The 129,189-nt window shown below is 45.2% G+C and overlaps 1 protein-coding gene and 1 pseudogene across 1 annotated transcript; one reads left to right on the forward strand and one right to left on the reverse strand.

The window, feature by feature from the left end:
* Positions 1-1,223: 1,223 nt before the first annotated feature.
* Positions 1,224-55,455, forward strand: LOC120840507 (the record flags this gene model as incomplete). Its single annotated transcript, XM_042293354.1, has 7 exons — positions 1,224-1,269; positions 2,609-2,671; positions 38,255-38,287; positions 48,499-48,555; positions 50,400-50,466; positions 54,166-54,220; positions 55,402-55,455. Coding segments are annotated over exons 1-7 (375 nt in total), but the record flags the coding sequence as incomplete, so codon positions are not given.
* A 26,707-nt stretch (positions 55,456-82,162) lies between these two features.
* Positions 82,163-82,768, reverse strand: LOC115311513 (annotated as a pseudogene).
* Between the last annotated feature and the right edge of the window lie 46,421 nt (positions 82,769-129,189).

The raw sequence follows: 129,189 nt of genomic DNA on the forward strand, positions 1-129,189 counted from the left end.
CGAGGTCAACTAAGAGTCGCATGGGAATCTTCATGATAAGAATCGCAGCCTTTTGCTGGCGCTCGCGAAGAGGTTACTGAACCTATACTTCACCTAACAACTGGACCAGTTGCAACTGATGTAACGAACATGGCTCTTTCTTTTGATGTAAAAACAAACATAAAGAAAAGCGCCAGAAAACGTGCATACCCAGCTGGTAAGCAACACACGGGAAATCAATTAAAAAAGCTTGAAAGAGAAAAAAAATTTGCCTACGCCACTTGCCTTCTGTCATTTTTTTGTGACATTTCTTTTTTTGTAAAAAGTATATTACTAGGAATGCAACGAGGTAAAGTGGTTGTCAGTAAAATCTGATATTGCTGAGCCAATTATCAATGTTGCGGTGAAGCCCGCATACCGGAGCCGGAGGTTGGTATTACGCGATAAAAATGACTTATTCAACTGGTTGTCCTAAAACTACAACAAAAAAAGGTCAAGCAATATTTATACCCTGTTATTAAGCAGAATCTGGGCAATAAATTAAAAAAGTATGAACGAAATAAAAAATGGCTTTTTTGAGAAAATTGACTTCAAAATTTGCATATTTTTCATTTTTGTCTATATTTGTGGCAGAATAAAAACAACACGGTAAACACAATAACCAGAAAATACATGTCAATCGATAGCTTACATTGATAGCTACGCACAGATATCTGTCTCACGTCATTGCGCCCTACCGTTCGTTTTATATAGCTGTCCGAAGTTGCGTCACACTTGCTCTAGGTTGCATGTTTGAGATTTTTTAGAAAATTAATTTAAAATAACAGAAGACAGAAATTTACCTCTAAAAATAGCCAAGTCTGCGTAAATATTGCGTAATAAATATAATAATTCTGCAAGAATTCGATATTTTGTAAATGGCGGCTAAAGTCGAGATAAAATCAAATTGGGAATTTGATTTTATCTCTTTTTTTCCTAATTTCTTTCATCACAAGGATTCGGGTATCATATATATTTTTTACGATTAAATCTAAAGACCCCCCCCCCCCCCCGACAAGTTTGGTCGAATTCAAATGAAATCACCCTACTGATGTTATTTGCCAGACGAGGAAGTCTACACGAGATTGCTAAACGTTCTGCGTTCACATTATTAACCGTATAAATGACGCATGTGTGTCCCTATAAAGCCTGAGCGCAAGGTAGCTGGCTTTCTGTCTAGAACCGCTGACTTCAAGGACTGCACGATGAACACCGCAATTATTCTTCTTTTTACATCATTTTTGGCAACGGGTGAGTCTCAACTTTACGTACCGGCGGGGTCTAAAAAATCACTGCACTCGTTTAAACAAATAAAATATCACAGGTGCATTGCGTTTCACAGTATTTACGTCTTACAGGAGGTTCAAGTACATAGCCTCTATATAGTAGGTTTGGATTACCCTGATATGACAATTTTAGCGAGAGTATAGTACCGTGAAAAGAATTAGAGGCGAGTGTAACGTGCCTTGAGGAAACTACGAACTGTACTTTATAAAGTGCAATGATGCGGGTAATATTTCCGACGTCTATCCACCTTACGTAATAAACCTCATAATAGTTTATCTCGTGTTTTCGGGTATTGAATTTGTTTATGGAAGTGACGCTGACACTTACGAAAGTTACTTCTAGTCACTAAAGCAGGATTTTGGTGTCATATTGTAAATCCAAGCACGAATTTTCAGGCAATACTCCTTACAGCTTTTGTGTCAAGGTTTGTGTGAAGACAGCTTAAAAAATAGCTCGGTTCAAGATTCTAACGCCTAATATCCTCGATTATTGTACAAAATATGTTACCCTTCAATGAGCTCAATTACCTTTTTTTTTTTCCTCTCAATTGAGATGTTCGTTTACCTAAAGTGTCTAGTCTTTGCAGTGCTTATGCTGGCTTCATAGGCGCGATTAAAGTAAAATATATATATAAATATAATTTCACGCGTGCAATTGACATGTGGGTTTTACTGCATTGCTGTTGTTAATTGTTTTATTGCGCTCGGGAGTTTTTCACCGTGCGCAGAATTAGGAAGCCTTCTGCGCCCGTTTGCTCGAAGCGCTAACCGCGGCTAAAGTTAGCCGCAGTACCTTGGAGAGGGATTTTGAAATCACGTGACTGGCTCGGTAGGGATGCGGGGAAACATGGCGGTGCCCCGGTGTGTGAGCGCCACTCGCTTTTGAACTAATATGTCGTTGTAGCTGCAATATCGGGCGCGTTAGTCACCAACGAATGGTGCAGGAGGTTTTCGCTTTGCCTTACATCACTTAAGTCGTAATGCATGAGCAATGACCTCGCCGCATTTTTTTAGATAGTCTTTCGATCCTGGCCATTCCTAAGCCTAAATTAACGTGATAATTTTTGGCATGGCAACGTCTTTGGAAAGCGGATTGTCTTGACTCAATCGGCCTTGTATTGATAGCACACAAAAGCAGACGGCGTCCAAATAGACCTTTTTTTTAAATTACCCAATCCAGGGCCTGTTCGAGCTAACAGGCCCTGGATACTTTTAAGCCTTCAGTAGCGCTAACTCCACATTTAACGGGGCGGCCAGCAATTTCCATTTAAAATGTTTAATAACCTTTCTTTCCACCATTTCAGTACCGGTGGCTCTTCAGTTACCTTCGTCAAAAAATAAACTGAAAGATTCAGAGCATTTCACAGGCAAGTGTCATTAGATGTATTGAAGCAAATAATATATGATATATTTCAGAATATCGCTTATTGAACTGCGTGCCTTGACATACTTTATTCTATTTTATTATTTTCTATTCTATTCTATTCTATTCTAGGTTTCGTTTCGAGGTTCACTGAACCCAAGAGACACAACCGCTCGAGATTCTTTTTCTTTTTTTTTTTATCAAATATGGTTTGTAATTATTTGTATTCTCAATAATTAAGAAAACTAGAAAGAAAATAACAAATTGTTTCGCGCGTGAAGCCCTCCTCACGAGAAGTTTTGTTATTGCGAAGCGCTGAATTCGCAAAATAAATGAAAACAAAAAAATCTTTAGTGTGTTAGCCAATGCACAACGTTTGGTAAGTGGCCCACGTTGGCTTATTTTGTGGTGTCGTTTATAATAAATTTTATCATCAGTTTTCTGCAGTTTTGAAACACTTAGATTGATATCTCTTGGGAATTTACACTTCTTGGGATATTTTGTTTATTCGTAGTCATAGATTACATTCTTGCCACATTTAGAGGTTACAATTAATATCTACTTCAGAATCAGTCAATTTTATTGTACACATACACAAAACAAAAGCGTCATTGCTTATAGCTGCTGAGTTTATCAAAAATATGCTCGCGTAATAAATTCACGAATAGAGGGAAACACGTGGTAAGTATTCAATATAGACACGAATACTTTTTAATTTGTTTATAATTAGTTTTTATACTTTTTTTATAATTAAGCCACAAGACCCCCGTCGGCGAAACGGAAAGTGTAATATTTATAATAGAAAATACTAAAAAATAAAAAAAAGCGACAAGAGTAAATTATGCACAAAAGACACCAATTGTAGATACAAGCCAAAGAAATCCAAACGTGTGAAATTACACTGGAAGCCATTACAATAGCTTACTTTTTCACACCAAGTATTACTATAAGATCCACTACTATTGTATGTAGTAAATCCAAACAGCCCCAAGGAACAAGGAGATTACCTTCATAGAAATGTCGCTTATGACTATAAGAAGTTATCTTTTTAAGAGTCCCAATAAACCGTTTTCAGAATTCAGTGCCATCTGGTTCTTCAAATAGCAGTTCAACTTTTGCGGTACTAGTGATAATGCACCTGTACCATCTTATCTGACACCATGACTTTCGCCAGTCAACGGCAGACTAGAATGCGTTTCTTCCCGCACAGTGCTTTCTTGATCTCTTTCAGCTTCGATGGTCGTGAAGATTTAATCAGTCAGAAGGAAGTGTCAAACCGCATAGACACCTTAATGATTTTTATGCACCCAGGTGCTTTAGAGCTGGTTGTATGCCACCAACAGAGTGTCTGAGCCCGGGTAAGAAATGAACGTTCAAGCACTCTATTTTATTATAACTCTGACAGCAGCCGATGCCACGACTTGATGGAAACAATCGAGCAGCGCCAAATGCAGATATGCATACGTTGCTGAGGGAAAATTAAACGAAGGCACTTAAAGTGATTGTCCGGTCGAAACCGGAAGTACTTAAGTTTTTGGGCTCGTTACGTCGAGAGAGCCTTTATGTAGACAAACAACATTTTTATTTTGATATATGATCTCCCCGTTAATAATTAAACCTTTCAGGAACGTATATACGAAACTGCACCCCGAATTTCGCCAGTGTCAATGGCTGACATCCGTAGCTGCTGCGTGACGTCACAAAACGCAAAGGTTTTTTTTTTTTTTTATTTACAGAAAAAAACCTGCTTCGCCGTGAGGCATTATTGCAGGGGGTGGGTTTCATACAAACACTTTTGTTTTAGAACATAAGTAATACACAAAAAAACAAACAAAAAGCAAAACACTTTCTGTGGATCAATAATGAAATTAAATAAAAACATACTGTCTATAAAAAACACTACACAATTGAAAATTCAAAAAACCAAATTTGCCGCAAGCACATCTTTCGGCAACCTATTCCACTCTTCAATGGTTTTCGGAAAGAAGGAAAAAGCAAAGGTGTCGGTGCGGCAAGAGTACGGTCTAATCTTCTTGGGGTGATCTGCTCTTTCTGACAGATAAAACGGTTCATGTAAAAACACATCTCTGTTAATTAATAGTCTATTGTTGTAGATATCATCTAAAAATTTCATCCTAAACAGTTTTCTACGCTCACTGAGTTTCTCCCAATGTAGGGCATGTTTCATGTTAGTGACACTCGCTCCAAGTTCGTAATAGTTTAGTACAAATCTAGCACATTGATTTTGTATCTTTTCAAGTTTGTCTATTAAATACCTTTGGTGTGGGTCCCAGACAACTGAGGCGTATTCCATACACGGACGGATATATGTAAAGTATAAAGTTTCTCTAACTTTCCTCGGGGCTTGCCGAAAATTTCTCCGTACAAAATTAAGCATTCGTATTGCCCTTAGGGCTATCATTTCAACATGTCCCGTCCACGTTAAATCATTAGATAACATAACACCTAAGTATTTTACATTCGAGCTAGGTTTAATTATTTCATTATTTATCATGTACACGGAAGTAGTGGGATTTTTTTTCTTAGTAAATTTAACATGCACGCACTTTTTAACATTTAGGTTCATTCTCCAATTTTTACACCATACAGAAATTTTATCTAGATCACTCTGTAAAGTATTAATATCGTTAGAATCATTAATTAATCTATAAATAACACAATCGTCCGCAAATAATCGAATATACGATTGCATGCCAGAAATAATGTCGTTTATATAGATCAGGAAGAGCAGAGGACCCAGTACCGAGCCCTGGGGGACACCAGACTCGACTTTTACATACTCAGATTTTTCCCCACCGAGCACGACACATTGCCCCCGTCCACTTAGGTAATCTTTAATCCAAGCCAGTACCTTGCTATGCAGTGACAGTAAGCTAAGTTTATAAAATAACAAATCATGATCTACAAGGTCAAATGCCTTTCGAAAATCCAAAAACAAACAATCCACTTCGTCTCTAGCGTCAATGGCTCCAGCAAGAAAATGAAAGACATCAACAAGTACTGGTTACAGGATGCTCCAGTACGAAATCCGTGTTGATCTTGAATAAGAAACTTTTCGACGTTTAGATGAGCAATGAGATTACTATAAATGACGTGTTCCATTAGCTTGCAGCAAATGCACGTCAAAGAAATAGGTCTATAGTTTTCCACACAGTTTTTTGCTCCTGACTTGTGTATAGGCACCACATTTGCCATTTTCCAATCAGATGGAAGCTTTTGTTCCAGTAGAGATTTATTAAAAAGAACACACAAGTAATTTGCCAACTCTTCCGAACAGTTTTTCAATATAACCGGAGAGATGTTATCCGGTCCGATTGCTTTCTGGACATCAAGTTCTCGCAACAGCGAGGCTATACCATTATATGTTATTTCAATGGGTGACATGACATGTTTAATTTTTTGTTGCACGTTTGGGTGACAGCACTTTGCAGCAGGTTTAGAAAAAACAGATTCGAAATATTTATTTAGATGCGTTGCCTTTCTTTTTTCATTCTCGATAAGTTCATCGCCTACTAAAAGAGGAGGAACAGACGTATCGTCCTTGTTATTTGCTTTTACAAACTTCCAAAATTCCTTAGGGTTCATTTTAAGTTTATTTTCTAACTGCTCGTAATACGAGTCTTTGGATCTTTTTATTGTAGCTTTAAAAAGACTATTTATGTTTTCTAATTTCACCCTATTGGATTCACTCCCCCTACTCTTATATCGAAGGTATGCTCTTCTTTTTCGTTTGATAATCTGTTTCACCTCTTTTGTCACCCAGGGCTTATTCTTAGTTTTTGAGGATTTTACTCCGGAGGGGATGTATTTTTCAACTAAGTCATGGATTTTACATTTGAACATGTTCCAGAGTGCATCAATACTAACGTTATCGGATTGTTCTAAAAAATACGAAAAAAAACTAACAAGTTCGCTTCTTATGGTATCATATCGTCCTTTATCGTAATAAAATATTTTTCTAGCTTGACATTTATATTTATTTATTTTTGAATGGACCAAATCAGCTGTCACAATCTTATGATCAGAAATGCCCGGTAGCACACAAACATTGTCTATGGCCCCCGGTAGGTTGCACAACAACAAATTCAATACATTTAACAGTCTCGTTCCCTCCATGACGTATTGTGTTAAGTCAAACATTTCCACAATGGCACTCAATTTAGTATGAAGCGTGCTTCCTAAGTAGGTCGCCTTGCCGTCCTCCCAAATTAAATCGGGAATGTTAAAATCTCCGCCCAGAAGGATATACTCTTTTGAGGATGGAAGGATCAAATCAGCTAGTTCATCTAAGCCGTTACTGTTCTCGTGTGGAGGACGATAGTATACACCAACCGATAAATGTTTACCGTCTAAACACATCTGGGACCATGCTGTTTCTATAGTTACATCTGGTATTGGCAAAGGTGTAGTCGGAACACCTTTTTCCACAAGGACAAACACGCCTCCGCCGTGCGAATTTCTATCCTTTCTGTAAACAGCATAATTATCTGGAAATACTTCGTTTGATCCTATAGTGTCATCCAACCAGGATTCCGTCCCCAAAACAATCGTAGGTCTGACCGTTTCGATTAAACCCATGAATTCGTCCACCTTATTTTTTATACTGCGGCAGTTAATAATCATAACTGTGCCCACCTCCATGTTTCTCGTGGTCACAACAGGCTTGTTTGCCCCTTGTATGTCACGACGATTGGAATTGCCTAGGTATGATGAACGGTTTGCGCCGTTATACTTTACGTTTAAGCTTCATTGGATGGGTGCCTGGTTTGATGCCTGGTTTGATGCCGATGGAATATCGATAAGTTCTCTAGACTGGATATCGTCGACCTCACGCACAATGTCAGATCCATGATCAAACATAAAGCACCTATCGTTGATATGCAGTCGGTCCACTCGCAACCTGAACCGGCTGTTTTGCGTTTTCGCAAATTCTACTAGTTTCCTTCTTGCCAGCTGAACTGGCCTAGAAAAGTCATCACTAACAGCGAAGCCACTATCTTTAAGCCTGTATCCGGAAGATAGGACCGCTTCTTTGTGTTTAAAAAAACAAAACTTAACTACAATGGGCCTTTTTTTTAGCTCTGTTGAACGCTCCAATGCGATGTGCCCTATCAATATTGTCCGGATTTATCTTTATGCCCATCTTTTTGTCGCAAAGATCGATAATGCGAGATTCCGATTCAGCCCACGTTTCCTTGTCTTTATCTTCCAGTCCGAAAAATACCAGATTCGATCTACGTGAACGATTTTCTGCATCATTGCAGCGCGACTTTAGAACAGCGAGTTCAACTTGCGCAGTTTCCAATTTTGAATCGTTATTTTGTGCAACCTGTATATCCGGCTGAGAGGTCCTAAGCTCTCTCTCAAGCGTGCATAGCTGTTCCGTTAACTCAGATACTTTTTTGTCCGCACCAGAACGCCCTTCTGAAATTTCCCTAATTTTCTGGGCTAGCTCATCTTGTAAATCCGACTGGGAGGCGTTCAGTTTTCTTTCAAGCGTGCATACTCGTTCTGTCAACTCTGATACCTTTTTGTCTGTATCAGTACGCGTTTCTAAAAGGTACTTCGTCTTTTGGGCCAACTCATTGTACTCAGTCTGCAACTGTTCAACAACAGACTGTAGGGTTGTTATCGTTGCATTCAGTTCCGCGTTTGTCGGACCAGGATTTTCTTCCACATCGCCACAAAGCTTCAACAAATCCAAAAAACGCTTCAAAACTGCTTTTGGGGACGGCAGCACTACCAGACACAAGTTTTTACTCTTTACAGAAGGGTATTCAATGTTAGTACTAACCTGAATAACAAAGAAGAACGGAATGTAAGATGACCGCATCGTGGTAGTGCAGCCGTCCCCACTAGCCGAGTGCAGTGGTGTTTCCTCCTTTATATGGTGAAGCCCAGTTGATGCCGATGCTCTTGGTCCGTTGGTGCCACGTAGCGTGTAGTCTGGTAGGTTTAGCCATGCCGTGTTCTTTCCGCCGAAGTCTGCGTCAGCTCGCGCTTGTCCATGGTGATTGTGAACCCTCGCGTTTTCCTCGGCCGCTGAGATGACGAGTGGCAGGCTCGAGGAATCCGGCACGTCATCGAGCGATAGCAGGAGCTGAATGTCGGATGGTTGGGATAACAAGCGTTGGTCGATGAATGTCTTGTATTTTGTTTCGAATTATGTAGTCTTCTAGGCCAGTGGTTCTCACATGGGGGTCCGCGAAGGCATTGTAGGGGTCCGCGAATCCCTGCCTCATCAGTCAAGCCCGGCAATAAAAGTTGTCTTTTTTTTCAGGTCGAAAAGAAATGTTTCAGTTTTCGGGCCAGTTTTTTCGTGTGAGCGTCAATAAGAGAGGTCTACTTCACACGAGCCCTTAGTTATATCCATTTATTAAATAATTATTATATTTAACCTATACCTTTTCTCTCCTCTCACCACGAAAGGGGTCCTCCATCATCTCCACCGATCCACAAGGGGTCCGGAAACATCGATGGTTGAGAACCACTGTCCTAGGCGGTACCCTACTGAAATAGGGTTCTTTTATTGCAGTTCCCAAGCGTATGCAAAAAAAAGTCACGCCTTTTAGCAAGATATTACTCGAAAAGAGCCATAAACTTCGAGCAAACGTATGCCATTATGCGCAAACACAATTGCGACGGCCACCGATCGAATTAGGAGCGCTTGCAAAGCGAAGGATGCAGATTTCGCCTCTGAAGCGGCAACTAGGTACACGAAGCGGTATCTGGGTACACATATCGGCAGATCCACAGGATCGGTGATGAGGCTGCGGGTCTTTCCCTCAGAGGCGATGACCGCGGGTCGAAGGCAACCGGCGAATCGTTCAAATGCATGTCGTCACTTGACTTGGACGAGCTTAGTGAATCGTAGCCACGCTCTATTTGCACATGCGGGTCAAACAGAATTTGGCTGCACGCGTGCTAACTGCAACTTCTGGTATCGTTTCCAGGTGGTATAAGTGTTGGTTTCAGTTTCGCTGCATAAACAAATTATTGATCCGATTTGGGCGAGGAGTGGATGGACGCAGTTTAATATCGTTGGCACAGCATCACACATAAGCTTACGATCCTTCTGTCCGTTCAGAGCTCAGCTCGTAGCTCTCTTCTGTGAGATGATTGCTGCATAAGCGGGATCTCGATCTTGACGGGAACCCAGTCCCTACGCACGGCGACGATCCATTTTGCTCGTCACTGCACATCTCGCGGAAAAGTGTGGAACGCCATGTCTTGGCTCGCATGTGCTGCCCGTCCGGCACCCAACCGCGCAACAACAAACAAAAACAAAAAATCTCCACGTGGTGAATGATGTTGATTGGGGCGAAGCTCTGGTGGTGCTGATGATACTGATTTTATTGTTCATAGGTAGTGTTGATGGTGATGATTTTTTTTTATTGCTCATAGGTAGTGCTGAGTTCCGGGTTGCGTTTCGACTTCATTATTACTACTTTATGGTCAGTGAAATGCAGAGCCAGTGGTTCTTCTAGCGGATCAGCTTGGATCCGCTAGAAGCCGTGGGAACGCACCTCCACCGCTTACGTCAACGGTCCATGTCAGAAAGAGAATGTGCGGTATGGAACGTGGTTATATACGCAGTTGAGCATTTGACCGCGGCGCCCTCTCGTCTATAAACGTTGAGCCAACGCATGTAAAGTTTAAAGTGATTATATACGCATTTGACCGCAGCGCCCTCTCCTGTAGAGACGTTGAACGGCTACATGCAACGTTGAAGTGTAGCGTAGTGGTTAAGACGTCTGCCTCGTAAGCAAGCGGTCCTGAGTTCAAACAGCCGTGCGGCCGTACGTTTTATTTTTTTTTAGGTGGGCCGATTCCGCAGGCAGTGCAATCGATGTGAGCACGGACGCCGGACGGACAAGGCTAGACCCTAAAGGCCCGTTCACACTTGCGACTTGGGACAGTCGCTGGACAGACAGCGACCGTCGCAAGTGTGAACTGGCCTTAAGGAGCTTCGCCCCTAAAATCTCACCCAACCACGAAAGAAGTCGAGCACAACAACATAAACGAAACACCCTGAGGCGTTCACTCGCAGGTAAACTGCGTAAACGACGAGACCGAAATTCTTGCTTTGTGTTTTGTGACGTCAGAGCTCCCATGTTGCCACCGAAAACAGCGTTTACGCTAGAGTGCGATTGGAGCAGTATAAATTCAATTACTCATGCAGAGGGGCATATGAAATTCGGATATTGCACGTACGATGCGTCTCGAGGCAATAACAATGATATTCAATTGTCTTCTCGAATACAAAATTTGACCGGACAATCCCCTTAAGACTGCTTACGCGTAGGAATGCGAAAGCATTCCTACACGGCAGCGCATTCCCACAGGCTGCGCGGCACGTTTTTCTTTTTCACACGGCGCTCCGACGGTGATAACACACTCCCCCACTGCGCAAGCGCGGCACCCCCGTCGGCTCCACGGCTTCCGGGACGACGCATCTGCGCTACTGTGCTTTTCTTTGTGTTTTATTTCTGAGGCGCGTCCACTTTGACCTTGAGCGCCCCGCCGGCTTCTGTGACGAAGTATCTGCGTTGCTGTGCTTTTTCGGCAATGGGACTTTAGGTTCCGTTTCGCTCAACCAATGGGAACCTAGGTGCCGTTTTTCGCTGCTACAGACGGAATTTAGGAGCCGTTTTTCGCTGCTACAGACAACGCCGGCTTGGCTCTATGGGACAGTTAATGCTTTCCCATCAAAATATTTACCAGATAGGGGGTTCGGTGGCTAAGTGTCTTAACGCACCACTGCTCGGAGCGCGTGGAGCGAGAGCTCGCGTTGCAAAACCCAGGGATCCCGGTTTCAATCCCCACCCCTGCCCGTTTCGATCTGGATGAGCAGCGTACCTACGTGCGGTCGCGTATCCCTGCCGCGTGGTACGTGTTAAGAAAAACGCAGGCTAGCGATTGTAGTGCATTGCAGTGCACAAGCAAAATTTCTTATCTACAGGCGAGAGACAAGTCCGCCCATCGGGGTGGACTAACTTCTGGCTGTCTAAATATACGCGCAATTACTTTATGTAACTAAATACCGTTACTCGCTTAAGAAGTAACTAAGTGCGTTACTCGTTACTGAGATTGAAAAAAAAGCATGAATTTAGCTTAAAATTTACAAGGTGCTCTTGTTACTCATGGTCTTACGTTTTTCATAAGCGAGCCACTTTCCAATATTTTGCGCAATTATTTATGCCCAAAATTTGAGCGGATCAAGGGGTATCCTTTTTATTTTCTCGTTCGTGCTTTTTAGCCGTAAAAGTCAGAGGCGCGAGCTGGAGGGAAAAAACAAATAGGATAACTCGCGTTATGCACGATCATCTACAGAAGTGACTAGGTAACCTTACTCGTTACTCCATTAAAAATGAACAAAAATGCGCTACTCGTTTCCTCTCTAGAAAAGTAACTTAGTCGTTACTTCGTTACCTGGAAAAGTATTTAGATAGCGTTGCGTACAAGACTGGCCAAACGAGCTTCGTCACTGCTCTCATCGTCTTTGTGCCATCATCGACTCAACCAATCACGCACTCTATTGGCGCCATGATCATTTTTTCTTTGGTGTGTGATTTGTTTAGCCGGTGTGGCAGATCCACGAAGCAAACGAACGCCGTTACGGTTTGGCGCTGGATAATTGGGTCCCTGTGAGCGTCGGCTGTCGTCTGACTCGAATAAAACTGAATAGATGATTGAATTCCTGCATCGCACTCGTGTCAGCTTAAGCCCAGACGCAGCCGACGCTAGGAGGTAACGGGAACAATCAAGCAGCCCAAGTAACAGTACATCTTTCGGGGTTTATGATCGATTCAGCGGCGATACAACTATGGTGCCTGGAACGCGTCTCCGACTGGTGTGCTTACCGGGTCCAAAAAAGTGGTCCCTCGATTTCCGCCTGATGACGTCATAGACGTGTCATGCTGTCGCCGGTCGCGAACCTGGCGGCGTCCCAATAGCTGTGGTGTATGTGGCAGACGCCTGTTCTGCTGCAGGTTGCTCTCCAATGAAGCCAGGTCCACGGAAGTCCACGAAAGCTAAAGCAGCCGGAAGTTGGGACGCCTGGGACGCCGTGACGACAGCGACACTCGCGTTCGCCTGTGCTTTTCGTCAGCATTTCTACGGCCAACCGCCAGGATCGCGAAAGGCAACAGCATGACACTCCGGCTTCTGTGACGTCATTTGTTGCCACTTTGGGACCACTTTTTTTGGTGTATGGGCGGGATAGGACGCTAAACACACCAGTCGGAGACGCGCTCCAGGCACCACAATACAACGTGTACATACACGTGACAAACACCATGGCGGTGCGCTTTTCACGCTCTCTGATTGGTCCCATGAGCTCGTGGCGTCGGCTGCGCCTGAACCGAGGTGAAACGATGTCTAGCGTCTCGAAAAAACGGGCCTCGCGTCACGGCGCTTGGGAGTATCCTTAACATCTTTCTTCATGGACAACCGAAGGCTGCCATTAGTACAGCATATACGCCATTCTTGGGATGATGTTAGTGATCACATTGGCCAGACTGGATTTCGAAAAGGTTCAATCGAACGCGAAGAGAAAGAGGCGGATACTGCGCGAGTCTCTTTGTCTGCAATGCCCCCGCGGCTGTTCTCAAACTTCATCTTGATCTTGGAGTCAAGATGACGAGAAGTAGACACGAAGCCATGACAGGATGGTGATATGAGTAAAATAATTTCAATACAAATTTTAAATCTCGAAGCTGCATCTGGTGCCACTTGTTTAACCTCGTTTCACTGAGCCAATAGACCCTTTCCGGAATTCAGTGCCATCTGGTGACTCTAATGGCAGTTTATTTTTCACCGTACTAATAGAGGTCATAAACTTGTGGTCTGCAGTATTTTGTAGGGTACCGTCACTTTCGCAAGTCAACGGTAAACGAGAACATGCGCTTCACTGTACAGTTATTTTTTTATCTCTTTAGTGTCGTTGGCGAAAAAGATGCAACCAATCAGAACGAAGCGCCAACCAACATAGACGCCTTGTAGTTCTATACGTCAAGGAACTTTGAAGTGGAGTTTGTGCTATTGACAGATTGACTGTAGCCCAAGTTAGAAATGAACGCTTACGCAGCTCTTGCGTCCGATTCCCGCTTCACGTCGCGCTAACGTCTGGAATGTATAGGTCTCGAATCCTCTGCTTAGGAGCATCTTCAACTTGTTTCTTCATCAGTGAACATAAGGCCGCCATTAGTATAGCACATATGTCATTTTTAATGATGATGATAGTGATCAAAGTGGCCAGACTGAATTCCAGAAAGGGTCTATACCACGTAGTCGTAGAAGACAAGGCCCCAAGTGGCAAACAGCCTGAAGCTTGACGAAAGCATGGGCCGCGTCACAATTGCGTCGCATTCGCTTGCGGCCTAGTTGTGTGCGCGACTGCAGAGCGCTAGCAGATAGCGAGTCATGCGACACCCTCAAGATGGTCTTAGCAGTCTATTAATGTGAACTCGTTCTGAGTATGTCCACTGAAGCAGGCGATGGAGCAGGCGATGTCGCAGACGATGTAGATGCTCATCCGGGCCACCTAGGGGGCGCTCAAGGGGATCTACTAGTGATGACATTTAGAGGAGGGAACGCACGGGCCCTCTGCTCTAAGTGGTATTGACTGAACCCTCGCGTAATCATGCCACACGGGGCGCGAGGTTTCACGTGACGTACTTCCGGCTCGAAATCTCAGCGGACGCCATGGTAATGAACTTCCACCCCACACTCTTAGAAAAATGGGTATGGATAGTCCTCCCTAAGGGAGGAACGGTCTTGTAACCTATGTTCCTTTAGAAAGCGAAAAACTGTCGTCCCTGAAGCAGGGAAGCAAAGTTCCTCTATCGCCTGCATCTCATTATGGCGGCCCGAATCGAGCAAGTCGAGCCCAATAAGGCTTAACGAGGACGCTACGTCTCTTGTACGGGACGAGAGGAGCAGCAAATAAAAGCGTAACACGAGCTTTCCGCGAACTGTGTTTATTTCCAAAGACAGATTCCTTCCGCAGGTAAAGAAACTTGCGTTTCAGAAGCAGTTACTCAGTCTTCTCGTCGTCAGCACTGCGATGCTAAACGGAGACAACCGACACCCAGTTACTTCGCGCACTTTGCGTCTTACCTTTGCTATTTCTCTAGTCACAATTCCTTCGTCAAGGTCAAGCTGACCACAGTAAAGACAAATGATAAAGAGTTGCGCTGTTGTCGTATTTAGCTCGGTCTCGGTGCACATCACGGAGGAATGACAAACCAATCTGCGAAATCAAAGCCGTTCTTATAAGAACATACTCGAAGCCGCTGTTTATCGCGTAGCGTGAAAGGAGGTTAAATCGCTTGCCACGAGATGGCTGGGTCAAGCAGAGTAATTTCGAGTAGCTAGGCTAGGTGGCGCTAGATACCGCCCAATTCATGTTCTACGAAAATATTTTCATTTTCTCACACCACTACTGCGCTCCGGGAACCTTGATTATATACACATGTAGACACACTACGCATACTACAATCATCAGTTGAACATACATTGAGCGCATACCCACACATGGCATATACAAACATCAATACAACAGCACACTAACCCGAACACTACTCTCGAGCTCTGCGCTTCCGTCTTTTATACTGGTCGTTTTGAACGCACAGCATTTCTCGGTGACTGCCTAAGCAAGAACAAATATTCCCAGCATGCTTATTTTTTTTTTTCAGCAATGTCATACCTTTGAGAGTATCTTGAATGGCTCAGGGGATGAATCACTTAGTAAAAAGTAAACGCTCGATCATGCCGTAATTATTTGAAAGCCAATAAATCAAGCCGCTCCAATACGGTTCGAAGCCATGAGTTTGCTTCCCCGCACGGCACGTCGTAGCCAGTATTAATATAGTGATGCTTGTTTTTCTATTTGTCCTGTTCGCGCACGGCTGCAATTGTCGTCTTGAATTAATCTCTGTAGAGCGGATATTCCCTCAGCTGGAAGTGATGCTTCACGGGCAGAGAAATCGCTTTTCGATCAACTTGAATACAGTCAACGTTACTAGAACCACTCAGTTGGGAAACTGCCATGGAGACTGCTCTGAAAAGTGGCACCGATCCGTACTCAAGAACCGAGTTAATGGCGATCCCAACGCCGCCATTTCTCCCGCGGAGGCCACTCGAGGAACTGCACGTAACTTTTATCTTGGCTTAAATCGACCATTTTGGCGCCGAAACAGATACGGTGGAAGGGGTTTCAGGGATGCCACCCCGTATTCCAAGCGGACGCGCCGCAAATGACTACCGAAGTTAAGATGCACCTAGGTCGGGACGCGCTACCCGACGTCACCGCTGAGACATGGATGTATAAAAACAACATTAATTGTGCTGCAAAACGTTGCTAACTAAAGATTTAAAAAAAAACAAAAAACATCACGCGCCCTTCATTTTGTACTAAACTCCAATAAATGTTACTACAAAAAGAGTTTTTCTGTTGTCTTTTACGAAAAAAAAATGCTTTCTAAAAGCTCAAACTGACCACAGTAAGGACACATGATAAAGAGTGGCGCTGTTGTCGTATTTAGCTCGGTCTCGGTGGACGCCCCGGCACAGGTTTCAACGGCGAGTTTCCCAACTAAGGGTTTTAGTAACGTTGAATGCAGTCAAAGCCGCGACTTGCGGCAGGTGTTAAGTGTACGGAGCTACACCGTGGCGAGCTCGAAAACTTTCAGCGCTCATCCCAGCGCGCCACTTGGAGGGCAGTTTCTCCAGGAACCTTAGTATGGTTTAAACAACAAAATAAAAGATAGCTTTTTTTCGATTTTACCTACCATCTTTTTTCAATGCTAAAATTTCAATCTGTAAATATACGTACTTTCCGTTCTATTTTCGTACTGTTCAGTCCTTCCTTAGAGCGCAATCGCTCTCGGGGAGGAGACAACCGACAGTCGCATTGGCCACCGTACGATACGAGCTTACGGTTCAGACCAGCGTTCCAACATTACTATCCGCACGTCGATCGATTGCACCTAATCCCTCAAGTGGTCTTCAACTTTTTAATGTAAAGCAGAATGCCGACCTGCGACACCCAGCCCCCTCCGATCACGGCCCGACCAGCGGCATCAATGCCCGACAGTTTACGTCATCTCATTTTGTTGTTACACCACTGATACACGGACACACGGTCACATCGGCGATAATTCCAGTCTTCTGTTCACAGCCCACAACACCGTCATCACGATGTTGCTACTATGTTGCTGACACGGAGAAATACAGAACCACGTTGATCGCCGCTTGGCACTCGGCATCGGGAAACAACCAAACTCAGCACAGAAGGCACCCATGCACCTGGCAGCAAAACCTGCATGTCTTAGACGCAGTTTCTGCGATTTCCATAACGTCGAAAACGTCGACACAGTTCCTCGTGGTTCTGCATGGGAACCGCAATCGAAAGATGGCCATCTTAGCCAGTATACGTAGCGCTGCTGGCACTGCTCCGAAACTTCGCTGTTTCTAGCGGCTTCGTTCGCTCATTTGATAAAATTAGCGGTAAAAACCTCAATGCAACCGAAATGTTCTGCAATTTTGGACTGGGAGACGAAATTACAGGCGGCCTTCGTTGCCGCTGAAGCTCATTCAACTCAACAACATTTATTAAACAACGTGCGCGACGTGCTCGAAAAATGAAACCGAAAGAAGATGAGTCGGGAGGGCGAAAGCTTTCTCCGGCCTGCCTGGAGAAGGAGAGTGTTACGACGTGGCAGAGCCCGTCGCGAGTAAGACAGGCGTCCGGTGGTGGCTGAACGACTCCGAGGTTTATCGGTGCTCTGAACACAAAAACGAGGATCGAACGCCACGTCCCAAAGCGAAAATCCACACGATCAAAAGAAAAAGAAAATATACACACGTGCTTTGGCACGTGATGAACATGATTACAAAATACACAAGGAAAACTTTCGTAGAAAACAATAACATGGGGCTGCGTTTTCTACAATTCTCTCTTCACGTGAATACGTGAATGAATACGTCGTAACAGTGGCGACGAGTTTCGAGCACATGAACCAAGAGGCGGGTGATGAACAGACAACGGCAGGGACGGTATCCTGTGACGCAGGGTTTCCAAGGATAACCGGCAACGCGCCAAGCATGGCCCACCATCTGCCGCAATTTGACGATGAACAAGATAAGTGGAACGCTTACCTCGTGAAGATAGAGTCATATTTTGAAGGCAACGATGTGGTGGATGATGCTAAGAAAAGGGCTCTGCTGGTGTCAGCGCTGGGAACAAGTACGATACAAGTGCTTTGCGGAAGGGTGGCGCCCAGGAAGCCAAATTCGCTAACGTATGACGAAGCGGTCCGTGCTCTGAGCGATTACTACGAGCAGAAAACCAAATGAGATTTCGGAGAGTTTCAAGTTCTTCCATCGATGCCAAGAGGAAGGAGAATCAGTGCACGCATTCATCGTGGAAATAAGAAGAATTGCTAAGAACTGCAACTTCGGGACGACATTAGACAGGATGTTACGAGACCGAATCGTTTGCGGCGTCAAATCAAAGAATCTGCAGAAACAGTTGCTGGCCAAACGAGAGCTGAGCTTGCAGGACGCCGAAGCACTAGCCGTGGCAGCAGAAACTGCAGAAGCCGACGCCCAAAAAATGTCGCGGGAAAGTGGGCCATCCGAAGTACACACACTGAAGGGTCAGCAGAGGATGCCTCCCACTGCCAGGACATCGCTGCATTCACCAGTAGGCTGCGAACGTTGCGGTAATGCCAATCACAGCAGTAGCAACTGTAAATGGCAGAAAGCAAAATGTTTCCAGTGTGGCAAGCAAGGGCATTTGGCTCGCAAGTGTCGTAACCCTAAGAGTGCCAAGAGACAAAACAACCAACTACAAGCAGTAGAGTCCCTGGACGAAGATGACGACAGCCTGACCACACAGATTTGGAATCTGATAACCCTAAAAGAAAGGAAACTTGTGCCACCAGTGCGACGCACGTTCACGTGGGGTGGAATTGATCTGGTCATGGAAATTGACACGGGGTCACCTGCCTGCGTCATAACGAGATAAATGTACGAAAGGCATCGGAAAACTTGGCCAAGACTTCAAAAGCCTCAAGTGAAGTTGGGTTGCTACATGGGATCAATTCCAGTTATCGGAGAGTTAACCATGAAAGTTGTATACCAGTCGACTACCGTACAGGGTATATTAACCGTCGTGGATTGCCGAGGTCCATGTTTGTGCGGACGAGACTTGATTCAGAAATTGTATCAACGTGACGTACCTGTTTTGAGCCTGACAGCAATCCTGAAATCTCCCTGTGATCAGCAGCAAGGTCTCCACAGTCTACTGGACAAGTACGAAGACCTCTTCTCTCCAGAGCTTGGAGTCATTCAGGGACCACCTGCGCATCTGTACCTCAAGGATGGAGCAACTCCTAAGTTTTGCAAGGCAAGATCTATTCCGTTTGCCTTACGAAAGAAAATATACACACGTGCTTTGGCACGTGATGAACATGATTACAAAATACACAAGGAAAACTTTCGTAGAAAACAATAACATGGGGCTGCGTTTTCTACAGAGAGAAACGTCTCGTTGCTTCCTTCTTCTCGTGTCCACTTGGGGGCGCGTCAGTAGAAGGGAGGAAAATGCGCCGTTGCTACCTTTTTGCTCCATTTTTTTCTTGGAGTGCATGCCTTTCTTTGCGCGGGGACAGTGTTTTCCAGCTCACTCGAGTTTTATTGCGTCGTGATCGACTGCACCAGCCAGAGCAGTCGGGAACATGAAAGATCATCATCGGGTACTCGATTTTTATGCATCCTGCCCTGTATTTGGACTTACGAAGGGCCGGCGGTGGACTCCATTGGCAGCCAAAATGGCCCCAGTAGATGCTACCGGATAGACTGGGATATAAAAGAAGTGGAGTAACTTGCGTTCGATTGGCCCAAATACACTGAGTTCCGTCGTCGACGAAGCTACTTGTCATGATTGTGCGTTTCACCAACACGAGAAATGGCGCCAGTAAAAATTCACCTACGTGCAAACTAACGGGGAAACTGGCGGACGCTGCTCATCAACATGGCGGAATGCGGCTTACCGTACGTGAAATTGCCTTTCATTAAACCGCCCTATAAACATGTGCCAGCAAACCGTCGTAACAAATCGGTTTTGGTTGGCTGAGGACGCTGCGTTGTGCATAAAGTAAATAAGGATGACAGTTTTGTTTTGTAGCGTAAGCTACACGGGTCGAGGTTGAGCAATTTCGCGGGGCTCCTGGAGAGCCGTGCTGCGCATGCGCGAGGAGCAGTGACGTCACTGAAAAAAGTATCGTCCAGAACGTGATCCGAACCGCCGACCCCCAGCTCCTGAAGCCGACGCTGTACCCACAGCGCCACGAGGCACTCCCGGAATGGGCAATCCATTGAACATCTGTATCGGTTGCTGTTGCTCCGTCACCGTAGTGCAGTTTCTAAAGTGAGGAGCCCCGTCACCATAGTCAGTTCCTACATATATAGCGGGGCGTTTGCCAGAGTGGTACAGCCATGGAGAAGGAGAGCGAAATTGCTGCTCAGCGGCGCAGAAGAGCGGAGAAGCTTATCTCATCAGATCCCGAAGTAGTCACATATTACGTATACCGTGTGTGTGTCATTGAAGCAGCAGCAAGCATGATAATCAAGCTAATCCTAGACAACCAGAAAAGCTAAAAATAACCAGCTCAACCTAAGCTTACGCTACGTATATCCTGGCATAACCGAGCTAAGCCAATGCAATTTTTTAATTTGTGGTTTAGATGGTCTCATACATGCACATTTTCGAAAATTGCTTTTGTATAGACCACTTCGGGTGACGGTTGCCATGTTCAATATGTCGTAGTTGGGTTGGACTAAAATAACTGAAGTAAATTGCTTTTGTATAAACCGCTTTTGGGTGACGGTTGCCACGTTCAATATGTCGTAGTTGGGTTGGACAAAAATAACTGAAGTAAATAGTTTAAGCATAAATACAACAAATAGGTATAGTCAAAAATGATACTGGCACGAACCGCTTGAATGTTAGCTCCTTCCAATCGGCAAATAAAGTGAGCAGTGCTATTCTTTCGCAACTTAGGTACGTCAAAATACAACATGGCGGCCGCCACGAAAAAAAAAAAAAGGTCTGTATCGGGAGCTTTGGGATTCTATGACTAGACGTGAAATGTATTAGGTAGGTATTTTGTGCGTTACACTTTTAATGCGTTAGCGTTAGTGCCTCGGTACATGTGCTAACCTTGGACTAGTTTGAAGCACACGTGCATACATTTTGCAACGTCGCCACGGGATCGCGCCACAGCCACACTGGCTGAAGAACTGGTTAGGAAACACCTGGACAAGCGCCGACAGATGGCGGCGGGGTGCATCTTTCTTGGCAATAGGACGCAATGCAAAGGGGGCCGCGCTGGATTGGCTAGTGAGCGACGCTGTGATGTAACGCCAAGCGACTGAAGATGGCCAGCAACGCCCCCATTCGCCAATCTTGACGCGGCGCAGTGGGGGACGACAAGTGCATCACTGGTGCTCGTGTATTCGCGACTCCAGCAAAACGGACGCCGCCAAGCGGGAAAACCGGGAACCAGCCGATCCAGGTCGCTCCGCGCCCCGCCGCGTCTCTGGTGGCTTTCGCGGACGCGTGTTGTCGGCGCGGCGGCGAGCAATGTAATTTGATGAAGGTCCGAAAATTTCTTAAGTTTGCCTGAGTGTTCATTAGTGTGGTGAAGCCTCAGTAGATTGTTTCTTTCCATCACGTTTTTGAAAGCCCGTTTATTCCACAACACACGATCGCGTGTTTTCAATTTTTTGGATGGGAAGGAATCACGGAAAAACGTTTTGATTTTTCGTCTGTCTCTAATCACAATCAAAGTAACGACTGCTTGGTAACTGATAAGCGGTTTCTTTATAGGGATGTAGAACAGTAGACTGAGGTCGACAGACGAAGTGTTTTACTGGAGGGGACACCAATGTTGCAGACAAGTGAATGGGAAGGTTCGATAGCTGCTTTCCTTGAGTTTGGTTGTGCTGGATTAGCTTCAGGTTAATTTGAGCCACTAACGCCGGCCGGTACGTTGGCTATTCATCTTGGCGGCTTTTCGCCGAAAAAGACCACATTGAAGGAGTTGGGCTAATTTCACAATTACTTGATTCAGAGAACCTGCTCGCTGCACATGATTAATGAGGGAAATTATCTGCTTTCAAAAGGTGGGGGACGCGTCTCGCAAAGATAGAAGCTGTCACGTCATTAGGATCTATCGCGCCTCCAATACTTATAACCCCTGTCGAATCCAGCAGCAATATACGTCTACATTGCACAAATTGACCGGCCACAAAAAAAAAAAAAAAAAAAAAAAAATTCATCTGTTTAGGATTTTAAGCCAAGTTCAATGCAGAGAGGTCTGAGTGAATCTCCGATGAAGACTCTCCTCAGCTTGTCCGCATTCGTCCATTTCTACTGGCTAGAACCATTTGGCTAAGTTTAAGTAGCATCTCTCTGTCTGTCAAATATACTTTTATTCAGCAGTTCACCCTAATAGTTAGTCAACTATGTTCATATTTCAACCCGAAGAACATACTAATATCGCTTTAGTGGGACCATAGTACGTAATATAATACATAACCGCATATTCATCAAAATGACTTTTCGATTGCTACTAAAACCTGAATTGAAATACGAGTATCAGCTGCTTAGTGAAGTGCCAGCGAGTTGACATGCTCCTTGGCTCAAGAAGCGCTTGCTTAATTTTCGTAATTTTCCTGCAGCCTGTGTTCTTGACCGAGCACACGAGTGCAGCTGTTTCTTGAAACACAGACAGGCACAAAAGCTCAATTTCGCGGACAGGTAAGTCGCATGATCGAGGCATGCGAGTTAGCTAAACATTACTCTTGGTGGAACAATTTTGTAGCCCTCGCCGCTTTCCTTAGATGATGAAAACTAATTAGAGTCTATTACCGTTTCTCCGGAGCCCATAGTTTCGGTTTTGATCGAAGTCTCCGCAGCGAAAGTTTGACATGAAAAGAACAAAAAACACCGGCAAAACAAAACTATGCTCGGCAAGTTTATGCGCACCGGCTAAACTTAACTGTCTCAGTTCAAATACCCATAAAAGTGGGCATTCAACAAAAGAATAATAGTTAAATTGAATGCGCCACCCATTCAGGCGGCCCGGCCGAGCCGACACGACCTGGACTCAGCCGCCATGTTTGTTTGGTGGTGGCGCCCCCTATAGGTCGCTGGAGTCGCGAATACCCCCCCCCCCCCCCCCCCCACTCTCCCCGTTCACGCCGCTTCGCAGGGGCAGTCTGCGGATGGCGCATTGCAACATATTGAGCCACCTTGGGCCACCCGTGCGCTCCGTCTCGCTTTGCCCCGCTGACGGCCCAAGTTCGCCTTAGCCCGCTGTTCCCCACCGCACCTCGGTTGCTAGGTTTTACGTCGCGCCGGTGATCTCTGAAGTAACCGAGAAAAGGTCGACTAGAAAGATCGGAGTGGCTGCTAACGTGGACCGTTTTCATCAGCTAGCCCTAGCCCTTTTCGCCCCGGCTGTCGTCTCGTGGACTCGTGCGAGCACCCGTGCGCTAGGCGGTCTTGCAGCGACGTAGCATTCGTTGGTGCACTCGCGCCGGTTACGATGATGTAGCACTCTCTATAACCAGCCAATCGTGTGCCGCCGCCGTCCTTCATGGACACGCTAAATGACTTGGTTTGCTTGCACCAGGGAGACGAAGGGTTTCGGGAATGTTCACTACTCGGAAAAGTGCTGATTTTTGAAGAAATGCTCGCGCATTTCTGCGAGAATCAGCGTGGCGGTAACAGCGATTCTTTAGAGCGGAAGTAAACCGAGTAGTATTTACTAGAGTGCCTTCATGCGCGCTTTGCTTAGGGTGGTGGCTTCTCGCCATTTTGTCACACACGTTTATTTTTATATTTTTGTTGAGAAGCGCGTGAAAGAGCGTGTCCCGGCACGCGCGTGTGGCGCTGACTGTGCTATAGCGACATTTTGTTTTCGTCGATTTCTTTGTATTTTGCCCGTGAGCGCGTGCTGTCGGCATCTGGTACCACAAAGGGCGGCAGCACCCTAAACAGAAGGACATTGAGGCACCCTAGTATTTACACGAGGAGCAGTGCACGTCAGATGTTACGAATATTTGTTTTTGTGTACAGGACATTTTTTTCTAGATCAATGTGCGATGGTTATGGACACTCCACTGAAAAAAGTAGTAAGAGCTGCAGTTCTTTACGTTGAGCCATTGTAAGCTAATGAGTTTTGACACTGATCAATATTGAACTGTAAGTTTAAAATTTTAGTTCTTACCATATCGAAATGTTTTAGTTGACTGTAAATACATGCGTATCATGTCCAACTGTTGGAAAAAACACTCTTCTTTCAGAGATCCGCTGGATGGGAGGCCGTTTGGGTAAGTGGAGCAAGAAACGTGCCATATATACGTGCAAGCTTAGTTCCTATATGTTACGTAACAGATAAATAAAATACACCCGGTATCAGTGGTTGTACACGTGGGACTACTCTGTCGATTGTTTTAATGCAACGTCTGTCTGATAAAAGTTTAGAGCAAGCGTAAAAGAAATTCGAGATGCCTAACTAACGTGTTTTCTTTGAGAACTTGAATTTATAGGCCGGTTCAGACATCTGCAACTAGCGCGTTATCTACGACTGCTTCCGTTGTGAGTTGAGAGACTGGAATGACCGCTCTGCGCCGTTCGCACACTCTTGCAACCCCTGCAACAAGCGCAGCAACACTGGCAAACATGGCGGTCGTCAGCAAGGCGGTCGCTTCCCTGCCGCCGTGAGCTGATTTTGCGGTGCCTCTAAAAAAACAAGGGGACGCACTGCCACTCACTGGTTTAACAGAAAGTGAAGAGACAGTTTTGACTGGGCCTCAAGCTTTATTAATTTTTATATGTACAGGATAGAGCTCGCAGGGCTGAACGGATGAAAAAAGAGAAGAAACATATTCCATACGCCGTCTTGGACAATGACGACTTTAACACACGACTTTACCAATAGTACAAATCTTGCCATGCGCTTTTCCACGAGTACAGATGACGCTGCAATTTTAGCAGCGATATAGCCACGTAGAGATATGATTTTGCGATCACATAGGCGTTGCGAGCGTTCAGAAATGGTGCCAGTAATCGCTTCCCTCGGATGATAAAAACGTGTGAAAATGCGCATCCTTTTGTCACATCTTCAAAAACAGTACGCACCGGTAATACATTGAACTTGAGCACACGCATGGAGTACGCAGAATGACATATCCGGGCGATGTTCGAGGACACAAATTGCTTAGAAAGGACCACTGGATTAGAGGTAAACACACACGACGGCCCGAGCGTTTCTGCTGTCTTCAGGGTACCGCCACGACATCGCCGCACGAGTAGATGGTTCTTCTTTTCTAGGACGCGCTGGTTTACCATCGCGACACACTAAAAGAATTCACAGTTAAGGCTAGCGGTGTACGCGAAACGATGAGCTTCCACCACGCCGACCACGTCGACGTTCACCGCCGACGCCATGTTTTTCAGCAGACAGCTGGGGCCACGACCGACATGCAACGAGCATAATACGACCGTTGTGGTGTCAGTGACCCGTTACAAATATAAAACCCACAAAAAAAATAAAAAAAAACAAACAAACAGAGCCGAGGTTATTTTCAACGCAGACAATACGCTGAAGAAAAAACACCTTCAAAACCTGGATTCCTCGGAGGAAGGCCCCCGAAATCTGGTTCTGTACTCAGGTACCGCGCGTGAGTCCTCCGGGGTCAGCGCCATTACATTTTATCCACTTACAGAATATCGAACAGAGCCACAAGACGGCAGAGCTATTGGCCATCCGTTTTGCATTAAACTATAATATCCATGATCATGGTAAACGAGTCCACGTCTTCACCGACTCTAAAAAGGTGGTATGGGAATGTATGCGCTTGACCAGTTCCAATCTCATTGTTCACAAAATCGAGGAACTGGCAAAGTAGGGCCCATGGAAAGTAAGTCAAACCGGGATGGATCCCCGGCCATGTATTGATATCTCGGAGAATAATAATAATAATAATAATAATAATAGTAGTCTTTTATTCCTTTGAAAAACACTTACAATAACTGGCCCACAAAAGCAAAGAAGATTGCTTGACCGTGGGACCAGGCAGACCAAAATCTTTACATATAAAAGGAATAGAACACAGTATTGCAAGTAGCACTATAAATAAAGAAATTAAACAGAATTGTAAAACACAGCAATATTTGCGCCATGTAAATGAAACTACTCTCCATATGAAAATAAAACAAATCGCCGAACACTGAAACACTAACAAATTCTAAACACTGTACGACTCATGTGAAACGTACTAAAATAGACAACAATTGAACATAAACATCGCATAACACAGAAATGACTCAGGAAAAAACACACTAAACAACAGGGAAATCAGAAATGACTCAGGAATAGCTCAGGAAAAAACACAGAAATGACTCAGGAAAAAACACACTAAGCAACAGGGAAATCAGATTTTACACTCTAGACACCACTTTTTAAGAGCTTTCTTAGCCGTTCGCATGGATGATATATTAATCAAATTATCGGGTAATTTATTAAAAAGGGAAGGAATATAATGCCTTTTTATTCTCTTTCCGTAGTTTGTAAATATTCTGGGTATTACGTACCTTTCAGTGCACCTCAAATTTCTCTTTGTGACCTCAATTTTCGAGATTTTATCGTAGTAATGCCGTGTTAATATTACATATTCATACAGTTTAGAAAAAGACATTATATTTAGTTCATTCATTTTCATATCTATTACTAGGTCATTATATCTGGTTCCATACGCAACGTTACTCACAATTTGTTTAAGTAGTCTATCTATTCCTAGTTTTTTATTTGCTGCACATTGGTCCGAAAACAGTAATACCATATCGCAAGATCGACTCTCCTAAGGCCATAAAACAGTTTTACGAACTTTTACACCACAAACGCTCTTTAACCGGTAAAGATACGCTGATACTACGCGAAGCCTTTTTTTAATAAATTCTATGTGATGGTTCCATAAAATATATTCGTCAAAATATACGCCTAAGTACTTTACAAACTGTTCGTACGGAAGTGCTACACTTTTACAAGGGTTGCCTTGCCCTGAATTTAAATAAATGCCTGCGTAAGCTTCACCTGTTTATGGGGATTACGGAAACACATAAGTTTCGTTTTGTTGTTATTTACTGAAATAATATTGTCAGAAAACTACTGCAATAACATGTCCACGTCCTTTTGAAATATCGGAATTGCTTTTTCGTATATGTCATATGGTAATAGTAGAACCGTATCGTCCGCATATAAAAAGATTTTAGACGGTAGCGGTACAAGACTTAACTCGTTTATGTAAATATTAAATAAATAAATGAGAAGGCTCACGCGGCCGCGAGGGATTTGCTGTACGCAATCACACCCTCACGAGTTCCCGGCCACCCTCCGACACCAACTGGCAATTCCATCCCACCGGACCCAAAAGAGCTCGGACAAGCGAGCCAGGAGGGCCTAAAATGCTCGCCAGGCTGCACCGCTGCCCCGCGGCGGCTCTCCCCTCCGCTCTGGGTACTCCAGATGGGAACTAGTCTGCCATCGCAGGTTGCAAACGCAATCAGCCATCACTCCCATTTAAGTAGCTAAATTCCAAAAAAAAAACAAAAAAAAAAAACATTTCCTTTTAGAAAAACGGGCCCAAGTACACTGTGCACACAATGTCGAGTGCCGGCCACATCCACTTGATCTGAGTGCTGAAATTTTGTTTCAATGCGGAGGGCAAGTTCGTCTCCTTCTTGCGCAGGAGGTAGCGGTGACGTCAGAACGCCGAGCCCTGATTGGCTGATTGCGACCCCCTATCTGAGCGTCATCTGCTCCTTTGCAACGTCGTCTGCTCGCAACGTCCTCTGCGTCTGTCTTACCTTTCCTGCGACTTTCGGAAGTGCAGAGGCCAGATTCACGAAACGATCTTACGCCAAAAATATGCGCAAGACAAAACTTAAGAACAAATTCGTATTCACGAAATGAAACTATCGTAAGTTTTGCGCAGGTTACGACGAAATCCTACGACAGCTCCGAAGCTGTCTTACGCACTTCTTACGATCAAATCAGCATGGCCGACAGCGTCGCTCAGTTACTTGGTCGCGACGACCAATGGACATTTATTTTTGTACGTGCTCTTCTCACGCGTCCCGACTATAAGCAGCAAGACAAAAAGTAAAAAGTACTCGAAATAAACCACGACGAACAAGAACGCTGGTCCACAAACACCCGGCAAATGCTCCAACGACCACGATTCCACTGACGCCGACCAAGCGAGTTCGGCAGATAGGCCTAGCAGGCACTCCGACTCGGCGCAGCGGTGCAGCTACAGTCCTTGGCCAAGACCGTCTGCCCACGACCGGCTGGCGTGCTGAATGGAATATGCCCGCGCGACCCTTGTGAACCCTTGTTATCACTTCCCGTATTATACTTTGATCGCTGACCTCAATTTTAGATTAAGAAGCCAATCTCTTCCCTTTGTCATCTCCTTGTTTTCCGAGGCAGCGGTGACTCTCGCCGGTGAAAAAGCGGTGAATCTCCGACAGACGCAGGAAAGGTAAAGCAGCCATCGCTTTGACTAGTAGACGTAAAGCAGGCGACGTTAATTGCGCCAACTCGCCAACGCCGTTGAAGAGTGAGGAGTCTCGCCGCACACGAAAGGAGGGAAAAGGTATTTGGGAGGGAACTTCAGGACACTAACACGCTCACCCCCTCTCGGTTCTTAGCAAACAAACCTCGGCGCCTCGGGACACCTCGCCAGTGAGTCCTTTGACTGCCCTCCTTGATGCGCGTCTGCTAGTTGTTAGACAAAAACAACGTACCGCTCGAGTTCTTTCGTCTGCCCTCTCTGAAAGGCGAAGTCGAGCTCGCTCGTAAAGGCCTGCACTTCCGAAAGTCGCAGGAAAGGTAAGACAGACGCAGACGATATTGCGAGCAGTCGACGTTGCAAAGGAGCAGACGACGCTCAGATAAGGGGTCGCGATCAGCTAATCAGGGCTCGGCGTTCTGACGTCACCGCTACTTCCTTTCTCATGCGCAGAAGACGAAAATGAGCCCACTTGCGAGGCGTATATCTTCAGCTGCGGTCTCGTTTGCGCGTTCTCGCACAAACAAAACCCAAGATGAAGCCACGCGCTCGCGCCAGTAGTTTTGACAGCGTTTTATGTTAAGTAAGAAACGGAGTATAAAATTACCAAATCATCAAAGATAATCCTGGAAATATAGGTTACGCACCGCACATGCTCGCCTTTCCCGTATAAAATGTACGGAGTAAATGACGAAAATAAGCTTGTTGACAAGCGCGCGTGCGTGATGCCATATGTTTTAGACTTTTGCTCTAAAACAGATACTGCTGCAGACGCCAGCAGGTGCGGCGCGTGGCATTCCCAGCATTCCCCTTGATGTATGGGTAATTTCGCAAAATGCCTATTGACCGATCTCACCAAGAGTTCGGTGCATGTGCGACGCCACCATAACTTTACCAGAAGCAGGTGGCAGCGCACGCGACTACTGCCCTGCTCGCGCAGATCCGCTGCGAGGTTATCATACATGCAGAAAAGTTAATATTCCCTCGATAAATCACGTCATCGGCGGCATGGTTAAAATGCCTTGTGAGATCGATATATTCACCTGGAAGGTTCCTAATAACAGTTGGTTCTGTAAAATGAGATCGTCCTCCAATGCATGACGGCCATCATAAACATATGGGTGCAGATCTGTCTTCTTACTATCCACGTGGTCCTCTGCGCCCACAAAAGAGGCAACACAAGTCACCTTTGTTTTCGAGAAGAGTTACTCAGAGAAATCATCACCCGGGGCATGTTAGAAACTGATAAAACTTTTATTTCTACAGTTTGACGCAATCATGCAGAGCAAATTATTCGTATTTCATAGGGCATAGGTTCTCACATTTAGTGCATTCTACCTAATACTGTCGTTTTGTCTACTCTAGTCACCTTTTTTCACGATTGCAAGTATATCCCGGAAGACCGCTGCAGGGAAATGTTCGTCGCTGAACATTGTGTAAGTGTTTTTAGCATTGTAATATTTATTTCAGATTAAATATTGTGATGTCTGTAGAAACCTCCTTGTTCATTTTTATTTTCAGCAACTGAAGTGTCTGCACTCAAAGTTTACACCCCCGTATTACCGCCAGGAGCTGCTAAAGTTGTCAGGTATGAATGCTTTGGACAGATTTTGTGATACCGTTTTAGGGTATATCACAAAATCAATTTTTGTTGCTGCAATTTTAGAGCGCAGCTCTTAGGGGCCCGTTTCCGGCTTGAGCGGCGTCGGCGTCGCCGTCGCCGTCGCCGTCAGCGTAACCGCGCGGTGCATTATGGGTAAATTTCCCCGCTAAATCTAGCGGAAAAATTTCCCCGCTAGATTTAGCGGAAAAATTTCTCCGCTAAATCTAGCGTAAAAAATTTCCCCGCTAGATTTAGCGGAAAAAATTTCTCGCTAAATCTAGCGGAAAAGTTTAGCGGGAAAAATTCCCCGCTAAATCTAGCGGAAAAATTTCCCCGCTAAATCTAGCGGAAAATATTCCCCGCTAAATCTAGCGAAAAAATTTCCCCGCTAAATTCAGCGGAAAAATTTCCCCGCTAAATCTAGCGGAAAAATTTCCCCGCTAGATTTAGCGGAAAAATTTCCCCCCTAAATCTAGCGGAAAAATTTTCCCCGCTAGATTTAGCGGAAAAAATTCCCCGCTAAATCTAGCGGAAAAATTCCCCCGCTAAATCTAGCGGAAAAATTTCTCCGTTAAATTTAGCGGAAAAATTTCTCCGCTAAATCTAGCGGGAAAAATGCCCCGCTAAATCTAGCGGAAAAATTAACCCGCTAAATCCAGCGGAAAAATTTCCCCGCTAAGCCCGGGGGAAAAATTTTCCCATTAAACCTAGTGGAAAAATTTCCCCGCTAAATCTAGCGGAAAAATAGCGGGAAAAATGCCCCGCTAAATCTAGCGGAAAAATTTCCCCGCTAGATTTAGCGGAAAAATTTCTCCGCTAGATTTAGCGGAAAAAATTTCTCGCTAAATCTAGCGGAAAAATTTAGCGGAAAAATTTCCCCGCTAAATGTAGCGGAAAAATTTTCCCGCTACATTTAGCGGAAAAAATTCCCCGCTAAGCCCAGGGGAAAAATTTTCCCGTTAAACCTAGTGGAAAAATTTCCCCGCTAAATCTAGCGGAAAAAATTCCCCGCTAAATCTAGCGAAAACTTTTTTCTGGGGGGTCACGTGACCCCCCAAGGTCACATGACCCCCTCCCCCCCCCCCCCCCCCGCCCCGAGAACAGGTAACCCTCAGTACCCTTCCCTCCTCCTCCTCAAGAGCTGCGCTCCAATTCGGTGTTACAGAGAGTTGTAAACGGCTTTAATTTTTTTAATGATGTTCAGGCGGCAGGGGGTGGACGATGACTCGAGATGTTATATATATGGAGTATATATATGTAGAAGGCAACCGGAAACAGACGAAATCGGAAAGTTGAATTACATGTAAAAATACATGGTTCGTTTAGGAGGGTGGTCCTTCTTCGTCAGTATATATGTTTCCTTATACGAAAAGCCCGCTTTTGCAAAAGCTGCTATTACAAAAACAAAAAAAAGAAAAATAGGAGACAAAGACATTTAGCGTAAGTTATTCAGAACTCAGGAGTATACTTTTCGATAGACATGTGAACCAAGTTGACTGCACCTTATTCAGAAATCCAAAAAAAAATTCTTACCTTTCTTGAAAATTAAATTTAGTTTTATTTATAGAAATTAATTGCAATCCTTGTTTTTCTTGGTGCAGGGAGCTTTTTTTTTCACGGTTAGCCGTAAGGTCATTTGCTTATGTAGCCTTTATTTAAATCCTGCCTAAAATTAGAAGAGTCTTCACTGCACTACATATATCGTGCTTGATAAAAAGCAGTACCATAAAATGAAACGGCAAATCGCAATAATAACTACACATTAAAGTAACCTAAAAAGTAATGGTTACCTTGGAAGCTAATCTGGAACGCAAAGAAGTTACCAAAGGAAAGGACAATACACTTGTTCACATGTGTAGTCGTCTTAGGAAACATGTGTGCTCACCTACGAAATGTTTCGGCTATGCATAGGGTGGTACAAAACAATCGGAGACGGCGTAAAATAAGCTGAAAGGAACAAAGACTGCGCTTAGAAAACTGACATTTTCCCTAACGCCAACATGCGTGCCACACGCCAACAGCGCCACTTGACTACGTCATCAAGTTTGGCAATGGAGAGACTGAAAGAGTAAGACTGCTCTTATCCTTAACATTTGTGGTCGGTTTGCCTCACTAGCTGCATACCCGACCCGGAGGAATAACACGGAGCCAACGGTTTCAACAACAAGAAACTACATTTAATGGGACATGGACGACACGATTAACATGGTTACCAGCGGCGCCTGAGTCCAGGCAGCGACTCCCCTGTGCGCCGCCTCTGATGCGCCTTATCAAGGCGGCGCACGCGATGTGCGCGTGACTGGCGTGACGTCACCGCCACGCGGAAAAAGTTTGCCACCTTTGCCTCGCAGTCGGGCAACTGGGCTGTGGAGCCGTTAGGGTGCCCACACATTAGACCTCGACAGTGAAGGTCCCTAGTCATTGGCGTTGCCTGCGAGAATACCGGGGTCACGCTAGTGCCAGTAAGGAATTTTAAGATGAGAAACATTCAGCCCAGTATTGTTGCACGGCTCCGTTAAAGGGATACTACAACGAAATTTCGGTGCTCATTTTTTTGGTCTATAAGTGTTCAAAAGAGCAGTATCACATGGAACATACCAGTATCTTGTTAAAAAAGTCTCGAAAAGGAATTTTAAAACGATTTAAACAATTAGCAAAGAGCAACTGGTGGATGTCGCTAACGCCTCGTTTGTAATGCTCGTCTAGGAACCTTGACAGCTAGTGACGGAGGTTGTCTCGTCTTCGGCCACGACGAGAGAAGGGGGGAAGGAGGAACTACCCTCTTCCCGAGAATCCCTTTTGTGTGTCGCAGAAGTCGCTATTGTCCCCCTAGAAGATTATAGAAGATTAACCCGTCACTCAAAATTCGTACAAACGCAGCCGCTTCGGTGGCTGGAACGACTAGGCCATCCTCTCTACGTCAGCCTCGCCGTAGCTTTGCTCGTCTTGAGACGACCTATGTCACGATTGCGTTGGATGTCACGTGCTCTAAGCTGGGCCTTCTCCGAGCGCTTGCCAGAGTGGGCCGTTTACTAAAAATACAGCCACCAGGATCAAAATACAAACGTGCGATTGTCATTTACGGATATTGTGGATCATATTCAACCTATTTTTTAACACGACGGGAATATTTCAGATTTCGTTGAAGTATCCCTTTAAGGCCTGTTCACACATGCAGCGGAGCGCTACAAGCATAGCGCTGACCTCGCGCTAAGCGCGTGCTGACGGAAGCATTCACCAGCTTTGTATCGCACCGTCAAAACTGTTGCTCATGGCGGACAATAACTAGCTGAAGGCACGTGAGGAGCGCTACATCAGCGCTTCGCCGCATGTGAGAACCGGCCTTTAATCAAACTTTTGAGAATCTTTTCAACGGTGTGCTTTCTGTAGCGTTACGACTGGAGTGACTTATTTGGTCCCTAGAGCACACGTATAAATAAGCAATTTCTGGGTGGTAATTATTTTGTCCTGATTATAATATCTATCATTCGTTCGAGATTATTATGCGTATTTCATTAAATTTTGCACACAATATTGTGATCTTCTGAATATAGTTTTCGCCTCTTGTCAGGCTTATCGACCCATTCGTCCTGAGTTCGTTCACGCGATTGTTTACATAAATAGGCTATGGTTTATGACGAGCTAAGTTCACAGAAGTATCATTGCAAACTAACAATCTTTAAAGGGGTACGGAAACAAAATTCCAGCGCTCATTTTCAAGCTTAAATGTGCTGCATGTTGCATCATAACTTCAAAAACACCAGTCTTTCGGTGAAAGGAAGGAGAAAACTGAATTTAAGGCTAATTAAACGATCTTCCGATGTGCATCTGGTGGATACCTGTGTTAGTTGCGAGATAATCTAACAACGTTGGGAATCTTGCTACGTGGGTTGTGACGCAGCAGGAACCGTTCCGAAGCCGCACTAAACATCGGAGCAGCGCCGCTCTTTGGAAGTACGCTCAATTGTTTAAAGCGGTCATGTAACCATTTGTCAACTTTTTCCTTCTTAGCTTTCTTCATCAACTCACAAATCACGCATTGTACCAAACAGTCCAAGAAGACGCACGCCCTGGCTCTGCCCGCGCCTCCCATTGACCAAACTCTCTGAATGCACGGCTATGCCCACGGGTACTTAGAACGGCCCGGTTATAACGCGTTGACGCCACCACAACGCCACCAATGGCTAAACTGATAACCACGCCAGCCTTGCTACGTCACGAATGCGGGGAATTTTTTGTTTTTTGTTTGCGCCGCATAACCCATGACGCATCGCGCTCTCCGTTCGCTTCTCTTCGAGCGCTTGCTCGAGTGCACCGTTTGGAACTAAAAATAGAGCCAGTCGTTCGAAACACAAACGGGCGATTATCATTTACGGTTATTATCCGTCATGCTTGACTCATTTCCTAACGAAATTCGTATATTCCAATTTTCGTTTCGGTCCCCATTCAAGGTGGTGTCCTAGTTAATTTTCCCTCTATTATATGCAATTGCCTTTTTCGATGCATCAAGAATAAGTATGTGAGCGTAAATGTTTCAGGACATTTAACCTTAAACGCATCGTATAAAACGAGAATGGCTGGTAATCTTCCGTTATTTAACCTTAATGATGCTTGTATTTTTGTTCTCTTTTGCAGGGGAGGAACCACAAGCTACGAACTCTAGCTCGGGTATGTTCCACCGGAGGAATTGTAGCTCGGCAAAATGGGCTGCTGATCTCCAATACTCAGCGTTCACTACTCTTGAGGATTGACTTTTGGGTTGCCATCTACCATATTCAGCTCCTGAGCGTTCAATGAACATGTTGTTTTGTTTGTACACTTCCCCCTCTTTATACACTGTAGTTGAATGTGATTTGTACATAACTGTGATTTTTACGGGATGTCCACTTTAGCGGGTGTTTTATTAGAAAATATTAGACAGACAAAGAACGTTTAGCGTAAGCCATTCAGAACACAGGGGTTTAGTAGGCGACATACAGGACAGCCAAGTAATTTGTACTTTATTTAGGCTTTCAGCATTCTGTCAGACATTTTTAAAATTTGTTTATTACTTTTCTATAGGAGTTAGCTTGATTTCTGTTTATAAAATTCAATCACTATTAAATGTTTTTTCTGGTGCAAATAAATTTCTCTATACGTGGTTAGACGTAAATTTATTGCTTGTGCCTAAATTAAGATGTCTTCACTGCATTACTGGGGTAATGCCTCTTATAATTGGAAGCGTGCGACAAGACACTGGCGGCACGTTCTGTCTCCTTGCAAAAGCACTTTGCACTGATCACTGACGGACTGTCGTAGTTATTATATGTAGCAGCCAGCATTAGTTTCTTTCAATCTCAGCTTGCATGAGCACATTGTTATACAAAACGTTCGGGGCCGCAGTCGGCTTTAACTGTTTTTACGCAAGACCTGAAAATTGAGAACATTGACTCCAACCGTGCGCTGCAAAAACCGCCGTGGTCAACACATCCAGTACGTCTACCGAGTCTGCCAGCGAGCGAAGAACAATCTGATAATACGAGGACCAGAAATATGAAAGATGTTTACAATCCCCTGTACCGCCGAATTAGAGCGCAGCTCTTGAGGAGGAGAAAGGGAAGTTACGAAGAGGAGGGTGTGCCCTTCATCCTTATTCGTACCCTCTCCTCCTGCTCTCCCGCTCCCTTCCCATTCAGCGAGAAAGTTTCGCTAAATTTTCCGTTAAATTGGCAGAAAAATTCATCGCTGAACGTAGCGGGGAATTTTTTCGCTAGAATTAGTGGGGAATTCTTTCCGCTAAATTTAGCGGGAAATATTTTTGTTAAATTTAGTGGGAAAGGTTTTCCGCTAAATTTAATGGTGAAATTTACCCACCGTGCAACGCGTGGTGACGTCACGAGTGACATAACTCGTGACCCTCGTGACGTCACACGCGACGTCACGTGTGACGTCATATGGGAAATGTCCCAGAATGCAACTTGCGGTTACGCCGACGCCGACGGCGACACCGCTCAAGCCGGAAACGGGCGCCTAAGAGCTGTGCTCTAAGGCACTTAGCATGTAGTTTTTATAAATCACTGTCACTTGTGAATGTGGTTCCCTAGTGACTTTCGAACAGTCGAACTCACAACCGCTTCGTCAAAACATTCCTGCTATGTAAAAAACAAAGCAAAAAAAAAAAAAAAAAACACAAAAAAACATGGCGGTGTGTTGCCTTCGTTGCCGCTTACAACTGCGGGGGACCCGATTGATCTCGAGCTCCAAGCAACTCCTCGGGTCAAATGACGCGAAAACACGCACAAAGAACGCTGGACGTGGGTAGATTTTCGATTGTCAAGGTACCAAATCTTTACCTCAGGGCGAGATCAAGAAACACGACCGAAGTAAGGCACGGGCGCGACCAAGACGCTGCGGGTTCCCCCTTTAGTTGTCGCACGCTCCCAATAGGAGCATCATATAAGACTACAAATTGCGAGAAACGTATAGATAACAAGGTAACCTAATGAAGAAAATGATTACTTTGGAAGAAAATCTGGACGTCAAAATGGTTATCAACACAAAGCACAGTACGCGTGTTAAAATAGGTAATATCGTTTAAGATACATCTCGAAGAACCTACGAAAGGTCTACCTGGCGTACACAAAGGGGTATGGGGTATTAATATAAGCTGGAAAAAAATGTAGCCTGCTCATACCAAATTGACATTATTATCTGCAGCAGATTTCAGTCGTGAATTTTGTGTTTCCTAAACCTTGTGACGTCGATTCGTTCCTACGAAAGATGAGAACGCAATCTGTGAATATTTAAAACTCCAGGTACTTTTACGGCATGCTTTCCTCGGGAGGGGGCGCTATGTGTTAGGACTTGAAGATGCAATCACCATGTCGCTTGGTCCAGTAGAGGATAATATTTGTATAATCTAACTTCCGTCTTAAACTACACACTACATAATTATCACTTCGAGTTGGGTTCAAGATTGTTATATGCATTTTATTCATTTTTACAGAAAATTGCGATTTTCTGAATGTAGCTTTTCCCTCTAGTCAGGCTTATTGGCCCTTTCGTCCTTAGTTCCTTCGAATTCACGCAATTGTTTACATCAAGAGACTATGGTTTATGACCAGCTTTGTATGGCAGGACCACGGTGAAAGAAACATTTAGGTGATGACTCTCTGTCCGACGTGGCGACCATATTATGTTCGGCGCACCGAGCGCTTCAGTCGCACGGGGATAGATTGCGCCGAAGTATGGGGTCCCTCCAAAACCCTCCGCTCCGGCTGTTTCTCCCAGCGGTGGTCCCACATTCCCGCGTTCACCGTTTTTTGTTGTACCTCACCGCCGCCACGCAGCCACCAAGTCGCCAAAGTCCGTAAACCTGCGTTCTCTTCCTTCTTCTTCTTCTTCTTCCTCGGGTCAAGGCGCACTTTCGTGCACGATGGTGGCACCTGTGATCGACACAGCACCAAAGCAAAGCACGAGGCCAGCCACTGGCCGCGCACCACCACCACACCACCACACCGCGAAAAAGGCGAGCACGCTACACCGCCGACACCGTGGCCGCCGAAAAGGAACCTCATACATCAGCGCCCTCCGCGGCGGCGCGGAACTAACTACTCCTGGTTCGAGGCTAGCTCCGAACACGATCTGGTCGCTCGCTCCCCGCGGGAAGAGCGGCCAGAGTCATCACCAGGGTGTAAGATAGACAGGTGGAGAAACGAGAGCTAAATGAGCGACCGGATTGTGTCCCCCTCGGTTTCCTCTTTTTCTGTGGCGCCATCTATGTGGAGCACCGCGAACTCTCACACCGGGTGGGCGACCTTTGGCGACCGGCTAAACCGACGGAGATGGTTTCTCGTAAATTTTCAATGGAGGACTGTCGTGCTCTCGTTTTATTTTCCGCACTCTCGCATAGAGTTCCATGCAAATCTGATTCCGATATTTTTCCTGTCGCCGCAGCGCCATCTGTCGCAAATCGGGGGTACCCGCAAGCAGACGAGCACACAATCCGGTCACGGCGCGGCGGTACACTTCTATGGGCCGTTTCCCCATCTGTCTATCTTACACCCTGGTCATCACCTAAACGTGTTTCTTCCAGCGTGGGCAGGACTAAGGTCACAAAAGTATAATTGCAAGAGAATAACCTTTAAGGCCGTGTTTTAGTTTATTTTCCCTCTATTATATGCAATTGCCTTTTTCGATACATCAAGAATAATTATGTGAACGTAAATGTTTCAGAACATTTAACCTTAAACGGATCGTATAAAACGAGAATGAGTGGTAATCTTTCGTTATTGACTCTTAATAACAGATGTATTTCGTTCTCTTCTGCAGGAGAGCAGCCACAAGCTACGAACTCTAGCTCGGGTATGTGCAACTGTGGACGTCCCAGTGATAAATTGTTTCTCGGCCAAATTGACTGTTAATTGCTAATTCTCAGCCTTCACTACTCTTGAGGATTGACTTTTTATTTGCCATCTACCATATTTAACTTATGAGCGTTTATGAACAGGTTGTGTTGTTCGCACTTCCCCCTTTTTGTTTACTATGGTTGAGATACTAGCCTGTAAGTTAACGCTGACAAAAGGCAAGCGCCATTGTACAAACTCCGTGTCTTCCTTTTTGGCTTTATTTGTGACTGCGCTATGGTTCCCTAGAGGTAGCGTAAGGCAAAGGGCGCTTGCGCCTGACAAGGCCTAGGGTGCCTACATGTCTGTCTGTCTCAGGGTGAAGACATCCATTGTTGCCCTGAGTGTGCCAGCGCGTGACGCTCTCGCGCACTCGGTGCATGACTTGGGCGGTAAAATGGCGCCTATGCATTAGCCAAAGCTACGCGCTCGAGCTGAGTGACACCAGATTGCCCGCACTTCAAAATGCATAAAAAAAGATTGGGCGGAAAAATGGCTGCGATGTCACCACTCAAGCAAAAGCGCGCGTGTGTATGAAGGCACTCTAACAAGGCCGAGACCCCATCTGACAAAAATTAAAAAAGAAACAATACAGATACTGTCAGAAGAAATATTCAATATAAACAAATTCAAAGTCAGGGTTAGAGTAATATGCATCGATAGCAAAACAAAAGCACTATAAACAAGATAAAAATAAATCATCGATGCACAACGTGGACTTCCTCAAATCCAACTTATCTTTTCTTCGTCTCAACATGAAGTTAGTAAGGATTTTTCTCGTGAAACGGAAAAATTCAGCATTTTTCTCGTGAAACGGAAAAATTCAGCATTACTTCCATGTTTCTTTTGATCAGGAATCCCAGACGCTATAATAGAGCCTGCTGAACTTAGGAAAAATGAATATATAGAGAGAAAAAGGGACAGACATACCGCTGGACTAGAAGATGTATTAAACTGTGGTTTAATACTTCCTCTTTTTACACCTTGACTGTTCTTTTTCTTTAAGCCCACATAAAAAACACTCAATTTATATGGTAAAAGCCCTCTGGGGGATCGGTGGCCGAGTGGGCTAAAGCGCACACCCAGCTCGAAGCGGGTGGAGCGAAAGCTCGCGCTGCAGAACCCAAGGATCCTGGGTTTGAGCCCCACCCCTGCCCGTTTCGATCTGGATGAGCATCGTACCGGCGTGCGGTCGTGTATCACTACTGCGTGGTGCACGTTAAAGACCCCAGGCTAGCTGTTGTACTGCACTGGCTAAATTGCTCATCTACAGCGTGTGACTCGTTGCAACTTTAATGGCTGACCAACTGCACGCTGTATAGACGCTTTACACACGCGCCAAATTACAGCCGCCATTGCTGACCTTCTCTTGTTTTACCAAGATGCCGAGCAACTGAGACAGTAGTTGACAATCCTCTACAAAGGCCGACGCTTTAGAAAAGGACACAGTTGAATCTGATGTGGCAATAACCTGGCCTGCTATGGTAATGATGAAGTGAAATAAACGAAATAAGAGGAAACAAAAACTGAAGGTCAGTTATGGCGGCGTCCATGCACAGCTGCTGCAAAGCGTCTATAAATATCCCCACAACCCCAATTATTATTAAAAGCTCGCTCAACTTAAATTTGAATCACCCGCACTTCACCGGGCATAAAACACCGCAATTATTGGTTTTCTTTGGTATTGAGCTTGATCGAGGGCTCGCTTACGCACGTGGCTTCGTTTTCCTCGATGGCCAAGGTCTCGAGCATCTCTCGTACATATTGGCTCTTGTGTGTGGCGAGGATGGTGACACTGCTGAACTCTCCACTGCATTCACAGTTGCGGCAATGGGCAGGTTGCGGCAATGGGCTGGTAATGGGCTGGCAATGGGCTGGGCTGGCAATGGAGCTGCGGTTGTGCCTTGTAGAAATGCTGCGTGTTCTCTTGTCCTGTCATTAATACATCTGCCAATTTGACCAATGTAACGCCTGCCACAGGATAAAGGAATGTGATATACAACCCCCTTTTCAGATAGTGCATATCGTGTCATGTGAGAGATGTTCCAGGTTTTCGTCTGGTTGGTGTCCTGGTTTGCCTTACGGCACATGGAATATGCCTTGTTGTTGAATGCCTTGTTTTGTGCAGAGCAGTCAACCTTGATGCCTTGCCTCGCAGCTGTCTTTTTAATTTGTGTGTTATTTCATGGGTGTAGGGAACTATTGCGATCCTTTGTTTAGCTTCGATATTCTGCATTCCCCTGTGCCTGATGTTTTGCATTCCAGTTTTGTGTAGATGTTTTTACACACGCTGACCAAGAGATTATTCGAATGTCTAGAGTCTCGTAAACGGGAAATTTTTTGTTTAAAGCTGCATTCAGTATTATGGTGACACGATTTGTTTAGGGCCGATAGAAGAGCGGTGTTTGCCACGCGTCGTTTTATGGTTTTGGAATGTCCTGACGCAAACGAAATAAATTTTTTACTTGACCTGGGTTCATACGTGGATCAAAGCTGCCTATCTTTGAATTCCAGTTTGAGATTAAGGAATTTGATAACCATGCACACAATGGACCTTTTCCGAGAAGCGTTCTGCGCACGCGCGAGCGCCCGATGCCAAGCGGCGGAAGTCGGAACGAAAAATCGAGGAAATTCGGAAGGAGGCTGTATAACAGCGAGTAGAACACGTAACTGCAGCATATATATAATTGTGTTACACGAAAAAAGAACGTTGACGGAAAGGAAAACACGACGTTTGGGTGGAAGCCACGGATGCCCCTCTTTAAAGTCGCGTTGGGCAGGCGCCGCTGCCGCCGCTGCTCAGAGAGCGAAGAAACTGGTAGCGTAGCCCTCATTATCGATTGGTAGCGCAGGTAGGTCAATTCCTCGATTTTTAGTTCGTACAGCCACCGCCTGATGCCGTCGATATGTGGAAAAGGTCCATTAGTCCGTACGTGAAAAGTAATTCTGGGCAGCTTTCTTGGAAGCACTACAAAACTGTCTGTCTGGATTCATTGGTTTTATCCCTCACCTCATTTGAATGAAGTATCAGGAAATCATCAACATACCTGAAGATGGCCATGATTCTGCTAACACTTCAGGGCGCACAAAAACAACACTATAAAATTACATACAGACAAAGAAATAACTCTCACGCAGCGCTGACTGTCAACTCTGGGATATATTAAACATCATCTTAGTTATCTTTTACTCTTACGCACTAAGAAGAAGAAGAAAATAAAAAAAAAACAAGGAATACCGACTACAATAAAAGTCACTACGGAGGTTTTCCTAAATAATCTCTTTTTTTGGGATAAGGTAATCGACGGGGTACTAACACAATCCATCTAGCAGGTCTATGCTAGGGGCTACGATGATTTCTTTTGTCAGTTTGTTATTGCTTAGTCCCAGTACCGTGCAATTGTTTAGAAGGGGGAAGCATCCACAATCTCTGCAATGAATGCTCAGGCGACCCAAGTCCACCGGAAATGCAACGGAAATGCAGCAGGGCTGTCTATCAAGGGTTTCCTAGACCTAATATTTAGCTACCTTCTTGCATTGTCACCTGGAATGGCTTGGAATTGTTTTGTATAGCTCCTGTCCTCAGTGACCTCTTTCTGGCCTTGCACAACAGTATCTTACAGCAATACCTTGACAAATCCAAAAATAGTGCGTTTGTTTAGGTACGTTGATGACTACTTGGTTTTCATTGACAGTAGCGAAAGCACCTTCCCCACCTTTGTGGCCGATGTTCTTTTTACCTTTCAAAAATGCCTTTATCCGTTAAAACTCACGAACTTCCGGTCGAGTATTCAATACGTTTCTTGGACCAGCGAGTGTTTTTTAAACGCAATCACATCTGCTGGTCGTGCGAACCGAGGGCTAAAAAGCCATTCAAAACTTGTTAAAAGAGTCATCGCTAAACTTCGCCTAAAAACCTCTCTAAAAATCTCCTGCGTGAAAACGACCTATGCGAGCTTCAAGAAGCAAATATCTCGATTGGTTTCAGCAGGATACCCTATGTTGTTATTAATTTCAGTCTCTGAATGCTTACTTAGGAAGGTCAAGCAAGAAGACGCCACTAACTGCAGAACAAGAGAACGCATCACAAGGCCTGTATAGTACTTGATATTCACAGCCTGTCCCTCAATCTTAAGAAAGTAGTGAATAGAGTCAACATCGGCGTGGTCTTCTCTGCTCTGCAGAAAGTTTCCAGCTTAGGCCAGCGGGTGGATGGGCCATCTATTCTACCAGTGTGCTGCAACAAAAAACACAAGACCAAGTTCGTTTCCTGTGCAGAAGGAGTGATTTATTCCTTTCCTCTTACTTGCGGGAAGCGTTACGTTGGCAGGCGGGTCGCTGTCTTAATGACTGACTTCAAGGACATAACAACGACGCCATTAATGCTAACTCAGGTATCCTGGACATTCATTCCAGAAGTTGTGAATGCTCCCCCTTTTTAACAATTGTACGATACTGGAACGAAGCAAGAACAAAGTGACTGGAGCAATTATTGAAGACGCTAGCACAGACATGCTTCATGGATTATATGTTAGTTAATATCCGTCGATTACCTTGTCCCAAAAAGGGTTAGATTATTTAGGAAAACCTCCGCAGTGACGTTTACTGTAGTCGGAATTCCTTGTTTATTTTTTTATTTTTCTTCTTCTTACCGCGTAAAAGTAAAAAAAATAACGAAGATGATGTTTAATATATCGCAGAGTTGACAGTGAGAGTTTTTTTGTGTTATGTAATGTGAGAGTGAGAGTTATTTCTTTGTGTTTATGTAATTTTTATAGTATTCTGTTTTTGTGCGCTGTAATTGTTAGCATGATTCACCAACTCGCCCAAGCTAAAGTATTAGCCGTGATCCTCGTGTCTTTTAAGTTATTCTGGATGGTCCTTTCTCGTTGTGCCAGGAATAAATCACACAGTTGAGGAGCTATGTGATACTTAATGCACACTCCACTTTTTTTTTTTTTTGTAGAAAGTGTTCACCTTGGTGTGCAACTACTGTCGATGTTAGGTGTCCACTGAGCAGTTGAAGGAAGGTATCTGCGTTCATACCCGCCGCCTTTTGGAACGGTATGCTACCTTGCTCTACTATGATATCTGGAAGAATTGACATGAGGCTTGCATGGGGTATAGAATAATACATGGCCTGAATGCATACTGAAAAACCGGAGGCGACACTTGATCCATTTTCTTGAAGATACAAAATCAGTTGTTCAGAATTTTGAATCATGTACGGATCACTGCGATGTATTAGACAGTGGCTTCGCCTAAAAGGTTGACAAATGCACTTGCTAGGTTCCTCTTTCCGATACAATGGCCCAAAACGGTACATCCACTTTGTGTGGCTTTGCCGAGAAAAATACTTCCTTAAATTTTTGTGTATAGGCTGTTTAGGTTTTCTTGCAGCCGCTTCACGATCGCTTTCTTTGTAATCTTGCCTTGTTTTTTTTAGTACCGGGATAAAGTTTTTGGCCAGAGCTTGAGAGGCTTTTGCTCCATAAGTTCCTAAAGTAAGCACTACAAAGCCACCTTCTTTATCTGAAACACATAGTTTCAGATCTTTGCCTCGTAGCTCGTCGATTGTGGAGCTCAAGCTTATACTCGGGGGTTCTGGGTTCCGATGGCTTGTGAGGCAATCATTTCCTTCACTAATTATTTGCGAAGCTTTCTCCTCCCAAGTTTTGGATGCAGTGTTCCAAACTAGGGCTAGCTCATCAATTAGCTTGTGTCTGGGCGGTATGGCATACTTCGGACCTTGCTCGAGTACCTTTTTGGCTTTTTTCGGAGATGCCAACGTCACCAATGACTTTGAGAGGCCATTTTTGGGGTTGTCTGGGTGTCGTCTTGCAAGATGTTACTTTAGAATCGGGATATACCCGTTTATCCATATGGTTTCCGTTGAGTGTCTTGTCACTGTAAGTAGATTCATGAACACATCGTGGTTACCACGCTTTACCCGCGGGACATTTGTGAGCAACCGCTGTTGGCGCAATATTTCGGATTTAATTATCGTGTAAACCCGCATGGCCTGTCCTTAGGACGGCATTATTAAGCCGAAGGAACGCTGGACGCTGTCCAGGAGAATCCTCTTTTTGATGCTGCGCGTCAGCAACCTGGCTCGGCAAGGGGCATGTGGGATCATAAGACAGAGTTTGCGGTTCGAAGGAATTAGGGCATATACAAGACGGGCTCACCATAACTTCAAAGAAACTGAGTAACGGGCATTAGTTGAGCTTGTTGGTGCATAATGCTCTAATAGGGCCAGCTGAACTTAGGAAACAAATATAGAGAGAAAAAGTGACAGACATACCGCTGGACTACCAGCTGTGGTTTAATACTTCTCCCTCTTCTTGAACCTTGACTTTGTGCGTTTGTTTAAAGCCGCGTAAAACACGCAATTTATATCGTAAAACTTGACTTAACTAAATTTTAATCACCCCCTTTTCACCGGGACATAAAATGCCGCAAAAATTGTTCAGTTCAGCTGGCCCTATTATAGGCACCAAAATGCTCAGGTAAAGTTCGTTACTTGATTCCAGATGTACTGAATTTTTTTCTTGACTTTGCAGAGGCACTTGAGTAGATGTCACAATATTTTCTTTATTAACTAAGTAAAGTGAAAATTTATCCTGATATGTTCAAATCGATATAGTATTTTTAACAGATTGTTCGAAATTTTTATATTGTAATGCCATTTACTCTACCCTCACATCTGTTTCTTCCGGCCTACCTCAAGGTTCGTTTTAGGTGCTTTGATTTTTCTTATTTATGTTAACCCTCTTCCCAATGTTTTTCCCCCTGAATCAAATTATTTGCTGACGACGGTGCCAAATACTAAATAATACCTACTGGCTCTGACTCCAAGCAATCACAGCATGATTTGGATTCTATTTCTAAATGAGAGCTCTGGCTAATGAAACAAAGCATTAACAAGTCTAAACTAATGCGAGCCGCCCGTAAGGTTGGTTTTACTTCTATGTATAACCTTAATAACACAACATTAGAGCTCGTAATCTGTAAAGAGTAATAATAGTATAATAATAATTTGTTCACTTTTATCAACATTGATGGATGAGGTCAAGGGAAAATGCTGTAAAAATACAGCTTGATGAGGCCCTCGACAGTCTCATAGGCTTAACAGCAGAAGAATAGGAGCAGTAGACATAAATACAGAAGTTCAGTATACCTACCAAGCAAACAAGAACAAATTAATTGTAAAACAATAACTGAAAAAAAAAAATCCCGTCAACGTTTACAAAAAAGTCTAAGTTATTTCGATGATGTTTCAACTAAATCCAAGCCACTATCACCCTATTGATTTAGCAATTGAAGCAGTGTCTATTTTATCAACTGAGAGTCGCAAGTTCGTCTCCGCGCGACCATCTACCAATATTCCGCGTGACGTGTGGCGCAAACTAGTGCCTTCTTAGAAAGAGGTGCCAGATGTGTACGGAAACACCTATTTCTATTGTTTTTCATCATAAAAGCAATGCTATTTATAATTGTATTAACTATGTATATAAACAATTCGGAAAGCCTTAAACAGACCACCTGAATGAGAGCCAAATGGGATGCCGCCGATAGACCTGAATTTTTTACTAAAAATACATTTTTTCAGATTATATGACTAGGAGTGATCCAAAGTTCCGATCTTTCATTGAATTTACATATTAATTACGTGTCTAATAACGCTAACCGTATGCTTCGTTATCTTACACGTAATTTGTATCTGGCCCTTTCAACGTTAAAACTATTAATTATGAAACATGAGTGCGGTCAAAGCTTGAATATGCAGCCTCCATCTAGCATCCTGGTACGGCCTAGCTTACTGACTTATTTGAGCTATTTCAAAGAAAATCCGGGTGTTTTATTTCTGTTAATTATAATCGTATCGCCAGCATATCATAAATGAAACTGTTTATTTGTACCCAGCCCCGCTCATCGCCGTAAAATTTAAAGCATTTCTCTTTTTCGCCAACTTATCTGTCAGAACACTGTAGTCAGAAATCAGTTGAAAATTTCACCTCATTTGTTTACGCACCTCTGGATGTATGGAAACACATCCGCAGAAAGTAGGCGTCCCATTGTCCATTATAACAAATATTTTGTATAATTTATCCCTAGAGTTTCGAATGAAATGATTCACCTACAGGCATCGCTTACATCTGTTGATTGCGTTCCTTTTTATTCAAGTGTTCCAAACCATGTCCAGTTTAACTATTAGGCATTTTGCACTGTTATATTCTTTGTTCGTTCACCACTCCCCTCTGTAATGTCTTTGGCCTTAAGGGTAAAATAAATAAATAAATATATAAAATAAATAGTATTTTTAAGCTTAGAATACGTGGCGCCACTTTTCCGTGGGTACGAGCCTAAATTTAAGAAAGGGAACGACTCAAAACGTGCAGAAGGTTTGTAGCTTAATGGCGGACATCCCCTGAGCGGATTGTTTCACGCGCCAATGCTTGCGTTCTAGCGTGGCGAGGACGAAAGCGTCCTTTTGGCATCTTGTATAGCAAACGCTGCCCATAAACCACGGGACCAAGATTGAGCAGTTGGAACCGCTTTCAAATCTGGCCACTTCATAAACAATCTACTTGAGATTTTGTGTTACCGAACTTCGAATTTAGAGGTGTTTGACGTCTTACCTTGCCTTGCCCTACCCTGAAATTTCACGAGGTAAAACTGACGATTACAACATATCTGCGATGAAAATGTCGGCTTAGTATGCATGCTGCGGCTCATTTTTCACCTTATTTTTTTATTTGGAATCAGTGTTCCTATGCTGCAATGTAGTTACGAGCTAAGAGTCCGCGGTAACAAATCTGCTACATGGAACAATAAAGTATGTCAGAACAGACACGATACTATCAATGTTATGAAAAATTATCTGAAAATCAGAATTCGATCTATTCCCGGTACTGACAAGGGGTCAGTAACATTTTTATCAGAATAATGCCTTTCATTTGTTATCACTAATCAGGTATAAACTGAGCTTCATTCAAGAAACTAAATCATTAGCATGGTGGTTGTTACCACCTGCGTGCCTTTATGACTTTGATGTGCTACTAGATAGGAGAAAGTTAAGAAGAAATGCGCAAGCTTGATCAGGCTAACAAAGACCACGGATCCCAGATTGTGCCCCGTACAAATCGAATACTTTTTTGTCATACTTTTATCATTTTATATTAGTTTATAATTTTTTATTTTTTATCTTTATATATAACCTTAACATCGTAAAACGCACGTTCGTGACGATTTTCGCACAGAAAACGACTCACAACACATATTTTTTGTTCAAAATCCGCGAAGTGTCATTGTGAGGAGATGGCATGTCTTAGCGACATCGAGATTAATGCAGTGCGGTTAGAATCTGCATTCCGAGTGCAATAAACGGCGATAACAGTTTATGTTTGATGTAACTGGTAGGCTCCACCACGCGCAACGTTTGCTTTAAGAGTTTCTTCAATTTTTTTTTTATACTGAGAGCATGATAAATTTATGAATAGATGAACCACACCCTTACAATTATTACCAGTGAATTTCAATTGAGGTTCTAATGTGTTTTACAAGAATACACAAAAAATCCATTGGATCTCATTGGCAATTTTGTAAGGGCATTTTGTCTGATACTTTGCTTTGAATTACTGTTTTTAAAGTGGAAGAAACGTTACACAATTCCGTTCTTGCAGTAATGAACCTGAAGCAATGAACGAGAAGAACAGCAAAGCAGGGTCCAAGTTATCTCACAAATCAAATGGTTACTTAGATATTTTGAAGTCTCGCGTTTTTTTGTGGTGACAACTACAAAAGTGGTACGCTCATCCTTGATTTATTTTAAAATCATGCGTCGCTTTTTGCACTAAATTGTACTATGGGAAACAATATGAGCATGAACGCGCCTCCGTGACGAAATGAGGAGGCAAATTCACGCTCATGTTGCTTCCCACAGTATCCTACTAAAAGCCGCCACCAGTGCAATTCAACCACTTTAACGACGATTAAAACACTCCTTATCAGTTACAACTGTATTTAAACTAGTGCCTCTGCGTGTCTCGAAACAGGCTACGATCGAGCGGAAGTGCTTCCAACATTAAGTTTCTACACACCTACATGTGCAGTGCTTGCCTGCTTTGATATTTTTTTTCTTCTTAACAATGCGTTACCTTTTCTCAGGTTTGCAACAAGTTGGAGCTGTATATATAGATCAGAAATCTGAAAACGCCCGATTAGGTAAGTGGAACAGGGAACTTGTTATAATTACTTGTGCGTGTCACTTTTGTGCATGCCACGTTAAGGACTATCCAAACAAGACACTAAAGTTGACGCGGCGCGACACAAAATGGGTATATATCGCGAAAGTTGCTATTCTCGCGTCCACTTTAAGTGTGGCCATCAATTACGCAAACAGCCCGGATTTTCTCTTCGCCTCATCTCTGCCGTCTCTTCCCCTTTCTTGTTTTTTTTTTTTTTTTAGAGAATTAATACAAATGACGACGGCGGAGTCGCTGAAGACAGCCAGCACGGCGTGTGATGGCTGTCCGATCCCACGTGATGATCACGCTCTAGGCCTCGGTCCTAGGATGCAAGCGTATAGTAACTTTCTTCTTGGCAAAAAAAGGGAAAGGAAACAGGCGAAAGCGGCCTGGGAGTGGTACATATATGCCAGCGCTGTGTCGCTTTATGGCAGCTGCCATGTTTGGGCGGCCCTTTACATAAGAATAGCGAATCAAATAAATTAGCCCTTTGACACGTGATACTACGGTGATCATTACTTTTAGCCGTTTAGAGAGAGCGTAAAAACAACTCAAAAAGCCTCACTATACTTCGTTTCAGCTTCCGTCCGAGCGCAGCCGAACCTACGTGTGGCCGGAGCCAATCACACGCCGGCAAAAGGTCACGCGATCTCGCCTGCACTTTTGTATCACTCCGCTGCGCCGGTGGTCGTCCGCGCCGCCCGCGCTCGCCGAGGATTTCGTCTGCTACGGGTCTCTCAACAGTATCGTCTGCTATAGGTTTAAAAAGTGACCTTTCACGTTCTGAAATTTAGTCACAGGGGATGTCAGTACGTAGGCTGGCCCCTGGCGTCTGTGTCCGAGCTTTCCACCTGTTCGGCATTTCGGCATAGTTTCGAGATGTAAGTACACGTTGCAAGGTGCCCGATGACCCGGCCGTTGCTGCTTCCTTGTATTGTCTGGATATACCAGGGCTCGAGGCGCAGTCCTTTCCACTAGCTTCTCGCTGTTCAATGTGATCGGCAGGTAAAGGGGTGCCGTGATTTCGCCGCGTATCAGTGAATTGTAGTGGCCCGGACGCTTTTCTTGTTTACAACGCATTCGCGGTACGACGTGGCCGGAGTCCCCTGTTGAAAAATTTGAAAGTAGACATTCATCACGACCTCTCGCGCCTGACGCCTAAACGCGCCTTTGCGAAAGGACGTTTTGAAGCGACTCGACGAGGAAAGCAACGAACCACATGATTTGGCCGTCACGGGAACGAAATCGCACAGAAGAACCGAGCGCTGCAGCCGTGTTGCCAGCGGATGTACGTGTTTTCACCGAACCACATGCATTTACATATATTAATAAAAACATAAAATTCAGATATTTAATTTTTTTAGTTACAAATCATTCTCAGCAGTACACATCTGGAATATTTGTGCAATGTTTACACACAAAACAGCTCTTTTAAAATAATTACTTTTGCGGAGTACTTTGTGGTGCGTAGGAATGCTCTTCTCGAAGTTGCGAACCGTCCCTCAGCCTTTGGCTGCGCTCGGACGGAAGCTGAAACGAAGTATAGCGTGTACCCTTTTGGATTATGTATTTAGACGTGAGTCGAGCTTCAGAGAACCAGTTTGGATCACCGTTCTCCGGGTACCGCACGTTATTCTCACATGCCAAAAACAGCGTAAGCCTCGGACCTTGCGTCCCGGTACGGCTATTAAACACAATTCGTCGAAGTGTGCCATTAAGGCTTGGGCTCAAGCTTACACCTCCTTGCCGAAATACTCTAACTGTCGTCCCCACTCTACCTATTATTTTTAACGGTGCAAATTCATTTCTTTTTTTCTCAAGTTGTTCAAATAGATAACCCTCCTCTCGTCGGGAAGTACCATAGGGAATGGTCGTCAATAGATCATTGGTGAGTATTTTCTTATCTACAGCACCTTAAGACGACACTGAACTCCCCCGTTGCAATTTTGAAGGCGCTCGGAATGAACGGTAAAATAAACCTCGCACCGCCATTCCCCCCCCCCCCCTCTAAAAAAAAACAAAAAAAAAAAAAACACGTTTTAGCGGGATTTTGAGGTTGCGAGACGCGTTTTGAATATCGCGACGCGTTTTGATTTCATGCTTCTATTTTGGGACGACGATAGAGGCACGTTTCAGAATCGTTCCTCGCTTAAAATTAGTCTGACGACGGAAATATTGCGCTAATTTTGTTTTTGCTGATTACGCCCCCAGTCAAAAAACTGAACAAAATGTTTTTTTTTCAAGTTTACTTTATTAAGTTTAGAGTGTTTGCAATTTTCACCCCTTTAAGTCCCGGTGCAGCGTACGCTGCGGTCTGAGGGAGTAACGTCAAGAGTGTATCGTCGCAGCGCTCGTCGACTTTGTGCGTTTTCTGTGACCGGCTAAAGCAATCGGGCAAGAAAAACAAGAATCCTTCACAGCGCGTAATTGGTTTATTGGGTGATACAGAACGCACAAAGTCGATGGACGCCATGACGACGCACTTTTCACGTCACTCGAATGTGTCCGTCGGATTGCAGCGTCGGCTGCGGGCGGACTGGGCGTGAAACAGACGTTTTTACGACCCGATGACGCGATTAGGTCTAAAGGAGCTCCGAGTCCTTATCTGTGACTAACAATTGCTTGGTGCCACCATGTTTCCTGGTATCACGCGCGAGTAAAGAGCTCAAATATCTGCCGCGATGAAAGGAATAGGGAGTAGGGGAGGAAGTGGCCGAGTGGGCCAACGCGTCTCAGCACGGAGCGTGGAGCGGAAGCTTGCGCTGGAAACCTCCTGGGCTCAATCCCCGCCATCCCCGCCCGTTTCGACCTGGATGAGTTTCGTACCGGCACGCGCTCGTGTGATCATTACTGCATGATGCACGTTAAAAACCCCAGTTGAGCGGTTGTACTGAACTGGCTAAATTTCTCATCTACACCTAAGGACCGATTACCCGTTGAGACGTATCTCCATCAAGGCTGTATCAACATAAAGAGCAAGACAACTTTTTTTTTTTTTAAGTAATAGAGTGTTCTTGTAGATTGTTTTCGCCGTCCCGCAACGGCTCTGGGCAACCCGCTACGATACCCGGAACTCTAGAGGCCAAGGCCGTCGGCGCGCAGGCGCAGTAGCGGCATGTTCGTCGAGGAGGGCTTAGCGGAGGGGGGAACGCCGTCTACGAAAACTCCCTAATGTCCGCATTCATAACATAGGGAAATAAGACAATCTAGTGTGGCTTCGGTTTTGGAAGCCTTAAAAAGTGACGTCGGTTATTCAGAAAGGCCCGTTCACGCACTCGCAACTTCTTAAAACCGTGTGCCTTGAAACCTCTTAAAACCTCTTACGGCGAGAGAACACACTAGCGCCACATATTGGATAGCCGTTAAACAATTGGCGGACCGTACATTTTCTATTTTTATGGCGGATCGTTCTTTCTTTTTTAGCTCGAAAGTAGTTGGTCAATGTTATGAACGACCATTCCTTATAGGTGGTACGTACATTTGACCTCGCAACTACCGCAAAACCTTCGCTCTGGTCAAATGCAGTTCTAGGGTCACCGCATAGATGGCGGCAGCTTGACGGTGTGTTTAGTGTGTTTTCTGGTCGTAAGAGGCTTTATGGCACTCGGTCCTAAGGAGTCGCGGGCGTGTGGACGGGCCTTAATTTGAAAGTAAGAAAAGAACTATTATAATAAAGAATTAAATTAACTTTCACCTAATATGAAACGCAGCTCCCGCTCTCTGGGCGACTGGTGGACGCTGATAAGATGCGCTTTGTTCGGAAATCGATGGCGGTACCTCTACAGGACTAGTGGAGCGCTCTACCAACATAAACGTCCGATCTCGCCCTTAAGGGGGTTACGACCAAGGCTGGCGGCAGCCGTTGACATCCGTTTGCTCTAATGAAGGCTGGGCCCTGATTCGCTGAGTTGGTAAAACGCTCCGCTGGTCTTAAAGAACCTCCGAAACCGATTCCCGCGCACCAGGCAATTTTTTTTTTCAGAGGCTACCATCTGCTTAGAGGGCACAAATTACGACTCGTATTTGTTAGAAGTCTCGCGTAAGTCATCTCCCCTTTTGGAATCCTCCCCTAAATTATTACATTTAGTTATGGTGATAAAAGAGGGTTGTAGAAATGTAAAAGCAGGGAACAGGAAGGGGTGGCCTAGAAGCTCTAAATAAGCTATGTTTAGAGTATCGGCACTTTGTTCCCTGATATTGTTGTATGCGCCACCATATTGGTGCTTAGTAGAGAGCAGCCGAAACTGCTGATTGTCAAAATTCAAAAGTGCGACATCCTCAGTATTACATTCGGTGTTAGAAGCTCATGTAATATTGCTTTTTTCTGTCGCGAAAAGTTTAAAATTTGTGAAGGACGGAAAAGCGTTTCCTGTGATTTTAGATAAAACTTTAGATAACTAGCAATTATGACTTTAAGCCGCAAGATGGGTAAGTGGCGTTAGTCTGAAGTGCAGCGTATTCAGTTGCACTAGGGTGGGCATACACTATAAAAAGCCGTGCGAAAAGGCACACTAAAAGGCAACAATTAAAAAAAAAAATCCGGCCTCTTTTCCTATTAAAGGAAAAGAGGCCGGCTGCAAAGAGATTTTGCGATCGTTCAAAGAAGTGATGGCACGGAAGTGGCAGAGAACACATTAAGATCTGTTCATGTTACGCAGTGCAAGCAACCAATTTATAAACCTTACCTGCAAGCATGATAAAGGGACATTCAGCTCGCCTTTGCTGGGGGCTCAAGTCTTCCAAATTTACGAGGGAACCTGCTGAAAACATACCACTTTTCCCAAGAGAGAACACGCCTTCGCAGACGGGCGATCCTGATCCCGATGGCCATTAGTTCTACGAGCTCTGTCACGACCGCATGCTGTTCTAAAAAAAAAGCAGGACACACACAGCGCTTGTGTGTCCTGCATGTTCCTTTTCTCTGTCCTTGTCTTTGTGTGCGCTGTTCTGTTCATCATGTCATCATACCAACTCGCCCAACTTACTACACTTCTGCAATTCATCCAACTCTCGAGCACACAACGCTGAAAACACGGTCACTATTGAGTAGAGGCGAAACGTGTTTGGCTTTTGCGTAGGCGCCACTAGCGCCACTAAATGGGCTACGTTTAGAGTATTCGCACTCCGTTCCGCCATCTGCTAGTGGGAGCCGCCATCTTGGTGCTTAGTGCAGAGCAGACGGAAATGTCGATCTTCACAATTCGAAAATGCGACTTCCTCAGCTTTAGATGCGGTGTTAAGACGCTCAGGTGATATCGTTTTGCTCTGTCGCGAACTGTTTCAACATTTCTGGAGGACGGTAAAGCGTTTCCTGTGATTTCAAATAGATCCCCAGAGAACTGGCCACCATGACGTTAAGCACCAAGACGGCTGAAGCGTCGTTACTATCAAGCGTAGTCTATTTAGTGACTCTTGTGACACTAGAACCGTGTTCCAAAACTTACTCAATCTTACTCCGGGGTAAGAGTTTTGTACCTTGGCGTTCCAATTACAACCTACCCGCATCCAGCGTTTGTCAATCTGTGTTGTCACGTGACACGACCCGCCGGAGTAACTCGGGTTCATTTGGGTAAGGTTTGGAACACAGGCTAGGCAACAACCAGAAAAATAACCATTTTGTCGGAGGATCTAAGAATAATTTGGCAACTATTTTGACGGAAAACATGAAAACAAAACAGATATTTTGACTTCAAACGTCTTTTGAATCTATTTTTTCGCCTGAGAAACACGACGTCACGGACGTGAAAGTGATATTTGAAGTCGTTTTGACAGCAGACGCCGAGAGAGCCACTGCCATTCCAATGCATTCTTCTATATTGGGTGGACGTAACAAATTAAAAGAATCACTCTTAACCCTTTGTGTGCCCAGGACTTTTTTTTTCCTCATGCCGAACGTAAATTTTGACCTCAGTGGCACTGCAGCATGCTTTGCGAAGACAATTTATTTGTGAAGGACACAATATAAGGTTTTATAGACAAAAAGTTAATTAACGTCTGCATGCTCTTAACCTAGGACAACTTTCTTGTATTCCCTATGCCGAGGGCAAGTTCGTTCGCCTCTTGTGCGGGGGTTGTGGTGACGTCAGAAGAACCACGCCGAGCTTTGATTGGCTCTTATAGTGGGCAGACCTCAAAGCAAGCTGCCTCGAGGCCTACCCGCTATCCTTCAATTGAAACCAATCAGAACTCGGCATTGTGATGCCACCACAAACCCCTGCAAAAAAAGCAGACGAACTTCTGCTCCGCATTGAAAAATCTCGGTGATGGAATTATGATGGCGAAATTTGTATACAAGCATATCGTATATCAAAACAAGTCATTACGACATCGGAGAGGTAATTATGGCGGACTCATATTGTGCCATCAAAATTTTTTTAACGGTTTCATGAATTAACGGTGGATTTATGATGACCTCGTGATTGATTGATGAGGACTTCGTGATGGCCTCATGATTGCCATATTGGAATATGGAACACTGGATGTCGGCGAGTCTCTTATCAGCGTTGTGGTTTCAAACAAAACGTGGTGTCAGTACAGATATACTCTTGTCCGAGGTCCTCGAGGAGCAACAATATCAGCGTTTAGCTGTACTCAAAAGAAGAGAAGAGAAAAAGAAGAAGAAAAGTTTTTGACTGAACGAAGAGCCCCTTCGCTGTCCGCCGCCTGATTGCCTGGCCTCAGCGCCCACCCTACCTGCACGGCTACCGCACGCTGCCTTCAGAGCACTATGCCGCATTCTCCTGCTCTCACCACTAGCCAGCAGCAGTATCGAAGCTGTCTTGATTCACCACCGTTAATCAGTTTGTTCCCTGCAGCCTGGAGACCTGCAAGCTATCGCCCTAGGGGGGAGCTCTGTGGCGGTCCTTCGGTCCAATGTCAGAGCCCACGAGCATAACGAAGTTACTGATCGACAAGAGCCCGCCGGCATGAGCCAATAAACAGACTGTTATCACATAAGCTTGGAGTCGATCGCACCATCTCTCCCGTCCTGTACATCGAAAGAGCTACATGTAAAAAGAAACCGCATATCTCCCTGGTCAGAAGCTCCTGGTTTGTGGGGGGAGAACCAGCAGAATGCCGATGTATGCTGCGAGTGCGCCCACGATCTAATTTTTTTTTTCAATATAAATATTAGATAAAAATATCAAATGCCTCGCATGGCCATAACGAGGAAATAACAAAGACAAAGAAAGAAAAATCTAAGATACCGCTCTGACATTATTCCTTGTACCAGGAGCTTTCAAACGTTTTGATTTTAAATAACGTCTATCTCTATTAAATGATGACCAAAGAAATATACCCTGTCTCAGCATGGATGCGATAAATCAGTGCAGCTTAAGCCTAAGGACCTTGTTAGTCACAATGCACACGAAAGGAACTGTTTGCCATACAGTCCTGCATCAATGAATGGTTTAGATTGAGTATACAGTACATTCGTAGTAAAAAGACACCGTATTTTCTGGAATAGTCCCCGGACTACACATGCTTAAAAGTTGATATTTAAAAGTTGAAAATTTACCCGATGCGTACTATCTATTGGTGCGAACTTATACAAGGATTTGTTTTTTCCCAGTTCATTCACTGTAACAAGTCGTGAAGGATTTAATGAGTAACAGATTATATTAATGTTGATTTATTTATGATACAGGCTTATTGTGAGCTTACACAGCAGCCATTTGTCACTGTTTGCTGCATACCAAGAGGGGGTTAAGGCCTTGTCAGGCACTTCTGCCTTTAGCCTTAGGCCCCCTCTGCGGAACATGTATCTGCAGACACAAATGAAGAAAAAAAAAAGGTGTAGCATTTAATATACTCTTTACGTTCGGACTAAGCACTAAGTGCGGGCTATGCACTTGTGTGGACTATATTTATTTTTGACCCCAAATATGCCCCTGCCGACTTTGCAACGGGTGTGGACTATAGTCCGCAAAATACGGTAGCTGAATAAAATTTCTAGGCTCTAAATTTGATAATCTGAGCAACCAGTAGAACAACAATGTATGCTCCGAGTTATTTCCAGCGCATCAGAGAATGTGCCTCACTCATTACGTGGACATATAACACGACTGTCCGAAACCGAGTTTTCTCTCTTCTCTCCCAAAAAAAGGTAAGTTCGTCTGCTATCATTTTCTCTCCAAACGTCCACCACGTAGCCTCGCCTCTGCACTAAATTGCAGAAGGTAGGTGGATATCCCAATTTTTGCGGACCGTTCAAACTGGGCTCAAAATATTTGTTTACACGCTGTACAATAGGCGGGCGTCGGATTGCGGGAGTCTCGGCCGAAGTTTGAACAGCGAAAATAGCGATCCGTCGAGAAGTGTATATTCTTATGAAGTATCTGTTGGCAATTTACACTTCTGCGGCACGCATTTTGTACAAACGCATCCTACAGAGTTACAACCAACGCAAGTATCTGTAGGCCAAAGGAATGTTGGCGTCGATCGCAGATACCTCGTAGCCGCGGCATCGCTCAGCGTGGTACATGCTCGCGTCGGCATGTCGCTCAAACCAATCAGAATGTTATATTCACGCCTCTTGTTTCGCGATTATTCGGTTTTCTTATCAACTAAGAGAGCAATTTCATTGGTCCCGGTTTGATGGTGGGGACTCACCACGCGCTTGTAAAGTTCTAACTCTAGACGCCTTGCACCATCAGTGCATCGGCGCAGCCTTAGCGGACCCTCAGGTTGTTTCCGTTTATTCTGGTCCCTTCCCTTTATAGCTATGGTAACAAGAGAGGGTATTCCCTCTTTAGACCCTCAGTATCCTTATGTTCAACGCAGGCTTCTGCGTGTGCTCATCAACGTCCGCTTCAGTTACTAAATATCTCGGTAGGGCATGCAAGATTGACAATGGTTCCCGTAATCCGGCGCGTGTGTAAGGCGTATTCTAAAGCAATTAGTAGAAATGCTGGAGTCTAAACCGATACCAATAATAACATTTGAAAAGTGCTACTCGCTTATATTCGCAAAATTCACGGAAGGTTTTACGATATATCTTCATTGAGCGCCTGCTGCCTCATGTTTTGTAATGGCCGAATCCCACTAAAGCGACAGACAGAAACAAACGGCTTCCCCTTCACCCCTCCTCCGAACGCGGAGTCTGGGAAGTTTCGCTGCGCACCTCCCCCCTTTAACGACCGGCTCGCCCTGATCCAGCGGGCAAGAGCTGCAGCAGGAAGCACTGGAGCCCTGAACAAAGCTCTACCAAGACCTTTGGGCTTTCCTAAAGTAGCTCAATAAAGTTTGTACCACCATCACGCCGACAAACCGCAAGCACGTGCAGCAAGCACGCTAAGGTACCTTTGTCAGGCTCGCAATCGCTCGTGTTTACTTCAGGAGCACTGATATACTGCAAACATGCCATCGAATCGATTTGCCCAACCAGGGGGCGCTTCGAAATTGCGATGGTCGTGTCGCGTCGGTCGCGTTCGTAGCTTTGCATTGGCGTCGCAGGTGTTTCAAGCTAACGGTGAAGATTTAGAGAAGGATAGAAAGCGTGCGAGAATTCGCATGGTGAGTCAAGAAACGATAGAGAAGCTTCAATAACACGCACCTTCCGCTGAGAAAGCGGTTGATTTCCCCGCCAACGAGTCGGGTCCGCCTCGCAAGTACGGCCGTGCGGCGTCTACGAGAAAACTTTACAGGTGAGCGTCACTTGTTTAAATTTTGTGCTGTAATAACATTGTGCCTTAAAGATTACTAATCACAATGAACCACTGTTCTCGTGAGTCCTGTTAGACGACGTCGGGATACTATTTTTCGGTCGCTGAACTACCCGCAGTCTACGTTCTCGCACTAGAGGCTACGAGTGGGATAGCTTTTCGGGCTCGCCCACGTCGAAGAAATATTAACGTGTCGGGGATCGTGCGGGCATAGGCTGATAACTCCGGGAAGAGATAAGACCCCCGCGTACAGTTGCGACTACAGGTCCTCGCTGGGCTGGAGCCGCGGACCGATGCGAGCATTGTGCCGACGATCTTAATTTTATTAGGGTTGCTGAACACGCTTCCTGCATTAGCCTGCCTCAGCAGTGGTGAACTAAAACGCCAGGGCATGATCTGAACAAAGGCCTCGTTGATTTATTACCAGGTATTTTTGTCCCACTTCACTGAGGCAGTAGGTTGCAGTTACTGGGACCTGCTCCTGCCGATTGATGGTACTTTTTCTGCGAGTTTGAACAACAATGTGCCGCGAGATTCTGTCAGAGAGAGGGGCAAAACAGTTGAAACGAGAAGAGGCGAGCCTAGACTAAATCTCCAGCATAAATGTCTGCTAAACAGATGACTGCACATAATTTTAGTCGAATTTCCATGACAATGTTCACTTGGATGGATTTATAAAATAAATCCATTTCTCTTTCAGGTTCAAGGTGTCCAGTCCACATGCAAGATTTTAAAATATTGGGTGAAGGCTTGATTTATACTTTACTGTGTGGGACATTTTAGGAGGAAAATGTTGTGTAGCAAAGAAAACACCAGTGACACGATAGGTTGCCATTATTAGAACAATTTTTTTTCTGGTGTTTTGCTGCTGTTTAATTGCTGCTTCACTGAATAAAGTTGGTTTCGTGGCATGTTGGCATGTGCTGAAGCGTTTCCAGGAATGTACCGTATCTCCAGGGCTATACTTTTAAAAGTTGAAATTTTAGGCTGTGCGGACTATGCGGGATATTTGTTTTTCAATATCGTGGATTAGGACGAGACGGATTTTGTGAATGAAAGAGTATGTTAATGAGGATTTATGTATGTTATAGGTTTTTTTTCTGTGCTAAAAAAGCAGACATTACTCAAGGTGTGCCGTCTATGAGAAGATATTCATGACGACTAAGCACCAGGTGCGGACTATGCACCGTATGTGTACAATCCATGTGAAATCTATTTTTACCCCAAATTTACCCCTGCGGTCTATGGTGTGGAAAATATGGTACAGCAGCATAATGCAACGCTTTCAGAAATGTTTTGTTGACAGTGAAAAAGATTTTTATTGAGTTTTATCACAACCACGAGTAGGTAAACATACAACCTTGCGACAATATAAAAATTCTCATGCTCTTAACACGGTGACATTGGCGCAGACTCGAAGTATGGCCGGCAGGACACTTGCAGATGATGTACACATCTCGAAAAGCAAAGACCGTCAAAGAAATTGTAGGGCCGAGAACCCCGACTATTTCAGGGATCTTGCACGGCAGATCAGCTGATCATGATATTCGAAATCTCACGAACGATGTCTCCCAGTTCGTAAGAAAGCAGTCGTCGCCTAAGCTTATCTATCTTTAGACAAGCTATACTGAATCTTGGGGTACAGACTAAACCAAAGCATTCAACTCGAAGACAAAAGAGACAACAGAAGTTGCCAATCAACTAACGATACTTTTAACTGGCTAAAAACCGGGCACATATAGAGAATGCAAAATAGATGAGGAAAGGTCACCTGTATCTTCGAGCGAGGGAGTGAAAATTAATTTAAATTAACTACCGTAAAATACCGAGTAAACGCCCACTCAAAATATGAAAATAATCGCGAAAATTGGGGAATGAGCACTTGTTAGGTCATTAATTTTACCTATATATCTACTTTGCATATTTTTTTCAGATGTTGCAAAATTTTGGGGTGGGCACTTAGTAGGGAATGTGCGGATCTCGGTATTTTACGGTAAGAATCTTTCACGAGCAATTACAGGGTTGGTAGGTTCCCTGCATTAGTCTTTATTCAACACCTCAGCCGACATCTTGTCTAGTAACTTGTTGCAGGATGAGTCTCAGCGTTGTCCTTGCAGGTGTTCACAAAGTACACGCTGCATATCCTCGCTGACGTTGGCAGAATGAAAACTGAACCGCCCCCACTGAAAAATAAATAAATAATATAAGATCTCTGGTGTGATCAGTGGAAAATCGACACGAAATAATAAAAACTATTATTGTCCCTAGGAAGTAAAAACGTAATCAGGCTTTTTTCTATTTTAAAAGGGGTGGCTGGTTGAGGCGGTTTGGATGTGCATTCCTTGTGTGTGTTGTTTGGGAGGGGGGGATGCATGTGTATATTATAGCGTCGTACATGATGGCTGTAAACAGCTAAAAAACTGGAACAGCGATTAAGAAACACACGGCAGAAGAAAGCTGCACTCGCAACCCCCAAAAGCCCCTCCCCTAGCTAGAAGTCTGCTGACAAAGTCGGAACGGCAGGGCGTCTCTTGTGAACGGCCGAGCTCCGGCAAGTCTTCGTTACCCTTCGCTGCGATGTGGCTGCACGTGAACGCTTGACGGTCGCGAGACCCTGTCGAAAGTTGGAAGCTAGTGCTGGATGGTGCTGGAGGAACTGAAGCTCCTCCCTGCCGTTCTCACCCTGCCAGTGATTATAGTTGAAATATTCGTGGCAAAGGGATCCTACACGACGACCGAAGCCCCGTCAAACACCTCGAGGGAAGCGAGATGCGCGCACGAAAATCAAATATTCCGTCACACAGGCACTGCCAACTGACTTTCCCATGTTCGGTAGTCATGCTGTTTTTCTTCTGACACCAATTCCATTCACTTTTTCCCACATATTTAGCAAAACTGATCTTCCAACGAACGAGAAACTTATTTTTGTCGGAGCACCGACGTGGTTCAGGCTTGGCGCCGTTCCAGTCTCGTACGGCTTTTCAGGGAAGCGGTAGAATTTTAAGGATTGACTACAACAATATCGTAAGTTGTTGCTGCGATCAACAACGAAATATTTGTGCTAGCCGGGCTTTTATATCTACTCTATCGCAATTAATGTCCTAACCGACCGCCTACGACGGAGAAGCGAGGCGAAAAACAACGAGCCACTCGGATTCGGGCGTCCCGCCAGGGGCTGGAATGGCGCTGTAGTCAGCGGCGAAACTTGGGCGCTTCGGTCCTATAGGTACCATCGCGTGCATGCTGCACGTGCTTGAGGCTCCTTGGTGTCGGTTGTTTCATAAGGCGTAAGGACTTGGGCAGGAAAACTCACGGGTCCCTTTGAAGTGCTGAAAAGAATTTGAAGTATCCACGCTAAGTTCCAGACTCCATGGAGAAAAACACACCGCCGAAGTTCGCCCGGCGGCGTTCGCTTGTGCGATAGTGCCGGAACAATTACTGTTGTGCCGCGCCCAAAGCGTGAAGTGGGCAGGTTGTTCGCCGCATAATCGTGCCATGAAGTAAAGTTCATTCTTGATGCGGGGTATCTGTGGGCGACAAATTAAAGATCCATTGGTGCTTGCTTAGGGAATACGCCAGCGTGACCCTTGGGAAGAGCCGCGCACTTCCACCTTTGGGAAACGCTAATGTTCAACCCTTCGCTTTCCTGTATTGCTTTCTTTTTTGGCTTTTCTAACTTTATTCTTTGCTGCCTGTTTTTGGCTTCGTTACGGGGTCAGCGTTAGCGTTTCTCCAAGGGGGACGTGTGTGGCACTCCCCAAGGGTCACGCTAACGCATTCCCTAAGGATCTACGAATGGATCTTCCTTAGAAGTTTCCCTGCTTCGGTAGCACGCAGACCCGCGCCGGCTTGCGGCTTCTTGCGCGGCATTTCGGCCAGCCGAGCTAAGCGCTGCTTCCGCCCTCCGTCTCGTTCGCCCGTTTTGCACGCGCGAGACACATGCGCGAAAAATCCATCCGATCCGACGTCCGATCCGGCAGCACGACTGCCTGATCCGAAAAATTTGGTCGCTTCAGACGTCGGATCGGCGATCCGGCGTGCGTCCAACGGGCCAGATAGTTTCGCACGGCGGACGGACTGTCGGAAGCGTCCAGTCAACGAGAGCACAGCTAGCGCGAATGTCATGATGACGTGCTGGGTCTGGCGGGACGAACACGATAACAGGACGGGCGACAGGAAGCCGGACGCGTGAATCCCGCTGACCCACTCGAGAAAGATAGCCCCAGCAAAGAATGCCTGCGAGCTGAACCGTCAATCTTGGACCAGAGATCTGCAAAGGAACGCGGACCTCCGCTGGAGCGCTTGGATCTTTTGGGTGGAGCCGAACGGATCGTCGTGTCGCATGCAAGCTCGGAAGCGTGCGTCTCAAACTGTAGCGTGCGGCAATTCGGAGCGGCGCTCGGACTGTGGGATCGGACGTCGGATCGGACGATTCTGACGTCCATGTGTCTCAGTCTTTAGCAACGGCATCCGCTGCCTGACGCTGCTGGAAGTTCAGACTCGCGCCAGCACCTGTGCCCGAATATACCTTTTTTCGCTTACTTACGTCCCCAGGCACTTAGGTAGGCATATCCGGTATGGGTGACGAAAAGAAAGTAAAATATTTCAATCGGAAAATAGTCTTAAAAAAAAGAGAACAGACAAAACGAGAATGGGTACGGTTACGCTTATATCCTAAATGTATTCAGTTGGCGTGGCGACGGCAAAGCAATGTTTTCGCCGATAGGGACGATACTTCAAGATGGCGGCGCCCTCATAGAATAGGTCTATTGGCTCCCGCCCCGTGATGTCGCAGCCCTCTCGCCTTTGACCTTTACTACCGTCGTCTCCACGGGCCGCGCTTCCCTTTTTACTGTTTTGTCTGCCGACGGGCGCCGTCAACTTTTCCCTGTCATGTGGGTACTAAGGCTAACGTAATAATAAAAAGAAAAACGAAGGCTCTCCGGCCGAGTGTGATGCCGCTCGAAACACGTGCAGCGAAACCTCGCGTTGCAGAACCCAGAGATTTGGGCTGCCTGGGTTCATTTTCCGACCCTTTTCGATCTGGATGAGCATCGTACCGGCGTGCCGTCGTGTATCACTTGTGCTTGTTAAAGACCCTAGTCTAGTGGTCGGACTGCACTTGCGAGATATTACATCTACAGCGGAAACACCAGAGCCGGTTTGCTCATCTTGCGGCTGCGGTCGCGGCTGCGGCCAAGAGGGATTTTTACGTCACGTGACCAGCTCCATGGGGACAAGGAAGTACCTAGCGTCCCTGCCTAATGGCGGAGAGATCCGCATCGCTTCAAGCACAAAAGCCTAATTTCGCTCGCAGAAACTGATTGCAGGGACTTTCAACTGGAGTCCAATTGACCGCCCCTTTATACTGTAAGAGCGTCGGGTAAAGTTACGGCCAGGGAGATTAATAGGAGCCAAAATAAAGAAAAAAACACACGAGATAAAAGCAGTAGGAGTATATTTATATACCTGCACCGGCGCCGGCGTCTGGCGCCTTCTGCTATGGTCGAGGGGTTAAAACCCCGATACTTGACGTCGCAGCGTGAAAGTTCCGGGTTCAGATCGCTTTAGGGACTTTTTTGTTTTTGTGTATTTTGCGCGTGTCTTACTTTTTAACTGTGATCCTTTTTAGGAAATCAACCACTTGCACTACTGCGCCTTACACGGTTTTTACTGTTAGTCCCACCTGTTCAATCGAAACACCGAGAAGAAAAAAGAGATCAACGCAAGTTAACGCGCTAATACAATCATTTCATGCTTGGTAGAAGAGCGTGTTGGTTTAAGTCAAGGATGAAGAAAGAATAAACAATTAAAACAGGGACAACACAACCACATCTTTCAACTAGCAACAGACGAGTAAAATTTCAACAGCGAGCAGCCGACTATACCCAGTAGGAGTAGGGGAGAGAAGGGGAGAGAAGGAAAGATAAAACACGCGAAGTGCAAGTCAGGGTGGTAGGGTTATCTCGGACTTCAAAAATTCAACCTCAGTTTTCGTCAGCAAAAAACAACGTGTCAAACCCTTCCCTCCTGCTGACGAAAACTGAGGTTGAATTTTTGAAGTCCGAGATAACCCTACCACCCTGACTTGCACTTCGCTTTACTTATCTTTCCTTCTCTCCCCCTTCTGTCCCCTACTCCTACTGGGTATAGTCGGCTGCTCGCTGTTGAAAGTTTACTCGTCTGTTGCTAGTTGAAAGATGTGGTTGTGTTGTCCCTGTTTTAATTGTTTATTCTTTCTTCATCCTTGAAACATTTCATAATGTTCATTAAAAGGAAACCAAGGTAACAGCATCGGTAGGGCTTTCACACAAACGGAGCCGAAACAAACATCCTTTCCCCAGCAACTAAAATTTTATCTGCTTTTAAATAACGCTCTTGCTACGATTCCTTTCAGTAACAAGAGACACCTATTTCGGACTAAAAAAACTAAAATTGTGGCAATAATAAAAAAAAAAACAAGCAAAAAAAAAAAAAGATTAGCAGCTGTGGATACATTGATTGAGCGAAATCCTACAGGCAAGGCAGCAAGTCAAACGTCTAAGAAAGTAGTAAAACCGAAATAAAAGAGATCATACTTTTACTTGCATGGAATGTGATAAAAAGTATATTTATACTCTTTACATTTTGTTGTGGCAATCGTTTTGTAATATTAACACATTACTTGTTGAATTTTAGTTAGAATAGCAGACGATCACGACCGAATGCAAAAATGAATCAGGCGTCGACCATCGCAAACCCTCTCTCTAATGCAAACACCTAAAATGACTTTGGAACAACAAATGTAATTAATTATAATTAATTCCACTTCTTGATCCAAAGTCATTTTAGGTCCCTCTCTCTAATGCAAACAGTTAAAATGATTTTGGATCAACATATAGAATTAAATATAATTAATTCCATTTCTTAATGCGAAGTCCTTTTAGGTGTTTGCATTAGAGAGAGGGTTTGCGATGGTCGACGCCTGATTCATTTTTGCATTCGGTCGTGATCGTCTGCTATTCTAACTAAAATTCAACAAGTAATGTGTTAATATTACAAAACGATTGCCACAACAAAATGTAATGTACTTTTTATCACATTTCATGCAAGTAAAAGTATGATCTGTTTTATTTCGGTTTTACTACTTTCTCAGACGTTTGACTTGCTGCCTTGCCTGTAGGATTTCGCTCAATCAATGTCTTTTTTTTTTCTTTTTGCTTGTTCTTTTTCTTTTATTGTCACAACTTCAGTTTTTTTAGTCCTAAATAGGCGTCTCTTGTTATTGAAAGGAATCGTAGCAAGAGCGTTATTTAAAAACAGATAAAATTTTAGTTGCTGGGGAAAGGATGCTTGTTTCGGCTCCGTTTGTATGAAAGTCATACCGGTGCTGTTACCTTGGTTTCCTTTTAATGAACATTATGAAATGATTGTATTAGCGCGTTAACTTGCGTTGATCCCTTTTTTCTTCCCGGTGTTTCGATTGAACAGGTGGGACTAACAGTAAAAACCGTGTAAGGCGCAGTAGTGCAAGTGGATGATTTCCTAAAAAGGATCACAGTTAAAACGTAAGACACGCGCAAAATACACACGAAAAAAAAAAAAGAAGTCTGTAGCGCGATTTGAACCCGGAACTTTCACGCCGCGACGACAAGTACCGGAGTTTTAACCTTTCGACCATAGCAGAAGGCGCGAGACGCTGGCGCCGGCATATAAATATACTGCTACTGTTTTATCTCGTGTGTTTTTTTTTTTTTTAATTTTGGCTCCTATTAATCTTCCTGGCCGTAACTTTACCCGACGCTCTTACAGTATAAAGAGGCGGTCAATTGGACTCCAGTTGAAAGTCCCTGCAATCAGTTTCTGCGAGCGAAATTAGGCTTTTCTACTTGAAGCGATGCGGATCTCTCCGCCATTAGGCAGGGACGCTAGGTACTTCCTTGTCCCCATGGAGCTGGTCACGTGACGTAAAAATCCCTCTTGCTCGCAGCCGCGACCGCAGCCACAAATTAGCAAACCGGCCCAGACGCCTATTGGGGTTGACAAAATTTTCTTTGGGGGAATTCCACTTCTGGACTTGGAGCAGTTATCGAGCGTTTTTTTTCTCTCTCCGTCGTGAAAGCGAGAGCTCGAATTTACTGCACTAAACTGACGAGCACGGAACGCTTTTAAATCGCCCCAAATCCGCCGAGGCGATTCCGCATAAACAACGAGAGGCCCGAGCCTCGCGACTTGCCGGCGCCCGGAGGTTTCCAATTAAAATAAGTCATTCTCGCCTTATCAATAATGCATTAAAGTTTATGAATATGTTAAAGGCGGAAGGAACACTACGTGTCATCCGTGACGACTTTTTTAGTGAGTGGGAGCGCGAGCGTCTGCGGCCCAAGCTTCGTAGCGGGAGAGCGAAAGATAAGCTCCCAGCGTTTCCGCCTGTCCTCAGCTGGCCACCGCCCCGCATTCGTCATTAAGGAAGCCATTAGCACTCGCCACCGGGAAACCTATTTCTGCAGACTTCTTCGGCGAGTCCGATTCATCATTTCGGAAACTAGGTGTCGATGTTATCGGGCACACCATCTCGTTTCTCAGACATCGTGTCCACTATCGCTCCATCCGTGATGCTCCTTCACGAAGGGCGGAGGCGAATCGCGTCTCTTTTTTGCTTCTTTCTGCATCCTCCTTTCTGCAACGACTCCTCCCCAAACCAACCGCACTGAACCAATACCACCGACAAACAAGGCCTGCGCAATACGTCATCGTGAGATCGTGGATCCTGAAGCTCGACGGAAGTACGTTTATTTATTTATTTATTCTTATTTTAAGTGACCCACCAACAGCCTAACTCCTCCTAAGTGGTTCACTCATCAATGAGTCAATTAGTAGTGAAATTCAAGTCGAAGATGCGTTGAACGCATCTTCGACTGATATGTTTAGTGCCCTATTCCGCCCGGTAACCGGACAAAAGCTCACCGGACAAAAGCTCACCGGACAGAAGCTCACCGGACAAAAGCTCACCGGACAAAAGCTCACCCGTTTTTTCACTGACCCGGACAAAAGCTCACCTCATTTTTTTTGCTACCCCGGGTGAAACATGGCTGGGATAAAGTACGGACGCAATGGACATTCCACCATTTTTATGAGAACTGGCATCCCATCCCATGCAAAGGTGTCGACGATAAGCCATTACAGGCTGAGAAGCAACGATTTGGGACCAACATTTAGGTCACTGAAACTGAATGGAGCTGATAAGATCAAGCTTGCTTGGCTCAAGGTATGTCGGAGCACCCGTGTGCCACGCCCAAGAAACTTTGTGAACCGAAGTTTTTGAACCCGAAGAATGACCGAAGAAACGAAGTCATCCTTTCTTGACCTTCATTCCGCCCATGCATTGAAAGAGGTTTCGAAGTGGCACAAAATGAAGTCACAAAAGTCGGATTGTCACGCTGTCGGACGTCGCGAACCTGGCGATCGGGCTTAGAAGTTCAGAGAAAAAAGCGCGAAAAAAGGCACTCGTCGCTGTTGTCGCAGCGCTACTCTCCTTACTACCGAAGCTTACGTAGACTGTCCAGATGGTGAGCGACCTGCCGTAGAACAGGCGTCTGCCACATGCTCCACATGTCATTTTTCTGACGTCATCAGGCGGAAATTGAGAGACAACCTTTCTGATCGCGGTAAACACACCAGTTGGAGACGCGTTCCAGTCACCGTAAACAAAAGTACGAGAAATAACAGACGCTCGCGTCTTTGCGTCTGCTTCTTTTGCGGGGGTTGTGGTGGCGGCAGAACGCCGAGCTCTGATTGGTTCTGAATGAAGGTTAGTGGGTAGACCTCAAGGTAACTTTCTTTAAGGTCTACCCACTATCCTTCGATCAGAGCCAATTAGATCCCGGCGTCGTTCTGACGTCACCGCAAGTCCTTATCAAGAAGCAGACGACTTTCTGTCCGCATTGTCATCGCCCTCGTTGTGAGACCAAAGTGGTAAAGACGGAAGCAGAACGCGTCAAATCGTAAGCTTTGACATCGATGGTCCCGATGGCAAGAACGAGAAAGACAGCTACAGAAGAAAGGAAAAAAAGCAGCCAATAGATTGGACGTCTTTGTTTTGCCGTGACGACATAAAGTTCTAGCGCTTCTCAACTTTAACTATTTATTATACCGTGCGCGACGACAGTGTTTTTCACTAAGTAGAGAATAAAACTAAATAAACAATAGATACAGTGTTTTTTTCTGTTGTTTCGTGTGTATCAAAGCGTCGTCAGCGTGCTGGGTTCATCGGGACCGCCCATGGGACCACACATATCTGCGACTGTGGCCAGCCGTTCCGAAGCGGCCGCAATACATGGGAACCTTTTCTTCTAGATTATAATATTAACTTTGTGTGCTTCAAAACGCCCTCGCAGCGAAGCGGGCACGAGCTTGGCATCTTTTCCAGGATCCACCAGTGATGACGTCAGAGGAGGTAAGGCGAACGTCTTTTCTTCCAGGTAGTATTGACGGAACGCAGTCACGCACAAAATAATGCTTATTGTACTTTCCTTTTATTCTGAGGCACTGGCAGAAGCTCGCAACCAGAAACCAAACAACGACAATACCCGCCGCGGAACGAAGCGGTAGGCGCGAGAAAACAGATTACAGCTCCGCCCACTTCTCCCGGAGACCCGCTTCAAATGACGGTGGACCGAAACGGAGGCTGGCGCGCATGTACGCACTTATGGAATTTTGAAGCCTTATTCACGAAGCTCGATTGCTTGGTTTATCCGGTTCAAGCTCAGGATGACGTGGCGCGTTTCGGACGGCCGATTGGTTTGCTACTCGAGGCCCAAAGCGGTACGCACAGAGAGGCCACACAGCCATGGCTGTGGTCCAAGTTGGAGCGAAACGAATTACCACAGATCATTAACCTGACTCCCAATTCGCACCTCCAAAGTGCGGCATTAGGCGTCGTTAGCGCCTCGCGATGTTTATCTTGGCCGCCGCACCGGACGAAGCAATAATAGAGGCCGGCGCTTCTGTCAGCTTGCCGATGGTTTGGTAGAATTTCAACGGGAGAAAGTTTAACTTCTTGCCATTATGACCAAGTTCGAAGGTTTGAAAAATTTATTAGGGTGTGGGCTCTTGGGGGACTGGGTTTTGATGTTTCGAGGGGCGTGTCCGGTGAGTCTTTTGACGGATGAACTTGTCTCGTGAAAACGACAAATTGAAAGGTGGCCATGCATTATGGATGAACGAAGATTACTCAGGGTACCTTTTTTTGTTTGTCAAGATGACGTCGGACTTACAGCGAGATAAGCATTTACTTGCATACGCTCCTCGCGAATGAACGGCAAGAACAGCTGTCAGTATGTCGACAGCAAACGATGTTGTTAGCTTTCGGGAGGCTCTATCGCTATATGTAAATGTTCTCGTAATTTTTTACTTCGAGAAGAAACTGATAAGCTGTATGACATAAAATATGCCCAGTTTACTTTCATCAATTTGTTTCTAGAAGCTGGAGTGGTAGGCCAATAAGCCAAACAAATCCAGGCGCGTCCAGAGAGTAAGATTTGCTTTCCAATAATAAAATTGAGCATCAATGTTTGTCAAATGTATTAGTTTCAATGAATGCTACGTAGCATAATATATTGTTCAATGTCCATTTTTTGTGCGAAGCATTCGTGATATTTTGGCACGAGTTTTTGAATGCCCCCATTAAATAAATCTGACGCCTGGGTCTCGAGCCAACATGTTTGGCATCCACTGTGCTGTCCGTGAAGACAATTTGTGCTACTGAGATGTTCTGTAACGATTTTGTAAAGTAATGATTTCGAAACTTCATGAAAATGTGCTGCAAGATCCAAAGCTGTAAAGCGTTAATTCTCCGGAATATTTTCTTCACTTTCCCCACCAAATTTTCCGTGATCAGAGAAAGCCTACAGCTCCGAAATGCATCTTGAACGTTATGTCGCCATCTATGAAACATTCGAAGTCGACTCCGCATTACTGTCTCGTTCATTGTCTTTGCTGTACAAATCTTGCAAATCTGACCATCAATGTCTATCTGGTCCGCCTGATCTGACAATTCGTCTCCCTAAAAAGATCTTAGGACAGACCAGACATCGGAGTTGGCGGGCCACTTAGACAGGGTTAGTGCCAAGCACAAACCTAACCAAAATATCATTAAATGTCATCAGACTATGACAACAGTCTTATGAAATGACATCAGGGTGTGACGGTTCTGTTCAGACCAAAAAACGCAGTCTGAGTTGAGACATTAAGCAATGCAAGCGTGACGTTTTGGATTGCTTAATGCAATGCAAAACGTCACGCGTTTTGCATTGCATTAAGACTGCGTTTTTTGGTCTAAACATATGTTTCGGCATTGTCATTCGCTGAGCTGCCTCCGTAAGTTGCGGTGATTGGCTCTCCGAGTGTCGTGAGTGAAAGTAGACGCACAAACATTTTTTAGAATGTAGTGCATGGTTGAGTACAAATAGAAATAATATTCCTGACCCTTTCAGATGTACAACGGAAATATTTTACACTCGGTGACAAGGATGAAAAGTTGAATTCGTGTCCTAAAAAAATGAGACATTAATCGGACAGAAATCCGAACATAACTAAGTTGTTCTGCAAAAATGTTTTCGAAAAATTAATCGCAGGTAAGTAATCATCGTCTGGAAATTAAAAAAAAAATAAATGGTTTGGCGAAATCATTTATTAAATTCTTCTGATATAGTTTTTCTTGCGGTTTGTTTGTTAAAATAACTGCCGGACGATTCTTACATGGTTTGATTTTCGTTCATTTTTGGCCTCTTTTTATTCGCGGACTTATGCCAGGCCTGCCGAAGTGCAATAAATGTTTAATATGACTTTTTTATTCTATCATAATCAAATAATTTGTGTTAAACATAACTCGAATGTTACATTTCAGTTATATTTCACGGCTCTATTTGTATTTCTTTCCCTGAAGAATCAATATTCTCAATGGCCATTCCAGTAACAGACAAATACATTTTAAGGCGATAGTTTCGTAATATATGATTACATGCTGCCATCTCTCGTAGACTTTTTAAAAAAAGTAACAATATACGTTACTGGTTCTTGCTCAAAAATATAATACATGACTCGTTGGCGCCCTACGTATCTTGTAAATTAAAGTAACAAAGTTTCGTTACCGTTAAAAAGCAATACACGTCAACATTTATGTTTTATTCACGACAAAACTGTGCTTCCATTTTGCCGATAAATGTAAGTAGTTCAATAAACAATAACTGCACACATCAATATAGTCTCGGTTGTACCTCCCTTTGTCATTCGCCTCCCATTATTCAGTGTGATCTTGTATCACCAGTTTGCTTGTGCGTTTCTCTCATATTAGTTCGTGTATGCAGTCAAGAGGTAGGGTTATTTTTGTGAGTTACGCGTTGAAAGTCAACGGTCGTATATCATTAGGGAACATTGCAATGTTTTTAGAATTTAGGTCACTGTCCCGTGAATACAGCGGTGTGCAATATGCTTAAACAATAGAAGGGTGTATATTTGAGCTAATTCGAGATTTAAGGCTGAATCGCATATAAGCGATTTAGTGTGCGAAAAGACGAGCAACAGCTACGAGACGGGCGACAGCGACGAGAATTATTGACGAGCGACGAAGATTTCTCACAGTCGCTCGTCGCGTCGCTCGGTTTTTGGATTTCTAGAAAACGTCGCTCATCGCCTTGATCGCTTGCTTCCGTCACTTGCATGTGGCTTGCCTTGTCGCGAGACTGACCGAGCGACAGCAAAGCGGGTCGCCGTCGCTTGTCTCGTCGCTCGCCAAATCCCTTACATACGGTTCATATTCTATTGAGGATAAAAGCGCTAAAAAGACGACGGACAAGTTAAAGGATGACAATCACCACAGAGCGCTACTTGCAACTGAAGTTTTATTATAAAAACAATACGCGTGATATAAAAAAAAACATGTGACTTAGGCAAAGTGCTTTGTCAGTCCACATCTTGTCGCATGAATGTCTACCACCCAAGTGATTTCAAGTATGGCACCTCAGAGCCAAACAAGGTTCCCAAACAAAGAAAAACGGGGCTATGTGTCTAGAGCATTGCTGGCTGAAAGCATATCGACGCTTCTTTTACGACGGCCATTATCCGCTGATTTAATCGAGACAAAACGCCTTCCCTCCTTTAGCTCCCCCCCCCCCCCCCCTTGCTTCCCTGTCCCAGACTTGTGCCTATCTCAAATACTCTACTCAAGATACTATGTTTAAAATACCCTTTGAAGTATCTTGGTATCTTGCAAATACTTTTCATCGAGCGTAGTATTTGATACTTTATTTTAATTACATCTCTGAGCATCTTGCACTCATTATCTCAAATGCATTTTTGACATTTCGGCTTTTTTTGAGTTTTTTCTGTATGAAGTGGCGTGGGCGTGGCACGTGCAAACGTGAACATTCTTTTGAGCAACCAAATCCTGTTGGATTAGCCACGCTGACTTCAATTGAGCTCGTGAAAAATTTGCTTTTGTGCCGATAGTGACTCATATTTAAGCCCAAAGTTCGTACAACCCAGGTTGGGATACGGTCCATTTGTCACATGCGCACTCGTCACAGGACGATTAGTCACAGGACGATTCGTCACACAGGAGCATTCGTCATCGGATGACTCGTCACGCGGCCAACCGGTTCCACAATAGTTCGTCCCCCCAAAAATGAATTGTTCAATTTGGTTCGGGCGGACAAAGTGGCTCACCTCATATATTAGCATGTCTTTCGCTTCTCAAGGTCAAAGAATTTGTAACAGACGTTTTAGCTTCTGGGACTGTCCCGAACGGTGAATGCGGAGGCCATACAAGAGCGACTATTTTTAAACTCGGAGTACATTCAAAATAATGGAGGGGATCGCAACAGAGAGAGGTAGAGCCATGATGCTGCACGAGGGGTACTCGTACACATTCAGCAGAAAGAATTCTGATACCTAATGATTTTGTCGAATAGGGGATGAGGACGATTCGTCACATGCGCACTCGTCACAAGACGATTGGTCACAGGACGATTCGTCACGTAGGAACATTCGTCACAGGATGACTCGTCATGCGGGCAACTGGTCATATCGATCGGGCAGGCGACGATAGTAAATCGCAAATTTCAACAACTGCCCACATTCCCTGATGAGGACTTTCACGACTTCCCACTGTCACATAAACCAATGGTTAGGAAAACTAATCTTACAATGCTCCTCTTCCGCTTTTACTTTCATTATATTACGAGTCTTTAGCAGGTTGATCTCAGTTGCTGGCTTGAAGGAGCAATAATCCGACTGGCAGCTAAATCAGTTTTTACTTTTGCCTTGCATACACCTATTCGACAAAATCAATAAGCATCGGAATTCTTTCTGCTGAATGTGTACGAGTGAATGTGTACAGCCTCTCTCTGTTGCGATCCCCTCCATTATTTTGAATGTAGTCCGAGTTCAAAAATAGTCACTCTTATATGGCCTCCGCATTCACCGTTCGAGACGGACCCAGAAGCTAAAACGTCTGTTACAAATTCTTTGACCTTGAGAAGCGAAATACATGCTAAGATGTGACCCATTTGTGAGGCCGAACAAACATTCAATGTTCGGGACCGAAACAGAAGCTAAAATCTTTGTTACAAATTCTTCGCCTTTGAGAAGCCAAACACATATTAAGATATGAGGTGAGCCACTTTGTCCGACCGAACCAAATTGAACAATACATTTTTGGGGGGACTAACTATTGTGGGACCGGTTGGCCATGTGACGAGTCGTCTTATGACGAATGTTCCTGTGTGACGAATCGTCCTGTGACCAATCGTTCTGCGATGAGTGTGCATGTGACGAATGGACCGTATCCCTTTTTGTATATTTGACTCTGCCACGGCAAAACGTCGAGGTTTTCTTTCGTTTATTTCTTCTTGTCGTCAATCCGTCATTTATTGCTCTTGGAAACAGTGTTTGTAAGCGAACATTGATAAGCAGAACACAGGACAGGAAACGAACTAGGTGCTGGATGACCTCTCAAAAATTCTAACAAAGCGTCCCCAAACCTCGAGTGCCTTTCTGAAAGCAAACCTACTTAATGAAGGTGCGACCACTGCCGTGGCTACTATGTGGGTTCTATTTGTTATTTATTCACTCATATCCATATTCCAAGTTCGCTTATAGTGAACTCCCCATAGAGGGAATGTGGATTGTAGTTAAACAATGCGTCTAAGGTGCGCCGCAGGACGTGATATTCAGCGATGTCACGTCCTGTTTGTTGCCCCCATACCTCGGTGTTCACCCAACACAAGGCCTGTGCACATTCCCACAGGCCCTGTGGGAATGTTCATGTTATCTCCTTTAATAGAGCGTTGGGCACAGCAATGTAATGTAAAAGTACTAAAAATAAACGAAGTGCCGGATCTCTCCCCAAAACAGTAGTAAGAGGATGCGAGCTTGAGGGCTTTTGTGCTGAGCTGGGCACCGTGCATGCTGCATTGTTCATGCAGGCTGGAGTGGTAACAAAAGAGACCCTCCTCCCCCTCACTGGAGAACACGAACTCCAGCCGAACGCTGACGCTGCGTTCGGTTATGTCAGCCGAGTGCCGAGTCATTGTATTCGTTGTCCCCATCCATGTAGTTCTAAAGTTAACCGCTTGGGGCGCCACAGTCTAATCTTCTCCCCAATAGCTAAAGCGACCTCTTTCTTTTTGTCCCAGAAATGTTTTGCAACATGTATCAGTGATATTAGGCAATTGTAGTAGACCGTTTTTCTCCTCCGCTACGGTATCCGTGAAGTAAACGCCGCAGCTGCGCATGCGCGCCGCCAGCCTTGTCTGCATAGTTCAAGGTCTTGTGGCGGATTACGGAGCGCTATCCGGGTGCTTAGCGGGCTGCGGAAACGGTCTACTACGACTCCCCATTGCTACGCGAGTTGCCAAGCAAACGCGTGGCCAAAAAAAAAAAAAAAAAAAAAAAGCGCGTGGCCGAATGGTTACCGCGCTTGGCTCTCGCGCGGAGGCTCCGGGTTCGGTTCCAGGAAGCGGACTCCTTTTTTATTTGTTCTTTCAACTTGACATTCTCGTATGTTCGAGAACCTTGTCGTTTGATCGAGTTACGAATGTTCTACGCGCCGAACGTTCTACGCCGAATGTTCCAGAAACCCACGCGGGTACAAACGGTGCTCCGCGTGGCGATCCGGAGTCAGTCTCGCCCCAGCGCTCGATCCTGCTGTTTCGCCGATATCTACGCCTCCGGCACTAGCCTTTCTCTGTTGTTCTGGGCACAAGTTCGCCCCATTAAACGTTTAGTTTCTTCAGTTATTCGCCGCGTCGTCATTTGTCATTCGTGACAATATCCTGCTCCTTATAGTTGGACTGCATAACATAGCTCTGCGATACTTTTTTGTTTTTGTTTTTTGTTGTTGGGTGCTAATAAACCATTGTGGAAAACCAGATTTGCGAAGCTGGATAATTGTTACTGACGTCGATACTGATTACGCAATGCGGAAGTATCTTCAAAAGTAATTTATTTACATTTCTAAGTATTTGTACTCTGCTCAAGATACTTTACAGTGAAAGTAACTTGAGTAGTATTTTAAATATTTTACGAAGCAGGCGTTTAGTAACTTAACTTAAATACTTTTATCGAGTAGTTTGTCCAACACTGCCCTGTCCCTAGCCAAACGCTATTCTCTTCCGAGGAGTTGAGAAGACGATTTTGTGTTAGTGAAGCATTGATAAGACAATCGGAACCATGGAGGTAGGAACTAAATGGGGCGACACACAGGCACAAGCCAGCCAAAATTCCAAGTGAAGCCGGAAGTAGAGATCGCGGTCAGTGGGAATGCCCCAAGGGTGGCCACAACAGCCGTTGGAACCTAATCAGCCACCATTGTTGCGATGGTAGCGTCTAGATGGTCACTTGTTGCATGATTGGCTTATTTCGAGCATTTACACAGCGGCTTGTTTGCTTTACGTTGGTGCGCCCACACAGTGTTGCCATCGCTGGGGGTCAGAAATCCGCTAAAAAGTAATAAGAAATCCGCCAGATTCCGCTACATTCTAAAACATATCCGCTAAATGTACCGCTAAAACCTATCTTATTTAAAAAAGAAAAAAAATGTGAAATTTTCTTTGATAAATACCGTTATTATTTTTGGGTGATTTCATTTGAATTCGACCAAACTTGTCGGGGGGGGGGGGGGGTCTTTAGATTTAATCGTAAAAAAATATATGATACCCGAATCCTTGTGATGAAAGAAACTGCCTTTGAAAAAAATTAGAATTGTATAGTTTGAGAGAAAAAAATTCTGAGGCGCTGCAGGGTAGAACACGTCAAATTCCCAATTTGATTTTATCTCGACTTTAGCCGCCATTTACAAAATATCGAATTCTTGCAGAATTATTATATTTATTACGCAATATTTACGCAGACTTGGCTATTCTTAGAGGTAAATTTCTGTCTTCTGTTATTTTAAATTAATTTTCTAAAAAATCTCAAACATGCAACCTAGAGCAAGTGTGACGCAACTTCGGACAGCTATATAAAACGAACGGTAGGGCGCAATGACGTGAGACAGATATCTGTGCGTAGCTATCAATGTAAGCTATCGATTGACATGTATTTTCTGGTTATTGTGTTTACCGTGTTGTTTTTATTCTGCCACAAATATAGACAAAAATGAAAAATATGCAAATTTTGAAGTCAATTTTCTCAAAAAAGCCATTTTTTATTTCGTTCATACTTTTTTAATTTATTGCCCAAATTCTGCTTAATAACCGGGTATAAATATTGCTTGACCTTTTTTTGTTGTAGTTTTAGGACAACCAGTTGAATAAGTCATTTTTATCGCGTAATACCAACCTCCGGCTCCGGTATGCGGGCTTCACCGCAACATTGATAATTGGCTCAGCAATATCAGATTTCACTGAAAACTACTTTACCCCGTTGAATTTTTACTAATATATTTTTAAAAAAATCAGTAACGTCATAAAGAAATGAGAGATGGCTGAATTGACGAAGTGATGTCTGCGAAGTCACAGCTTGCATTTTCGAACGTCGCCACGACAACGTTTTACTACTGAGGTTGCACGAAACTTATATATTTAAATTATTTGTTTGAACATTGTGCCGTGATAAACAACAACAAAAGTAAATTTAGTTAACATCAATGTTAACTAGCCTAAGCGAGTGGAGAGATCCAAGACGTTTCATCCGTTTCGATCATGTCGGGTTGCATTCAACGGCACTATCCAGTCCAGAAAAACAATATCCCCGTTTATGCGTTTCGGACAATCTTTATTTTATACAAACATTATCGGAAAATTGGCTCGAATTTTTTAAATTTACCGCATGGCATTCTTTCGCCTATCCTTCATTGGCCCTTAGTATTCCGAGGTACGTGAAAAAAAAAATTGACTACATTTTGTCCATCCTTCGGCTTTTGGACTACTTGTTGCATACGTTTAAATTTTTTGGGCTACGCACAGCATATCGGAAGTTGCTTTTCAGCTTACAGTAATCATACTCTTTTGTTGGCAGTATGCAATAAAACATTCATAGGTAACAGTTTAACAAAATCACTCTATTTATTGAGTAATTTATTTGGGTTAACAAGGCACACCTATAGAAACACATAATTTTTCACAGAAGCGCAAATGCACAAGAAGAGGCTTTAACAACAAAACAAAACAAAGCCGTAGATCATCTGAGAGTTCCGCACGTGCACCACAGAGGTTCATGCATTAAGACGAAGATAGAACAGTTCGCTCAAGCTGCACTTCGCCCCTTTCGCGTCGCCACACGTGCGAAGCGCGGATGCCTTTCCGAGTCGGTACGCAACTCCACTGTGTTTTCTTGATTCTGCGGAAGTCACTCACCTCCTTCTCGGTTAAGTTCATGAGAGTTACGTTTTTGACACGCCTTCCAACCTTGTCCACAAAATCTACTGATGTTCGGACGAGCTGCTCCTCCGGTGAACGGAGGTTGTGCACCGTTGCGTGGTGTTTGAGAAGCCCTCCAACCCCGTCACAAGAGTTTTTACCATGCCCAGAGGCAGAAAATATCCACTTCAATTGGGTATGGCCCACTCGTTCGAACTCATGCAGCTGAAATCTATTTTTAAAATGAGCAGGTGCCCCGTCGGATATGTACGTTAGTGAAGCATAAACTGGGATGTGCTCCTCCAGCCAGTCTTCTATAAGTCTCAGAGCCAGCAGCGCATGGGAAGTGTCATGACATAAGTCCTCACAGACAACGCCGAAGCATTTTGAGCCTTGCGACGTGGAAACCACACACGTGAAAACAGAGAGCTGACGCTTGTGCCAGTGGTACTCCTGTATCTCGTGTGGCAAAATTACCGTCCAGTTCTCCGCAAAATCGAAGTGCATGACGATGTGTCTTGAGGTCACACTAGACTTCTCAATCCGTATGGCTTCCCGTTGTGTCCTACGAATAAAATCGTGCGTGGAAAACCTTGTGGCCCATTTAAGTAGCTCTTTCAAAAAGGCGCTGGAGTCGGCAGTCTTGCTTATCAAATTACCATTCTCCCACGTGAAAAATGTAATTTCCTCTTCAGGCACCATTTCCAATGATTCTAAGGAGAGTCTGTCAGTCGAGGGGCAGTCTTTGCATTCGCCTCTGAAACATTCGGACGAGGGTTCAGGGCAGAGGCACAAAGCAAGAATCTCCTCTTTTGTTATTTTTTCTTCTCGCATGCTGTTCAGGGTGGAAAAGCACAAATCGAAATTTGTACAGCACACACATGCACAGACAGTCTGTTCAGGGTTTAGCTTGACCCACTTTGGCAGCAGCGAGTAAAATTTAGTCAGACCTAATTTTGAGTCCGGGTTTGCTTCCTTAAACAGCCTGTACTTCTCTCGGACAGACCTTGTCATATACCGCTTCACGACCACATGTTCTTCGCCATCCTTCAGAAGCTTAACAGCATCTTTTTTGTTTGGGCTCTGCCGAGAACAGTCGAGATCGTCGTCGGTGTAATATTGCGTGGCTGCCCGTATGGTGTCCTCGCTTATGCTTCCACCGTGATAAGGCTCCGGACGCTCCCATACGCCGAACCGTTCACGAAGCTGCTTTGATTTCTTCAGAAGGTACTTCGATGCCTCAGGAATTAGCCGTTCTACCTCCATAGTGGCTACGCCCTTGGGCACAAGCGTGAGGAGCTGACATCTCTCCTGGTAAGATGCCGCCTTCACAAAGGCCTCTCTGATGTTTGTCCACCACCCGTCGCAGCCGAGGCATGGTTGATCACTGCGAGAACTTGACCCACTTGGCTCCAAGGTATATGCAGTCGCCAACTTTTTTCGTACCTGTCGGCTGTGTGATCCTTCAATCTCCCGCTGTTTTCTTTCAGCATATGCCTGACGGCTTTTCGGGTTTACTGTAGAAGGCATGCGCAAAGGAGTTGTTTCAAGCCCAGCAGCAGAAATCTCTTCGTTAAGACCTTCCACTACTTCGTGCTCTTCGATGCAGCTTGCTGGAGAGCTCGAGCATGGATCACTGACAGATGATGAAAGCTTCTCACCGGTGTACTGGAAGCAGTTCTGGCAGAGCACGTCATCCAACGCAAGAGCCGCGGCTTTCGATGGAGGCAGGATCATCTTCAAGGCGTCTACGTTGAGATCGGTGACATAACGAAAACGTCGGTTGCGGTATACCCTTCGCTTATGTCTCTCGAAGTAGTCCGCGCAACTCTTTCTTTTAAAGCTGAGAACTGCAGCCATGACTGAGTTCAAAATAACGCGTTCATTCCTCGGGAGGTTCCGGCTTTCTGCTTTCGACGCAGTTCCGCAGTTCTCTTATACAATTTCATTGCTGCAAGCCCTCTTATATTTTTTTTATTCTCTTATACTAGATGAGTTTGTCAAATATAGACACTGATTAGCGAATCAACCTAAGGACGCCAGAAATGTCATGGTGCGTGTTATTCGCTTACAAGTAAAAATAAATAATGGATAAGAGAAACAGACAGACCATAGCACCAGGGGCTCAAAGAGGACTACAAACATTAGTTCCGGAGAAAAGCGCTGCAACGAAGACACAAAATGATAAGCCAACCAAACCTTCCTTTTTGTTCTGATGCTCTTGCCGACACTGTGGCCATGTTTGTACTAGTGATAACTTGCCACCCTTGAAACAAATAAGTATCCGCAAAAGCTGTATGTATACAGTTACGACTCCATCGACCGGCGTGATAATGTCTAGTGTTTACTGCATTTGTTTTCTCCTTTTGACAAACTTGACCCAGCCGAGCTACAGAAACTTCGGGCACCAAAGAGTCTCAAGCTTCCGCCCATAAATTTATTGGGAGAAGGACAAGGACTGCTTCACACAGTTCCACTTCGCTGTGATGCATTGCGACAGCCTGTGACGACGCGAGTTCCACTCTAACAAGATTAGTATAACCCTCTTGCAACGGCGCACGCCGAGGTCAACTAAGAGTCGCATGGTAATCTTCATGATAAGAATCGCAGCCTTTTGCTGGCGCTCGCGAAGAGGTTACTGAACCTCTACTTCACCTAACAACTGGACCAGTTGCAACTGATGTAACGAACATGGCTCTTTCTTTTGATGTAAAAACAAACATAAAGAAAAGCGCCAGAAAACGTGCATACCCAGCTGGTAAGCAACACACGGGAAATCAATTAAAAAAGTTTGAAAGAGAAAAAAAAATTTGCCTACGCCACTTGCCTTCTGTCATTTTTTTGTGACATTTCTTTTTTTGTAAAAAGTATATTACTAGGAATGCAACGAGGTAAAGTGGTTGTCAGTGAAATCTGATATTGCTGAGCCAATTATCAATGTTGCGGTGAAGCCCGCATACCGGAGCCGGAGGTTGGTATTACGCGATAAAAATGACTTATTCAACTGGTTGTCCTAAAACTACAACAAAAAAAGGTCAAGCAATATTTATACCCGGTTATTAAGCAGAATCTGGGCAATAAATTAAAAAAGTATGAACGAAATAAAAAATGGCTTTTTTGAGAAAATTGACTTCAAAATTTGCATATTTTTCATTTTTGTCTATATTTGTGGCAGAATAAAAACAACACGGTAAACACAATAACCAGAAAATACATGTCAATCGATAGCTTACATTGATAGCTACGCACAGATATCTGTCTCACGTCATTGCGCCCTACCGTTCGTTTTATATAGCTGTCCGAAGTTGCGTCACACTTGCTCTAGGTTGCATGTTTGAGATTTTTTAGAAAATTAATTTAAAATAACAGAAGACAGAAATTTACCTCTAAAAATAGCCAAGTCTGCGTAAATATTGCGTAATAAATATAATAATTCTGCAAGAATTCGATATTTTGTAAATGGCGGCTAAAGTCGAGATAAAATCAAATTGGGAATTTGACGTGTTCTACCCTGCAGCGCCTCAGAATTTTTTTCTCTCAAACTATACAATTCTAATTTTTTTCAAAGGCAGTTTATTTCATCACAAGGATTCGGGTATCATATATATTTTTTACGATTAAATCTAAAGACCCCCCCCCCCCCCCCCCCCCGACAAGTTTGGTCGAATTCAAATGAAATCACCCTTTTAAAAGAGTCCTCAAAACTATGAGAGCTTAAATAACATATAAAAGATTCTTCCAAAGGGTGAACTAGAACACTAGAGGCTTCAGTGCTGCGGTTGCCGTCAACCTCATCACAGATGAGGCTAAAAGCTATGTGTTCACACTTATGAAAAAAAGAAAAAAAGAACTCGCAGGTCACCGAAAAACACATCGAGGTCTTTGTCACCGCTGTGGTCGTCTGACACCATCTCCACTGGACCGATGGTACTTGTTGGGGGACCAGAAAGGTGGCTTGGTTGCACATACGTTTGCAGATGTGCCGATTGCAGTAACAGCCCCCACAGTAAGTTCGTAATCAAAGCAACTCTTCTTGTGTCGCTTCAGCCCCGCTCTTACGACGAGGATGGCGTTTGTTGTTTCAGGGTTCAGCTTGATCCTCAGCTTAGATTTTATTATGTTAAGCTGACTAAACGTCCTCTCTACTTCGGCATTTGAGTAGGGCAGCACCAGCATCGACATGGCAAATCCAGCCAAGTCGGCGAACGGGTCTTCGCCACAGGTGTCCTTATAGGAGTGAACTTCAAACCAGAAAGACTGCGGACGATATTTGCTCCCAGTTAAGGAGGGTGATTTTGCTCCACTGGTTTTGAATTTTTTCGATTGTTTTAGGGCCGGGCACTGTCATTGCTTTCAGCAGATGAATCAATGGCTCCTTCATGACGCAAAAAGTGCTTGCAACCGATAAAAGTGATGTCTTCCGGAGAACTGTGATGTTGTCGGGAAGTCGCTGTCTGATTTGATCTACTAGCGTGGTAATAAACCTCATGCAGCTTTCTCGCATCAAAGCTTCATCTGCGAGAGAGAACCCGTTGGTCTTTTCAGCCTTCATGTTGTCAACGTACGTCTCAAACAGGTAGCCCAGATATGGCTTGGGATTTAAATGGTCGTCAAGTCTGTACGTCAGGACGTCCACCTGCTCTGTAGGAATTACGACTTTTTGAACCAAGCTCGAAAGCAAAGTCATGAGGTCTTTCAGCAGCTTTGTTTGATCTACATCTTTCGCCTCGAATGCCTTGTTAACCTTCTGAACGCCTTTCAGAATCGGTCTCAAAAAAGGCAAGTACCTCAGATTGATCTGGTTTTCATACATACCATACAGCACCTTTGCCGCACAGCACTTTTCTGTGCGCCTCGCCATCTCGAAGTGCGTCTTCAATTCAATCCACTGATCTACGATCCTTGATACAGCTATTTCGAGGAATAGCCACCGCGTCCTGCATGCTTGCACAATCTGTTCATCGCCGTCATTTATCAGACCGTACAGCTCCTTGTACGCAAGTTGCCGGGCAGGGGATCTTGCGAACCAGTGGCACGTTTCCCTTATTAGGTATTCCACGTTTCTCGGCAATGCTTCCGCCGTAGCGGCCGACGTGGCTAGCTGCAAAGTGAGGCAGACGCAACGGATCAGTACGAGGCAGGGAGCCTCAGCTCTCAACTTCCGATGAACGCCATTATTGACTCCTGTCATAACGGTCGCGTTATCTGTCCCTATGCCTCTCATCCTTTCCAGTTTAAGACAGCACTCCATCAGAGCGGATTTCACGGCCGCCACAATTCGATCTGCCGTGTACACTTCCAAGGCGCACAAGTTAAGGAATATGGTCACAATCGTTGACTTCGTGACACTGACGTCGATCGACACATTAATGATCAAGCTGTAATAGCTGTCCGCAATGTACTGTGCCAGATCCGCCTTGAAATGTGGGCCAAGAAAAGACAAACAAATCACGGATTTGTTTGTCTGAGACGGCCGCAGCGAGTGACCAGGAGCTCTCCTACCCTGCTGAAGTTAAACCATCTCTGCATTTTTAGAGGACACGGAAACAGTTTTTCGCAGGGCGATTTTGAATCGGTGCACTGCGTGAGGCATCCGCCAGAAATCCGCCATGTATGAAAATGGCCCGTCAAAAAATCCGCTAGCCGCTAGACAAATTTTTCCCCCGTCAGAAAAAAATAAAATCCGACAGATTTAGCGGCAAATCCGCTAAATTGGCATCACTGCACCCACAGGTTAGTGGAATGTCATAGATGACAGAGGCTGTGCATTCAAGAAACCTATTTTTGTGTTTCTTTTTGCATTCCTCACTATCTCTGTCTGGAGCATTGATTCGCCTCACAATGACGAAAGCTTATTCGGGGCTGAAAAAAAAAAAAAAAAAAACAACCGGGACGTTGTAACGCCCCGCAACTTTTTTTTTTTCAGAATGTGAGAGATAGCACAAAGGGGAGGAATAATGGCCGGACTTATTTTTTGCTGTTAATGAACTTTTTGTGGAACGCCTATATCACCTCTTCAGATTATCCGTCGCATCAGTCAGGGACTTCTACAGAAAACCCGCACTTAATAGGCAATCTACCTGTAACAGAAAGCTCCTGCCCATTTCATGGTGATATAATTTCTTCAACGCAGCTCCGAGGCAAGACGTAGCGATACCTTTCTTTAGAAGGTCTGAATGGCCAGAGTCTTACCGTGTCACACTTCTTTTTTGGAGTGGGGCTCATAAGCCCAACAGATGTGATCGTCTAGAGACGTGCTTTTTAAATCGAAGAATTGCAACCCCCCCCCCCCCCCCCCCCCCCGAGGTTCTCTCATGAATATACCTTAATCCATGAGAGCAGGCTGCAAAAACGCCCATCAATTGAACTACATCGTTATCAATTAGCTCTTTAGGATAATGTACAGGGTGTCGCAAAAAAAAATTACGGTTTTTTTTTCTTAACCGCAAAAATAAACTAGGCATCGCCGAACGCTCATTCTCCGTCCAATGGTAGAGCTAGAGGTCACAACCAGATGCCAAAAAATTTCAGCCCGATCCGATACCTTAATCAAAAGTTAAAAATTATTTTCTGTAAATTTCAATGCGAAAATGGTGGCCGACGGAGTTTTCGATGAGGCTCTATGGCACCAGAAACCAAAAACTGGCAGAAATCGGCTCCATTTTCCCATTGAAATTTTCAGAAAATATCTTATAACTTTTGAATAAGCTATCGGATCGGGCTGAAATTTTTTGGCATTTGGTTGTGACCTCTAGCGCTACCTTTGGACGAAAAATGAGCGTTCGTCGATGCCTACTTTATTGTTGCGGCGAAAATAACCCTGTAAATGTTTTTGTGACACCCTGTACAATGACTAGATAATCGTCGACACATCGAAAAATCCCCCGAAAAACGTCACAATTTCCATCTAAGCACATTATTGGAGTTTCTCAAGTATAGCTTGGACACAATGCACTAAAGAATACCACACTGTACAGGAGCTACTCTCGAACCAATACAAATGCGCTGCCTTTGTGCGTACGCGTTATCATCGAAAGACACAATTGTATGTTCAAGGTAGAAAGACAGGAGTTCAATGAAGCGTTCCACACTCATCCCACATGCGCTCCGGAAGGTCGCTTCTCCACTGCTCTCGATACAATTGTTTGCTGCACTGAGAAGAGCCTGATGTGGAACAGAGTAAAAAAAGGTCTACGACATCAATTGAGAAGACATCACACTTCCCTCTAGTCCCATTCTTAAAAAAAATCGATCACCTCCTCAGAGGTACGGACAAGAAACGCATCATGCAATTTCAGTGACGACAGGTGGGTTCCAAGAAAGGTAGAACCGACTGATCCGGCAGATGGTCTAAAGAGCATGTATAGAGGTGTTCCACACAAAATTTATGAACGGCAACAAATAAGGCCGGTTGGTATTCCTTACCTTCATACTACCTCCCAAAATTTGGAAAAAAAAAATTGCGGGCGTTGCAAGGTTCCGGTTGTTTTCTCGGCCCCGGATAAGCTTTTGTCATTGTGCAGGAGAACCAATTCTCCGGACAAAGGTAGTGACGAATGCAAAAATAAACATAAAAATAAGTTTTTGAAATGCACAATTTCATTCGCCTACAAGATTTCACCATAAAAAAAGTCACTGGATTTGGGAAAGTAGCGTCATTGCCTTCCTGCCAGCTAGCCGGACACAAACAAATTTTTTATTTTTATTTTTATTTACTTTATTTACATATACTGCAGGCCCCACATGGGCCCAAGCAGGAGGGTTAGCATACATAATAAATATAGTAGTAATACATGCGGCAAAACACATGAACACAAACGCGTACATATAAGGCTGCGTTATACAATTTATCATACAGCATAAACAACACTTTATAACAGAAATTTTAAAATGTGCGCATAAACAAAAAAAAAATTGCAGTTAGGGATCGCAGTGTATACCAACATACAGACGACAAAACCTCTCAAGGTAATTGGCTCATCGCTGTCGGTTGCCATGGTGATCGCCATTTTGAACCCTTTCTAAGCTTCGAAGCTACGAAAGGGTCATTAAAACTAGTCGCACCAAGATCGCTATGAAACATCATCGTACTAAAAGCGTAACTAAAAGTACCCCTTGAAAGAAAAAATAAACTGATTGATTGATTGATTGATCCTCGGCCAATATGAGCATTTTTGGCACTGTGCTTGCAATAAACTTATCCCTTATGCTTATTTCCCCAGATCTCTTATAATTATGTTGCTCCTATGTGTTTCAAAACAGTAAAAGTATTTTTCAATGCTCCCAAGCAGTGACGTTGCGTGTGATGGCGGTACGAAGACGTACGGCACCACACGCGGCGTCGGTGCTTGAGGGCATGGAAAAATAATTTTACTGTCTTGAAACACACAAGAAGAGCAACGTAATTGTAAGAGATCTGGGGAAACAATCACAGGAGATAAGGTTATTGCATGCACAGTGCCAAATATGCTCATATTGGCCGAGGAACGCTTTTAGTTCGATGAAGCTCCATAGCGACCTTGGTGCGACTGGTTTTAACGAGCCTTTCGAAGCTTCGCAACATTGAAAGGGTTCGAAATGGTGATCACCATGGCAACCGACAGCGATGAGCCAATCACCTTGAGAGGTTTTGTCGTCTGTATGTTGGTATCTGTTTGTGTCCGGCTAGCTGGCAGGAAGGCAATGACGCTACTTTCCCAGATCTAGTGACTTTAGGCGCACCTACGTGGGGCAAATAGGCCGTTGCGTAAATGACCGTGCTAGAGGTGTTCTACAAAAAGCTCATGAACGGCAAAAAATAAAACCGGCCATTATTCCTTACCTTCATGCTATCCCCCAAAACACGCAATACCTTGAGACACGCAGCAGCTATGAAACAGGCACCTTCTGGGCAATCTGGCCGTGTATTGCGATCGATAACCGTGTACCCCCTTGTTTTCAAATGCAACCGTCCTGGGACGACACAACGGAAAATCAACATAAAAAATTCACAAAGCGTCTGTGTTCAAAACAAGGTGCGCCAATAAATGCACAAGTGAGCCGTCCGTGGCAATGTTAGGAAAGGAAAAGTTATTTTTAGCGAAAGGCAGTGGGGTGGCTAGAAGTGACGTGGTTTTATGAAAGTTTTTTTTTTCAAATTTGGAACTAGTTTATTTCGTCTGTATGTACAGACGACAGGGGCGTGGGCATAAAGCCAACAGATGTTGGCTTGACTAGACCCAACCTCGTTTTCTTGGCAGAGGTGTATAAGCAACTTGTGAAAAAAAAATGGAAGCAAAATCTATGATTTTGCTTCCATCTGCCAATCTTGAGTACCGTCTAAAAGAGCTGGATATAGTTTATAGGAGCACCATAAGTACGGCCAAGGAGGATTATTTCTCTGGACTGGCAAAGGCTATCAACATAAATTCGAAAGCCTTTTGGAGTTACCTTAGAAAAACACGAAAAGAAAGAACAGGCATTCCGAGTATTACAAATACTGGTAGAGTCATAACAGATAATACAACTAAAGCTAATTGTTTCAATGATTATTTTCAGTCAATATTTCTCAAAAACGGTGACTACGAACATTTGCCGATTTTTACAGATAGAGTGGAAAATGCTATGCCTCCCGTCATAATCACGCTAGAGGGAATAAGAAATTGCTTAAACTCTTTAAAAGAAGACAAGGCCGTCGGTCCAGACGAGATGTCCCCCAAGGTATTAAGAGCCTGCTCGTGTATAGTTTCACAATACTTTTATGTAATTTTTTTGTAAATCTCTTGAAAGCGGATTGCTCCCTAAAGAATGGAAACAAACGTATGTTGTACCAATTCATAAAAATGGTTCAAAATCAATTGTTGACAATTACAGGCCGATTTCCTTGAGCTCTATATTATGTAAGATATTTGAACATATTGTCTATAGTAGTATAATTAAGCACCTAGAAGATAATAACTTTTTTTGCCCGAACCAACACGGTTTTCGTAGAGGTGTCTCCTGCAGTACCCAATTAATTGAGCTCTATCATGATTTAGTTAGTGCGGCTGAAAACAGACTGCAAACGGATGCCATATTTGTGGATTTCCGCAAAGCGTTCGATTCTGTTTCGCATCAATTGTTATTACACAAAATGAGTGCTTTAAATATCGACCGTAATGTGCTCCGGTGGATAAAAGACTACCTGAGTGGGAGGAAACAGTGCGTCGTCCTGGGGGGTAAAAGATCAGAATACGTAGATGTAACTTCGGGGGTACCTCAAGGGTCAGTGCTGGGACCACTTTTATTTTTAATCTACATTAATGATATAGCGTCTTCCATCTCTTCTAATATCAGATTATTCGCGGACGATTGTGTAATTTACAGAACAATAAGGAACGTTAACGATGTCTCTTCTTTGCAAGAGGATTTGAACCGGGTTAGTTTATGGTGCGGGGCCTGGGAACTGGGGTTAAACACAAGCAAATGTTTTCATGTCGCTTTTAGTAAAAAGAAACATAATATTGATTCGGCTTATGCTATTGGTCGAGACTCGTTGCGGAAAGTGTCTGAAATTAAATATCTTGGTGTCATTCTTTCAGAAAACCTTTCGTTCAATCAGCTCATAGATATGATCATGATCAAACCGTCGTGGCCAGGTGGACGTGGTCTTCTTGGACTTCTCAAAAGCTTTCGATCAAGTATCCCACCCGAAGGTATTAATAAAACTGAAAGCAATCTTAAGGAACGACATGATTACAAATTGGATTAGTGACTACTTAACACTTCGTCGACAGGGGGTTGTCATAGATGGATCGATTTCCGAACCTGTTTTCGTTGACTCTGGAGTGCCTCAGGGATCCGTTCTTGGACCGTTACTTTTTTTTATATTCATTAATGACATATTAGATGATATACCAGTCCAGATTAACCTTTTCGCCGACGACTGTGTTCTTTACACTGAAATTTCTAGCCCTGAAGACCACCTTCTCATCGATGCCTCCCTGGCAAAAATTAACTTATGGTGCGCGAAGTGGCAAATGACTCTAAACGCGAAAAAAACAGTATTTATGAACATCACACGAAAAAAAACCACTTCACATTTTTCTTACTCAATAGGCGGCGTACCTCTGCAAAAAGTTGAATCATTTAAGTACCTAGGGGTGATCATTACATCGGATCTACGATGGAACGATCACATTGACTACATCTCAAGACGTGCTTTCCGAAAGCTAGGCTACCTGAGACGATCCCTGGGGCGCTCCAGTGTTTCAGCGAAGCTGACTGCATTCCAGACCTACGTGCGACCTATTCTGGAATATGCCGGAGTGGTCTGGGATCCGCACACCGAAGTAAACAAAAATAAACTGGAAAAAATACAAAGGAGGGCGGTAAGGCCTATCTAGAACTCCTATAGCTGGTCTGTGTCTCCCAGCCAGCTCCTGCAAAATGCCAACCTCGAGAGTCTTGAAAATAGACGACGGAGAGATCGATTAAAATTCTTCTATCTAATCATTAATGACCAGCTAAAGATTAACAAAAACAAGTATATCTCATTTTTTCAGCCACGATTACCAAGACGATCCCATCAACTGTCAATAAGGGAATTTTCTGCTAAAAACAATGTATTTTATTCATTTTTTCCACGCACTGTTAGAGAATGGAATTCCCTGCCAGCCGACGTTGTGAACAGTTCAACCTTGTCTTCATTCCTCTCCCAAATCGGTTAGAAAAGTAAATAGTTGTTGTACGTGAGTTGCATCTTGATTGTATATTATGCATTCTATTTTCGCGAGTGTTTTCCGATGGGATTGGATGAGCGAGTCACTTTGCTTTGTCTGTGTCGCGTTGCAGCAAGGCGCTGCCGAGATTTTGAACTGTGTATAACGGCACTTTTTTCTTTTTTCTTTTTTTCAAATATGTACAGTTTTACTCCTGCTATCGCCTCCACGAGGTGAGCAGTATTAATAAATAAATAAATAAATAAAATGAAAAAGGCTGGCAGGGTTCTTAGCTTAGTCATCCGCAATCTTCGCTCTGCTCCACAAATCTTGAAAGAGACAGCGTATCGCTCACTAGTTAGACCACAAGTAGAATATGCGAGTGCCGTATGGGACCCGCACCAAAAATATCTCATAGATAAGATAGAAGGCATCCAAAATCGCGCTGTGAGGTTTATTCTGAATAAGTATTCTCGAGCAGAGAGTGTGACACAAATGAAAGTTTGTATGGGTATCGAGCCTTTAGAAAAAAGACGTAAGAAAAATAGACTTAAACTTATTTACGCTATCAACAATGATTTAACTGGAATAGACAAGTCTAATTATCTAGAAATGCCCCACTATATATCGAGTAGGAGGGACCACGTAAAAAAAATACGCGAAATAAAATGTCGAACTAACTATATGATGTTTTCTTTTTTTCCGAGAACTATATCGGAATGGAATGAACTGCCGTCTGATATTGTATCAGCTAACAGTGACTCTTTTATTAGCCTTATTAATGCAATGTAAGTTTCTGTGTTAAGTACATCATTGGTTTTTTCGTAATATTGCAATTGTGTGCTGGTGTGAATCATGTTTATTGATGTTGTTGGAAATTGCTGATGTGTGCTGTTATGTGACTTTCCAATTTATAATGATATATGTGAATCGTGTAACCCACTCCTCTGCTGTAATGCTCCGGCGCTGCAGAGAATAAATAAATAAATAAAAAATAAATCATGCAGCAGGAAGGTGAGTGAGAAAAGCATGTAGACACTTGTGACCGGGAACTAGAACACTGATATCATAAGGCACTAGACAATAATAAGTGACCTACAGAAACATATTTTTGATGACACTCTGTGGTTACTGTTTCTATTGTGAAGTTGTTGCTCCTTAGATTGTTCAATATTGATGGGAGGGAGGTGGTGTCTCAACATTTGCGTTCCATAGTGTGTTCTTCTGTATGGTACTTTCCAGACATCCTCATTACGAGTAGGATGAAAATTTATACTTCGTGCTAGACCAGCGATTTCTTGAAATAAAGGATTGTTCAGTTTAATGCCCGCTGTGTGTCGTAAATGTATTGTGTAGTCATACAGGTTGGTAACTGGAATGATATGCAGAGTCTTAAGAAGGGACTGTGTGTGAGAATCAAATGGGGTATTGACGATACTCCATATCGCCTTTTTCTGAGAGACATGAAGATTGTTTATGTTGGTTAATGGGTGGTTCCCCAAACCAGGTGACAATAATTTAGGTGTGAATAAAATAGAGAGTTGTATAAAATGAGTTTCATTCTTAGTAAGAGGTCGAAGCGAAACCTGTCACGAATACCAACGGCTTTCCAAATCTTGCGAATGAGACTTTCAATGTGAAAATCAAATGACAGATTTTCTTCAAAAATTACGCCTAGGGTTTAAGTACTAGGTACTATCTCAACGATGGAGGGCCCAAGAACAAGGTTGTGGTCGAAAACCATAGACTTATTCCTCGGTTTAAAGAGAACTGACTTAGTTTTAAAACTGTTAATAGAAAGTGAATTTACAGAGCTCCATCTGCAAAGCGAGTCAAGAGTATGATTTGCGACGTGCGCGAGCTTTTCCTTACCTTGAGCAGAAAAAAAAATAAACTATTGTCATCGGCATTTTGCGTAATGAGTCGCCACGAACTGACTTATAAAAAGGACTTGGTTTAATATTTACGTGACCGCGGTGAGATCCATCCCAACTGCCCTGCTTTGTCGTCGCCCCAAAAACCAGAATGTCTCTTCACGCGCCATCCCTTCTTCTTCGTCCTCAGTCCCAGACACGCTCTCGTTCACCAAAAAATGTCACAGGCGCGACACAGAATCGCCCTCCACTAGTCAATTTCCAACACATTCCCCCCAAAATGAGCGCGAGGGAATCGCTCATTCACTATGCAGTTCTAATGGGTACAAAAGCTGAAGTGGTCTTTTCAATACTTGTCCCCTCGGCATGTTCACAGCACAGGATCGCACAATTTCATCCCGGCCGTGGTAAACTTCTCGGATCCGACCAGTCCGCCATAGATGCCTTGGAGTCTTGTTGTCCTCGACGAGAACGAGGTCCCCTTCCTTATCTTGACTGTCTTTACGACAATGCGTTTCATGTGCTGACCGGAGTTAAGTAAGTAGTCTTTACGCCACCTCTGCCAAAAGTGGTCTAGTAGCCGCTGCCGATGCCTCCAGCGCCGAGTGACTTCACTCCTAGTAGATGGCTGAAGGTCCTCCATAGCTGAGGTTGGAAGAGCTGTCAGCCGTTTTCCTGTCAGAAAATGTGCCGGAGTTAACGCTTCTGGTTCGTCGGGAGACGCATGTAGGAATGAGAGAGGTCTTGAATTAACGACCGCCTCAATTCCGTGGAGGATGGTAGTAAGTTCTTCAAATTCGTAGCTGTTCCTTCCTAGAACCTTTCGAAGACTTGTTTTCACGGTGCGCACTAGGCGTTCCCAAAATCCGCCCCACCAGGCGGCTCGCTCTACGATAAACTTCCACTGTATCCTATGCTCGGAGTAGTGTTCGTGCACTTTCTTGTCATTGAGCACGTTCCAGATGTCGCAAATTTCCTTGGAGGCTTTCTTGAAAGTTAAGGCGTTGTCACTGTACACCACCCGAGGTATTCCTCGCCTGGCTGTGAACCTCTGGAAGGCCATGAGGAAGGCTGGAGTAGCCAGGCATGTGACCAACTCTAGATGTACGGCGCGCGTAACTGCGCAGGTAAATAGTGCGATGTACGCCTTTTCCATGCCGTGTCCAGACTTGACCAAGAGGGGCCCGGCAAAGTCCACTCCTACTATTTCAAACGGTCCTGCTTCATTTACGCGCTCTGCTGGAAGCGGAGCAGTTGGTGCTGATGCCTTTTGGGCTCTTGACCGAGCACAGGCGTTGCAGCGGTTAATAACCCTCTTCACCGTCTGCCGAGCTCTGGGAACCCAATAACGTTCTCTTAACTGGGTTACGGTGTCTTGTATTCCTCCATGGAATGTAAGTCGATGCATGCTGTCTATCAGAAGTTCTGTGAAGCGATGCCCAGAGGGTAACAGTAGTGGATGCTTGACTTCTACTGGCTCGTGTCTGTTTTGGAGTCGTCCTCCGAGTCGCAGTTGCCGGTTGGCATCGAGGTAAGGACTGAGAGCAATAATGCTGGATTGCGCGTTCAAACTTCTGTCTTCCACTAGTTCGTTGATCTCATTGGTGTAGGATTCCTCTTGGGTTCGTTTAATCCAAAACAGTTCTGCTTTCTCAAGTTCATCTGTGGCCAGAGGACCCCCGTTTTACTTGGTGGTGTTCTGCAGTTCTTACAGAACCTCATGATCCACGCTGTAACTCGAAGAACACGTTCTAGTTTGCTGTATCGCTCTAACTCCAAGAGCGGTGTCGTTTCCTCGGTTAGTATATGTAGCACGTGAGGTTTACACCTTCGTTCTTCTTCTGCTACTTCGGTCGACATCTTTTTGGTTGTATTCGTGCTTGGCCAAGTTGTTCGGTCTTCTGAGAGCCAACTAGGGCCCTTCCACCATAGTTGTTTCGTTTTTAGGTCCTCTACCGTGGTTCCTCGTGTTGTTAAATCAGCTGGGTTTTCTGGTCCAGGGCAGTGGTTCCAACTTGTTGGTTCCCCTTCTGATTGAATTTCAGTCACCCTATTAGCAACGAAAGGTTTCCACTTGGAGGCCGAGCCCTTGATCCAATGAAGAGTGATTGTGCTGTCGGTCCAGAAGAATGTCTCCTGAAACTCCAGTATCCTTCTGAGAAATTTGCCAATTCGATTACCGATCACGGCCGCCATAAGCTCGAGACGAGGAAGTGTCAACCGCTTTATAGGAGCTACTCGTGTTTTGGCGAACACCAGACTGACGTCTACGTTTCCATCCATGTAGTCAACCCTCAGGTACGCACAGGTTCCATAAGCGAGAGGGCTAGCGTCACAGAAGACATGGAGTTGTACAGTATTGGGATGCTGTTTTCGTGTGCTCATGATGCACCGGTTCGTCACTATGTCTTCTATCTGTGGAAGCTCCTTACACCATTTTTGCCAGTCTCCTGAGAGGTCTTCAGGAAGTTCACTGTCCCAATCGAGTCCGCGTTCCCATAGGCGCTGGAACAAAATCTTCACTCTTATCACAAAGGGTGCTACGAGCCCGAGTGGGTCGAAAACCCTTGCTGCAGCCCGTAGCATTCCCCGCTTCGTCCTGTCGTTACTGTCGATAAAGTTCAGGATATTTTTTACCGGAATCAATAAAGTGTCATTATCCCGTCTCCATTTCAAACCAAGGACCCCTCTTGGTTCTGATAAGTCTGTTGCCAGGCTACCTTCGTCGATCACTTCTTGGAGTTCGCTGGAGTTTGTAGCCCATTTTCGAAGTGTCATGCCGGCTTCTTTCACGATTTGATTGGCTTGGGTTTGAAGGTGCCTAGCGTCCGCTACTATCTGAGCTCCGACAAGCAAATCATCTACATAAAAAGACTTTTGAAGAAGACTTGCGGCTTCCTTCATTTCTCCATTCACGCTTTGCAGGTGATGTTTGAGAGTTGCCGAAAGTAGGAATGGACTCGCCGAGGTTCCAAACGGCACGCGGGTCATCCGCCATTCTTCAACCTGGTGCTCCTCTGCCGGTACTTCAGCAGTGTCAAACCATAAAAATCGCAGTGCGTCACGATCATCAGGCTGCACGCTTACTTATAAAAAGGCATTTTCTATATCGGCTGTGATAGCGATAGGGTATGTTCTAAAACGTATAAGAATCTCGACCAAATCGGCGTTCATCTTTGGCCCCTTTTCTAGATGGTCATTCAGTGAGGCAACTCCTTGCGAATGTGATGATGCATCCAACACCACTCTTAGTTTTGTGGTTTCAGAATCCATCCGAATCACTGCCTGGTGAGGCATGTAATAGATACGTGAGTTGTCCGAGGACCCTGGTGGGACTTTCTCCGCGTGTCCAGCTTTGAAATAGCCGCACATGGCATTCTCATAATCTCTCAAGAGAGACTCGTTTCGTGAGAGTCGCTTCTGCAAAGCTTCTAGTCGCTTCAGCGCTACAGCTCTGTTATCGTTAAGCTCGCCTGCGTTCGATTTCCAAGGCAAGCTCACCTCGTATCATCCGTTTACTTTTACGATAGTTCGCTCAAACTCATTCCACACCGCGTTTTGTTCTTCACACGCGTCATACAGGTTATCCATTACTCCTATGCTTTCCAGGGTCCAAAAGCTTCTCAAGGTATTTTCCTCGGCGTTTTCAATTGTCCCAAGTTTTAGCGCGCAGATCATCGTCTTAGTAGATCCAGTAAGAGAGCTATGCAGCGATGCTGGTCCCTGAAAAGTCCAACCAAATTTGGTGTTGAAGGCCACTAGACTAGAATTGCCCTCACATCGCCGCATCTCGTCGGTCGTGACCTTCCACAGTTGGTCTGAGCCAATAAGGAGGCTTATTCCTGGTTCCGTTGGCATACCATAGAGAAGAAGCTTATCTGCTATGCAGCCTCCTCCTTGTTCGATGCTCTGGACAAACTTGTGATCCACAGGTACCTGGACAACGTCTTTGCATATGAATGGTATTTCGACCGCTTCGATAACATAATTCTCATGACTGTACTGACTGCGCATCTTCACTTCAATCAACCTTCGTTGTTGTGGTATCGAAGTCGATCTTCCAAAGGTGTTCAAACGCAGGTTAGTCTCACCTAACACCTTCAGATTCAGCTTACGTGAAATGTCTTCGCGAATAAACGTTCGCTGGCTTCCGCCATCAAAGATAGCACGTATGCACACACTGCGCCCACATCCGACTACCCAGGCCCGAATGGTTTGCAGAAGAATTTCTGCGTCCAGCAAGCCTGCAGCCTTATTGTTGCCGGTGCTCTGAACGCTAGTAGTGATGGCTTGGTTTTCGCCGCTGCCCGATGAAGGTTTCCAAGTGGGATCACACATTGATGTTGCATGTCGTCCTGTGCAGGTAGTGCAGGACAACTTCCTGTGACAATCCTTTGATCTGTGTCCTCTTAGTGTGCGCCGGAAACATCGCATTTCTCTAGAAAGCTTCGCTTTCTTCTCCTTCAAAGAGATGTCACTGGAACAGAGCTCTGTATCGTGGTTCGTGGCTCCGCAAAAGAAGCACTTCTTTGTGTCATGTGCCTTGGCATGCAGAACCGAAGAGGATGGTAAGAAAGCTCGTTTCTGTTGTTGCTCTCTGCTATTCCTCTTCTGCGCGCGATCATCGATGACTCCCGATCGTTCTCTGCTCTCGATCTCGATGAGTAGGTATTCCAGCAGGGTTTCCAATTCGCCTTCCGGAAGACGTCGGCCTGTTGGAATATCTTCAGCTCGTAATGTTGGTGTCGCGGCCGGCGCCGCAGTGCTCGCAGTACCGGATGAGGAAGACCGTTCTTCCAGTGACGTTGGCAGAAATAGTGTCGAGGCCATGTTTCCTCCATCCTGGAAGACCGCCTTCCTTTCGGAGTGACCAGCACATCGGTAATAGTCGAGCACGATGTCGGACGGGAGTGCACTTATGACAATATCTGTCAGCATGGTCGAATTCGCGACTCCAGCGACCTATAGGGGGCGCCACCACCAAACAAACATGGCGGCTGAGTCCAGGTCGCTTCGGCTCGGCCGGGCCGCCTGAATGGGTGGCGCATTCAATTTAACAAATTTTCTTTTGTTGAATGACCAATTTTACGGGTATTTGAACTGAGACAGTTAAGTGTAGCCGGTGCGCATAAACTTGCCGAGCATAGTTTTGTTTTGCCGGTGTTTTTTGTTCTTTTCATGTCAAACTTTCGTTTCGGAGACTTCGATCAAAACCGAAACTATGGGCTCCGGAGAAACGGTAATAGACTCTAATTAGTTTTGATCATCTAAGGAAAGCGGCGAGGGCTACAAAATTGTTCCACCGAGAGTAGTTTTTAGCTAACTCGCATACCTCGACCATGCGACTTATCTGTCCGCGAAATTGAGCTTTTGTGCCTGTCCGCGTTTCAAGAAACAGCTCCAGTCGTGTGCTCGGTCAAGAACACAGGCTGCAGGAAAATTACGAAAATTAAGCAAGCGCTTCTTCAGCCAAGGAGCATGTCAACTCGCTGGCACTTCACTAAGCAGCTGATACTCGTATTTCAATTCAGGTTTTAGTAGCAATCGAGAAGTCATTTTGACGAATATGCGGATTATGTATTATATTACGCACTATGATCCCACTAAAGCAATGTTAGTATATTCTTCGGGTGGAAATATGAACTTAGTTAACGAACTATTAGGTGAACTGCTGAATAAAAGTATATTTGACAGACAGAGAGATACTACTTAAACTTAGCCAAATGGTTCTAGCCGGTAGAACGGAGACGAATGCGGACAAACTGAGGGAGAGTCTTCATCGGAGATTCACTCAGACCTCTCTGCATTGAACTTGACTTCGAATCCTGAACGGATAAAATGAGTATTTTTTGTGGCCGGTCAACCTGAGCAATGTAGACGTATATTGCTGCTGGCTTTAACAAAGATATAATATAGATATTGGAGGCGCGATAGATCCTACTGACGTGACAGCTTCTAACTTTGCGAGACGCGTCCCCCACCTTTTGAAAGCAGATAATTTCCCTCATTAATCATATGCAGCGAGCAGGTTTTCTGAATCAAGTAATTGCGAAATTAGCCCAACTCCTTTAATGTGGTCTTTGTCGGCGAAAAGCCGCCAAGATGAATAGCCAACGCACCGGCCGGCGTTAGTGGCTCAAATTAACTTGAAGCTAATCGAGCACAACTAAACTCAAGGAAAGCAGCTATCGAACCTTCCCATTCACTTGACTGCAACATTGGTGTTCCCTCCAGTGAAACACTTCGTCTGTCGACCTCAGTCCACTGTTCTACATCCTTATAAAGAAACCACTTATCAGTTACCAAGCAGTCGTCACTTTGAATGTGATTAGAGACAGACGAGAAATCAAAACGTTTTTTCGTGATTCCTCCTCATCCAAAAAATTGAAAGCACGCGACCGTGTGTTGTGGAGTAAACGGGCTTTCAAACACGTGATGGAAAGAAACAATCTACTGAGGCTTCACCACACTAATGAACACTTAGGCAAACTTAAGAAATTTTCGGACCTTCGTCAAATTACATTGCTCGCCTGTCACGGAGTGGGTGGTTAAATTAATAAAAATAAAGCAATGATCCACTCTGAGGATAAACGAGAAATTACGGAAAAAGAACAAAAGAGCTAAGTTCGACCGGTGACTAGCGCTAGGTCCACGCCAGGTGTAAAATCAGGAAAGAGAGACGATGACACAGGGAGGATAAGCAAACAAAAGATTAAAAATTTAATAAAGTGAAATACTACGCCGCGGACGGCAAAAGAGCACTCTACACAAACCTCGCTCCAGTTAAACGCAATGGGGTCCCGCGGGCCAGAAACTAATACCAAAAAAGTCACGACACTCGTAAAACAGGATCGAGCCGACAAAACCGCGACGAAATCCCAACACTAACCAAAAACAAGGGCAAACCGAGACGGAACTCGAACGTTACCGCTACCCACAAGGAACAATCCCCCAAAACAGTCGCGACAGAAAGTAGCGCTACGTATAAAAATGTCCCAAAGTTCAACAGTTCGTACTTCAGAGCCGGAGGATGAAGTAGACAAAACAAACAAAAAACAGCTTAGCTTTCCGGTAGGTGCTGAGTCCAGAGCAGTCCGTTGTTTGGAGATGTCGGCCGAAGAACGATGTCTCGGAGTCAGGCGGTCCGGTTAGAAGCTTGATGAGGTCGACACCGCGCACCACACAGCCACGCACGCTTCAGCACAACCAACTCAAACACTTGCCCGACAGGCAGGGCAGAAGCCGAAAAATTAAACGTTCAAAAACTCACGTGCAGGGAGTGACTGCGTCGAGCAGCACCCCGGCCAGCTCCGGGGCTCGACTACCTCCTTTGTTCCAGAACCCCTTTTTATAGGTTCGACTACCGACCAACCTCCTGTTTTCCCGCCTTTCGGGTCAGTCCACTTCCCAGAAAAGCCAAGGTATCCGGCGCCGACCCAAATGGGAAAACATACAGGCCATCCATTTCCCCCGTACGAGTCCAAAACATCAATTATCGTCGATACGTAGAACCCGACAACAACGACAGGCGCCAGACTGAAGAAAGTCGCCGCCTTTAAAAGGCGCGCCAGCCAGCTTAGACATCTTTGTATCCCGGCGTCGCCTTCGCGTGTCAAATCGGCACCAGAGTCCGCAAACGCACCCCTCCGTCCGCGAAGGCCAAGACACAAATTAACTTTGCCCCGGGGTGAAGCCTAATCTGAGTCGCCCGTCCACAAATACCTACCCCGAAAACGAGCAAACCCGTTGGGGACGTAGAAAGGATAATACGACGGGACGAACTGGAGATTAAAAGCGGCACGGCACTCCCCGTTCCCGGACCGTACCGACACTTAAAGTGGTCCGAGAAAAAAAAAAAAGATAATAAAAATGAAAAACAAAATCAAGAAAAGCCTGAATTTGTGACACTACTCCCCACTTCAAGAACTTTTCACGCGTGAAAATTCAAAACACAGCACAAATTCAGACACCATGAAGCCAAACAGCTGCCTCAAAACGCAAAGGGAGAAACAAACACACACGTCTTCAGGCGGCAAAGAACATACATACAAACGAACCAGAGAGAGCGCTTCGACGCTCCTGTAAGCAGGACTCTACAAATATGAAAATAATATTAATTAAAAATGACAAAAAGAAAACTTAAAGCCGGCCTAAATAATCGGCTCCAACGTTTCCCCGCCCTTTGTGTACTAAACTTGCTGTTCGATGGCGCCTCGAACTGCAAAGAATAGTGTCCGTCCTCTGTTGAGCGCTAAGGCCCGTCCCAAACACGACGTCTTTCGATCTCTCGCTTGTTTCCATTCTCAGCAAGGAGAAATCCCGTTCGCGATCCTCTTCTTCCTAAGTTACGACGTTGCAGACATTGGTCTCCCCCTCCGTCTGTCGCTCTTCGTACTTTGTCAGGAGGTTGCCGTGAAACAACCCTGTCGAGTGCCCCAGATCTACGTTCTTCATAAAGAACTCGCAAGGGTGTCTTTTCTTCTTGACAGTCATTTTCTTTGCCCTCGTTCAGGAAACAGCTCGGGAGGCCCTCGTGCCTACGTTGTTCTGCCAACAGAGCTTCGGGAGTGACAGTTTCATTCGGGATTTCCGGGACCTTGTGTGGCTTAGGTCCAGCCGTCTGGCTGCTCTTCTTTTGAAGCCTGGTTTCCACGGCGGCACTCATGGTAGATTCGACTTCCTTGCCGTTGTTGTCTTCGGTGGTGATCCCGTTATCAGCTGCTTCAACATCCCAGTCGGGATTGGACTCTCCTGCTGCCAGAGCCCCGGGAATGTTGCCCAGAATGATGTCATATATTGGACTCTCCATGCAGAGTGCTGTTACTTCGCCGCTGAAGAAAGGGGTGCACATCGACAGCCTGGCTTCGGGGAGTACCCTGACCGTTCCATCCACCAGGTAAACTGCTTTAGACGTTCCTGTGAGGTCTTCGTCTGAGATAAGGCTTCTCCGAACGACAACGGTGTTGCACCCGGTGTCGCGGAGGATCGTGACGACTCGCTTTCCCGCTTTTCCCGTTCGTACTGGTAGTCGATCCGTCAAGTGCTTCGTTTCGACCGCAATGATCGAACTTACGATCTGGAGTCGCTCCTCGTTCTTCAATTTCCCGTAGCCGTTCTGATTGAGCCCGTCGTTCATCTGGCCGTTCTCAGTAGTCACACAGCAGGAAGCTTGAGATCGCCCCCGGGGTCCATCTTGGGATCCTCCCTGGCAGGAATTTGCGGTGTGGCCTGTCCGACCACATCTCCAGCAGGAGGGAGTCTTCGGGCCTTTCTCTCGGCAGTCAGCAGCCCGGTGTCCCAAGCGGTTGCAGAGAAAGCATCTCAAGGGAGGCCGTCCTTCTCCCGCAGGGTTCTTGTTGACGTATTGTGGAGCATCAGGGTTCGGTCTCTTCTCTTCCGACTTGAACCCAAGAGACTGGGCCCCTTGTGCTTCCAGAAACCGATCGGCCAAGTCGGCCATGTCGTCCAGAGTCTTTGATCCTCTCTCCTTGATGAAGATGGCAAGCTTCGGCGAGCACCCCTTTATGAATTGTTCGGTGAGTACTAGGTTCCGGAGAGTGTCGTACTCCTTCATCGTCTCGGCAAGTTCGACCCAACGGTCGAATAGGCTCGCCAGGCGCGCTGCAAACTGTGCTCCCGTTTCCCCGTTTTCCGGTTTGGCGTTCCGAAACTTTTCACGAAATCCCTCTGCAGTCAGACGGAACCGTCTCATCAATGCCTTCTTCACGCCCTCGTAGTCAACGGACTCTTCCGGTGTGAGTCTGGAAATTACCGACAGTGCCTCGCCCTTCAAACACAATGCCAGCATCGTAGCCCATTGGTCGCGAGGCCAGAGTTGTCCCAGGGCTAAACGCTCGAACCGAAGGAGATATGCGTCTAAGTCGTCTTTCTTCTCATCAAAGGCCGCCATCCAGCGTTGAGGACTCGTTAGCACGGCGCCGTGATTCGCCCCAGACCCATTCGTAGGGCTCGCATTTTCGACTTCCTTCAGCCGAATCTTCAACTCTATCATTTCTTTTGCCTTTGCTTGCCGCACGTCCTCTCGATCCATCTCATCTCTCACCCAGTTTCGCAGTTCCACCCCCTCGTAGCCCAGCTCTCTCCCAAGCGCGGTTAATTCCACTCGCGACATGGTAGCACAATAACTCTCACACTCAAAGCAAGAAACAAACGATTACTCAAATCGCCCGCCCTCGTTCTTCCTCGCGGCCTTCCTTCGCAGCGGGGTCGTCTCCCTAACTTTACACCATGCCACCGGTCCTGTCGCGGACGCCAGTTTGTCACGGAGTGGGTGGTTAAATTAATAAAAATAAAGCAATGATCCACTCTGAGGATAAACGAGAAATTACGGAAAAAGAACAAAAGAGCTAAGTTCGACCGGTGACTAGCGCTAGGTCCACGCCAGGTGTAAAATCAGGAAAGAGAGACGATGACACAGGGAGGATAAGCAAACAAAAGATTAAAAATTTAATAAAGTGAAATACTACGCCGCGGACGGCAAAAGAGCACTCTACACAAACCTCGCTCCAGTTAAACGCAATGGGGTCCCGCGGGCCAGAAACTAATACCAAAAAAGTCACGACACTCGTAAAACAGGATCGAGCCGACAAAACCGCGACGAAATCCCAACACTAACCAAAAACAAGGGCAAACCGAGACGGAACTCGAACGTTACCGCTACCCACAAGGGACAATCCCCCAAAACAGTCGCGACAGAAAGTAGCGCTACGTATAAAAATGTCCCAAAGTTCAACAGTTCGTACTTCAGAGCCGGAGGATGAAGTAGACAAAACAAACAAAAAACAGCTTAGCTTTCCGGTAGGTGCTGAGTCCAGAGCAGTCCGTTGTCTGGAGATGTCGGCCGAAGAACGATGTCTCGGAGTCAGGCGGTCCGGTTAGAAGCTTGATGAGCTCGACACCGCGCACCACACAGCCACGCACGCTTCAGCACAACCAACTCAAACACTTGCCCGACAGGCACAGGCAGGGCAGAAGCCGAAAAATTAAACGTTCAAAAACTCACGTGCAGGGAGTGACTGCGTCGAGCAGCACCCCGGCCAGCTCCGGGGCTCGACTACCTCCTTTGTTCCAGAACCCCTTTTTATAGGTTCGACTACCGACCAACCTCCTGTTTTCCCGCCTTTCGGGTCAGTCCACTTCCCAGAAAAGCCAAGGTATCCGGCGCCGACCCAAATGGGAAAACATACAGGCCATCCATTTCCCCCGTACGAGTCCAAAACATCAATTATCGTCGATACGTAGAACCCGACAACAACGACAGGCGCCAGACTGAAGAAAGTCGCCGCCTTTAAAAGGCGCGCCAGCCAGCTTAGACATCTTTGTATCCCGGCGTCGCCTTCGCGTGTCAAATCGGCACCAGAGTCCGCAAACGCACCCCTCCGTCCGCGAAGGCCAAGACACAAATTAACTTTGCCCCGGGGTGAAGCCTAATCTGAGTCGCCCGTCCACAAATACCTACCCCGAAAACGAGCAAACCCGTTGGGGACGTAGAAAGGATAATACGACGGGACGAACTGGAGATTAAAAGCGGCACGGCACTCCCCGTTCCCGGACCGTACCGACACTTAAAGTGGTCCGAGAAAAAAAAAAAAAAGATAATAAAAATGAAAAACAAAATCAAGAAAAGCCTGAATTTGTGACATCGCCCCCGCGCCGACAGCACGTGCCCGCGAAAGCCATCAGAGACGCGGCGGAGACGCGGCGGGGCGGGGAGCGACCTGGACCGACTGGTTCCCGGTTTTCCCGCTTGGCGGCGTCCGTTTTGCTGGAGTCGCGAATACGTGTTAGGTGCGACTCCAATCCCTCGAAGACCTCGTACGTGGGCTTGCACTTGACCAAAAAGCCTTCTCAGCCCCTTTGTGTCGGTTGAGGAGGTTACAGCTTGAAGATCGCGAAGCTTCGAAAGATGCTCCTTCTGGATTAGTCGTGCGTCTCCAAATTGTCTTGTCAAACTTTCGATTGCATCCTTGTAGTGGGCGTCCGTTACTGGGAGACCGGCGATGGAAGCTCTCGCCGGTCCGTTTACCAGCGTCTTCAAGTACTGGAACTTCACGCCATTCGACAGATCATCGTTGTCGTGCACAGCTCGTTTGAACTGTTGCCAAAATGGCTGCCACTCCGAAAGATCGCCCTTGAATGGCTGCAGCTGCAACCTAGGAAGCTTTACACCGCTGCGTCTCCTTTCGCCTCTTTCTTCGTTGTGGGAGCCAATTGCTGATGCTGATGGGCGTGGCGGTTCATTTGAGCGAAGTTGCGTCGCTCGACTCCGAAGCAGACTCAAAACGGAAGTTGTCTGTTCTTCGTACTCCATCACTGACAAGCATACCTCGGCATTCTCACTCATGAGTGCGATCACTCACGATCACTCACGCTCACCATCAGATTTGAGGTGATCGTGCGTGAGGCCGCGAGTCTCTAAAAATTGTGAGTGTGAGTGTGAGTGTGATCGTGAGCTACGTGAACTTATGAGTGTGAGTGTGAGAGTGAGTCCTGAGAACTGATGAGCGTGAGTCTGATCGCGAGTGTGATCGCGAGTTCTGAGAACTAATGAGTGTGAGTGCGAGTGTGAGCCCTGCGAACTCATGAGCGTGAGTTTGATCGCGAGTGTGATTGTGAGTTCTTAACACTCTTTGAGTGTGAGTGCGAGTGTGAGCCTTACGAACTCATGAACGTGAGTTTGACCGTGAGTGTGATTGTTAGTTCTTAAAACTCTTGAGTGTGAGTGTGAGCTTGAGCGCTAAGTGAAGTACTCATGAGTGTGATTGTGAGTTTCGAGGCTCATGAGCATGAGCCTGAATCAAGACGTGAGTCTTTGGGTGGATATGAGTCCGGTGATCGCATTAGTCTGCGTGATGGCGTGAGCCTGAGGACCATGGCCATGATGAGTCGCGGTGAGCGCTGGTATATTCATAGCTGGGTTGGTCACGTGAGCTCCCGGGCCGTCTTAGTGGGCGAGGAGACTCTCGCTTCGCAACTACTGCGTGGGGTTCGGGCCTTCAGGGTTGGTTTGGGTGTCGCTCGCCTGCTCCTTCGCCATGTGAACGCGCCGGTTCCTGTGGAGGGCGGAGGAGTGGGGGGGGGGGGGGGTGCTTGTTCTTGCAGGCTCCTCCTTGCCAGCGCCCTCCGCAATGTCTCAACCAGCTGTTGAGGGCAGAGGGCGTATGAGGAAAGGGGGGGGGGGGGGGTCGCTTTCGTTTCTCCTCGGCGTTCGCTCTTCGCTTCACGGTAGACTGCGAGACGCCAATGGACTGACGGCGCCTCGAGGCGGCGCGGTAACGTCGGAGTTGGGGAAGCGCTCCAAACGGCTAGCGCTCCTCTCTCTGTGGCATAGAAAGGTTCGTGTGGATTTCGGTTCCTGTTGTCAAGTTGGTGTCAGTGGGCACAGAATTTTATGATTGCGTCAACTATAACGTTCGCACAGCTGCAATAAAATTAAATGACTCGCATGATCCTCATCAGCACCCGGAATTTTATTTCTCCGCGCACCTCAACGTACCTTTCGCAATGAGTCATCACTCAGGAAGTGCGACAAAGGCGGTGTCATGATCGATCGAAGCTTCGAGTGAGGTCTTTCACATTGTGCGATATCATGCTTTTAAGTGTTGTTTGGGGCAAGATGGCGCAAGTGCATGACAGCCAGCCGGCAATGGCCAGGCGGCGCCACGAGAGTGCTGCATTCGGCGCCACAAGCGGAGAGGTCTCTCTTAATGGGTCGGCCAGTGGCTAGTCTGCCCGTCGGGCCGTGGCGAGCGGCGACGAACCCGATTTCAGCAGTCCCCGTGTGCACGTGCGCGCCATGTCCCTTTTTATTTTATGCGGTTTTTTAAGACCATCGGGAGCCTTGATAGGTCCAAGTGTTGAGAGCATAATCTGGAGCTGTCATTTGGACACCTGTTTGAACTGTCTTCGTGCGCTTGCGGCGTCGCTCTATAATAATCGCCGCCCGATCGGTCTGTGCTTCGCTCGTCTCCCAGGAAGTGACACAACGCAACGAGAAGGCAGCGAATGGGTTTACTGTACTTCCCGGTTGCCCGTCTTCGAGAGCCGGCAGTCCGGACCCGCCGACCCTAGTTGTCGCCCGTCGTTCATAGCTAGCAGTCGGAGTCCGGGTCCACGCCTGCTGATCGTCCTTCCCACGCACTGCGTACGCAAGCTGTTCCGGGCTATCACAGCCAGAGTTTCGCTGCAGAACCACTCCTGGATCGCAATGGACTAGGCCGATAAGGCCAGGCTCGCCGTTTCCGCCGGTCCTGATCCGAAGCTCGCTGGTGGAACGCTCCGGGGACCGACATGGGCCGGACCAGCCAGAACGGCTCTATCGTTCTTGCCCGGCCCCAGCCTCGTGCAGCACGCTCTTCCTCTTTCCTCGCCGGCTGGCCCCCCGCTCGCGCTTTGCTCGACTGTCTTCTTCTTCTCCCGGCGCCCCCACGACACTAGAATAAAATGTGGGTAATTAGAACCAAACTCTCCGTGCTAGAGAACAGTGCACAAGTCTGGCGACAGGCAAAAAAGTGTGCGTGTGAGAAGGATATTTACGCTTCGCATGAGCTTTTTCTAGAAAAAAAAAAATTGCATACTGTTTTCTGCACGCAATCACATTTGTTACCAGACTCAGCATTAAATTTGGTAGCCGAAACAAACAAAAATTTGTTCTACGAAAATCCACTATTTAAAAACTTGCATGCTTTTGGTTGCGACCGCGCGTGCCGAACGGCGCGCGCGGTCGCAACCAAATGCACGCCTACAACTACGAGTGCCGGAACAGGTCGAAGGGCATCTCGCTTGAAGACCTGATCGCCTGATTCTCGAAGTCAAAGCGAAGCAACAATCGGCCCAATTTTTCCTACTGTATTTCTCTAAATGGTTTGTCTCAGAGACTAGTAAAAAAACTAGTATAAATACGTTATTTTGCAAAAGGAGTCTGTCAGACCACTTTTCAAGCCTGCACATCTATTTTCGTTCACTTCAACAATTAATGTAAAATTCACTTACCTGATGCATCGCACTCCAGTAATCCACTTTGTCGCCGTGTCGCTTCCCAAGGTCTTAAAAGGAAGCGGTAAAGTCTGACGCTTGGGTCACCTGCACGACCGTGGCAGTCTTTCACGCAGCAATAGCAGCGTTTATTTTTGGGGAAACTCAAGGCTTAGGAGAGACGTCACAGGAACCCGGAAAGGTCATAGAGACGTGAACTTGAGACTTAATTTTATGAAAAAAAAAAAACAGTTCTAAAAAGGCTCACGCCGATCCAAAGTGCCACGTTCACACGTGGTTTCTAAATGCGCCCGCCCACAGTCCTCGCGACCCAGGCCGTCCTGGACTATCCAATTTGTTTTATTTTTCAGTCGCTAGATGGCGCAACGTGTCGTGCCAACTTCCAAGCTGCATTGCTGGTTGGGCTGGTTGCCTAAGGGCACACTTAGCAAACTGTGGAAGCTACGACTCAGTGGGCCAATTAGAGCGTCGCATAGAGACAAGTGGCATCTAGAATGGACGCCTGTGAGACGCTGCCACGCTGCCATGTGTCTTACTCCAATAAATCTACTGGCTCATCGGGATTCGCAGAATTCGCCGTGTGCCGTGTGCCTTCGGTGACGGAGGCGCGCAGAGGCCGCAACGTCGCGGCGCCTGCCCCACGGTCACGGCCGGGTTGCCGGGTTGCTGGCGCGCCGGCTGGACGCGACTCCGAGGCGCCAATTGCCCGGGCTTCTCGGGCTTCGTGCGTGAAGCTGTGCTCCCCTTGGCCGTTGTTTATTCATGTTTCTTTTTTACGTTGTTATGGTCGAATGCAGAGGTGCTCAGAGTGAGGCAAGAATTTCTTGTAAAACAAAAATAATATATCTGATAACCAACTTTTTACAATTCAATTCTGAAACACTTCTTATCGTTGGAAGGCATATGACACATATCGCGATGATTCAAGCCCGTAATGAATTTTTACAATGGTGTAGCGGACGGCAAGATTGATCAGCGGGTCGTTGAAGTGCGCTACTGCGTTGAATGAACACTTGTTAACCGAGCGACAGTCTGTCTCGAACCGATGGTTACAGAAAGGCCGCGGGTTTGATAATTATGCAACATAAATTATAATATATCTTGTGAATGTGCAACTAAATGTCCGGAGAAACCGTTTGTCATCATTTGCGCGAGTTATGGAAAAAAAACAAAAAAACAAAAACACTCAACTTCAACTTTCCGAATGTGCTGCTAATTTCCGGGAACTTAATGCGCGAAATAATGCTAAATATTGTATTTAAAAAAACCGCCAAGTTCGATTTTGATATAGGCGGACATTGTGCCCGGGAAGACACCTTCGATATTTTATTTTACAATTAGAATAGGATTTAGGCAATGTTGACAGAGTCATAACCTGTAGTGACGCTTGTGTGCCGAACAAATCACTTAATACCCCGCCAGTATTTCTACCCGTGGCGACACCTCGAAAAGGCGAGGAGACCGATTTTCCGTGACGTTCAAGCGTACCATCAGTGTAGGCTCGTGAAGGCCGGTTCACACATCTGCGTTCCGAGCTACAGGAACGACAGAAACGACATGAACGACATGACACCGGGACAACCGTGACACATGATTGCTTGACAAAGCTGCTCATTGCATTATCTGTCACGCTCTGCAATACGAACGTAATCGTCCCCTTTGTCATGTCGTTCGTGTTGTTTCTGTCGTTTCTGTCGCTCGAAACGCAGATTTGTGAACCGGGCTTGGGATAATAGACCGACCTCATCGCCAGTTTCGCAATGCCTCCTCTGTCGCAATGAATTGCGGGAACTGTGGTCTTTCCGCACGAGGGTAAACGCCACGGTAGTGCACGAGACGAGCCGTCTCGTGCACTACCGCTGCCTCCTGTGAAGTACAACTATGGCTGCGTCACGCACGCTCTAGGCGATTGGTGAGATCGGTCTATTGGTCAAAGCCAACGTTGGTCAAAGCGAACGGCGAGCTCTCGTTTTCTTTCTTTGTCGGGGGGTGTTTACAGATATTGCGTTTTCCTGGTTGATAACAATAAACTATTGATATGTTGGGCCTGAAATATTCGCTACAGTACACACGGATGAGCACTATATAAATAGAATTACGCTTCCAGCGAGAGCTCGCGCACGTAGAATCGGTCAGCTGCCCTATGGCAAAGAAGACGACGTAGACGATTGAGGAGTTTCAGCGACGATGTCAGCGCCCTGGCGGCCAGTCGCCGAAAGAGAAAGAGGGGGATAGGTTAGCTGGGCGTTGGCTTTGTGTAAATGCGTTGGCCACGAACGTAGGCTTATAAACTTCGGCAGCAAGAATATTACGCGGCTCTAGTGTTCCGGTACGAGCAACAGAGCTGACACGATCTGCTACGACTAGCTACGACCACCCGCCGCAGCGATGCAGACGTCGAAGGAGCGCAACCGCAGTCAAGCGCGAGACACATGCGCGAAAAAACCATCCGATCCGACGTGCGAACCGCCGGAACGACGTCCGAGGGCGAGGGTTTTCGTCGCACCGGAGCGTCGGACGGGGGCTCCGTCCGGCGACGGCATGCGACCAACTTGCTAGATATCGCCGCACGCACGGTCCGATTTTCGGAAGGCCGCAGTGGCCACAGCCAATGAGCACGGATGGCGAAGGTCATGTTGTCAAGTGGCTTTTGGACCGATCGGGCGAGGAGGCGCTACGTGGGTCGGAGAAGCGGATGTGGCAGTGCGCGGTGCGTGACGCGAGGCGAGTCGTGGTTGTGAAGGAAACGGACGCCATCGAGTTTCCCGCGCGCACAAAACGAGCTGCTTATTTCGCGCGCCAAAGCAAGCCAGCCTTGTGGGACCGATCGAGCCCGTCGAAACCCGAATATACTCCGTTTCACCTTAGGATGGACAGCAGCGGACGCTACGAGCCATTCCAATGTCATGTGAGCTTCGGGAGAGACGCAGCAATGCGCGCGGTACGTAGTCACGTGATTTGTACGCAGTGCTCGTTTCGCTGGGATGGCTCTAAGGTCCGCTGCGGTTCTTCGCGATTAAGTAATGTTGAGCAGAAAAATAGCCTCACGGAAAATCTTCACACACGCACACTTTGATAGAATGTAATAAAAATATTACGTTTGTTTTAAAGTCAGAAAAACGAAGAAGGGCGAGGGAAGTATTTTAGTTTTCTAGGCTAGGTGGCGCGAGCTACCGCCGTTATAAATATAGCCATTAGCATCCATCCATCCATTTGGTAGAGGGACACCCGAAACTGGGCGGAGCTGAACGGAGCGACGCAACGACGCGTCGGAAACCATGTGTCGCGAACCGTCCTGCGCGGCGATTCGGAGCAGCCATCTTCCCGACAGTTCGCACGCCGGATCGGACAGTTTTGACGCGCATGTGTCTCGCGCTTCAGTCGCCGTCGCCCGACGCAGATCGTTTGGCATTCACGGCTTTCCGCCCCGGATTCTTCGCTTGTACTTGGAACCGAGTTTTATTTCCTGTGCCTGTGTATGTGCTCAGTGGTTGGATATGGACCTCATAGGGCAGTTCTTTCAGACTCAACAGCGACTCAAAGTTGACAGCGGAGGGGCTTGCAGCAACGCTTTCGTTTGGTGCACGGGTGTGACGACTACACGGGTAAAATTTAAGATAGCTGCTAGCATGGCGGGCCATAGTCGCTTTATGTTGACACGATTTTAAGTTTAAGTACTCCGTGCGAAAGCGAATGTATCGCGTTTCCAATCCACCTTTGTTTTTGCTGTTGTTTTTATCACGCACGACCGACTACTGAGCAAATGCTTCTGTACCGATCACGGAGTGACTGTCTTCGGCCTTAGATTGCGGAACGCCCAATAAAAAGTAATGTTCGTTCGGCGAGAAAGCTTCCCTTTCGAGGGTCCTTCTTTGATTGATTGATAATTTCTCCCGTATCTAGGTGCTTTAATCAACACGATCGATTAAGTTTGCTTCCTTAGTTAGGACATTATGCTGCCACACGCGGTACTAATGCTTGGCACGATGTATACCACTGGTGGTATTGTGAACTGGTTTACTTCCAAAGCTAAAAATGTAACAGGTGGGACCATTCAGTTTGCTAAAAATGTGATGATACGAGAATTTCGTCTACAGCATAAGCTTTCCAGATCTAGAATGGGTGTGCTGGTGGCTACAGCTTCAAGGTTTTTAATGGACCAAATGGGTGATTACACGGCAATAATGCGGTGGAAAACTGCCCATTGACTCGGTGAGTTTTGATTGTGACCATTGGTGTGCTGTTGGCAAATTCGGTAATGGCACACCTTTTCCCTGACCATCTGGCTTTAAGGAAAATCGTGTCTAGATGTGCTTAAATATGTTTATTTCAAGGTTCAGTTGACCCCTCTGCATCATTACAGGAAGGCAGTCTCAAGCCGCAACAAACAGTGGTGAATATACAATGCATGATAACAGGCAGTGTCCAGGCGTTTAGTCCGCAGAAGCCAATTTGAGCCTAAAAAGGTTTTTTTTTTTTTTTAGATACCGTTAGTTTGCATTTGGTGTATACTCCGCAGGGCCTGGTTTCCGCGACCAGTGCATAGTCCACCAAGCTGGTGCGTTGTGTCTTCGTGCTTTTTTTCCTGGGTGGCATTTTCTTCGCAAGTTCTTCGGCGAATGCTATTGAGCCCGAAGAACTGCTCTTGAGGCCCATATTCAGCCACTGAGCACAGACACAAGCACAGAAAATAACACTTGGTGCCAAGTACAAACGAAGCTCTGTCGAGCATTGAATGTCAAAGAAACAATCTTCGGATGACACATCGATGAAACAAATGTCGAAGAAATGATCTGCCGATGAAACATCGCAGTGTCGATGAAACAATCTGTCTATGAAACCTTATTCGACGAACTGATTGCCCATTATAAAACTGCGCGTCAAGAATGACGCGGTTTGCCGCATGAAAAGTGGCGCGCCCTACATGATCGAGAGCGCGACAAAGAACCACATGGGGACGGCCGCAAACCCCCAAACCACTCCAAACCAAACCAAGCAAAGTCATGCCAAAGTCAAACCAATCCAAACGAAATCAATTCAAGGACGGCTGCATGTATCAAGATAATGAATGCTGACAGTATTTTATAAAGGCCGAGATGACTGAAAAACAATGCCAGCCGATGATTCTCCTTAAATCGCAGCCTACTCCGGCAAGCACGGTCGATCAACAAAATCAGAAGCAACTCAAGTGAGAAGAAAACTCGGCCACCGCGGCCTCTGTTCATAGAATAGCATACGACTGACAGACACCACTGTCAATAGGGATTATGGTGAGATTTTAAACCGTCGTCACGTGCAACCACCCTACGTAATATAACCGTTCTCTCCCCCCCCCCCCCCCCCACACACACACAAAAAAAAGATGGGTCGATGCCCATATGTTTACTATATATAAATTCTGCATAAACTTCCGTAGAAGTACCTGTGGGTGGCACAAGAAAAGAAACGGAGGTGATATGTGTAGTAATTGTTTATCTGTGTACAAATGAGCGAGGTATGCACAGCGAGGCGATGTTCTATTCACTGCGACATTGTCTGTGTAACCTGTTGGAAGGCGCGTTTCTGTTTTCCCGCCGCCCTTGTCAGCAGGCGAAAGTTAAACGCACCCACTTTAGTCAGCTTGCATTTAGTTTCTTTCGTAATTCATCCAGGTTTACGAAATTTGGTAGAAATGTGCGGAGCATAAACATTAACATAGTACATTTCTTTCAAATTGGATTAGTGGCTCAGAAGTTTCCCCGCCGCACGACTCACGCGAAGACAAACCAAAGGCTTGAGAGAAACAAAAGAAAATCACAAAGAAAGCAACCGGCAAGCGTGATGACCTGTGAGTGTGAGGACCTGTGAATGTGATGAGCGTGAAGACCTGTGTGAGGACCGTGAGGACCTGTGTGAGTGTGAGGACCGCGAGGACCTGCGAGTGTGAGGACCGTGAGGAGCTGTGAGTGTGAGGACCTGTGAGTGTGATGAGCATGATGACCTGTAACAGTGAGGACCGTGAGGAGCTGAGAGTGTGAGTGCCGTGAGGACCGTGATGACCTGTGAGTATGAGGACCGTGAGGATCTGTGAGTGTGATGACCTGTGAGTGTGAGGACCGTGAGGAACTGTGAGTGTGATGACCTGTGAGTCTGATGATTCGTGATGACCTGTGAGCGTGATGACCGTGATGATCTGTGAGCGTGACGACCGTGATGATGACGGCGAGTGAGTTTTGGTTTTGCGTTGAGCCGTGAGGGTGAGTCCGGGTGATGATCCTATTTTGAATAAATCGTGATCGTGAGTGGGCGTGAGTTCTGATTGAGGAAAAAATAATGATCGTGAGTTTGAGTGAGGACAGCTTAAAATGCCGACCTATGCTGACAAGTACTCTGCCTCAAGATCTCCATCCGCAATAAATGGTTCTAAGTCAGTGTTGAGCTTCTTGAGTTCTTCGTAGTTGACGTCCAGTTTCCGCAGAGTCGCTTCGATTTGTTCCACGTCGGTAGACCGAAGAATAGTGGTCGCCTCTCGGATTATGCGGGTGTTTTGCGCTCGTCTCGACGTCCTCTTCGTTCTTATTCTTTCCATATCGTTCCAGGGTAGGTAATAACCGGCAGTTGAAAGAATCTCTTACGTGGTCGTTCGTTCGAAAGTCAGTCCGGGTCGACCGATCGTTCACGGTTTCTTAGGGTCGTTCCTGGCTTGAAGTCCCGGGTTTCGGCACCATCTTTTGCGTAATGAGTCGCCACGAACTAACTTATAAAAAGGACTTGGTTTAATATTTACATGACCGCGGTGAGATCCATCCCGACAATTGCCCTGCTTTTTCGTCGCCCCAAAAACCAGAATGTCTCTTCACGCGCCATCCCTTCTTCTTCGTCCTCAGTCCCAGACACGATTTCGTTCACCAAAAAATGGCACAGGCGCGAGACAGAATCGCCCTCCATTAGTCAATTTCCAACACGGGATATATAACAAAAGTTGCTTCCGTACTAATCTGACAATATCGTTGATATATATATTAATATGTAGAGGACCGAGTATACATACCTGAGGAACACCGGCAGTTAATAATTGTAAACCTGAACGCTCATTGTCGATGACAACAGACTGTTGACAAAATTCTAAATATGAAGCCATAACGTCAAGGGTTTCTCCACGAAAGCCATAAAACTTAAGCTTCTTAAGTAGAGTGATATGATTAATGCGGTCAAACGCCCAAGAAAAGTCCACGCATATACCGAGAGTGGTACACTTTTCTTCAAATGATTTCAAGATACTTTCTTTCTGGGTTAACAAGGCAAGTTCAGTCGAACGCCCCTTTCGAAAGCCATACTGCGAGGGGGTCAGAAGAGAGAATTGGTCGCAAAACGAAGAAATTCTGGTGTGGATGAGTTTTTCCAGGCACTTAGAGTAGACGGGTAAAATGGAAATAGGCCTCTAATTGGATTTATAATTCTTGTCACCACGTTTAAAAATAACCACCACCTTGGCAATTTGCATTTGACGTGGAATAGTACCCGAAGAAATTGCACCATTTTAAATGTGGGATAATGCAGGTGCTAATAAGTCCAGGACGTATTTGACAGGCCTAATATGAATATCGTCAATGTCACTCGATTTACTATTTTTGGATTAAATTGAATGTACTGAAAACTTCGTATTCGTCAGTAGGGTGAAAAAAGGCACTGATATCATTGCGAGTTTCTCGGTAGCTTGTCAATAGAGGGTTATGACTTATGACTGCTATGAACAATGTTCGGCAAATATTTGTTAAACGATTTCGCGAGTTCTTGTCCGCGCAATATTCTATCGCCCACTTTGTTTGTTTCTAATAATGTATCAGTTGCGAGTGCGCTCCGTGTCGTCGTTACCTTCTTCACATTGCCCCTGTCCTTCGGCGCTTCTATCCAGTCATGAACCAACTAGCCCAACTGAACATTTCGTTTTTAACTGCTGCTTCGCTAAAAAGCGCTTTGAAATTTTGCAAAACATTACAGCTGGATCTCTGCAAGGCGGACAGATGAAAAATGACGACTATTTATGTCCAGTAACCGAGCTCTTTATGTCATTTCAAGACACAGGGGGAAAAAAAGAGGTCGCTACACGATCTAGTTGTGTTAAGCGTACAGTTTGATCCAGGTTTCCTGTGAACGCGCAACGGCGAGCAGCATGAGTTTCGGCCGTCAGGAGGAGCAGCTTCCAACCTACGAGCTATTCGCGCGCCTGCGTCGGACATTTTCGACCCGAGGACCCCGAAAAGACGCTGCAGACAGCGAGGATATCTCCGGCTGCAGTCCCCTCAATCTTTCCATACCTCCTCGCATACCTGCAGAACCTGACTGTACCCGAGTGTGAAAGTGATCTTAGGTTGAGATCCGGCAGCCACACGATGCAGTGTTGCACAGTCAAGTGAAGACGTGCCTCTGCAGATTGCGAATGAGCCAACGTATCCAAAAACTCATTAAAGAAATGGAGGTCCAACAACATGGCACGCAATGTTTTCCCTATCGTGGTGCCCCAGTTTCAGATTTATAATGCTCCAGGTTCTTGCCCACACACTTTACATTACGTTCACTATCGGTCTAATAAAGCTGCCGGGTGGCTCTAGATGCGCGCCAATATTTTTTTAACCACCGGGGTTTAAACTCCACCTAAGACGGGCGTTGGGCTTCGTGTAACTGATATTTTAGATGCGCAATAACACTCTCCATGTGATCGAGCTTAACCCCTAGGTCTTTTCGATGGCATCCCACATCCCCTTTGTAGGTTTTGAAGAAAAACCTAGAAATATTTTATGCCATATTATTTATGTTATTTCTTTATAATAAGTGTTCATCCTTTCTATACCGTTAACATCGCTGTACTTTTCGTGACAGGTGGGCAAGCGCCGGGAGCAAGCGAGGAGGCGGCACCTTCGTACCACTGCTTTATCGAGCCCCGTGAACGGAAAGTGCGTGTTTAGCACAAGTCATTTATTTCGGGATATATGAAACGGGTCTTGCTTCATTTCATTTATTTACATCAAAGACGTGTTTTAAAGACTCATTACGTGACGGGGGTAGGCGGCTAAATATAGGGTGTCCGAAGTCACCATGCTCGATCTAAAATGGAGTTTAAAAATCGACGCCTGCACGTAGCAATTTAAACTTTTCGTTAAAGGTGTATTTCACAGATCAGTTTTTTATTATAAAATTACAAAGCGTAGCTCTCTTTCTGTAAAACATAGGGCCAAGAAAGTTGTCAGGGTCAACGGCGGGCTGCGACGCAGACGACGAAGTCAACTGGCGGGGCGGGGCGCGTTTGGCGCTCGTATTGATAGATGGCACTGCCTCCTTATCGAGACTGCTAGCAACCATCGTGGTTGATTAAAATCAAGATAATCTTTTTTTTTTTTTTTAAAGTACCTTTGGTTTAAAAGTTAATGCGGACAATAAATGCAAAACTTAAAGTAAAAAAATGGACGCATCTCCACGTGGTGAATGATGTTGATTGGGGCGAAACTCTCGTGGTGCTGATGATACTGATTTTATTGTTCATATTTAGTGCTGATAGTGCTGATTTTTTTTATTGCTCATAGGTAGTGCTAAGTTCCGGCTTGCGTTTCGAATTCATTATTACTGCCTTAGGGTCGGTGAAACGCAGAGCCAGTGGTTCTTCTAGCGGATCAGCGTGGATCCGCTAGAAACCGTGGGAACGCATCTCCACCGCTTAAGTCAACGCTCAATGTCAGAAAGAGAATGTGTGGTATGGATCGTGGTTTTATACGCAGTTGAGCATTTGACAAGGCTAGACCCTAAGGGGTTCGCCCCTAAAAAAATGCGTCTGCATAACGACGGGGCTTTTGCTGCCAACAGATTTCGTCTGCGTGTCGCCTGCTTTCTTTCCCTGGTCGGCTACACCTTTGGGCACTGCTCCCAACGCCATCTATCAATACGAACGCCAAACACACCCCACTACTGGACCCTGTCGTCTGTGTTGCCGTCCTCCGTTGACCAGGGTGAGTTTATTGGCCCTACATTTTACAAAAAGGGAACTACGCTTTGTAATTTTACAAGAAAAAACCGACCTGTGAAATGCATCTTTGACGAAAAGTTTAGATTGCTTCGTGCAGGCGCCTATTTTTAAGCTCCCTTTTAGATCGGGCCTGGTGACTTGGCACACCCTATATATTCATAGCGACATGATCACAGCATATGTAATTAACAAAGAACAAAGAACAGAACTCGTTTTCAACTTAACAGACAAATGGAAGAAGGAAAATAAAGCATAGGAAATTATACAGGTTCTACTCGGGACACGTGTCTTTATTAGTGTCACGTGGACTCCAGAACCTGACATAAATAGGACTGTTTTATTGGTTATTATATTATTAATAATAATAATCATTTGATTATCATCACTTTATGGCGAGGCTCAGGTGAACAGCTGTCTTCAAGCATAGTGATAAGCCCTCGACGTTTTGCAGTGGCATTAAAAAGTGTAATTGGTAAAGAGAGCAAAATCCACCATCTGGAAAGGAGCCTCCACAGGAAAAAAGAGCAAGGAAGAAGTACAGTAATTCAATGGTTTGATACAATAAAAAGCAAAAATGTACGTTCTGTTGATGAAAACAGGGTATTAGGAAATTATCTATTTAGTTTATATACATAGATTTATAAATACAAAAAACACCTGATCACCAAAAGCGATAACAAAATGTAACGGCGTACAAGTTAATTGACCGTAAGTTATGCATACCCTAAAGTACTGACCAACACAACGCAGCCGACCAGCACAAGCGCTGAGTCAACCTCTTTGTGTCTTTTATTATTTTTCTTTCACCAATAAACAAAATACTGACAAAATATTTACCCAGATTTGGAGATAATAAAAAAGTGAGGATATATACCTAATTGTTAGGTCCGAATGCGAGAAAGAAGAAGGGGCACATGCACTCTAAGAAATTCCTGCCCGTCTACTTACCCGCAAAACACTCAAAGAGCCAATCTCCGCGATCTAGGAAATCAGCTCAACAAATGATAAGACCTCAAAATAAAGTCTGCGCTGTGGCATTACGTAATGCAAAGCGTCATGCTTGCATTGCGTAATGCCACAGCGCAGACTTCATTTTGAAGTCTAAACTAGGGTTGTACGAATATTCGAAATTTCGAATAGTAGTTCCGAATAATACACTATTTGATATTCGCTTCGAGAAGAACTTCACTATTCGCGTTTTTCAAAGTGTTGATTGCGGTGGGTTAGCCCCGTTGAGTGCGCTTCTTACCGAGCACCGGTGCACTGCGGAGAATTAATACCCGCGGAAGCAAGCTCCGCGGGTGTTGCTTCTCCACATTACACCTGTGCTCGGTAAGAAGCGCACTCGACGGAGTAACCCGTCGCGATAAACACATGGAAAAGTATGAATATCGCAGTTGCGTGCTTGGACGAAAACCATACGTTCAAAGCGAGATGGTGCACGCGTGCCGGCTGCATATGAAAATAAATGGAAACTTTGTTAATGTGTATACTGTAAAACCCTTTATTTTCGGGGCCCCTATTTTTCGCGAATCGGTCACAGAGGACATATCGCGGCCACTAAATTTCGGAAATTCCAGAGACCTGCATTGAAATTCTTTAAGACAGAATTTTTCTCGTGCCTTTAAGTTTTGCAAATGTTTCAATTAGCGAAAATTAAGGGCTCGCGAACAGTAAGGGTTTTACAGTATCTACATTGCAGTAAAAGTTTTAAAATTAAACTGACTGTTTTGCAAGAGTATATGTCGGGCAGAGGTTCCCTTACAACCTGCATTCATCATGCGCGAGTCATTCTTTTTTAACTCGAAATTAAAGAAAGAATATTAAAGATTTGTAAATTCACTAAATTGGGTATATTTGGCCATTTCCATTGGATTCATTTTATTACAAATTTGTTGTTTATTTACCATCCCAAGACATCAGACCTTCTGAGGTCACAGTTCATAAATATAGATAGATTAAACTTGACTTATAAATGAACAGGTGGAACAACCTTCAGAAGTTTCGCTGGGGTTTTGCCTAAGCATTAAGTTTCCTAGTGAAAGGCGTGGAAAAGCTATTCGATATTCGATTCGAAAATATTCGGCCAAAACCACTATTCACTTCGAATTCGCTTCAAACTCAAACTCCACTATTCGCACAAGACTAGACTAAACAGATGTTACGCCTCATCATTCGCTGAGCTGATTCCGTAGATCGCAGAGATTGGCTCTTCGAGTGTGTTGTGGGTAAGTAGATCCGAAGGCATTTCTTAGATTGCGGTAGGGAAGGCTGTTGTTTGATCCGACGGAACGGTATAGATACAGTCTTGGCATCTGGTAGAACCCCTAATTTTTAAAGCAGTTGTACCACTCTCATATCCAGCCTGCTTTGTGCCGTTGCTCTCATGTCAGGCTTCACCGCTGTACTGACATGTTCGAAGAGGTGACTGATAAAGAGGACCATTTAAATTATCTCAATGGGCTCAGAAGTTTTCGGGAGTAAGCACTATTTCGTTTTTATTTTATGCAAACATTTCAAGTTTCAAATGTAGGGGGTCGGCGATTATTTCAACAGGGGCACATGCTTGGTGTTTTACAATAGTAATATTGCAGAAGATAGTTGTTTTCGTTCTCATTGTTCAGCAAAATGAGGCAAGGCTTTCATGATTTGTGCTCCTTAACAAGTTCTGCACATATCCACCTTCCAGCAAACGGTATTAAAAGCTGAATACGCTGTATCATTTCTGGCGGGAGAAGCAAGTGATGCTATTTTTTTTCGTTCTAACAAAACATTTACTTAGGCCGTAAATATATTCAGGTTAAGAAATTTTAGAAGTAAAGTGCTGTTGAAAAAGTGCAATAACAATTATATGATAATATAATTATCATATAACCAATACAAATAATATGATAATAACAATTATCATATAATTGTTATATGATAACAATAAGCATTAGGAATAGATAGGGTGTCGAACCGCAATTTTTATCGGTTCGGTTCCTGTTCGGGTTCACGGCTTTCGGTTCGGTTCCGGTTCAGTTCCGGGGAGCAAAAAATAACGGTTCAAACCGGTTCGAACCGGTTTGAACCGCTAAATTGAGAATATATTTTCCGCGTTGTTCTTGTTCTGGCAATATACACTATTTACGCAGTGAAACGATTAACTATATAGTTTCTTCGATCGTCCGTGCAATTTACTTTTGTTTTAGGTACCAGAAATATGAAATTCAGTTATTTAATTTCGACGCAAGAGCAGAAGAAAATCGACATTAACATACATAACGTCGTGTTCATACGACTCAACATCCCTTTTTTTACCATTAAAATATATTTTACCTGAATTAGAATGTTTAAGTACAAGAGTAAAGAGTTGAGTTGTTGGTACATACATGTAAATAGATCAGCTTCTAACTTACAACTATACTGTATTCTCTTGTCCTTTCTTCGTGTTTAAATAAAACTCCAAAGTTCAAGCTGATCTATTTACGCGGTATAAAATGTTGTTGTGAAGTGTGGTAGGTCGCCTAAAACACCCGTGATTGGTACAACTCTGTGTCGCAGTATTAAAAGTGAAATCGTGTCCTTGAACTAAGGAAATAATTACATCACATAAAATTATGAAATGAGCACCTCGTGGCCATATATATCATGAAATAATGTTTACGAAATACACTTCACAATATATATGTATATGATGACGACCCAACTCAGCTAAAAGCAATGGAATTTTCAAAATGTAACGAAAGTTTTAGTATAATTCTTTTCAGTCTATTTTTTATAGAAACACCGAGCGGCAATCCAAATGCCTGCTGTTCTAATCAAACATTGTTTACACTCAGCACCGCATGCATGCGACTAGTCATGCAGCAAGAAGTAATTGCAATCGTTCACTCTAATATATACGCACCTTCGCACTCAGATCGAATCTGGCCCAAAATCGCGCTTGCCCAACTGAACATTTTCTTATACAGAATAAGCTGGCATAGCCTGGCTGTTGAGGTTTGTTCTTGACAAGATGCCGGACAATTTAATTTGTAAATGAGCATCGCCCTTGCTAATTGATGATTTTAACACGATAGCCTTAGGGAGCGCATGTCGCAGAAAAGCCGATGTCGGTGGCGTGACTGAAAAATCCTGATTGGTCGATAGGTTGATGACGTCAGAGCTACATACCCTCGCGCAAGAATTTTCAACAACTCGCAATGCTTACGTGAAACGTGACATCACGCGTGGATTGAGAGTGATTAAAACATGACGTGTAATGCGAATTAAAGATCGCCATATGTTTCAAATGATTTTACTTTTAGAAGTAATTCCTTTGCCTTGAAAAAAATAAAGAATTTTAGGCGGGATTCGAACCCACGACCGAGTAAGACGCTTTTTCACTAGGCCACGCGAGGCACGCTAACGAGGCAAATGAGAATGCGATGCAAATGAGGCCCATCGACACTATCGCGTTCCACTTTTAAAGGCGAAGCTTAAGCGTCCTTCAAGATTCTTTTTTGTTAAGTAAAACGAAGTAGTATTTCACGTTCTACTCGACATGGCAGCTACTTAATTGGACACTTTCTGACTGTTTGTGTACGTATGTCATAGTTCCGGCCCGCGCCCCTGTTTACTTTGATTTTGTCCAGCCCACAGACACATAAAAGTCATGTTCACCACATAAAAGAGGCAATAGCAGACTTCTACATGTTTGAGAAGTTACATGTATGAGGAACACATAGTTATTTAAATTAGCTTCAAAATCAGAAATGTATGTAAGGCCGTCCCATATCACTTACAACGTGCCTGTCGAGGATAAAAACGTCGGAAAAGATTGGCAGAATACCTTTCAAATAATTTGGGGGGCAGTGCTTTAGGGTGGTCGGCCCTCTATTTATGTTGTCAAATATTTAGTTAGTAATTAAATATATTTTATACTGATGAATAAATTTTACTTTCAAAAGTTCACATAGCCGCTTGAGACCGACGCGGAAGAACGATACTCGAAACTACGCGAGCTGTGGAGTCTGCTTAAAAGTGTTTTTCTGTTTGCTGATTGGCAGTGTGAAACATCGGGTTGCAGGGTACGCTAAAAAGGACTCTGTGCTCACATGATGGATTGGAAGTCAAATACACGAAATGTTCAAAAAAAGAGAGATAATTAATGTTATTTGTTTCAAATAATCCCTTCCAGAACGCCTTACTGCAAAAAGAGATGTGTAAAGATGCACGCAATAAAATTCGTGATTTTACATAAATAGCGCGAAGGACAGACAAAGATTTTTAAAATCTTAGTATAAATTACATTTCATCAGCTTGCATGAGCTCGAAACTTCTCGAAATACTGCTTCCGGAGGCTAATGTTATGTTCGGTTTTACCTGCACTTGTTTTGGGCCGCCACTTTACAACACTATATGCTAGAATAGTCATGCGCTCTAACATTTCTCTAGGCTGCCATATCTCATCGCAAGACTGCTATAAATATGGCACAACTTTATAATTAGGACATCCATTGCTAGTGTTGCGAACATCGCATTTCACCAGAAAGCTGAACTATTTAGTATTTAGCATGGTATGTACGTGACATCATCACAGTATAGGCTGGTGGTCATTCTGATTTCTTCTTGCTGAGAAAATCGAATTTGACGGTGCAAAAGGCACGCTGCAGGAGGTTCAAGCTCAGTGAAAGCCAAGTATTTGAAAGGCACGTAATATTGCCGCGCGCAGGGTCACGGACTTCTAGAACTTTCCCGGTTATTCTTACTCCGGACATAACTTCTGTCGTTTATCCCTGCTTCTGTTGTTCTAGAAAGTGCGTGTTCATTCTCGCCCCGAGCGCGCTACGCTCGAACCTTCTCCGCCGAATCTTCGAGATAGTGACTCACTCTAGATAAGACGCCGCTCGCGACCTTGTCGAGTCAGTTTCGCCTCAGCGTTCGACCTTGCTGCTTCGCCGCCTTCGACGCCCGCGACGCTCTGTTGTTATCTTTCTATTTCCTTTTATTTTTGGCACAAGTTCGCCACATTAAACGTTTATTTCTTTCTGTGTATTTATTGTTTTTTGGTCACCACCCGTGACATTTTGGTGGAGGTGCGGGGTAACGCATGCCCCTGCCGCGTACCCCTCCGAGGGACCGCAGTGCAAGTCCGACGCCAAGCCCACGAAGAACCAACGAAGGCACTACCGAGATCCGGTCCAGTCGTCGCACCCAAGGCCTACACCCGGAATTCGGACTTCTGCCGCCCAGGACCAAGCAGCCAACGAAGCCGACGATGGCCAACCAGTCGCCGACCCCCGCCGCTCCTGCCGTCGTCTACCTGCCCGCCGCCCCTCGTACGCCGACTCCCTTCCACGGCGAGATCCTTGAGGATGTCCAAGACTGGATCAAGCACTACGAGCGTGTGGCGCGGCACAACGGATGGACTGCGGAGCAGTGCCTCCAGAACCTCTACTTTTCGCTGGAGGGTACTGCGAGGTATTGGTTCGAGAATCACGAGGCTTCGCTTACGTCGTGGGACAGCTGTGTGGCCGAGTTGCAGCGGACGTTCGCCACCCTACACCGACGGCAGAAGGCAGAAGATCTCCTCCGAATTCGAACGCAGGGCCCCGACGAAAGCGTCACAAGCTTCGTAGAAGATGTCCTCCGCCTGAGCGCCCGTGCCGACCCAGGGCCGCGGCTTGGCGGGGAGCTTGCGGCGGTCGTCGGGCTATGGCAGCGTAGCTCAACGTCGGTTCCTCCGGTGCCACCGTGGTGACGGGAACCTCTGGTTGGAGCGCCCGTTGTACTTCCTCGCGCACAGCCTCGGCAATGGAGAGCGTCGCTGGTCGACTTGCGGCTGGCAGCAACTGGCGGAGTTCCTCCCGGACGACCTCCCGGATAATTTCGCGGATGTCCGTACCAGGAGCGTTCTCACCGCCAAGCAGCGCGGTTGCAGCGACACTTGGATGTCGCTGGTAGTGGGAAGCGCGCGCTTGGAGGGCGCGCTCGATGTTTGTCGCCTCGGTGACGAAGGCTTCGACGGTGCCCGGCGGGTTGCGCACGAGGCCTCCAAAGATGTCGTCTCTCACCCCGCGCATGAGGACCCGCAGCTTCTTGTGAACTGTGGCTCGCGATTCTGCTGCCGTTTTGTTTTGGATTTGTTTTTGTTTTTTTTGTGCTGCATCGGGACGATGCGCTTTTAAAGGGGGGGATAATGCCGCGCGCAGGGTCACGGACTTCTAGAACTTTCCCGTTTATTCTTACTCCGGACATAACTTCTGTCGTTTATCCCTGCTTCTGTTGTTCTAGAAAGTGCGTGTTCATTCTCGCCCCGAGCGCGCTACGCTCGAACCTTCTCCGCCGAATCTTCGAGATAGTGACTCACTCTAGATAAGACGCCGCTCGCGACCTTGTCGAGTCAGTTTCGCCTCAGCGTTCGACCTTGCTGCTTCGCCGCCTTCGACGCCCGCGACGCTCTGTTGTTATCTTTCTATTTCCTTTTATTTTTGGCACAAGTTCGCCAGATTAAACGTTTATTTCTTTCTGTGTATTTATTGTTTTTTGGTCACCACCCGTGACAATATTATTCTTAGTGCATCGTCGTGAGGAACGGCGCGAGCGTCTGGCATGACAAAAACGTGCTTCTTGGCAAGAGCGTTTTTGCAAACAAAGTAGTTTCCGGGGTCACGCTTTTTGGTCTGCGGCAAAGATGCAGGGAAAAGGAACCTTTACAACACAGTATGTTTTTAAAACTCCCCTCTCTCCCCCTCCCCCAAACACACACACAGACGCACTTCTTTATACAGCGGTGCGGTTAAGGGCTAGTTTCCCCAGTGTCGTGTCCGTCAGCAAACCAATGATGACACTAAACTCTGGAGAGCTACCGCCATCTATAAATGACGACGGCAACCAGACAACCGGCAAGCCGGTTGTCTGATTGCCTCCGTCGCTCATAGAAGGCGGCAACCCCTCCAGCTTTTCCACTCTGGCTTGCCCACTTGCGGCCGGCCATTACTTCATTCCCACAATTGTACAGCTTTTCTGGTCTTCCTTCTTCACCAGAGTGGAAAGGCTGAAAGTATTCCCGAGGAATTGCCTCCTTCGTTCGTGTTTGTTAATTCGACAATTTTATTTGACACTTGTTAACCGCAACTTTTCATTGCTTTTATTTTGCACCCTGTGAAGTTTAAAGGGGTCATGAAACGATATCGGGTTGGAATGTTCATAACTTTTCCGAGGCGTACTGGTCCCCTGGTCCAAGTGTACTCGCACAGGCCGCCACTGATTGAGAAGCTTCTAGGTCGCGGTGAAATTGCGAGGATTAAACGTGACTATTTCTTTTAGTCTTGCCTTCCCAAAGATTGATGTCGTCATTTAGGATCAAAACCACCCGCTTGTCGACAGTCGAGCGCGGCTCATGGATTGGACGGGAGCACTGCGTGAGCACCGTACATCGGCTCGTAGCAATTAATGCCTCGGTGGACAGTTGGGTAGTGGCTCGTCTCCAACCAGTGCGGTGTTAAGAATAGTCGAACTCTAACAATGCCTGGAGCTCAGCACGCGTTTTCTTCCTTTAAAACCCCTGCGCGGCGATATGATTAACGTTGGAGGCATAAGATAGGCAACAGGCCACGTGGCCGCTTCAGGCTCCGAGTTGGGATGAACGATGCTGATATTTCTCTAATTTTTTGGCGACTGCCATTGCCTAGAAAAAAGAGCAAAGCCAAGTTCAATCAGTTATTAACGTTAGGGGGTTATCCTGAGTAGTATTTAGTAATGAATAGAAATATTTTATAGCTCATTTAAGCAAAATGCAGAAGGGGTCGAAACTTGGGCAATAACTTGAGAACGACGCTTGTGTGAGACTTACAGTGACTACCAACGGTCGGCTGTTCTTCATAGGTCACTAAAATATCTTCTTTTTTTAGGTATTCCTTCCGTACGCACATGTAGTTCTATGTAAAGTCATATTAATAAGTCGCATTTAGTCATTTCAGAACTTCTATTCTCAGGGACATCTTTCAGATGAAGTTCAGCAACAACGAAAAAATGTTTCGGTGCCTCAATAATGTGAAATTGGTCTTGCAACATTTTTTGTACTTTCAATAAATAGTGCTAAGAAATCACCCATTAGTTTTCCTCTAATAACAGATGCAGAAAAAAATAAAGGAGAGAGGCAGCTGTCGATATCTCCTCAACTCGCAATTTGAACAAGCGGCCACGTGATCTGAAGCTAATTATATACCGCCAGTGTTCATCACAGTCATGCCCTAGGCGGCTAGGGTTTGGAAAGCAAAAGCTTGGGCTGAGCTTTAGATATTGTTAGAGTTGGGCTATTAATTCTCATATTTAGTTGACATTAGCCATTACCCGAATATTTGGCGATGCTGATTGTCATGAACCCGAGCACTCAACTAGGGGTTATGAAAATCGCTTACGTCACGGTGCCACGTGACTCTCAGAGCGAAATTGTAATGTCATGTTACGTCATGCTGTGAACAACGTTAATACATCTAATGACTTCCTTAAATTAAATCGAGTTGACGCAGTGAGTCACGTGACGTCACGAGGCCACGTGACGTTACAAGACCACGTGACATTATTTGACAACATGTATTGACACCATAACGTCACGTGGCAACGTGACATATAGTTAAACCTAGTGCCAATACAAAGGTGTCACGAAAACCCACAATTTATCATACATTGCAATTCTCTATATGGTGGTTTGATCAATAGATAGAAATACAGCCGCCATTTTTTTATTCCCATATGTTCATTTTGTGATACTAACAAAAAAGAAAAAAAAAAGAAATATTACCCTGAACCGTTTTGAACCGGTTACCGTTATATTTTTTTTCGGTTCGGTTCCGGTTCAGTTCCAAGATGGCGGCGAATATTTCGGTTCGGTTCAGTTCCGGTTCGGCTAAAAATAACGGTTCTGTTCCGGTTTTCGGTTCAGTTCGGTTCCGGTTCGACACCCTGGGAATAGACACTTTTTAGATTACATAATTACACTTTTCTTTGTGATTGTTGGGCTTTACACTTGCTTATCAATGGCAGAGTTCACCATCCGTATTTAGCATTTGTTTGGCATAAATTGATTGATGGAATACAAAAATCAAATTAAGGAAGCCGACAGGGTAAAGCATCCCCTAGATTCAATGCACGATACATCTATACGTTGCGCTCATTTCTAATTTACATACATTACTGAGGATGTTATTTACGACGGATGCTTTGTAACTTCTTATTCTTAAAGGGGCGGTGCAATGATTTTAACACTGAACGAATGTGCAGCTTGCATTTTTTATATTGCTTACTTCGGCATAAGTAAGAGAAAAAGTGCCACCATACTGCAAAATACCTCTATTTCGTTGCGTAATCGCAAAATAAAAAACGCTTTTTCTCCCAACCTGCGGCCACGTGGTGGCCGCAAATGGAACCTGTGGTGTCACGTCATTCGGAGTGGTTTTTGTAAGTGACAGTGTTAGGCAATTGTAGGCTTGATTTAAGATTAAGTTTAAAAAATCTTGTTGTTTAGGCATGCAGAAACGCTTGAAAAGCCTAATATTTCCGCTAAAAGATTTGTAGCGCCATCTACCGCAAGTCAACCAAACCTGCCGTCGCCGTCATCCGTTGACGCCCGAGGCGCCTACGGCGGCTACACGAGCAACCCGGACGTTTTATCTTTCCCTCGCTCGACGGAGTGCGTTGGTCGTGGTCCGTAGTCTCGTGGTATCGTTATTGTTCCTGGTGTCTCGACTTCGACTGCCCGCCGCGTCGACTGCCCGTCGCACAAGTCCAACTGGCTTACTATACGCAAGCATCTTGCGCTCGACGTCGCTCAGGCCGTCCGCCCATGCCGCCATGTTGGTCGAAAATCGTCGGGAGAGCGGGAGAGCGGTGAGCCTGGCGAGCCGGCGAGCGCTGGGGAAACGGAAGCCAGAAGCACCCAACCGGAAACCAACGCCACTCAGAATGACGTCACAAGCGAAGCTGATGCCGTTTCAATGTTGAGTTGAGGGGTGTTAGAGATACCAATTTCTTTCATATTTTTAATGAAAACTAGGGCAAGCAGGAAAGAATAGTTTTCGGTCCTTCGTTTTATATGTGGCCGGGATCAATTCCCGCAATTAATTAGCCAAAGTCCGCAAATTGTTGCACCGCCCCTTTAAGAATCTTGCTCTTCTGGACAAAGATGTGATCGATGAGCACAAGAGAATCAATAAAAAAATTCAATATGTAATACTAAGAGGCTCCTCGGACGTTGTCTTTACCAGACTCCTGGTATGTCGTCTATGAACGCATATTACATGGGCCGTTCAAGGTTGACCGGGACTTCTATTCTTACAGTGAATTGGAACGTTTGACAAGCACAGCACTTTGTCCGTATTTGAAAGTATTCTTCGTGCACATTCAGGCACCGCTGCCGATTGTTTCGGTAGCTTTCAGAGACTGATTTCTTTGGCATATAAAAAACTGAGTTGAGTGACTGCAGTCAGATGAATGTGTGGATGCGGTTTATTTGTGCACCGGCTTCTGTTCTTTGCTAACTGCTGACGTCATTTGTATGTTCTAAGCATCGTTTATTTGCCATACAGCTCTTGCAATCTTCACAAACTTCCAGCTGGTTTAACTTGTACTTTCCCCAGAAATTCGATTATGCACCTCTTCTCCACAGCTAGACAGAGTGCTCGCCGCCGTAACAGCTGGAACTGCTGCACAGGCGTCAAAAACGTCATTCGGTTCGTATAATATATAAGAATGATTGCGTTAACGTCCAACGCAAGTTTCATTATGCTACAATTGTTCACTGATTTTTTATAGACAAAAGTCCTGGTCAACCTTAAAACGACCCTTGCAGTTTCGAACTGCTTATGGCTTTCAGTGCTAAAGATATGTTTTGGCGAGGAAATGATGTAACTCTTCAACTGTTTATTTTTTATGGACGTTTACTGCATCTTACAAATCCAATGGCCACGTGGTTCTACTCCTTTCATTACTAGTTACTCCCAGACGCTGCAGTGATTTTCAGCAGCAGATACCTCAGATGTTCTATCTACATGCTTTGTTTTCTTGCCTCCGATGTGCTGATCATTGCAGGAAGCTTCTCGACCGCTGTGTCTACCGCAGACAGTGTCCAAGGCTTTCCACGCGTCTAAGGTTTCTGCTCTGCTTGCATGTTTGAGTCATGTTGAAAAACTAAAAGAAACACAGAAAGGAAATCAACATTGCAAAAGTGAGCACACCCAGGTGTCTTAGAGTCCCTATAGTTTCCAAATTACACCATTGTATTCTTCTTTAATGTCAGGTTGATTCTTTACTGAGACCTTTGTTTACTTCTTACCTTTTCTGCTACTCTTTTGCAGATAATGAATCGTTCACTTTTTGTGTAGCCATTTGAGAACAACGTCATCAGCAAACTCGGAGGTTCAGCACTGGACCTACACAGGACCAGCGAGGAACTTCTCGGAGCTAGCTATCAGAAGCGATATAGATTTCCAGAAGGGTGATCTCTGTCTTACTAGCAGAAACTGGATCAGACGAAATTCTTCTGGCAGCTGGTAGATTAACCTGGTGGAAGGAACATGCA

The sequence above is a fragment of the Ixodes scapularis genome, unplaced genomic scaffold (assembly GCF_016920785.2).
Source record: "Ixodes scapularis isolate PalLabHiFi unplaced genomic scaffold, ASM1692078v2 PGA_scaffold4__175_contigs__length_147842914, whole genome shotgun sequence".
Classification (NCBI taxonomy): domain Eukaryota; kingdom Metazoa; phylum Arthropoda; class Arachnida; order Ixodida; family Ixodidae; genus Ixodes; species Ixodes scapularis.